The sequence below is a fragment of the Magnolia sinica genome, chromosome 19 (assembly GCF_029962835.1).
Source record: "Magnolia sinica isolate HGM2019 chromosome 19, MsV1, whole genome shotgun sequence".
Lineage (NCBI taxonomy): Eukaryota > Viridiplantae > Streptophyta > Magnoliopsida > Magnoliales > Magnoliaceae > Magnolia > Magnolia sinica.
This window is the reverse complement of record NC_080591.1, coordinates 66,984,546-67,128,724: the sequence shown is the minus strand read 5'-3', so window position 1 is coordinate 67,128,724 and position 144,179 is coordinate 66,984,546. Positions and strand designations below refer to the sequence as shown.

Below are 144,179 nucleotides of genomic sequence, written 5' to 3'. Positions count from 1 at the left end.
AGAAAATAAATCATTTTCAAGTCGAGTTATTTTCGTTGTGACTTGAATCAATAAGTTTTCTAAATTTCTTCTTATTCAAATTTCTAATTTTATTTTATTTTATTTTTACAATTAATTTTAATTCTAAATTTTCATAATTACAAATTTACCGATCCATAAATTCCTACTTTATGTTTATGCTATCCGTCCATTTCCTCAGCTCACTTTAGTAGGGCATGAGCCTAAATGTGAGACAAATTCATAACTCAAGTACATCATACCACAAGAAGTAAGTGAGATTAAATGCCATCACTAATTTATTTTTTTTAGCCACAGAAATTTTGGAACAAGCTGATATTCGTGTTTTCCTTGTACACCATTTGAAGGGCAAATTAACATCACGTGGGTCCAAAAAAGGTTTCCATGATAGGCAACATCATCTTACTCTTTCTTATGGTGTGGCTCACTTGGGCTTTGAATCTGGTTCATGTTTAGGGTAATGCCCCAAAATTAGCTGTTGAATTGGCTATATAGTGTGAATAACACACACACACACACATATAGGTCCCATGGAGCTTAGTGGTGCAGGCAATCTGCTTTGGGTTTGTTAATTCGTTTGTTAATTCCACACACATTCAGACGTGGGCACATGTGACCTGTAGATGAGATATGAGATTTTTACATATGTTGCAGGACAATCTTGAGATGTTTTGCATAAAATCAGGCGGTTTCAAATATCAGGTGGGACCCAACATATGAAAATCCCAATAAATGACTAAAAAGCTTGAATTTAATCTTTGGGCCCACCTAAAGAGTAAAATTGCTTGATTTTTGTGTGCAAGATTTAAGAATCATTTCTGCTTATGAAAAGCTTAGAAATCATACTCGTTTTATATTTGCACGTGTGACCGAGTGTAGACCATGTCTACGAACTACACATTAGTCAATGATAGTTTGATCACGGGACCTTTTGTGTGGTCCACACACATCATATCCAACCACTAGATATAAATTAAATATCAGAGATGTAGGGCATCAGAAGCCATAGGGGTCATTTGACATCATGGATTGGAGGGGATTGACAATCCCCAGGCTGTTTGGCACCATAAAGTAACTGGGGGTTGAGGGGGTTGGCAATCTCCTCAATCTAGGGGTTTGCAATCTAAGGTCCCACCTTGGATTGACTTTTTAAAGCAGTGCAACGGTCAGAAATTTGACTGTTTGAAGATTTTCTTTAAAAAACCATATTAGCATGCAACCAAGCAAAGTCTCTCTCATTGGTCTTCTTCATTCTTTAAAAAAACTGTGACCATTACCGCAACTCTCTGGTACCACGAAGGTTGCTGCTATACTGCCGTTGAAGTGTAGAAGGTCTGTCGGAAGCACCATCACTGGTATAGAAGGAGACGGACCTGCAAAATAGGTTCATGATCAAATAATCAAAGGGTTGATTGGTTGTCTGATCAGTGGTCAGCGGCTCTCAAAACAATGGTAAATATTTACTGTGAGATATTTGGGAAGTAATTGCAAAATAGGTTCATTTTTTAGATATTAGACCATCCCTGATGGGCTCCACCAGATGGACGGTCCTGATTAATAAATCAACCTTACAAGAGTACTGTGGATGGATGGTTATACCGTCCTCCGTTCCTGCAGCTCTAATAGCAACAACCCGGTAGCCAGGTGAGGTATATGCAGCCACTTGGATACTGACGCGTGGAATTCACCATAAGCTAGACTGATGGGGCCCACTAACCTAAGAGATGTTCTTCACGTGCGGCGAGTGTCCTTTTCTCTCCACGTGGTAAAACAGTAAAACATGAGAAAGACATTGATACTTTGGCAGAGTGTGATGGATGACACGCAGGCACTTGAAATTGCATAGCTTGCACGAAAAAATTGGCAAAAATATAATCTGAAGTTAGGATTTTTTAACCAGTCTGATTTTCGAACAAAGAATCAGCAAGAGTGTGTTCTGTAATTTAGTCGGCCGGTTTCATTTTATTTTATACGTCATGCTGTTTTAACTGCCTGTGCATCAAGCATCCTACCCAGCCAGAGTACAAGATAACTCAAGTTTGTCTGAGGGAAGATTAGGAGAAGAGGATTGACTGTAGAGGTGGGCATCAAGTTAAGTTGGACTGATTTAGGTCCAACTCGACTGGATCCGGTATTGTGAAAACCCTGACCCGAACACGATCCGACTCGAGACCGAGTCCAATGGGCCTGACTCGATCGGAATCGGATTTTAGCTGGGCTGATGTAACGCCCTGAAATTCGGGGGTCGAGCATAACTCAGCTCCCGAGTTTCAAAACATCACTTATGCAACATATGCAATGATGGATGTATGTTGTCTGTATGAGTGCATAAAACATGGAGTAGATTAAGCCAAACTACAAACATAATCCAAGGATAGGTGAAATCTGCAAGCAAAAGACTGAAGAAACATATATGTATATCTATATAAGTCCCTGAGATATGTATGCTCTACGGGGTCATAATTACAAGTGTTTGTTTTAAAATATAAGTATCAAAATGAAATCATCCATTACAAAATAAACCTAGAATCCTCGTAGCTCAGGACACGGCTCACATGAACCCGCCTGAGAACTGCATAAAAGAAAACGCGTCCTAGTCATCCTCATACTCCTATTCTGCCTCGGGGGTCGCATTATCATCTGCATCTAAGACAGAGTCTGGTTGGTATTGAAACACCGTCCCAGAATGTGGGAGTGAGTAATCAACTTAGTGGAACTATACAGTAAAAGTTAACATATTATCAATTCAATCAAGCAGTAATGATAAGGCAATACAATCAAACACGTCCTAATTACTCTTGTTAATGCAAGTATGTATGTAGAAATGATGCATGCTCTCGTCTGCACTCCCTCAGCGTCTTCATCTTACGGTACGCATGACAACCTCCCACAGTGCTCTACGACGCCAAAGCACATGCAATGCGGTGCATGAACATGATTACCAAGTTGTTATTAGTCATTTTCATACAGCAGGATTCGGAAGCTAAGGTACATTCCTCATATCAATTCCCAAACGGTGATCCATTCTAGGGCGTCAGTCCTAGACAATCTCATACGATATTGTGGTTCTAGGTCGCTGTAAAGGGCTCGTCACCAATTAATGCATGCCCATCATACCTTAGATACTACCCTAAGGCTCGTCGCCTCAATGCAGTATCAAGGTATGCTCGAGGTCACTACAAAGGGCTCGTCACCAATCAATATAGGCCAACATCACGAATATCGTGTCCCATACCACCATAATCAGCTCACGAGTTTGAATTACTCACTGGTCACTACGGGGAGGCTCGTCACTCCAGCGTAGGCCGACAGCTCGACCACGGTGTCCCATATCACCATGCCTGGCTCATGAGTCTTAGCGGATCAAGGTATCATAGTTAACGGGATTGCACTAGTAATTTTGGTACCCTAGATTCAAACAATAGCATCCATACATGGTGCACATCCACCGGGACAATCGGGTTACTTGACGAGCTCGACTAGCACGAGTGCACGTTGAGTTGAACGACATAGAGTGCGCAAACACCCCGTGTGGCCAAACCACTGCCGACAACCCTAATACGACTCGGGTTCGTCAAACACGTCCTACGTGGCGAAAACAACCTCGGCCACGAACTCAAGGTTTGTTACCGATTCCCTGGACTATTTCATAGTTCCAAACACATTAAAGTATAACAGATATTCATACCAGCAATTTAGAACAGTAATGGATCAACAATTCCAATCATACAAGCATGTGAGCATTTGTTGAATATCAACTTAACATGAATTCACACGTAAGTAACGCCTAAGTTAAACAGACAAAGAATATAGATTGTATGGAGGAAATCATACACATCATTAAGATAGTTGAGAATCTCTTCTCAACGCCCATAAAAGTATAATAAGACACACTTATTCATTCAGATATTTCTACAAACACTTAGGCTACATATTCCAACATACATGACGTATGTTGGTGATAGCTCACCTTAGGACAATTCTTCTTGCCAAGGAGTTGTTACACATACAACTAGCACAAACATGTGACAATTAATCATGGCAACCACATGCTCATATTGCATATGTATACGATACTTTCTACATATACATGGAATACACAAATCTCAATATAGTTCATATATATCAGAAACGCAATACAAACATCGCATTTGGCATGTGAAATTACACCCACAACAAAAATAAACTATTGAGCGACATTGAAAGCCTTGAAAACCATAACCTATACGAATATAGTCCGCACCTTAAAACCAGAAAGTGCGTAATAGATCTGATTCAGACGATAAGTCTTCGTCAACGGCAACTAGATAACCTAAGGCATGAATGAAATGAGCTACATCAACACTTAGACTATTCTAAGCTCCAAAACAGGGTAGGTTTTGATTGACTTACTCAAGAATGAACTTAGAATCGCCGGAATAACGATTCAGATGCGATGGTTTAGGTACGCAGAGTAACAGGGAAGAATCTCAAGATGATTCACCAACTTCTCTCTCACTTTCTCTCTCTTTTGCTCTCTCTCTCTCTTAGCTAGGGTTTGAAAAATTCGTATGGAATTTGAGAGTGGGGGTTTAAGGTCTTTATATAGGCCTAACATTGATGAAAATAGCCTCAGGGCCAAGGTATACTTAGGTTATAACCAATTCAGGTCTATTTCGATCCAACGGAGCACTTCTGGTGGTCCCTTTTCCACGTGCGGTCGGACTTAAGCTCACTGACCATGGATCTAGGTCAGGTTGAGTTTTTGTACCAATCGAATTTACAGATCAGCCGTGGCGGACCAATTTTAATTCAATGGTCACCGAAACTCGATCAGGTCCACCGGCACTTTGACATGTTTGAGCCATCTTCCCTGATCCGAGAGTAAATTTGGGTCATATTCTGATGGTCAGAATGCTTAAAATCGGCGCGCAAGCGACACGACTCAGATTTCTTAAATTCATATTTAATTTCTAAATAATTTCACCTTTCTCACCCTCTTTACTCCGGACTCAAGCAAATCGTCTCAGGCCATCATCTGGACTTGATTTTTGAGGTGATTGTCAAGCCCAACAAGGTGATTATAATTGTCTAAGATCATCGCTATCGGACTTTCGACGTGCGGTCCAGGTCCGATACAAAGTTTCCAAGTACTCCCGAGAGCAACTGGATTTAGCGTTGAATCCTAGATTTCAGGGTAACATAGCGCTAACGATTCTACAGGTTTTGGGTCCTGTAGATCAAATTTAAAGTGATTGGTGCTAATTTCACAGGCAATCGAGTTTAGCGCTAGTTAATTCACATTTAACTTCTAAAGGCTTGAGTCCCAAGAGAAACCTGATTGAGGTGGTGCTCGGGTCCTTGCGTAAAATTTTCCGGGATGTTACAGCTGATCTGAACCGAATCTGACTCGATCAGAAATATCGAGTCCGAACGAGTTGACTACTGTTCGGATCGGGTCAAAAGCTCACGTAAATCGAGTAAAAAACTATTGAAATTTTTCTGGACCCCATTCAATTTAAAAAAAATAATTACTTGTATCTGTATGTCGTTGTGCGTATAGGTGGCCGAACGGGGCCGCTGCCTGTGCGGCGGACTGCTAGGGTTAGGGATTGGTAGGTTTAGTTTAGTTTAGTTTTTTTTTTTCCTTTTGATACCATATTACTGGTCAGACCCGATTTAGGAAAACTTTATTATTTTTTGTAATTTTCATTATCGTCATATCTTCTTATTTATGAAGTTTTAGGATTTTCATCTTTTTAAAAGTTGCTTGTAATAATGTCAGTAAGTTCCAGTAAAGTTTTATCATTGTTTCTATTTTTGACAAATTTAGCTTTTTGGAAAGATTTTACTATTTCAGGTAATTTTTAATTGAACTAGAGTTTTGACCATCAATATAAGTAATATAATTAAAAATTCTTAAATTCATTCTTCAATAAAATATTCAAATTTTCTTACTTCTTGCAAACTCAAGAATCACCATGTGAATCTTGTCTTAATTACTTGAGAAAGATAATAATTTTCTTCTTTGTTATCTTGGGCTCTTCCTTGTATCATAATATTGTTGTATCTGATGTCTTTAATCAAGTTTTATGTTTCATTTTCTTTTTGGACAGGTCTTTATGGGTAATGATAATGTCTGTAATGTTACGGCTGTTGGTATGATGCGCATCAAGATATTTGATGGGATGGAGCGTACCTTGACTGAGGTCAGGCACGTTCCTGACATGAAGAAGAACTTGGTTTCTCTCGGTGCACTCAAGGCAATATAGTGTAAGTTCACCGGCGTTAATGGTGTCCTTAAAGTAATAAAGGTGGCACTCGTGTTATGAGAGCTCAGAGGCATGAAAACCTTTACAGGTTGATCGGAAGCACTTCAATATGTGGAGCGACAACGGATGTGGCGGATTCCACATCTGCACGTATGTGGCATGCTCGTCTGGGCCACATAAGTGAACAGGGCATGAAGATACTTTCTGATCATTGTTTAATTCATTGTTTGATTCCAGCTTTTAAGAAATATGATATATATATATATATATATATATATATATATATATATATATATATATATATATAAAGTTTGAGTTTACTTTATGAAACGTAAATTTAAAGTTTTCACCACATTTAGACAATGGAAGGCAATGGTGGAAAAATAGGCAGGGCGAAAAATAAAAATTTTAAGGACTGACAATAGTGGAGAATTTACTTCCATTGAGTTTAATAAATATTGCAAAGATGAATGGATCATTAGGCACAACACAGTGCGCCACACACTCAAATAAAACAGTGTGGTTGAGCGGATGAATCGGATTCTCTTGGAGATGGCCTGATGCATGTTAAGTAATGATGGGTTAGGCAAAAACCTATAAATCGAGGTCGTTAACATAGCTTACTATTTAGTGAACTAATTTCCTTTTAAGCTAATTGAATGTAAGATCCCAGAGGAAGTATGGAGTGGTCGTAAAATGGACTACTCAGATTTGCGTATATTTGGTTATGAGGCTTACTCTTATATACTGTCAATTGAGAGAGAGATAAGATATACTATAGAGCCAAAAAGTATATCTTTATAGGTTATGGTGTTGGTGTGAAAGATTACGGGTTGTACGACAAGTCCACACGCAAGGTCATCACCAGTCGTGATGTCAGATTTAATGAAAGCTCCTTATTCCGCAAGAATGATCAAGAGAAGTAAGAGGAACTAAAAAGGTTGATCGTAGAGGTCCAAATTGACACAGATGATACTCAGGCAGAGAAAGATACGCAGACAGAGATACAAGAGTAGGTAGAGAGCCACCTGTGAGAAAAAACCCACCACGAGATCGCAGGTTATAGGAAAGATACAAGGACGATTCTAATATCGCACATGCCCTCATTACAAATGAGGGGGATTCGTCTACTATTCAGGAGACTCTCAATGAGCCTGATGCAGAAAAGTAGAAAGCGGCTATGGACGATGAAATTGAATTTTTGTACAAGAATCACACATGAGAACTAGTGGAGCTTCCAGTGGGCCGAAAAACGATCAGATGCAAGTGGTTATTCAAAAGAAAACATGATAGATACAAAGCGTGGCTGGTGGCAAAGGGTTATGTGACGCAGGGGAGGACGTGAGGTCGAGCACTGTCTTCCTCAAGAGGATAACTATTCCGAATCCATGGAACTTCTCTGGACTCCTCACAGAGACTTCTCGAATCCACGAGGAAAGAAAGCAGAAAATAGAAATAAATTCTAATAAATTCGAAATTGATTGATGAATAATTGATAATTTCCTAATGTGTCTCCTTACACCATTAATATAGGAAAAAAATAAACTAAAATTCATAATTACCAAAAATAGCAAAATTCTAACTCTAATAAAAATCCTAATTCTAATAAAACTCTTCTAAGGCCTAATTTCTAAAAATAAAAATTGCAAATAAACTTTCTCTAGAAGAGTCCTAGTATAACTAAAAGTTATTTCTAAAAGGAAAGAAAATCTAAAACTTTAAAAATATTTAAAAAATCGGAATTACTAAAAATAGTAAAATTTTCCTAAAAATTCGTTTTTGAGCTGAAAGCGCGCCTTTTCTGACGAAACGGACAGATGCGACCCACAAAAGTGGGTCGGTTCACCTCGGATGGCCCATTTCAGTAAACATTGATAGGTTGTGCGCCCCGTAACGATACCCGGATCAAAAGTTATAGTCAATTCACGGTCCATCTTCTTTTGGCTCAACCATGCTAGGAACGTGTCTGTGACAAGTTCTACATCATTATGCTCAAAGAGAAAGAATCAACTTCACAGATATATTCATGCCGGTGGTTAAGCAGGTGTTTATTAGATTCGTGTTGGCGTTTGTTTTCCAATACGATTTAGAGCTGGAACAGATGGATGTGAAAACTACATTCCTGTATGACGAATTGGAAGAGCAGATCTACATGAAGCTAAATGACTATGAAGTTAAAGGGGCAGAGAACAAAGTTTGCACATTAATAATGTCGTTGTATGACCTGAAACGCCTAGGTAGTGGTATAAAAATTTAATTTTTTTCATATTGAGTTAGAAATTTACTAGGAGTGAATACAATCACTGTGTCTATTATAAGACACTGAATAATGAAAAATTCATCATCCTAGTATTGTATATTAATGATATGTTGATCACCAGTTATGATATGTCTGAAATTAATGTACTGAAGACTTAGTTATCAGGGACATTCGAGATGAAGATCTGGGGGCTGCAAAGAGAGTTCTCGGCATAGATATCCATAGAGACATGAAGATAAGCAGGCTTTAGTTATTAAAGGCATAATACCTTAAAAATGTGTTGGTCAAGTATGGGATGGACCAAGCAAAGCCGGTGAGTGTTCCCCACGTGGCTCACTTCAAACTTTCCCAATAACAATGTCCTAAAACAAATGAGGAAAAGTAGGATATGTCTCATGTGCCTTATTCGAATGCAGTTGACAGTTTAATGTATGTCATGGTCTGTACAAGGCCGGATATTACACAGGGCAGTTAGTGTTGTAAGTAAATATATGTCAAACTCTGGTAAGTAACATTGGAAAGTAGTGAAATGACTATTTTGATATGTTCGAGGTACAAAAAACTACGTCTTAACTTTTGAGAAGAAATGAGCGAAGTTGGTTGGGTATGTGGATTTAGACTACGCAGGCAATGTGGATTCTAGAAAGTCGACTTCAAGTTACTTTTTGTACTAGCGGGTGGAACAATTAGTTGGATGTCGAAGCTTCAGTCTGTGGTAGTTCTTTGCACGACCGAAGTAAAGTACATGACAGTGACAAAAGCGTTTAAAGAAGGTGTTTGGTTAATAGGCATGATAAATCGGTTGGGGGTTCAGCAGGAGGCTATGTCGGTTAACTATGATAGCAAGAGCACTATCAATTTGCCTAAACATTTTGTTTATCACTCACGTACTAAATAAATTGATGTTCGTCACCATTTTATCCGACAGGTGCTTGAGAAAGGAGGTGTAACTCTGGAGAAGATTCATACTAGCGTGAATCCGACATAGATGCTCACTAAGGTGGTTCCTACAGAGAAGTTCAAGTTTTGTGCGACTTCTCTGGGTTTGGCGATAGCGTAAAAGGAAGACGAAGTGTGCACAAGAAGTATTGATGAAGCTATGATGCAAGGTAAATATAAGAGAAGAGGATAAGAAGTTACACATTCAATGATTGAAGACATGGTGGAGATTATTGTATTTGATGTCTGTAATCAAGTTTTTTGTTTCCTTTTTCGTTTAAGATTCTTCCTAGTTTCATTTTTCGTTTGGGATAAGATTCTATTCCTAATTTCCTTTTTTGTTTGGGATTCTTCTCAGTTTCCTTTTCCGTTTGGGATGAGATTCTTCCCATTTTCCTTTTCTGTTTGGGATTCTTCCCAAGGTTATATATATGAGTATAAATAGGATTAGAAAATATTCTTAGGGGTTTTCAAATTCATCCAAGGGGCTCAAAGAGTGTAGCGAGGGTGAGATTCGAAGTTGTTCAAATCGGGTAAGCTCTTTCTCTTTATAATTTTGTTTTCATAGTGTTCATCTATCGCTTCTTGCCGTTGTCCTTTCCCGCAAGGGTTTTTCTACGTTAAAATCTGTGTACTTCTCCTTTTTACTTAGTCCCATTGAGTCACCATCCTAGATATGCCTCTGTGTGCTTCTGCAGTCCCCCAACAAATATTACCCTCTTTTACCTCATATAATCATCAATCTTTCATCAAGAAAAATATAATATCAACCGGCCATATAATCTTCGTCTTTTGTCATGTGAGAGCAACCAAATGAATATGACAATCCCTATAAGTGGGAAGAGTAGGGTCTGTTTAGTTTGGAGAGTCTTAGTTTAAACGGTTGACAATCCATGTATGGTAGTATAACTTCAAATTGTTTATAGGCCTTTTATGAACTTTATTCTTATTCTTAATTAAAGAGATTTGCCCATGGAGAAACATACGTGTGGCGGTGTTTTGGAGCCATATGTGAAGATGGTGAAGCCTGTTTAAGGCATTAACTTTGCAGCATCAGATAAAGGAGAGAAATAAACAAATCCAGCCAATGACACGCTGATAACTGCAACACATGTTGAATGTCTGATTATACCTTACACGTAGATACTTATATATGTGAAAGCTGATTGGAGAGTGACACGTGCTAATGGTAAGGAATGTCTTTGGTATATAGGTATATTCCGACTCGACAGGTGACTCAGTTCCAACTGTTGACTCGGGACCTGCTGACCTGTTTGACTCAATGAGCTACGACTTTTGTGAAATGGAGGTTTTCTTGAATACGGATTCCTGTGGCACTAAGCTCAGTACGTATCCATGCCGTTCATCCATTTTTCCCGATCATTTTTTATGTTATAAGTCCAAACATGAGGTTGATCCAAAGCTCAAGTGGACCACACCACAGGAAACAGTAAGGATTGGACACTCACCGTTAAAAACTTTTTGAGGCTTCAGAAGTATGGGATCAAGCTGATATTTATGTTTTCCCTTCATCTAAGTTACAGTGACCTTATATATAGGTTGAATGGAAAATAAATATCATGGGGGGCCCAAGTAAGGTTTCAATAGGTGTAATCCAATTAACCTTTGGATCTACTTCTTGTTTGGGTTCATCTCTAAAATGAGTTTTCAAAACAGATGAACGGCTTGAATCTAATATATACATCGCAATGGATCCTACCGAGCTTAGTGCTGCAGGAATCCCCTACAGCTGGGAGTGCAGACAATCCGCACCCGAGCACATGTGACACTTGTATGAGATATGAGATTTTGCATAAGGTGCAATACACTGTCCTGTTCTTCTGGCATAAAAATCAGGCCGTTCCATACATCAGGTGGGACACAAAATATCGAAATCAATAAATAATAAAAATAAATAAATAAATTATAACCATTGATTTACTTTGTATGTTGTGGCTCATTTGAAGAGAAAATTGCCTGATCTTGTGTACATGATCTAAGAATCATTTCCTTATAAGAAGTTCAGAATTCACACACGTGTTTCATATTTGCACGTGTGCCCGAGTGTGGGCCATAGCTATAAACTGAACCTTAGTCAATGATAATTTGATCACTGGACGTTTTGTGTGGTTCGCTACACATCATATCCAGCCATTGGATATATAATGTCAGATTTTAGGTAAAGTCTCGTATATTGAAATATTTCAACGCTTCGATTATTCGTCAAATCATCAAACTAGTTCCCACCCGTAAGAGGGGAGATGATGCATTAAGGTCAAAAAATGAGGCAGAGCCATCTCTCAACAGCTCGAATGGAAGGGTGACGCATCAATCGAGTCCATTCATATACTGGGCCATAAATTGGATGGCTTATGTTTCAAAAATCATACTCATTAGGCATTTCCACAAGACACATTCCATGGGCTCTTTAAACTTAGTTTTTAGCTGTCAACAATTTCTGATTCTTAAAGTTTATTTAAAACCCACCAATCAAATGACTAGATTTATCCAATCCATGTGTATTTTCAATTATTCACCATTGATCAAGGGTAAAGATCTTAATGGATGGATACGATTGATATACACATCATCCTACCCAATAGCTCCATATCAACCCTTTTTCTTACTTAATCTATTGGACCTAAGGGTAACGATGGCTCAGGTAGCCTGTCTTAACTAACGAGGACTGGGGTTGGACCTGCCAGCTCAGCCCATGTAACTGGCCTCGGGCCTAACACTGATGGTGGATCCAAGACATCCATGTGGTGGGCCCATTATTACATCCAAAATGAAACTTTGGTGAGAATAGTACTATCTTTTTTCTTTTTTTTTTCTTTTTTTTTTTTCCCCCTCATCTGATCATCGATCTTACATCAAGACAAATACAACCGTCAATTGGCAAGCTGAGCACTGTCTTTTGTAATGTGAGAGGAATAGTATGAATATGACAATCCTTAAAAGTGGGAAGAGTGGACCTGTCTGGTTGTTGGGGGAATTCATTACTGATTTTCATATATCTTGGTGGGTGTTGAAATTGGCCTAGTATTTTTTGAGGGGTGATTAAATCTTGTTTGGTTGATAAGTTAAATTTTTTAGCGAAAGTTAGAATGTTGTAGATGTTTTCAATCAATTTGTAAAATGTGTTTGTTGATGACATCGACCGACTACTTGATTCCATTGATAAAATCTCGTTTTTTGGCATTTGCTCGCTGGACAGTTTTTCAGTTCAAATTGATATGATTGAAGATGGATTCGTTCCCATTAATGGGTTGTCAACGACACTCGATTTGATCAAAGCTCCCATCGACCGACTTGCATAGTTTTGCGAAATCGTGAGTTTTATTTCCTAATTCAGCTTTAACTCTATTTAAAGGTTTGTAATCGGGGATTAGGGTATTGGAAAATATGTTTAGGGCTTCTGTGAGTAAATAAAGATCAAAGATAGGGTTTTTTGTATAGCTTTCGGGATTTGTTCTCCGATCGGTAAGTTCTTCTATCTGTTGTAATGTTATTTATTATAGCGGATTCGTTGTCGCTTTGAGCTATAGTTTTTTCCCAGGAGGATTTTCCATGTAAAGCCTTATATTCTCTTTGTGCTTAGTTTATTTGATCTCATATTGTTTAATTCTAATTTTGAGTAGCTTCTATGAGTCCCCCCAACAAGTGATATCAAAGAAAGCATTGGGGTTTTAAGTTTTCTTTTTTTAAATATGAAAACGTGTCCTTTAATAGATCTAATATTAAGTATGAAACGAAGAAGCTTACTATGAGAAATAACTTTGAACTATGGAATGTTAAGATGAGAAGTGTTGAGGGTCAAATATTGCATATCAGACCCAGTTGTTACCTAGATTTACGAACATGATACTGTCTAAACGCCCTATTTTAATCGTGTTTGTGTTGTAAGGTAGATTTATGAGCGTGGACTGGAAAGGATGCTAAGAGCATGGATTTAAAAGCTCAGGCATCACCAAGACATTGGACGGGGCCCCAGGGGACCACGATCGAGGATTTATACGTCAGTGATCAGAGAAAGTCCAGCCACTCATCTTAAACAGGCCTAAAAGACGTCCAGAATACAAGATCATAGGGTTCCCACCATCTGATCAGTTCGAAAATCCATATGTCGCCTGAGGATCATAAATGAACCGTACAAGTAAAATTTGAATCATCGGATCCCTCTGGAAGTGTCCCAACGGACAGATCAGCCTATAAATCAGTGAATTAGGGCCCACCTGCTGTATGAATGCGCTTCATCTTCAGTCCCCACGGTTAAAATGAGATGAGTGAACGGATGGACGGATCAGATTTTACACATACATCGCCTTGGAACCCGAACACGTGATGCGTGTATACGGGGTGGTATAGCACAGGGCGCACACCAAAATTCCGAACCTCGGTCAGCAAGCGCTGACCGAGCTCTCCCTCTCCGATTCGACTTCTCTCCTGTGGACGAAACAGAGCTTGCGGCTCTTTCTTGTGGGCCACCACCATGATTCAATGGACTGATCCAGACCGTCCATCAGAAGCCCTTGCCCCCTTTCGTCCTCACCTAGATGGCGGAATTTCGAGAAACATTGGAGGCCGGTTGTTGATCGTAAAAACTGAAGACAGATGGTGCTAAGAGAAATCTTGTGGGACCACACCGAATCTGAACGGAAACATGCTGTATCCGACCGAAATTTCGAGGCTAAACTAATGGACGGTGTGGATTTCTCATAAATTGGAGTATGTGGACCCCACTGATACCATCGACTCCAACTGCGTAAGACGATCTTCGCAGCGCACGCAACAACGGTTTCGACGGGAACTATTGTGGCCCACCGCGACGATCTGGATGGATGATCCGGACCATCCAGACGTTAGAAACGTGAGGTTCGACCACCTCTACGCTGGTAGCAGAAATTGGAAAAAGGAGTGGCGTCTGTACATGGCTCCAATCTCGACTACGCAGAAACATGTCCGCGCTGTTTCCTCGTTGCACAAGGAGTTGCGTAAAACAAAACAAAAAAAGAAATTCGCAGGCCCTCCCTGCTACCATAAAAGAGAGCAAGAGGTTAGCAGTGGAAAGGCAGCGCCAGGGAGCAGAGGCCGTGTGAGGGACGGAGGGATCCAAAGCTTGGCTGGAACGGGGGGTTTTCTGCTGCTGGAGAGGTTTTGGAGAGAGAGCTGCTGGAGCAACCGTGGGACTGTCAGGAAAGGAAAAAGTTTGGAGGGACGTGGGAGTTGGGCTTGGACGGCTGCACAAGTGGAAGGCTTTGGTGCTGGAACGAGCAAGGCAAGGAAGAGAAACAGAGAAGACAGGGAGAGCTGGGTTTGTTTCCGGATCTTCTATGCTATTTTATTTCTTTCTTCCTTCAATGAATCTTAAGGTCCTTAGCCTAATCATGGTTGGCTAAACCTCTTAGCTAGGGCTAAGAGGTGAAGCCTGTAGCGAGATGGGAGATTTTACTGTGTGCCTTTAATTCATAAACTGAATTTGATATAGTTGATTATTAAAGGAATATTTTCTTAGTCTTTTATGGTCTGTTGTGACTGAAATTACAATGGGTTTGCAATGGCTTTGAGTATTTCTTTTCCCTTTTTATGTCTATGAAGTCAGGAACCCCTGTTGTTCATCATTGTCCCATGGGCATGGTAGGATGACAGTACCCTTCCTGATCCTCATACATTGTTGGTTGGTTGGTAACTAGTTTAATTCTGTTGTTTACTTTGTCTCCTGGGCATGGCTTGGTGATGGAATCCATTCTAATTCATATACCTTTCACCTCTTGAAAACTATATCAAAGGAAGTCTAGTTAAATTCCATGATTCCTGAAGCAGGCATAATTTCTCCCTGATCTCTACAAGTGGATCCTCTGAATCCCTAGTTTCCTTCCTCTGAATTCCTTAAAGTTTTAGATAATTATTCCACAATTATTCCTTAAATTCTATTTGGTTTAGATCACATCTTAGCCTAATTCTAGTTCTACTTGGTTTCAGATAACGTGCATGTATCAGTCCCTGTGGATTCGACCTCGGTCTTACTGAGTTTATTACTACATCACAACCCTATACTTGGGGAGTGAACAAGAAGCCTCTTAGTTCAGTAAGAATTGTAACATGTACTCCTTGATAAGGCGAAGCGTCTTGCATCTATGATTGATAAAGAGTGGGATGAACTAGGCGAGGGGGTTACAACCTTGATACAATTGTGTTTAGCGGATAATGTCTTGGATCATACAAAAAAACTGCCGCAGAGGTATGGACGAAATTGGATAGTTTATATATGACGAAATCCCTAAGTAGCCGTCTGTATCTTAAAAAGTAATTTTATAATCTTAAAATGATAGATGGGTCTGACATTAATAAGTATATGAGCACTTTTAGTAAATTGCTATATAAACTGACGAATGGGGATGTGAAGATTGAAGAGAAAGATCTAGCCTTAATTCTTTTGAATTTGCTTCCACCATCTTTCGAGAATCTGGTAGATACACTGATCCACGATAAAGATACCATCAATGTTGAAATGTCATCTCAGCCCTTCATGAAAAGCAGTTGAATAAGAAGGACAGTGGCAAAGGTACTTCTATGGATGCATTGGTTGCTAGGGGAAGGAATACTGAAAGGGAGAATGTCAATTCTTGATCGTAATCCAAATCAAAAGGGAAGGGTAAGATGAAGTGTTGGAATTATGAGATGACAGGGCATATAAAAGATTGCAGGAACCCTAAGGCTCAAAAGGGAGAAAAATAAGAGAATACGCCAAAAGAGGCCGACATAGTACAATCATGTGAGGAGGTGGATGGTGGTGCGATGTTAACCACATCCAAATATGGTTACCTTAGTAATGACTGGATTTTGGATTCGGGGGCCTCATACCACATGACTTTTCAAAAGAATTAGTTCAGCACATACAATGAGTACAATAATGGATATGTTTTTATGGGCAATAACATTACCTGTAAAGTTGTTGAAATCGGTTCAGTGCACATCGGAATGTTCATTAGGGTACAACTTATTTTGATAGACATTCGACATGTTCTAGACCTCAGGAAGAATTCGATATCTCTGGGTACTCTTGAGGCACTTGGTTGTGAGTCCACTAATTATGACAGGGTCCTTAAAGTTTCAAAATTGACACTAATTGTGATGAAAGCACAACTGAGGAGTAATCTATACAAGTTGATCGGAAAATTTGAAATAGGTGGAGCTGTAGCATTTGCAGTGGAATCTAGGTCGGAAGGATTGTGACATGTGTGCCTAGGCCACATGAGTGACTGCAGTATAAATATACTTTCTTATCGTTGCTTGATTCCTATTTTCAAAAGTATTAAAATTCGTATATGCGAGTATTGTACATATAGTAAATTGTCAAGGTTAACTTTTAAAAGTAGAAATCATATTTTTAAAAGAATTCAATCAATTTTGCAAAGATTAAGGAATTTTGAGGCACACTCTTGAGCAAAATGGAGTAGCAGAATAGATGAATCGAACTCTATTGGAGAGAGCCCGAAGCATGTTGAGTAATGTTGGATTGCATAAGGAGTTATGGACAAAGGGTATTAACACGGCTTGTTACCTAGTGAATCGTTCCTCATCTACATGTTAATAACCCTAAGTATAGGGTCGCGATGTAGTAATAATCTCGGTAAGACCGACACCCAGATTCATGGCTCAACTGACAGACTGCGTGGAGATACCTCGTTTCCACACTTGAGGTCTTGGTATCGATCCCTAGCGGGGGTGGCTAACATGGAGTGTGTGTACTGACATGGGAATGCACTAACAAGATAACCCAGAAAAAAAAAATCTCGGTAAGACTGAGGTTGAATCCACAGGAATTGATCTCGTGCGTTTATGAAATTAGCTAGAACTAGAATTAAAAGAAGATGTAAAACTAATTTTGAAGTGATTGAGAGAGTAATTGTGCATTAAGTAATTAAAATTAAGAATTTAAAGGTGGGAACTAGGGTGTCAAGGACCCACTTGTAGTGATCAGGGAACTCTCTTATTTGATTCAAGTAACACAATTAGAATTGGAGTCCTATCCTATCTAATTGGAAAATACATCAATAAAACCAAATCTGAACTTCCATTGACTAATTCTCTGTCACGCCCCAAACTCGAAAACTGGGTTTACAAAATTTTCGATCGCCGAATCTGGTGCTGACAGCCTCCATAGTACCCCATTCTCAGCTCCCAATGCTCATATGCCAGATCCCAATCCTGGGATCCTACAAGGCGGATTTTCAACATGAATTTGTCTCATAAGAAGCAAAACCACAAGTACACCCAGATCACAAGAACAACATCATCATCACATATCTACTAATATAATCATTTGAGTACAATGCTGAAAGGGAAATACAAAATAGAAATATTAAAGAAAACTCCACAAGCACAATTGCACGCTCCTACCTCAGCTCGGCTGCATCATAATGTCACTTACACGCATCTATCGTGCATAAGCTTATAGAAAGCTTAAAGGATGGTATAAGTGTGTCAGAATATAATATCAGAGTAAATAGAGGTACTGTTAAGTCTACGAACCATACAATATCCGAGTAAGCAGAAATACTGACTATTCCATGAGTCTTACAATATCAGAGTACACAATACAAATCAGTTATGCAAATGAGGAGTTCAAGAGAGCCAAATATCAGATGTCGAGGGTACAATGCAATATGCGATGCGAATGACTATGCAGAGTGTGAAGTCGGGGTGATAATATGTAGTATCAAAAGCTATGAGGTCCATCACAAGGGACTTCTATCCAAACCAGTCCCATACCTAAATTTGGATAGTCAGACTCAATGTGGTAAACTCTTGATCTCAGGTTAGTCGCACGCCCCAACCGAAATCCTAGCAATTGTGAAGGTACACGTAACAAATAGTTGCGCACTTCCAGCCTGAGTGGATAGTGAATAAATGAAGGAATATGCAACTCCTGCTCAATAAGTCCACATATCAGTATGGTTCCTCTCTAGGATCATCACCGGGGTCTAGTACACTCAACGCCACCTGCCACCCCATCAATCGTACAACTGGATAAGTGAAAGAGACCTCATTATTCGCCTAGCCAGTAGTCTGTCAATACCTACTCAGCTCGTCAATAGCAGACTCATTTCTCGAGCTGGTCAAACTCAGCCTAGTTATGCCTACTCCCTTGGGCGGGTAAGGCCACACCCCCTCCCAACTGACCATGACACAGTGGGAGACGCAACATCCTAGTATTCGACACTCAGGCGCTCATGAACATTCACATGGTGTCGACGTTGGGGCATCCTCTGGTACCAAGAGGTTTAAAGATTTTCACACAGGGCCATTTATGGCAGCCCGATGCTAGAATAAATTTTCGGTGTCCCATCTGACCATCCACGATATGCCTGTGGAGGCTATGGCCATGATGTCGTTGGGGTGTACAGTAATCACAACACAATGCAAGATGCATGAGTCATACAATCCAGTCATGCATCAATCTTGCGCATACCGTACGCTTAGGTGAGATAACCTCCACCTATCAGGGAGTCTCATAACAACCTGCCCAATGACATATGCAATGGTCAACCACATCTCATAACAAATATGTAGATGATGCGTATGGGCATGTATCATGATGCTATGCCATCACATACTTATAATCGGTATTAATAACCAGCATCAACAATCGGCCTTGACAATGTGGACATTTAACTAACATTGTCCCCAAGGAATGACTCACATAGAGCCTAACATATAGTGGACCCATGGCCTCGCACAAGGGCCTAATATACAACACCATGGGCCTTACTCAAAAGCTTAATACACATCACGATGGGCCTCTCACATGGGCCTAATATACATCACAATGGGCTCCATCACCTGGCCCTCAAATGCATCACAATAGGCCTCATCACATAGACCTCATATTCATCACATTAGGCCTTAAACACGGGCTGAATACATATCCCAATGGGCCTTAAATACGGACCGCATATACATCATATTAGGCCTCAAACACGGGCCGCATATACATCACATTGGGCTTCAAATATAGGACGAATACACATCACAATGGGCCTCAACTACGGGCCACATATACATCATATGGGTCTCGACAATCGGCCTCAGCAATCGAAATCGGCCTCGACAATCGGAATCGGCCTCGATAATCAGAATTGGCCTCGATAAACAACATCGGCCTCGATAATCAGCATCGGCCTCGACAATCGAAATTGGCCTCGTCAATCGGAATTGGCATCAATAATTGGAATTGGCCATGACAATTGGCCTTAATAATCACGGCCTCGACAATCGGAATCGGCCTTGACAATTGGAATCGGCCTCGACAATCGGCCTCAATAATCGGACTCAACCTCGATAATCGGAATCGGTAATCGGCTTTGATAATCGACCTCAGCAATTGGCCTATACAATCGGAATTGGCCTTGGCAATCGGAATTGGCCTCGGCAATCGAAATTGGCCTCGACAATCGAAATCGACCTCAACAATTAGCCTCGATAATCGGAATCAGCCTCGACAATCAGAATTGGCCTCGATAATCGAAATGGCCTCGACAATCGGAATCGGCCTCGACAATCGGAATCAGCCTCGACAATCAGCCTCAACAATCAAAATTGGCCTCAACAATCGGAATCGGCCTTGACAATCAGAATCGGCCTCAATAATTGGAATCGGCCTCGATAATCGGAATCGGCCTCGCTAAATGGGCCATAAATACATAATAGGTGGACCCTGCACATGGGCCTCAAATACATTAAGTGGGCCGCATCAATGGGCCATGCCAATGGACCTCGTATGCAACACATCAAGGTGGGCCTTGCACATATCAAATGGGCCCCAACAGATGGACAGTGCGCCTGCTATACACACATCAAGGTGGGCCACATAAGTGGATGACATAGATGAAATGCGTACAACATGGTAGGCCCTGCGAATACACAATAGGTGGGCCCACCGTCCAGCAAGCTGGATGGTGCAGGTTAAACATATACATCACAGTTGGCCCCACAGCACGTTCAGATGGACGGTGCTGAAATACAATACATACATTAAGATGAGTCTCACCCCAGAAAACAGATGGACGGCGTGAATATACATGAGGTGGGTTACCACCGTCCTGGGGCAGATGGACGGATAGACAAAGTGGAGTCCACCGTCCTGCAAACTAGACAGACGGTGGATGTAGAATATATACACTAAGGTGGGTCCCATTTATTGGGGATGGATGGTACGAATATACATCATATGGGCCCCACGTCCCAGCCCATGTACAACATGGGAAAGACACATACATCAAGGAGTCCCACGTGGATGGGGTCCACATCCTAGCAAGTGGATGGACGGTTGGGATAAAACACATAAATCATGGTGATTCTAGGGGCGTCCATTTGATGGACGAACTAGATATACAACCCATATGTAAGGTGGGTCCCACTGATTGGACGGTGTGGATATGAAACACATACATAATGGGCACCACCATCCACTGCTGGACGGTGTGCATACAAAACATACATCATGGTAGGGTCCACATGGGTGGACGGTCCAACTGAAAAACAGATGGACGGCATGGAATGTGACCTACAGAACTTGCTGACCTCACAGCAGCTGCCAGCTGCATGGGTCCCACAGAACTTATTGACATCACTACAGCAGCTGTATAGTTGGAGTGATGTACGCCAGCCATCCCACTTCACAAGGTGGGTCCACACGTGGGACGGTGTGGGTAAAACACTTTCATCAGTGGGTCCCACGTGGGGCCCACCATAACGTTTATTTTCCATCCCATCTGTACATAAGGTCACAGGGACCTGGACTAAGAGGAAAAAAAATTTCATATAGGTCCAAAACTTCTATGGCCCAAAAAGGGTTTCAATGGTGGACGTTCAATCTCCACTGATTTCTGCAGTGGTCCACCTAATAGATAGCGTGGATATAAAATACATCAATAGTGGGTCTCACCGTCCAGCCATCTGGACGGTGTGGATAAGACCAAAACATCACAGTGGCCCTCACAGCAAGTGCTTTTATATGTTAAGCATGTCTTCACATGATTTAAGATGGTGTGGGCTACCTACGTGCCGTGAATGGCTGATTTTTGGGGTGACCCACTGATTAAAGGGGGCCTATCAAATGCATGGTGTAGATGTACAACATACATCATGGTAGGGCCTGTGGTAGGGCCCACTGTCCCCCCTTCAAACAAGCAGCAAGGACGCTGTTTGCTGCAGTGTCCAGAGGACACTGGCAGCAACAGCGTCCCATATGTATATATATATTTTTATTTTTTTATTTTTGTGAGGTTTTTATAGGTGGGGCCCATATCAAGGGGATCCATGCTGACTATTGGTCTCTCCGACTCATAATAGGTCTAACGAGTCCAATATGCAGTATTTTTCAGTGTGTAGAAACATCACAGCGGGCCCTAATAGTTTACATCACCCAAACCACTGTTCTCTACAATATGACCCGCCAGAGATTCGGTTTGGCTTCATTTTTTTGGTTCAACGTCTAAAATGAGCGGGAAATTGAGTGGACGGTGTGGATCAAACACATATGTCACGGTGGGTCCCACTGCCCTAGCTGGACAGTGAGGACACCACACGTGCAGGGTCTCACTGTCCCAGGACAGTGAGACAAAACACATATATTACGGTGATTCCCACCATCCACATGCTGGACGGTGGGATGTAACACATACATCCGTGGGTCCCACATCCACAGATGGATGGTGAGGGCTAAACCCATTCATCACAGTGGGACCACGTGGGTGGCCCACCAAGGTTTCGATCAAGCTGTTATTTGTGTTCTTCCCTACATCCAAGCAGTCCTACTGGACTGATGGTGGGCCGGCCAGACGTCCAGCGTTCTGGACAGTTAGATTGTCCCACCAGCTAGACGGTCTGGATCACCCCAAATGCTCATCAGGTGGCCACAAAAAAAAATAAGAAAGAGAGAGAGAAATCGGTGAAGATGGGAGGGACCCCGCCATTATGGGTACCATTACAAGAGGGCTCTAAATCCAAAAAAAAGATGATGAACACCAACCTCAAGATCTCTTCTTCCTTCTTCCGCCTATAGCTTTTAAAGCTCCAAGGGAATGATTTCAACGGTTGAGATGATGCTTGGATGGTGGAGATGGGACGTAGGATGGTGGGCCACACTAGCTTCTCCATAGAAGCCATGGGCGTTGGGTGCTTGGGAGAATAAGAGAGATGAGAGAGAGAGAGAGAGAGAGAGAGAGAGAGATGATGGAAGGGATGGGTGATGGGTGAGTGATGGGTATGTAAGAGATGGGATGGAAAGGTTGACTTTGGGGATGGTGTTGTGTACTTGGGGATGGGATAGGGTACTTGAATTGATGGGTTGTGTACTTTGATTAATTAATGGGATTGATTTGACATTTGGTATAGATTTTCTTGCGCGACGTTTTTCTCGAACTGAACGCGAGCCCACATCTCCTGGCCCGAGCATCGCCTCAGCGCGTTAGACGCAGCATTTGAACTGCGGCGATGGTGCAATCGCAAGGGTATAAGTTTCGAGTCAAGCCGACTCTTATATACGGGACACGACTCAGGATTACGTGTAAACGCCTATAACAGATCACGGGTTACCGAAATTTGACCGGGAGGACCGCAGAGGCATACGGAACGGTACGGGCCAGGATACGGGTCTCACATTCTCAATGAAGGAGAACTATGATAATTGGTAAGGATTCCATCACCAAACCATGCCCATGAGATAATGACAAACAACAGGATTTACCAATCCTATAATCTCAAAGCAAGAGAATTGTGAAGATTAGGAAGGATTCCATCACCCTACCATGCCCAAGGGACGATAGTGAACAACATGACTTACTAATTTCATAATCTCAAATTATGAAAAGAAGATACTCAAAGTTATTACAGATTTACTATAATTTGAGTCACAATAAACCATTAAAAACTGAAAGTATTCCTTAAATATCAAATTAGAATTTATGGAGTTCAATATAAACATTAATCAAAGCAATAAAAACATCTCATCATATTATAAGCTTCACCTCTTAGCCATAGCTAAGAGGTTTAACCAACCATAGACATGATTGGACCAAAGTCTCTTAAGAAAAATATGAAAACAACTAAGGAACAAGAAGAAAAACTCTTGGCGACGACTTCTCCACCTTTTTACTCCACTCCTTAAACCCTAGAAGATGCCTAGGAACATCCTAGGGAGTCCTATTTATAGTTGTGAAACTCCAACTTTCACACCTAGTTGGAAAACTCTAGAAACCGCCTCAAATTTACACAGTTTGCTAAAATAGACTTCATGCTGCATAGTTTCACGAAATAGACTTCACTCTGCGCAGTTTTGTAAAATAGACTTCACTTTGCGCAATTTCACAAAACGACCCAGAGTTTCAGAATATGCTTTTTCAGGACGATTTTAGGATTCCTTTTCTTTACTTTAAATATTTGATTCTCTTCATTCTTCACTTGGTTTTCTTGAATCTTTGGCATGTGAATTCTTCAATCTTGGTCTCCTAAGATCCATCCATTGCCTTGGTGATTCTTGAGCATAAAATCCATGCTTTTAACACCCTTTTCAATCCAAGTTCTTCAATTCACCTTGGAACACAAACATGAGTAAAATAGAACATCAAGCATTATCACGTTCATAAAACCAAGATATAATTGGGGGATAATAATCAATATTTGACCCTCGATACAATCCTCAACCGGCATTTTGCTAGTCCTAAGCAAAGTATGCGAAAAATATTTCGAGAACCACAGGATAATTTCTATAAGCTCAAGTGGTTTAAAAAAAACAATCCAGATAAAAGAATTCTAAAATACATCAATGTTGTGCATTACCTTCTCCTAAACTCTAGCACTCGAAAATTTTCATAATCAAGTTCAAAACATTAATCCTCTAATTATAACAATTCCAAACATTGAGTTCCATGGGTATATAATGAAGTCTAGATTTATCACAATCAAAGGTTTAATTCTTCACTTTTATGATAACATTGATAATTAAAAGAGCATTCAGGACAATAAAAACCTAAACTGAAACTTACCTTACAGTTCATCTTTTAGTTCCCTTTTTTATTTCTCTCGCTTTTGATTTTTCTATCGATGGTTTTCACGCTATGTCAATCTTTTTAAAGATCTTTAATAAGTAATCTTTTTAAAGACAACTATTTTTTAGCTGGACATTTTTTTTTTCAATTCTTCTCATTGAACATGATGGAAAAATTTCCCAGGTTGGTTCCTTCCATGCATAATAATCATCAAGTTAACAATTCAATATTAAACTGAAACTTTACTGTGTAAGCTAGATGTGACATGTTAGATCATGACTCAATCAATGTTTAAAACTTTTAATCAAGGATTAATGACTTAACTTAATTTTATTATATCCCAAGTGATTAAAATTCAAGAGACATAAGGATTCAATATTAAGTATCTTGTAATTCTAATTCATGGATTAACTTCGAGATCACTCAAATTTACAGAAATTCAAGAAATTTTTTTCAATTTTCACAACTTTGCCCAAAGACTAAGAAAACAACTGATTAGCCTGCCTAATCCACACCCCCAACCTAAAATCTAAATTGTCTTCAATGTAAAAGAGTTAAACATTCAATGAAAATGTGGTAACGAAAAGAAAAGGGCAGTGGTGGAAAGGTAGTAACTGAAGAAGAAATTCTGAGATTTTTTTTTCTTCAAAATATCTCAATGTGAAGATGGGTAGCACAAGAATTAAACCATTAGAAAGTAAACTTTCCTAAATAGCAAAAAATAAACTATCTTAAATGGTGAAAAATAAACTATCCTAAACACCGAAAAGCAAACTATCATAATCCTAAATTCTTTGAAAGCAATAAACCTAACTAGAAAAATAGGGGAAAACTACTTAGTCATGTCGTAAGGTTCTTCATCTGGCCAGTATCTTGATAAATTTCTTAGTAAGTTTCATAACAAGATAATCCAAAAGCCTTTTTTGTAATAGGCTTGGATGCCCTAGAGCATGATTTTTCAGAGAAATTTGTGGACCTTAGCATAAAGTTTTATTTTAATCTCCTGAGGTATCCAAAGTACATGTGATTCATCTGAGAGAGAAAAAGTGTCATAGTTAGCGCAACATGGTGAATCAGATACTACAAATAGATAAAATTCAGAGAAATTCTCAGTAGGTGATGTAGTCCTAACATATTTCAAAGTTTCAGACTTCGGTTCAACTTTTAGCTCATCCTCCCTTAATAGTAAACATTCAAGATCTGTGGAAGGAGGGAATTCAGAATAAGGGTTTTCTCGGTCAGTAACAACCACCAAGGTATTGTTTTACAAGGCATCCATTATTTATTTTATCATGGGATCATTTAAATTTGCAAAATATGCCAAGTGATCTTTCAGAGAGTTGAGATAGTCAGTTGAGAGAGGCATATTTTCCACATTGAGGTCTGTGATGATATGCCCAATGATTCCTTCGTATTCTCTTAGAATAGAGGAAAACATGATCTCTTGCTATTCACCTTGGTGAGAGTCAATTGTCACCGGATACATCTCACCCTGCCCTACATAGACAGACTGTGGATTAGTAGGCGCATTGATGTGAAGATTCTGTTCATTGCTACTACTCAGTAGAGGCACTATATGTCAAAAGTTGACAGCTCAGATGATAGCCTTAAAAGGGTAGTTTCAAGTTTCAAAGTCATATTGAACAACTCGTCCATCTCCCTAATCATATTATAATCTAAATCAGGTGAATGGTCTACACATGCCTCAAAAGAGCTAGAAGGGTCAATTGGAAGAGGCTCATCCTCCACATTTAAATCGAGTGTGTCAGATGTGTGCGGTAGATCATTATGGTCGACAACTTCATGTACCTCACGATCACTTTCCTAAACCATAATTGAATTGATTCTAGTGAATCTTGGGCTATAAAGTCATGATTCTCATCTCAATACTTATCATCTTCCAATTCACTACAGTTCACAAGTGAGACGAGATCACTTTCCTCACACTATTTTTCTAGGTTGAGTTGAGGCTCGAATAAACTAGCATTTTTCTCCTCATTGAAGTCAAATGTGTCATATGACTAGAGCATCTCGGTATCATTATATTTGAAAGACACCCATGTCTCTTGATCATTCCCTTGGACAGTCATCGAAATCGTCTCTTTGAAAAATTGAATCATATGCTCGTTAACACAATCCGACTCTTTATTCTCAATTTCAGTACTCTCCACAAGCAAGTTAGGATCACTTTCCTCACATTGTGTTTCTAGATTGGGTTGAGATTGTGATAACCTAGCCTTTTCAACCTTATCGAGGTGTAATTCAATTGCTTCTAATGATATCATCATGCTTGCGACAAGTTAGTTGAATTGTTCTTAATAGTCGGTGAAATTCAAACATGAATCCTCTTAGAACGTTTCTGGTTGGATTTCAGATGTAGGGAATCCAAGAGAATAGTCACTATAATCAATTGTTAGTTCATCTCTCCAATGTTAATGTTTCCACTGATTATAGTCGTATGGGTCATAGGTGGGAGAGTTTGATGGTTGTTGGTAGATATTATCACCCATAATATTATCTCTCATTGTTTTCTTCTTGTCTGATGAGTGATAATAGTTCTCACTTCCATAATTATGATAACCCCAATAATTACGTACAATTTTCTTAATTTGTGGGGTGTAATTATTCTCCTGCCTATGATCACATAAGGACTTCTTAACTGGTGGAGCATTGTATTCTGGTTGGTTCTCGATGATGGTTTCCAAAAAATTTTGAGACATAGGTTGTTTCCTAACATAATCATCTGACTGCCCTTCACAATTTCTCACATTCTCTAAAACTAGCTTAGCATATTGACGTTCCCATTCTTGCATATATATGGTGAAACCTTAATCTTGAACCTAATTCTAAATTAGAATAAAAGAAAAATCCTACAGTAATATGGAAAGAAAGCAGAGGAGAAGTTAGAAGGAGTTTACCAGTTTAAAGAGTTCTATGTTAGGATCCTACAAAACAGAAAACAATGTTAGTTTCTAAAAATAAATAAAAAAAAATCCTAACCTAAAAACAAAACAAAAAGTTAGGCATAAAAATAAATTAGTTTCTTTAAAAAAAATAATTTCTAAAAACAAATTAGGAAAATTTCTAAATCTAGAAATAGAAAGAAAAGTTAGTTTCTAAAAACAAATTAGGAAAGTTTCTAAATCTAGAAATAGAAAGAAAAGTTAGTTTCTAAAAAAAAAAAAAAAAAGGAAAGTTTCTAAATCTAGAAATAGAAAGAAAAATTAGTTTCTACAAAAAATTAAGAAAGTTTCTAAATCTGGAAATAGAAAGAAAAGTTAGTTTCTAAAAAAGAATTAAGATAGCAACCTAGTTTATAAAAAAAGAAAAAGGAAAGTTTCTAAAATTAGAAAGTAAGTTAGTTTCTAAAAATAGAAAAAGAAAAGGAACTTAGTTTCTAAAAACAAATTAGGAAAGTTTCTAAAAAAATAAAAAATTAGTTTTTAAAACAAATTAAGAAAGTTTCTATATTAGAAATAGAAAGTAAATTAGTTTCTAAAAACAAAAAAGGAAAGTTTCTAAACCTAGAAATAGAAAGCTAAGTTAATTTCTACAATAATTCTGAAAATACCCTAACCTAAAAATAAAAAATAGAAAAATCATTATCTTAACCTAATTCCAAAACTAATCAAATCCAGAAAATGCAATCGTCAATCCTTGGCAACGACGCCAAAAACATGTTCACAACCCTAAGTGTAGGGTCGCGATGTAGTAAGAATCTCGGTAAGACCAAGTTCGAATCCACAGGGAATAATCTTGTGCGTTTCTAAAATTAATTAAAAGTAGAACTAAAAGAAGATGTAAAACTAATTCTGAAGTAATTAAGAAAGTAATTGTGAATTAAGTAATTAAAATTAAGAATTTAAAGGTGGGAACTAGGGTGCCAAGGATCCACTTCTAGTGATCAGGGAGCTCTCTTACTTAATTCAAGTAACACAATTAGAATTGGAGTCTTACCCTATCTAATTAGAAAATAATCAATAAAACTAAATCTGAACTTCCATTGACCTAATTCTCAATGAAAGAGAACTATGATAAATGGCAGGGATTTCATCACCAAACCATGCCCAGGAGACAATGGCAAACACCAGGATTTACCAATCCCATAATCTTAAAATAGGAGAATTATGAAGATTAGGAAGGATTCCATCACCCTACCATGCCCAAGGGACGATGATGAACAGCAGGACTTACTAATTTCACAATCTTAAATTAGAAAAAGAAGATACTCAAAGCTATTGCAGATTTACTGTAATTTGAGTCACAATAAACCATTAAAAACTGAAAGTATTCCTTAAATATCAAATTAGAATCCATGGAGTTCAACATAAACATGAATCAAATCAATAGAAACATCCCATCATGCTACAAGCTTCACCTCTTAGCCCTAGCTAAGAGGTTTAGCCAACCATAAACATGATTGGACTAAAGTCTCTTAAGAAAAACATGAAAACAACTAAAAAAGTAGAAGAAAAAAACACTTAGCGACGACTTCTCCACCCTTTTGCTTTACTCCTTAAACCCTAGAAGATGCCTAGGAACATCCTAGGGAGTCCTATTTATAGTTGTGGAACTCTAACTTTCGTAGAAAACTCTAGAAATTGCCTCAAATTTATACAGTTTGCTAAAATAGACTTCACTCTGCGCAATTTCACAAAATGACCTAGAGTTTCAGAATATGCTTTTTAAGGACGATTTCAAGATTCATTTTCTTCACTTCAAATCTTTGATTCTCTCCATTTCTTACTTGGTTTTCTTGGATCTTTGGCATGTGAATTCTTCAATCTTGGTCTCCTAAGGGCCTGTTTGATTTTCCGGTGAAATGGTAAATGCAGTGTAAAAAAGTAATAATTACTTCCACTTGCATTTGCAACTTGCTTGATTTGACTACTTACTTTTTGACACAAAAACTAAGAATATTACAAAATATATGTGGGTCTCACTGTGATGCATTTTGCTTATCTACACCGTTCATCCATTATTCCAGTTGAATCTACAGCATTAGTAAAAAATTGAGACATATCCAATACTCAATTAGATCACATCATACAAAAAAGGAAATCAAATGCTTACTGTTAAAAACTTTGTAGAGCCACTGTTTCTTTTGGCGTGGGCCACTTGAGTATCGGATCTACTTCATTTTTTGTCTCATGCTCCAAAATATTGTAATAAAACAGACTTACGGAATGGATATATCATTGACATTACCTTGCATTTCAAAAATTAAAATTACATCTTTTGAACCAATTTCACAGGCACAAATTCCCATAAATTTTCAAACGCAATGAAATTGTATTAATTACGATTTCCCAGGTATTTCGCATTTCTTTGGAAAACAAACAGGCCCTAAGATCCATCCCTTGCCTTGGTGATTCTTGAGCATAAAATTCATGCTTTTAGTACCCTTTTTAATCCAAGCTCTTAAATTCACATTGCAACATAAACATGAGTACAATAGAACATTAAGCATTATCATGTTCATAAAATTAAGATATAAATGGGGGGTAATATGCAATATTTGACCTTCAACACTACGCCAATAGATTGTAAGATTTCTGAAGAAGTATGGAGTGGTCATGAGGTATAGTACTCATTGTTGCATGAATTTGGTTATGGTGCTTACTTTCATATTATGTTAGTTGATAGAGAAAAGCTAGACCAAAGGGATAAGAAGTGTATTTTGTAGGTTATGGTGATGGTGTAAAAGGATATAAGTTATACAACCAGATCACACGAAAGATCATAATTAGCCCAGATGTCAAGTTTGGTGAAGATTCATTGTTTCGTAAGGATGAACACAAGGAATCAGAGAAATCAGTGATCATTGATATTGAGATTGAAAAAGTTGGAACACTGCCGGAGATACAGGCAAAGGTACAGGAGCAGGTGGAGCAACGACCTCTCAGAAGAAATCCTTTGACAGATCGCAGATTGCTAGTGAAATACAAGGATGACTCGAATGTTGAATTCACCCTTATTACAATTAGGGGGATCTGTCCACCTTCCAAGAAGTATTAGATGGTTCTGATGCTGAGAAGTGGATAACAGTCATGTATGATGAGATGGATTCTCTGCATAAGAATGAGACATGGGAGCTGGTGAAGCTTCTAGTGGGACGTAAAGTGATCGGTTGTAAGTACATTTACAAGAAGAACCTAGATAGATAAAAGGCAAAATGGTCACGAAAGGTTATGCATAAAAGTAGGGTGTCAACTTCAACGAGATTTTCACGCCTATAGTCAAGCATGTGTCTATTATATTTGTATTGACACTGGTTGTCCAATACAACCTAGAATTGAAACAAATGGATGTGAAGACTACTTTCCTACATGGGAAGTTGGATGAACAAATTTACATAAAGTAATTAGAAGGGTTTAAAGTAAAAGGGATTGAGAATAAAGTTACAGGTTGACGATGTCATTATATGGCCTAAAACAGTTACTTAGACAGTGGTAAAAAAAGGTTTGATACTTTCATATTTGGTCGACAATTTACCAGAAGTGAATATAATCACTATGTCTATTACAAGACACTGAATCATGAACAGTTCATCGTACTTTTATTGTACGTAGATGACATGCTTATTACCAGCCACAACATATATCAAATCGATACATCAATACATTGAAGACTCAGTTGTCTGGTACATTCGAAATGAAAGATTTGAGGGCTGTAAAATATTGGGACTCATAGAAGCATATAGAGCGGAATCAAGAAAAATAATCACAATCGCACAAACAAATCCAACAAAAAACCATCTGAATTTACATGGAAAACCCTTGTGGGAAAAAAACTATAGCATAAAGTGAGAATGCACTATGAAAAAACCAAGTTACAAGAGATGGAATCCTACCGATGAAAGCTAGAAGAAAAAGCTATAAGCTTTTCCTCTCTCCAAAATCCTCTCAAACATTCTAGCACAACTTTCATTAACCATAATCCTGTTTACACCCTATTATTAAGAAGAAAATGGTAATAGAAGAAATTCGCTCAAAAACGCGTAAACTGTGAAACATGTCGACCGGTCGGGTCGACCTGTCAACTAAGATTTTCGACCTATTGAAAACACCAAAAAATGTCTAGAGATTTTTGCCAAAAAATTGATTTAATTCGATATCCTTCGATCAAGTGACTAGACTATCGACCAATTGAAGGCCCGTATTTCAGCACATATTTGAGACATCCGATTTTCAACAATCTCCACCATGACTCTAATCTTCACGTTGCAACATGCTACGCTTGAACCTCCATCTCTACTTCGTCTCTATTATAGATCCACAATCATTGCTTCTCGTGTATACTCTGCATTTACTTAATTTTTGTCAAACCCAGAGAAGTTGCACAGAACTTGAACTTCTCTGTATGAACCACCTTCGTAAGTATATCTGTTGAATTCATGCTTGCGTGAATCTTCTCGAGGGCCATGCCACCTTCCTGTAGCACCGAACCGACAGCTCCACTAGCACCGAACCAAGTCTTGACTTGGGTTTACCACTTTCCTCGTAGGTTTGAGTTTGGCCTGTGTTAAACCTAAACAAGTTAAGATTTGGGTTGACCCATTTTTATAATATTGTAAAATTTTAAATTTTTTATCATTATATATATATATATATATATAGGGAAGGCATGCTCGCCTTCAGACCTGCGCACATGTGCAGTTTTTCACACATGTCATGGGTGTCTAATTGAATGGTTCGTCTAATGCGGCATCTCATGAAACCCCAAGGGATTAATTTTCACCTTGATCTAAAACTCTAGTGGGCCATAACAAAGAGGAATGTAAATTAAAGGAGGAAACTGTTTTCTTTTTGAATTAAAGTAAAAGTTAGGCCCTAGCTGCTTCATGGCGTGTTGCATCAGGTGGACTGTTCAAATTTTGGATTTACATCACTTATGATGAGTTTTCAAAAAGTTGGCATGAGTTTCGAGTGAATTGGAGCACAACTAAACTATATATATATATATATATAGATAAACCTGAAATTATCATTGGATTTAGTTATGTTATCGATTTATTTTATATTAATTAAGAATATGAATTTATTGTTGATGATTTTATATTTTTTTTTCTACATAATGATAATATTTTGTAAGTTTTTATTTTATAATTTTAATTGAATGAGTCGGGTGGATTTGATTTAGGTTTACCCATTTATAGATGTGTGGGTTGGAATAGAGATTTGCAAACCGTTCAATAAATAGATTAGATTTGGATTGAGCCGAATCTAACTTGTCACGACCCATTGCCACCTGTAATGGGAGATGATGCATGCACGTCGAAATCAAGGACCAGTTTAAACACGCTTCCACAGAAGGGACTTTTTTGCAAAGAGGTTTTCATGTCGGCTTTTTGGGTGACTCAGTCATCAAGTTGGATTGTTGGTGCCTATCCTGTCAATACACAGGGGATGAGATGAGGTTTATGAATATGCATTAACAAACACAACTCAAATAAGCATTTGGATCAAAATGTTGTTGGATCTGGATGTGGATAGCTGTAGGACTTGCTCTGCATTGGATATGGAGATAGGAAGAGGGAGACGGCTTACTTATCTACCTCATCATGGCTTCGAAATTGGAATGCCTATGAATGTTGGAATCTTCCTTTCCTTACACCCTTTAGAGAAGGTAGGATGAGACTATCACTTCCGTTGATGATGTAGGATTGGGGACCATCTCTATTTTATACTGTTGAGGGCAGAGAAGTTTGAAACCCATCAAAACTCATTTTCCTAAAAGGCTCCATACGAAATTGGGAATCCCAATTTCCTTACAACACTACGTGCGTATCACAGTAATGACACACTATCGCTTATACGAATTTCTGAATGTATCACTACTTAGTGGGGCCCATTGGTGCACCCGATCACACTATCAAACCTTTAGATTAATCTAGACTATTGATCAATAAGACCCACCTTATAAGATTCTTACAAATATTGTTTAAGTATCAAAGACTCCTTGTTGGGAGTGTGTCCAAACAGGACCCAAGCTCTATATCTTCGACTTGCAACGTTTCATAATTTTGATTCATACAGGTCTTAGGAAAATATCTACCCTTATTTTCATTCACACGAGCCGTCTACTTGTTTTTAAAAAATATACAACGGCATTTCATGGGACTTTTATGACCTTTATTCCTATTTTTATATTCAAGAGATTTGCCCATCGACAAACATATGTGTGGCAGTGTTTTGGAGCCATATGTGAAGATGGTGGGGCCTGTTTAAGCCATTAACTTCTACAGCATCAGATAAAGGAGAGAAATAAACAAATCCAGCCAATGGACACGCTGATAACTGCAACACGTGTTGAATGTCTGATTATGGTTTACAGGTGGATACTTATATATGTGAAAGCTGATTGGAGAGTGTCTCGTGGAAATGGTATATAAGGAATGTCATTGGTATATAGGTATATTCCGACCAGACGGTTGACTAAGTTCCGACTGATGACTCGGGACCTGCTGACCCGTTTGACTCGTTGAGCCACGACTTTTGTGAAATGGAGTTTTTCTTGGTTACGGATTGCTACACGCCGTTCATCCATTTTTCCAGCTCAGTTTTTATGTTATGAGTGAAAAAATGAGATAGATCCAAAGCTCAAGTGGACCACACCACAGGAAACAGTGGGGATTGGACACCCACCATTAAAAACTTTTTGAGGCTTCAGAAGTATAGGATCAAGCTGGTATTTGTGTTTTACCTTCGTCATAAGTTACAGTAACCTTATATAAAGGTTGAATGGCAAATAAATATTATGGTGGCCCAAGTAAAGTTTCAACAGAAGGCTTCATTATTCCGCTATTTCCTCTGGTGTAGTCCACTTAACCTTAGGATCTACTTCTTGTTTGGGCTCATCTCTTAAAATAAGTTGTTAATACAGATGGACGGCTTGGATCTAACACATACATCACAGTGGATCCCACCGAGCTTAGTGCTGCATGAATAGCCTGCAGCCGGGACCTGCAGACAATTCGCGTGGGTTAGTTAATTCCCTATACACTCACACACGAGCACATGTGACACTTGTATGAGAAATGAGATTTTGCATCAGGTGCAATTTAATGCACTGTCTATGGTTCTTCTGGCATAAAAATCAGGCCGTCCCACACCCCAGGTGGGACACAAAATATCCAAATCAATAAATGAAAGAAGAAGAAGAATAAATTATAACTATTAATATACTTTGTATGTTGTGGCCCATTTGAAGAGTAAAATTGCCTGATTTTGTGTACAGGATCTAAGAATCATTTCCTTTCCATGAAATATTCATGAATTTACACACGTGTTTCATATTTGCACATGTGCCTGAGTGTGGGCCATAGCTACAAACTGAACCTTAGTCAATGATACAGTTTGACCAACGGACCTTTTTTGTGTGGTCCGCCACACATCATATCCAGCCATTGGATACACAATATTAGATTGAAGGTAAACTCTCATATTGAAGGACGCGGTTTGGCTAGTGGTCAGTGCTTTGTGGACCCACCATGATGTATGTATTTTATCCACACCGTACATCCATTTTTACATGTCATTTTAGAGCTTGATAAAAAAAAATGAGGGAGATCTAAAACTCAGGTGGACCACACCACGGGAAAATGATAGTGATTAAATGTCCACCATTAAAAACCTTCTAAGGCCCACTGTAATGTTTATTTGACATCCAACCTATTGATTAGGCCATACAGACCTGGATGAAGGGAAAAAAGAAACATCAGGTTGATCCAAAACTTTTGTGGCCCACATAAAGTTTTTAATGGTGGGCATTCAATCAACACTGTCTGGTACCTCGTTTTTGGGCTCGTATCATAAAATGATATGGAAAAATGTACAGATGACATGGATGAAATACATACATCATGGTGGGGGCCCACATAGCACCGACCACTAGCCAATGGCTAGTGGCAGGGTCACTACCCAATCCGTTCCCATATTGAAATATTTCAACCCTTCAATTATTCATCAAATCATCAAACTAGTCCCAACCCGTAAGGAGGGAGATGATGCATTAAGGTCGGAAAACTGAGGCAGAGCCATCTCTCAACAGCTCGAATGGAAGAGTGATGCATCAATCGAGTCCATTCATATACTGGGCCATTAATTGGATGGCTTATGTTTCAAAAATCATACTCATTAGGCATTTCCACAAGACACATTCCACAGGCTCTTTAAACTTAGTTTTTGGCTGTCAACATTTTTTTATTCCTAAGTTTATTTAAAACTCACCAATCAAATGACTAGATTAATTATCCAATCTATGTGTATTTTCAATTATTCACCATTCAAGGGTAAGGATCTTGATGGATGGATACGATTGATACATCATCCTACCCAATAGCTCTTGCCTTGGAGCTCCACTATATTATCCCTTTTTCATGCTAATCTCTTGGACATAAGGGTAACCATGGCTCAGGTAGCCTGTCTGACCTGACATTGAACTGGGGTTGGACCTGTCAGCTCAGCCCATGGAACTGGCCTCGGACCTAACACTGATGATGGATCCAGGACATCTATGTGGTGGGTCCCATTCTTACATCCAGTGAAACTTTGGTGAGAATAGTACTATCTTTTTTTTTTTCCTCGTCTAATCATAGATCTTACATCAAGAAAAATACAACCGTCAATTGACCAGCTGATAATTGTCTCTTGTAATGTGAGAGGAATAGTATGAATATGACAATCTTTAAAGTGGGAACAGTGGGCCTGTCTATTCATTCCTGATTTTCATGTTTCTTGGTGGATGTTGAAATTGGTCTAGTATCTTTTGAGTGGTGGTTAAATCTTGTTTGATTGATAAGTTAAAGTTTTCGAAGAAAGTTCAGAATGCTGTCGGATGTATTCAATCAATTTGTAATTGGATCGGTCGATGGCAACGGAAGATAACTTGATTCCATTGATAAAATATTCTTTTTTGGCCTTTGCTTGCTGTCCAAATCGATCCGATTGAAGAAGGCTTCACTTCCATCGATGGGTTGTCAATGACACTGGATTTGATCGAAGCTCCCATCGATCGATTTGCACAGTTTTGTGGAATTGCAAGTTTTATTTCCTAATTTAGTTTTAACTCTATTTAAATGTTTTAATCGAGGATTAGGGTATTGGAAAAGATGTTTAGGGCTTTTGTAAGCAAATGAAGATCAAAGCTAGGGTTTTTTGTATGACTTTTAGGGTTTATTCTCAGATTGGTAAGTTCTTCTATATCTTGTAACATTGTTTATTATAGTGGATTCATTGTCGCTTTGTGCTATAGTTTTTTCCCGTGATGGTTTTTCCATGTAAAACCTTATGTTCTTTGTGTGCTTAGTTTATTTAATCTCGTATTATTTGATTCTAATTCAGAGTTGCCACGAGTCCCCCCAACAAGTGATATCAGAGAAAATGTTGGGATCTGAGTTTTTTTAATATGAAAATATGTCTTCTAAGGGACTAATATTAAGTATGAAATAGAGAAGTTTACTGTGAGAAATAACTTTGAACTATGAAATGTTAAGATGAGAAGCCTAGTAAGGATTGCAACACACTTTCTTTGTTAAGGCGAAGCGTCCTACATCTATGACTGATAAAGAGTGGGATGAACTAGACGAGATGGCTGCAACTTCGATATAACTGTGTCTAGTGGATAATGTCTTGGATAAAAAAAAAACTACGGCAGAGGTATGAACGAAAATGGATAGTTTGTAATGAAAAAAATCCCTGGGTAGTCGCTTGTATTTTAAAAAGCAATTCTATAATCTTAAGATGACAGAAGGGTCTGACATTAATAAACACATAAACACTTTTAGCAAATTGCTATATAAACTGACGAATGCAGAGGTGAAGATCGAAGAGAAAGATCTAGCCTTGACTTTTTTGAATTAGCTTCCACGATCTTTGGAGAATCTGATAAACGTACTAATATACGGTAGAGATAACAATAATGTTAAATTGTCATCTCAACCCTTCATGAGAAGCAACTGATAAAGGACATTGGCAAAGGTACCTTTATGGATACATTGGTTGCCAGGGAAAGGAATACTGAAAGGAAAAATGGCAATTCTCGATCATAATCCAAATCGAAATGGAATAGAAAGATGAAGTACTGGAATTGTAGGATGACAGGGCATACAAATGATTGCAGAAACCCTAACGCTCAAAAGGGAGAAAAACCAGAAAATGCACCAAAAGAGGCTGACATAGTACAATCATGCGAGGATGTGGATGGTGGTGTGATGTTAACCGCATTTAAATCCGATTATCATAGTAACGATTGGATTTTGGATTCTAAAGCATCATACCACATTACTTCTTATAGGGATTGGTTCACCATATACAACAAGTACAATAGTGGACAATTTTTTGGGCAATGACATTGCTTGTAAAGTTGTTGGAATCAGTTTAGCTCGCATTAGAATGTTCGATGGGGTGGAGTGTATTTTGACAGAGGTTTGATACATTCCAAAGCTCAAGAAGAATTTAGTAACTAAATGCGACAAAGATATTACGAACAATAGATGGGTTGAAACAAAAAATCTCTACAACTTTGAGTTACCGATGGAGCGGACGTATCTTTTTTTTTATTAGAGCTTTAGTATTCAGTTTCTATATAGTAATTGTTTCTAATCATATTAGAAATCACCATGTGTGATTAAATTAGATTTTTTTTTTTTTTTTAGTTTTCTATTTTAATTAGTTTTTGGTACAATTGAATTAGAACCCTCGAGTAGGATTGAGTTTCATAGTTTAAGGGTTTGTAAGCTCGTATTAGATGCAGACTATAGAAAAATATTTTGGTTCTTATTCTCTTATGGATTTAATGTTTATACCACATAAATGAGATGATGTTCTTCCTCTTTCCTTTCCACGCCCTTCTTAGTGTCGTCAACCCTCCAAACCTCTGAAATATCTTAAAACTTCCAATTCTTCATTGCTTCTCGAAATTAATGAAACCGAAACATGATTTTCTCTTCACCCACTAACTATAAGATCAAAACGACAATATGCATATAAAATTTTAGGCCATTAGAAACCTTTCTAGGATAATCGTTTGATCATAGGCACCGTGGGGTACTCATTACCCACTAAGTTAAACATAAATTAAATTTTTTTTTTTTTTTAAAAAAAAACCCACCTTTAAAAGACCCAACAGACAATATTATAAATATGAAACTTGAACTTCCTAATAAATTCTAATATTCCCCAACTGTATAAAATAATCAGACTATGGAGTTATGAAACCATATACCTGCAGGCATTCGCAGCTTGACCCAATTCTCAATCTTGGGTAACTACCAATGGACTCACTACTTAAACCGAGCAAAAAACCAAAATCCACAAGGACTAAGAAAGGATACAATGAGCTTTCTACCCTAGTCAGTTTGATGATCGACGTATTGGTTTTAAACCCACTACAACCGTCTCTCTATGTTAGCCGAACACTAAAAATTGAAATTTTTACTCTAAAGAGAAGGGAACAGTCGTCACGAATACAAATCTTGTAAAAATTTGTCATAAACCAATGGTGAAAACTTTTAAGGGAGGTAGATTATAATAAGTTATGCTAGTGTGTTTAATCTACACCCTAACACAAATATGATCATGAAATTAGTGAAACTTAGGTGTACAAATTAAAATATCTTAACTTATTAACATTAGACAATTTTGGGAACGAAATTGTTTTTAAGGGGGGCAGATTGTAACGTCCTAAATTTTCACTATTTTGAATTTTCAAAAATTCTTAAAATTTTTTAGTATAATTAACCTACATTGTTACTTACTGACCCTTGATGCTCAAGGTGAGCCTACACGCGAGTGGTACCGGCAAAGAACCGCACAAATTCAATTAATCAACCGTAGGAAGCCAATGAATCTACCAAATCATTTAAACATCAAGTTCAGCCTTTTAATTTGTTTATCTAAGGACTAAATCTAGCTGACCTACCATTGACTAATCAAGACAATTAGGGTTTAAATCTTAATTAACAAACCAAATCAATTCAGTTACTCCTTTAGGCTAAGAACCAATGGTTTAGGGTGATTATGATCGAATCGCCATTTTCAATAGTTACAAATAACCCACGGTATGAACTTACCTAATCCAAACCCTAATCATTGTGTACAAGAAATCTCGATACCTAATTCACTCATTGTAGGCCACTAAACTCGATGATATAGAAATATGTTCATCTTAGTAGGCTTGACGTCCATCTCGAGACATCTAGCCAAGATTGCGTCTCGAATCGTCAACTTGGACTCGTAAGGTGAGTGCTTGAGTTGTGCGAATACCTTATATAAAAAAAATGAAACTTAAGTGAAATAAGTCCATTGATCTTTCATAAAGTTGTAACTTTTGAACTATTGGTTCATGGACAAATTCGGGGTACCAACTAAAGATATTTCTCCACACATATCTATATAATCACGGTCCCGATTGATTATTGGTGACCGTCGATCTAAGTTAAGGCCTTCCCGGTTGATCGGTACGCCCGATCATTGTATAATTGTGTCCAAACAAAGATCTCATTATTAGACACATTTTTCATAACTTAGATTGACCCATATGCCTTCCGTTGGGTCCTATTAGTGGGAAACAAGCTCCCTTGGGGTTAATATAATGAATAAAGGGCCATTAGTGTCATTTACACCGCTTCTGGCACTATATAAAGCTTTCATTTGGGCACCCCCATCTCCCATACGAATTTTAACAAGAGAAAAATAGAGAAATAAAGAAAGAGAGAGAACGGAGAAGATAAGAAGAGTGAGAGTAGGAGTGGGGAGGTTTTAGTGCCTCCCTTCATTGGTTTCCTCCAATCAAAGCCCTAGCCTCAATCGTTTTCCTCCGCCGAATCCACCATACTCACGATTGGGAGGTAAGAAACAAATCTTAATTCTGAATTGCATGAATCTCACATAGTTATGGGTGTCTGAATAGGAATTTGTGATTTTTCTTAAATCCCTAATCCTAGTAGCGCTTTGAGTCGGGCAAATCATTACAAAGATGCGAACCATTATACCTAGGTTTCCATTTATCGACTCTTGAAGGTCTCAGTTAATGATTTCTTGTAGTGAATGATTTATAAATAGCTAGCATGTTCATATTTCGTGTTTGATTATAATGTGTCATTGCTCGTCTATGCATGCTCACATGTTTGATAAAATGGCTAAGTGATTAAATGTGTTATTCTAATGATGCTCACATGTTTGATTGAACTCTAGATTGAATGCATTAATTTGTTGATGCTCACATGTTTAATTAAATGTTCCAATGAATGTATTACTCTATTGAGGCTCACATATTTGATGAAATGCCCAAGTGTTTACGTTGTTAAATTTATGATTCTTATAAAACCTCGAAATGATCGCATGATGAATTTTTAGGTCCATAATGATATTAGAATTACTTATGATGTTGGGTCAGTCAGTAAACTGCCCAAACCAAGGGGTAGCCCGAGTTAAGTTGGCCACCATAGGCTTGTTTAATTGATCCGGGTTGAACACGAACGACAGACAATAGCTGGATTAGACGGGATGCTTGCACTCAATGCTAGTTGCGTCAAGATTCTCATATGTCAATCAAATTAGTCCACTAGCCGACTGATCATGTATGTTCAAAACATGTTGTGACACGACCAAATAGAATCTAGGATACCCTGTTCCCAATGAATAAGTCCATTCATAACTGTTAGTACGATACGATCCCACTAAGACTCATGAGTCAGGCATGGTGGTATGTGACATTGTCTCTGAGCTGTCGGCCTATGCTGAGGTGATAAGCCTCCCCAAGTGACCAGTGAGCACTAATGGAGGTGATAGATCATTGTTCGAACGACCCCCATTAAATTACTCGGCTAATGTTTGTGTTAGAGTACCATTCGAATGACCTGGGTATGAACGAAATTGGGTGAAGAGTCATTTTCCTTTATGTGATTTAGTTTTATGTGGCAAGCCTGCACCTCGAAACTGAGTGATCATACTTGGTATTTGGTGACGACTCATACCGAGTTGATCCTCATACCTTTGAGTATCATACCGTACCTTTGAAATGGTTGATTAGTGAGATAAACGGGTGATACCTAAAGTTGAATCAAGGGACACTGGTGAGTAGCTGCTACGTGTTGCAATGAGCCACAAAATCTGAATAAGGACTCGTAATATAACGTCAGTATCTTATCTTCGCTAATATGCTGGATGAATAGAACTTAATAATTATTCGGCTAACATGAATATTCATCGTATTAGTTTAGGTTGTGGTGACTTGGGCGTTATGGTCACGTGATGAGGGAGTGTTGGCATTTGTGAAATATGCATTAAAGTCACATGTGATGGAGTGCTGGATTGAAAGGTGCAAGCATCATTACATAATCTCATTCGTGCATTTAACAAGAGATTTATGAAATGTTTAATTTCTTATTTTATCATTACCTGCGCTGATTGGGTTAATAACATGTATAATTTAGAACTAATAGAACCACTAAATTAGCTACTCACTCCCACCTGGGACGGTATTTTAAAACACCAACTAGGCATTGTTATTAATGCAGTTTCTATCGAGGCCTTTAGTGGGTAGACTTTAGTCAGTTTGCACTTTCACCGTGATGCCTTGGGAGCATCGGGAAAAGTTGGAAGACCTTACTTTTATTTTAATTTTATGCTTTATTTGTAAATTTTGTCGCATATTCATTGTGGCTTGTGTAATCCCACTATGGGCGATCATCATTATTGAAATTTTATTTTTGACTCTTAGCCCTATATTTCTGAATCTTTTGTTATCTCTACCTCACTTTAGTTCCATTAAGTTGAATTGTACAACTCTGATTATCTATGTATGAAATGAATTTGAATCCGAATGAGGAGACACGTGCGTTGTCATTTGGTTAAAACATGAAACTCGAGGCCGGAGTCTATATACTTGAGTGCCAATTTTCGAGGCATTACAATAAGGCGCACGAGACATAACCTGATTTTCTTCATTTGTTTCAAGACATTGTTGAGAAGAAAATCTAAAATGAGCCATGTGGGGAACACTAACTGGATTTGCCCTGTCCATCTCATACTTCACCAATACCTTCTGAAGGTATTCTTCCTAAGATAACCATAGCTCGCTCCTCTTCCCGTCTCTGTGTATATCAATACTGAGAACTCTTTTTACAACCCCTAGATCTTTCAACTTAAATGTCCCTAATAATGGGTCTTTAGTATATTGATGTCAACCATGTTATAACTAGTGATAAACATGTCATCAACATATAATACGAAGATAGTGAACTTCCCATCACTCAGTGTCTTGTAATAGACACAATGATCATACTCACTCCTGGTAAACCTCTGACTCACTATAAAAGAATCAAATTTCTTGTACCACTGCCTAGGTAACTATTTCAGGCCGTACAATGACATCTTCAACCTGTAAACCTTGTTCTTTGCACCTTGTATTTTGAAACCTTCTGATTGTTTCATGTAAATTTTCTCTTTCAATTCTCAATGCAGGAAAGCAGTCTTCACATCCGTCTGTTCCAACTTGAGTTGTATTGGACATCCAACACCAATACAAATTGGATATACCCAGATTTTGATGTGGTCAGCACGTTACTACCACTCACATCCTCATTGGATTTTGTAATGTTGGCCTCTCTAAAAGAATTCTCTAATTTCTCCTTCCCAGACTTAGGATTCTAAAAATCATTCTTCATGTGCCCTGATATGCCATAATTCAAGCACTTTAGCTTGCCTTTGCCTTTGCCCTTTGATTTGTATCTCGATCATAAAGATCCACTATCACACTCAAACTTTCTCCCCCTTGTAACCAGTGCATCTGTAGAAGCACCTACGTCACCAATTTTCTTTCTCATCGCATTCAACTTAAGTGCTGAAATAACGGTATTAACGATAATGGTTAACCTATCGATGCACAAATAGTCTTTTAACGACTCATGCGATTCTGGAAGAGAATTTAACCGAATACATGGTTGATCTTCATCCTTCATCATCTCATCCACATCCAACAATTTATAAACAAGCCTATTGAAGTTACTGTTATGGACCTCAACGTTAGCCCCCTCAGTCATCTTCAAATTGAACAACTTTAGTTTCAGATACAAATGGTTTTCAAGAGATTTCTTCACATAGATGTTCTCTAACTTCGTCCATGTATCATTTGCAGTATTTTCTCTTATAAAATTATAGAGGACCCCATCCGTTAGACACAATCGGATAACTGGATTGAAATAGTAACCTTTTGATCTAACTTGTTCCACTTTTCTTCTTTCAAAGTTCCCGGTCTCTTTTTAAGGAATGCATCTTTCAGTCCTTGTTGAACAAGGATACCCTTCATATTCACCTTTCATAGTTCAATTTTTTTTCCAAAATACTTCTCTACATCGAACTTCATGTTAGATGTTGTAAATACCTTGCTTTCATATGCAATCTTCTTCCCAACGTTATCTGTGATACCACTTATTAGGACTCCTGGAAGCACATATAATGAAATCAAGTAAAGTAATCCCAATTGCATAAACAAATCAAATAGAGAACAATCTGAATTTAAGAGAAAAAATCCTTATGAGAAAAACCACAACATAACGTGAGAATGCATTATGAAAAAAAAAAAAAAAAACCAAGTTACAAGAATTGGAATATTATCGATCAAAGCCCCAAGAGAAAGCCTCAAGTTTTTCCTCTCTCCAAAGCCCTCTTAAAACATTCTAGCACAACTTGCATTAACCCTAATCCCATTTACACCCTCTTATTTGAGAAAAAATTGGAAATATAAACAGTTTGCCCAAAAATCAATTTGCTAAAAATTGTTTAGAGAATTTGCCAAAAAATCGATTTAATTCAATATCCTTTGATCGGTCAATTAGACTGTCAACCGGTCGAATGCTCGTGTTTCAGCACAGATTTGAGGCATCCAATTTTCAATACAAAAAAGATTCTTGACATAGATATTCACAAAGACAAACATTGGAGTAGCCTACGGTTAACACAGGCAGAATACCTTGAGAAGGTATTAATAAAGTTCGCTATGGACAAGGTGAAATCAGTTAGCACACCCCATGCTACTCAGTTTATATAGGTTTTCTTCTGAACAATATCCTACTAAAGATGAAGAAAAGTAAGTGATGTCTCGTGTGCCTTATTAATGTACTAATTTGTGTATCTTATTTGTCAATCACATGAGTCCATGTGTCATGTAATCAGTTGAGCCCTTGAAAGTTAAAGACCGAATACAGAAGAGGACATGAGCATCAAGGAGCAAACAACATGTAAATGCGGTGCTTGGGTAACCCTAACCCTTGTCACAAAATAACCCATTGAACCTCTAGATGATCCTGACCTAATAGGTAGACCTTGTTGATCATCTCTTAGCTTTATGAGCCTAATTGGAACATGATAAGTATGGCTATAAGAGGTACAAAGATTCTATGAAATCATAGGCCCAAGACAACAATTTTTAAGTGAACTTCTATCCTATCGACAGTCTGTCAATGGATTTTGATCTCATCACATGCAAAGGATTTGATCTTAGATCTGAAGCATTGGCAACACATCAGCATTATGATCAGGGGAGCAATTAGAAGTGGATTCAAGTATGAGAGAGCTTTGAAGAAGCGACTCAAGAACGACACATCAACATGGCTCAATTCAGTAAGTGTCATTGAGTGAGTCCATACTCTTTCGTTGTGTAAAATTGAGGGTAAGAGTTTGTGACACAAACTTGATGGGTTCTTGTGTAGGACTTGAGCTCTTGTGTAGCGCTGAATTCATTGGACACGGGTGTATATATGTTAGTCTCTGTGGGAGCCTCCTACGAAAGTAAACTTAGGTCCTTAGATTAGAACCGAGGTTATTAGTTAACCATATAGAAAACTAACTTAAGTCTCTTGTGGAAGCCTCTAGCGGGAGTGAATGCCTGTAGATTCTTGTGTGGGACCGAGGTTGATAATGAGCCTATAGAAAATCACATAAAGTCTCTTGTGGGAGCTGGTCCTGATATTAGATTGTAAAGGTTAAAGGTGAACCTGATTTAAAACCTCTGATAGTGAAATACAGTACACTCATGGGTTAATTGCATCCGTTGAGAGTGGATAGGGAAACTGAACCAATATACATGCTTGTGTTTGGAATTATTTTCGAGCACATATGATTGAATGTTTAATTATATGTATGCATGATTAGATGAATGCTAGGAGTTAATAAATAGCACATTACACACACATGTGCATTATCATGTTAATAGACTAGTTGCTTAATTGTCATATCCTTTGTAGTCTATGTGATCGGACCCTTTAATTTCCTGAAAGCTTTAGAGTTAATTGACTTAGTTTAATTTGCATATTAGTTTAAGTAACTAATTTTGTTTAATTGAATAAAATTATTTGGTCCTAATCACCTCACCTCTCTCTAGGATATAGCCTTCATTCAATAGCTTTTATATGCTTCTACACATATCCCGTGGCCCATCGCCTCATATAATTATATGCCATATTCGAGCACTCTTGGCAGTTTGATGTATGTCATGGTCTCTATGAGAACTGATATTTCACATGCAATAGGTATTTTGAGCAAATACATGGCTAACCTCGATAAGAAACACTGGAAGATAGTGAAAATGGTTACTTCAGTATATTTGAGGTACAGTAGACTACGTCTTGATATTTAAAAAGTTTGAGGGCAAGTTGGTAGGCTATGTGGATGTTGATTACATAAGTAATGTGGATAATGGGAGATCAACTTTTGGCCACTCGTTTGTGCTAGCGAGTGGAGCAATTAGTCAGGTGTTGAAGCTTCGGTCTATGGTGGCTCTTTCCGTAACTAAAGTAGAGTATATGGCGGTGACGGAAGCATTCAAAGAATGTGTTTGGCTGAGGGGATAATAAATCATCTTGGGCTTCATTAGGAAGTTATGCTAGTAAATTGTGACAGCGAAAGCGCAATCAATTTGACGAAGAATTCAATTTACCATTCTTATACTAAACATATTAATGTTCATCATCATTTTATCAACAGTTGCTTGAGGAAGGCGGCTCAAGATCCACACAAGCGTGAATCTGGCAGACTGCTTACGGAGGTGGTTCCTTCAGAGAAGTTCAAGTTCTGTGCGGCTTCTCTAGGTTTGGCGAAAGTTTGACGAAGACATGGTGTATACGAGAAGTGAGAACAATGGAGCTATGATAGAGGCAACCAGAGATGGAGCTTAGAGATGTGATTTGTGATAATCAAAGACATGGTGGAGATTGTTGTTAGATTTCTTCAATCTATGCTTTCGATGGACCACTCGATCCCATCGAGAAGCTGTCAAACTCATCGACAGACCACTCAATCACAGTGATAAAATCACTTTTTTGGCCTTTGCTTACTCAATGGTCCAGATTGATCTGATCGAAGATGGCTTTGATCCTATCAATGGGTCATCGATAGCACTCTATCTGATCGAAGCTCCCTACGACCGACTTGTGCAGTTTTGCGAAATTATAGATTTAATTTTCTAATTTAGTTTTAACTCTATTTAAGGGTTTGTAATCGGGATCGAGGTATTAGAAAACGTGTTTAAGGCTTTTGTGAGCAAACGGAGATCAAAGTTAGGGTTTTTTTTTTGTATGATTTCGGGATTTATTCTCGGATCGGTAAGTTCATTCATCTGTTGTAACATTGTTTATCATAGTGGATTCGTTGTCGCTTTGTGCCATGATTTTTTTTTCCTACGAGGGATTTTCCACGTAAAGTCTTATGTTCTCTGTGTGCTTGGTTTATTTGATCTCTTATTATTTAATTTTAACTCAGTGTTATTGCTGTGAGTCCCCCAACATAGAAAAGTCGATAAATTTAATTTTAATACCTCAATTTTTCATTCCTTGTTTTTTGAACAAATACTAAGGAATGGAATTCCTTAAAAATGTCAAAACTTATTTTTTATTTTTTTAAAAGAAAAGTGAACCAAACTTGTTATTTTTAAAAACCAATGTATTGCTAAGTTGAGAACTAAGAAAACCAACAACCAAGCACTCCCCCAAGAGAGTGAGGGAGTTTTTATTGCTTTGGAACCGTGCTATTCACTCATTAAGGAGTTGTTTGGTGGTATGGATTTTAGGATGTTAGAAAGTTGAAACTAAGATTTTTAATCAAAATCATGTTTTGTGCATCTAAAATGTTGAATTTAAAATCCAACTTGGATTAAAAATCTTCATAAGGTTTTACACACACAAACTAAAACTTAGCCTTTTAACGCCTATTTTATCAACACAAATGAAATAAGATGAGGTTTTCGAATGTGCATTTACACACACAACATAAGCATTTGGGTCGAAATGTTGTTTAAGCATCAAGGATCTCTTTGTGAGGGTGCGTCCAAACAAGACCCAAGCTTCATATCTTTGATTTAACAATATTTCATGATTTTAATCATATAGATCTTAGGAAAATATCAACCCTTATTTTCATTGACATGTGCTATCTATTTATTTTTTAAAATATACAATGGCATCAGTCTATCTTATTTAAACGTACGGTTGACAATCCATATATGGTGTGGCACGGATCACTTAAAATTGTTCATGGGACTTTTATGACCTTTATTACTTTATTTTATTTTATTGAAGAGATGTGCCCATCTACAAACATATGTGTGGTAGTGTTTTGGAGCCATATGTGAAGATGGTGAGGCCCATCTATGGCATTAACTTCTTCAACATCAGATAAAGGAGAGAAATTAACAACTCCAGCCAAATGACACGCTGATAACTTTAACACGTGTTGAATGCCTAATTATGCTTTACATGTAGATTCTTATGTGTGTGAAAGCTGATTGGGAGAGAGAATCTTATATTTTATTCAGTATTATTGCCATTGGTAATAGTAAGGAACGCCATTGCTTAGTTTTGACTCGATGAGTGACTCAATTCTGGCAGTCGAGAGATATTGACTTGGTTGACTCATTGGGCCATGTTTTTTGTGAAATGGAGTTTTTTTTTTCTTTTTTTTAATGGATTCCTGTGCACTAAGCTACGTGGATCCCACTGTGATGTATGTGTTATATACATGCCACTTATCTATTTTTCTAGATGCCAATTTTTATGTTATAAGTCCGAACATGAGGTAGATCCAAAGTTCGGGTGGACCGCATCACAAGAAGCAGTAGGGAGTTAAAAACATTTTGAGGCTATATAAGCTTTGGATTAAGTTTATATTTGTGTTTTTCTTTTAAATGGTAAATAAACATGATTGTGAACTTAATAAGGTTTTGACAATGAGGTCATTATCATATTATTTCCTATGGTATAGTCCAATTAACCTTTAGATATGCTTCTTGATTGACCTCATGTAAAGCCATACACAAATCGAGTTAGCTCAGTTAACTCGCTCGACTCGACTCGAAAAAGCTTGATTCGACTTGGTTTGAAACTGAATTCGAGCCGAGTCAAGCTAATTTTTAGAGCTAGAAAAAATTTCGAGCTGAGTTCGAGCTTTTTTTTCTTTTTTCTTTTTTCTTTTTTTGTTAGCTTGTTAGTACACCCCACTTTCAATTGACACTTCACTGTTAGCCACCCCCACTAGGGATCGATACCAAGACCTTAACTGTTGTCGAATCAACTCAGATTGAACTTCAATTCGAATCAAACTCAAATCTAACCAATTCGATGACTCAGTTATTTTGATATTGATGTTGCTCACCATGTGTTTGATGAAATGACTCAACAAAGTATTGTTTCGGGTTAGTGCGGAATTTGCAGGTGGCGAGGAAGGTATGGATACGAAACAAATCACTAAAAAAAAAAAAATTACATGATAAAGCTACCTTAATATCTTGATTTTGATGCTGACTTTTGAGTGTTTGATGAAATATGTATAAATCGCTATTGTTGTTTTGCACACTGTGAAATGTTGCACGGGCTCAAACTTGGCTCGAACTGGTTCAAGTTGCTGACCGAATCGAGCCAAGTTGGCCAATGTGGCTTGAGGACTGAGCCGAGCCGAGTTCAAGCTGGGGTCTGCTAGTGGCCGAGCCCAGTCCAGCTGTGCCTTGGTTCAACTCGTTTACAACTCTAACCTCATGCCCTAAAATGTGGTGTCAAAACAGATGAACAACTTGGATTTAACACATACATCATAGTGGCTACCGTGCTTAGTGCTGCAGGAATCCCCTGCAAAGCTAGGCAATCTGTGGGAGTAGCTAATTCCACACTTACACTCACACACAAACACATGTGACACATGTATGACACAAACACATTTTGCATCAGGTGCAGTACACCGTCTAGTTTTTCTAGCGTAAAAATCAGGCCGTTTCAGACCTCAGGTGGGACACAACATATCAAAATCATTAAATAACAATATAGAAAAAAATTCAAGCATCAATTTATTTACTCCGTATGTTGTGGCCCACTTGAGGATTAAAATTTTATGATTTAAGAATCATTTCCTCTCCTTATGAAAATGTCAGAATTCACACACGTGTTTCACATTTGCACGTGTGCTCGAGTGTGGGCGATAGCTACAAATTGCACCTCAAGATACATCACATCATATCATATCTAACCATTAGATACACAGTATTAGATGTAGGGCATCTGGATCCTAAGTAAACTCTTAAATTGAAATATTTCAACCCTTCAATTATTCATTAAAAGATCAAACGGTTGATTGGTTGTCTAATCAGTGATCAGCCGCTCTCAAATCAATGGGATTGCAAAATAGGTGCATTTTTCGAAAAAAAATAGGATGACCCCACCAGATGGAAGGTCCTAATTAATAAATCACCCTGCCACGTGTACTGCGGATAGATGTGTTGGAAATTATACAAATTAATATAATTTCTGTATAATATGGAAACCGAAAAATAAAATTAGCTTGAACAAGGACAGGCTAAAGCATGTCTGAAACATTGTCCTCAAAGCGTTATTTGCCCCTACTCAATTGAATTGAGTATGCTGATAGGTTACAGGCAAACTGCTTCTACGATACGACGAGCCTGGTATGGGTCTGTGTTCAGCAAACACGAAGGCCCACCTATTGGAACTCTTTTACACTCAATCTGGCAGAAATACAATAAAAAGAAAAATCCCAAAAGAAAGAAAGAGAAGAAAAATTATGTGATTTAGACCACTACACTGGTTACATCTTCAGCCACTGGTTCAGTCAAACTGTTCTAGACCACACCGTTGGTCTATTCTTCAAGCAAAGGGTTGAACCCTTGCTATCTTGCTAGAATTAATGGAGTATAGGAGAGGAGTGGAGGACTGTCTCAGTTCGTATGGGTCTGCTGAAGTGGGTTGAGAGATGGATTGGAAACCCATCCAGGCCCTCCTTTTACAGGCTATAGTGGCTGGGGATTATAGTCCAGGGAATTAAATCCCATGACCATTTTCTAGCTGTTGGAGAAAACTAGCCATTTTATGGCCATTTTCTAACTTTTGTGCATGGGCCATTAAGTTGTTATATGCTGACTGTTGTGAGATAGCAGCTAGTTGTTTTCTAGCTGTTGGGCTAGTCATGCAGCAGTTACTGCTGGACCCTGCACTAATGGCACAGTTGTTACAGATCTGCTGCAACAGCTCTTTTTTCAGCTCTCTATATATACTGGAGGAATCTCATTCAGTACTCTAGTCTCCCATTCATCCAGCCATCCGCCTTAGCCGCTTAGTCGCACTATGACTCGCACACGTCTCGCTCCGGTTCGCTCAAGGTCCCGAAGGAGTGACCCTCTGTGACACAATGCGGACATGCGAAGTGCAAAGTGTGCCACTAGCGCCTCTACAGCCACACTGCCTCACATGTCCACGCCCTCGCACCGAGCCCGTGCCCGTGACCGAGACCATGACCGAGCCCGAGCCCGAGCCCGAGCGCGCGCGCGGGTGTTTCAGTGCTACGCACGGGAACACGCAAGGTCCATAGTCCTTGGACTAGGTGAGTAAATATTATAATACTCCACTATTTTCATTTAAACCCCAAAAAGTTCTTCTCTTTTTTCAATGTGGGACTATTCTCAAAACTCACAAAAAATATTTTTTCAACCACTATTATATATTATATATTTTTATTTTTATTTTATTAAAATATATTTTAAAATCAATATTTTGTAACAATCCCCCATTTGATTTTTAAAAATATTTTTTCTATTAAACATTTCTGTCAGAATAATCAACTTATATGCATAAAGAAATGTATCTTTCGATTTTAATCTTTCCTTAGTGTAAGTATCTCAAAACTCTGTCGAAATGACTGATAGCCGTAGCATTGAACCAGTTATTCCTAGATAACAGAGTCGAAGAAACCACACACATATTTGCTATATGTTTGTTTAGAGTTCTCACAATCTTGCTCGACACAATTAATGGTCATGTGCTTATCTTAATTCGTGAACGATCCCGAAAGAAAACTCCTGACTCTCATGAGAGACGGCACCACATCTACGTTCATATAAGTGAAATCCTTCCAGTGTCTCCATTACTATAAGACACTTGTCTTATGGACTGGATTTCATTAAGAGTTCTAAGACTCAACACTCTTTTGTAAGGCTCAGCACTTTATCTATTATGGATGAGGTTTTATAATTTAGTGGTGAAAACTTTCTACATATCAGTGACTTGTTCGTACCCATTAAACTCAAAATTAGAGATTTTCTGACTTTAGGTTGGGTTACCATCACTGGTGGAACTTTGGTTGAAGAGTTTTAACCCCATCCCTCTAGATGTAACCTTTACTACATCTCTCGGTAGAGGTTTAGTAAAAGCGTCTGCAAGGTTATTGCTTGATTTCATATAAAAAATAGTAATGATTCCATCTAGATTCAATTGTCTGACATAATCATGTCTAAGACTGATATGTCTAGACTTACCATATAAGTGTTGCTATAGGCTCTAACTAATGTGGCTTCACTATCACAATGTAGTGACACAACCGATATAGGCTTTACACAAAGTGATTTCTAATAGAAGATCCCTTAGCCACTCAGCCTCTTTGTCTATTTCAGATAGAGCTATGAATTTAAATTTCACAGTCGAGTGCGTTATGCAAGTCTGTTTCTTGGATCCCCAAGATACAGCTGCACCTCCTAGGGTGAATACCCACCCTATAGTAGACTTGTTGTCCCCTGCATTCGATATCCAACTCGCATCAGTATATCCCTCCAATACAGCAGGAAACTCTGAATAAAATAGTCCTAAGTCTTTGGTTACTTTTAAGTAACCAAGGACTTTATAGATTGCAATCCAGTGTTCAGTACTAGGGCTACTAGTAAACCTACTAAGTTTACTCACAGCATATGTGATATCAGGTCTAGTGCTTTGCATAGCATACATAAGACTCCTTATAGCACTCGTATATTCTAATTGTGCAACTGTTCTTCTAGTATTTTCTTTTATTTTGATACTTGGATCAAATGAGATTTTTGCTTCCTTAATATTCAGATGGTTAAACTTGTTTAGTATCTTCTCAATATAATGAGATTAACACAAAGCATAACCCTGACAATATTTTTTTAATTTTAATACTTAGGATGGTATCAACTTGTCAAAGATCCTTCATTTTAAATACGAAAGATAGAAACCTCTTTGTTTCAGTCACACCTTCCATTTTATTACTTATTATTAACATGTCATCAACATACAGACAAATAATAACTATACCACTACCATCTACTTTAGAATATATGTATTTATCAGCTACATTATGCATGAAACCATGAGATAGTATTTTGGAATCAAACTTTTGTCATTGTTTTGACACTTATTTTAATCCATAAAAGATTTGACTAATCTACATACTTTGTTTTCATTTCCTAGTAAAATGAAACATCCAAGTTGTTCCATGTATACCTCCTTATTGAGGTCACCATTCAGAAATGCAGTGTTTACATCCATTTGATGGATGTGAAGATGATGTATGGAAGCTAGCGCAAAGAATATCCTAATGGATGTTATCCTAGCTAAAGGAGAGTATGTGTCAAAGTAATCTATCCCTTCTTTTTATCTAAAACCCTTAGCTTCTAGTCAAGCTTTGAATGTTTGGATAGTCCTATCAGTGTGATATTTCTTCCTAACTACCCACTTACAACTTATGAGTCTAGAACCTAGAGGTAAGTTTACTAGTTCCCATGTTTGATTTGACAGTAAGGATTCCATTTCATCGTTTATAGCTTCTTTCTAGAAAACTGAGTCTTTAGAGGATACAGCCTCTTTATATATTTTAGGATCATCTTCTATAGTCATCACTATATGTATTTTTCTTATAACATTTTCTCTATCTCCTTATACAAGATGGAAAATGACACGTTGTGAGTCTATGTAGTTATCTCCTAGACTCTTCTCTATTCTTGTCCTTTGACTCCTACGAGGTTCAACAGGAGCTTCCACTATCTGTGGAGCTATGCTATCTGGTTCTCTATTAGGAGTTTGGATTTCATTATCCTTTGACTCCAAGGATAGTGAGTTCTCAAAGAACTCAACGCCTCTTGATTCTATTATTGTATTAGACTCTATGTTTAAAAGTCTATAAGCTTTACTATTTTGTACATATCCTACGAAGGCACACTCAATATGCAAGATACTTCCACACTTTTAGATATCTCAGGTTAGGTTTTCTACCTGTCCATGTTTCATATGAAGATATTTTATATTTTTTAGAAGATTTTCTTTTTAGTATATGGCACGCTGCAAGCAGTGCTTCACCCCATAGACTTAGTGGCAACTTTGCTCTTATCAGCATTGAGTTGACCATTTCTACTAATGTTCTATTCTTCCTTTCAGTTATTCCGTTGAGGTGTGTATGGCGCAGTGCATTGATGTATTAGTCCATGTTCTTTACAGAAGTTATCGAATTCATTTAAGAAGTATTCTCTTCCTCTATCGTTACAGAGAATTTTTATCTTCTTATTTAGTTGATTCTTTACTTCTGCTTTATATATTTTAAACATGTTCAATACTTCATCTTTGCACTTTAGTAGGTATACTTATACATATCTAGAACAATCATCTATAAAGGTTATAGAGTACTGTTTACCTCCACGAGTAAGAAAGTCGTTTAACTCATAGATATCACTGTGCACAAGATCCAATACTTGAGACAATCTTTCAACACTTAGAAAAGATTTTTTCGTTATTTTGGATCGTATGCACACTTCACATTTATCGGTTTCATTATCTGTGTATGAGATTAAACAATTCTTAGCCATGAACTTCAAGGTACTATACCCTATATGGGCTAATCTATCATACCACAGTCCAACGGATTCAACCATATACACAAAAGTGCTACTTTCATTTAGAGAAAACTTAACCATCCAATTACATGCATATCCCTTTCCAACAAAATTTCTATTTTTAGATAGAATCAGTTTACCTGACTCGTATACTACCCTTATGTCTAGTTTACTCAGAAGATCCCTAGAAACTAAGTTTCGCCTCATGTCTGAAACGTGCAGTACATTAGTCAGAATCACTTTCTTTCTAGAGGTGAATATCAGTTCGACAGTTCCTTTGCCGACGACCTTCGATCGGACTTCATTACCCATTTAGACTTCTTGACCATCGGTCAATTCCTCATAGGTTTTGAAGGCTGATTTGTCGTAGCTGTAGCGGCAGTATCATACCACCAACCTGTAACTTTGCCTTGGATGGTATTTACCTCAGTGATCATAACCACAATATCGCATTCTTCTACTGTACTTGTCTCTTTTTTAGATTTGTGATATCGACATATTCAATCATAGTGCCCAGTTTTCCCACAGACATGGCATGGCCCTTTGAACTTTTTGTTCTTCTTTTTAATTTCCCTTTATTGGGTTTCAGGGAATCGTCCTTCTTGGGATTCTTGTTACTAGTATTCTCTACTGCATGTACTTTGGACGAGACATTCCCATTATTATTCTTTCTATCGCGGTTACGGGATTTTTCATCAATTCTGAGGTGTTTCTGAATTTGTTCCAGTGTATAGTCCTCAGTTTTATGCAGCAACTTCTTTTTATAGTCTTTCCACATTAGTGCAATTTAGCGATTATAATCCCAACTTGAAATGATTCAGGAAGATCAATTTTGATTGCTTTAATTTTGTTTACTATTAGCTATAGTTCTTTGATTTGGGGCAGCAATGGTTTGTTATCTACCATGTTGAAGTCAAAATACCTGACGATGAGGAATTTGTTAGTACCTTCTTCTTCGGCCTTGTATTTGAACTCCAGAGCGGCCCAGATTTCCTTTGCTAATGATGTCTATTGGTACAGATCGTACAGTTGGTCGGAGAGCGCGTTCAGAATGTGTCCTCGACACAAGAGTTCGTCTTCGGCTTGTTTGGTGCGAGCAGCCACCTGTTTAGGTGTGTATGTATCAGATGCTTCAGGTAGCGCTTGCAAATTTAGATCTAATATGTAGTAGATCTTTAGCGTCGTCAGGAGAAATTTCAGCTTGTCTTGCCATCTTGTAAAATTGGTTCCACCGAACTGATCAAGACGTATCAAGTTCTGATTCATCAACTTGATGGATGAAACATTGTCGGCTTTTACAAAAAATAACGCTTTAAGATTGTTGAAAATTATACAGATTAATATAATTTTTGTATAATATGGAAACCAAAAAATAAAATTAGCTTAAATAAGGACAGCGTAAAGCACGTTTGAAACGATGTCCTTAAAGCGTTATTTGCCCTTACTCAATTGAATTAAGTATGTTGATAGGTTACAGGCAAACCGCTTCTAAGATACTGGGTCTGCGTTCAGCAAACACGAAGGCCCACCTATTGGAACTCTTTTACACTCAATCTGGCAGAAATATAATAAAAGGAAAAATTCCAGAAGAAAGAAAGAGAAGAAAAATTATGTGATTTAAACCAAAGGACAAGAATAGAGAAGAGTCTCCCATTCATCTAGCCATCTGCCTTAGCCGCTTAGTCGCACCACAACTCGCACACGTCTCGCTCCGATTCGCTCAAGGTCGTACGCCACTAGCGCCTCTACAGCCCCACTGCCTCACATACCCACGCCCTCGCACAGAGACCGAGCACGAGCGCGCGCGGGTGTTCCGGTGCGTAACGCAAGGTCCATATTCCTTGGACTAGGTGAGTAAATATTATAATACTCCACTATTTTCATTTAAACTATAAAAAGCTCTTATCTTTTTTCAATATGAAACTATTCCCAGAACCCACAAAAAGATACTTTTTCAAACACTTTTATATATTATATATTATTTTTTTTATTTTATTAAAATATATTTTAAAACCAATATTTTGTAACAAGATGGTTATACCGTCCTCCGGTTCCTCCAGCTCTACTGGAGTACAGGACCAGTCTCTCAAGTCCCAATAGCAACAACCTGGCGGTCATGAGGTGAGGTATATGCAGCCAGTTGGATACTGACACGTGGAATTCACCAAAAGGTCGACTGTGGGGGCCAACCAATCTAAGAGATTTTTATAGGTGTTCTTCATGTGCAGCGACTGTCCTTTTCTCTCCACGTAGTAAAGCAATACAACATGGGAAAAACTTTTGATACTCTGGCAGAGTGTGATGGATGATGCACAGGCACTTGAAACTGCATACACGAAATAAACCGCCCAATTTATAATTATGGGTTCCAGTTAGTATGTATCATGAACCAAAAATTACTCTTGTTTGGCCATCAGACTACCAGATTTGGGAGACATTTATTGGACGGTTAAAAATGAAATCCATGATTTACCAAACAAGTATCCACGAATCAGAGGTTAGGATTATTTAAGCAGTCTGATTTTGGAACAGAGACTTGGCAAGTGCGAGTTCCACAATTTAAGTCGGTTTAATTTGATTTTATGCCTCATGCTTTTATAAGTTTCAAGTGCCTGTGTATCAAGATTCCTATTCAAACAGAGTATAAAATAACACAAGGGTGGCAAATGGGACCTCACCTCATCTGTCAGCTCAACTAGCACCCAACCAAGTCAGCACTTGGGTCGATTCACTTTCCATGTGGGTTGAATTTGGGCTGGTTGAACCTAACTAAGTCATGATTTGGGTTGACCTATATATATATATATATATATATATATATATATATATATATATATATATATATATATATATATATATATATATATATATATATATGGGTTTGATTTTATATTAATTAAGAATTTGAATTTGTAGTTGATGATTTTACATTTTTTCTACTTAATATTAATAATTTAGAATTTTTTTTATATTTTTAATTAAATTTGGGTTTATGCATTTATAGATTAAATTTGGTTCAGCTGAATCTAACTGAGACTGATCCATTGCCACGTGTAAGGGAAACGGATGCATATAGGTTGAAGAATGAGGCAGAGTCATCTGTCAACATCTTGAATGGAAGGGTAATGTATCAATCGAGTCCATTCATATAATGGACCATGAATTAGATGGCTTATGTTTCAAGAATCATACTCATCAGACATTTCTCCAATCCACTTCAAACTTAGTTTCTGGCTGTCAATAATTTCTGATTCCTAAAGTTTATCTAAGACCCACCAATCAAATGACTAGATTCTTCCAATCAATGTGTATTTTCAATTATTCACCATCCAAGGGTGATAGGATGTTGATGGACGGATATGATTGATACATCATCATGCTCAATGGTTCTTGACTTATTTCCTCGGGCTCTAACATATTATCTCCTTTTTTTTTTCTTACTAATCTCTTCGACCTAATAATCTGACCTGACTTTGGGCTGGGGTTGGACCCATTAGCTCGGCCTGTGGCCTGGGCTCGGGCCCCACATGCATGGCACGATTATTTGCCAGTTGGGTTTGGGTCAAACCATTTTGAGCCCCACCCAGCCTAGGCCACTTAGCCACGGCTGACTATAAATATGTCATTCCAACCCTCGGTTCTACAACTCATCTATTTTGAACCAACACCATCCAGCTAGCTGGTGCCAAAGCTCTGTGAGCCCCACGATGATATATGTGTTTTATCCACACTGTCTGTTCATTTTTTTAAGTTCATTTTAGAATATGAGCCCAAAAATGAGGCAAGTCTAAATTTCAAGTGGACCACACCACAAGAAACAGTGGTGATTGAACTCTCACCATTAAAAAAAAAAAAAAAATTAAAAAAAAACATAACATAACATCGTAAGGCCCACTGTAATGTTTATTTGCTATCCAAACAGGTTGATTAGTTCACAAAACTCTGGATGAAGGGAAAATACAAATATCAGCTTGATCCAAAACTTCTATGGCTCCAAGTTTTCATATGTAAGAGTTTAATCCCCATTATTTCACGTGGTGTGGTCCACTTGAGATTTGGGTCTGCTTCATTTTTGGGCCCATATCCTAAAATGAGCTTGAAAAATGGATGAACGGCATGGATGAAACACATACAATATGGTGAGGCACACACAGATTTGACAGCAGCTAGCTGGCTGGTGTTGAGGTCACCAGAATGTCTACTTCTTTGTGCGTATATGGACCACTTGATCGAGAGAGAGATTTTGAGCATTCAAGTGGGCAAATTGGAATATCTATCAATTTTCCCACCGGGAGAGGGTCGGATCAGGTCCGGATTATCAAACGGATGACACGTGGCGCATTATTCAGTGTAGAAAATGGCAGTGGACCCAGGAATCAGAAGAAAGGGTTGAGGGGATATGCGGGGATGAGTGGAGGCTCCAAAACCTCACAAAAGTAGAAAATAATAGAATGATATGTATCCGCTAATATCTTAGATATTTGTTAATCTTACTCATTTTCCAACAAAAGGGTAGCGCTAATGCCGACAGATCCCGACCGCTCATCCAATGCAATCTTACTAAATATCAGATGATCCTATTCATTGCTTTAAAAAAAATAAAAAAAAAGGTATTTGACAAATTGAACTTTAATAATTAGGAGGAGATTTTCCAACCAAGTCCATTTGCAATCTTCAAGAGTCCACCGTTCATGAACTGGATCACCTGGCCTGTCTGTCTGACTTTTGCGTGGACCCCACATTTCCTACCCCCTTTGTTGTAGGGAGCCCCAGCAAGAAAAAGCTGTGGGGTCCACCGAAGATCTCTGTGTGATATCCACTCCGTTCATCATCAGTTGCACCAGTTGGTGTTAGAATGTTGAGTCCAAAAATTAGGCAGATCTAAACCTCAAATGGGCCACACTAGAGTAAAATGTGGAGACGGAGATGCCTATAATGCAATATACTGATATTTGCTGGCCATCAGGAAACTTTAATTGTTCATAAGGAGGACCGTTGGTTCATGTCTATAAGATGTCACTTGACACGGATGAATGTGATAAGGTCCGTTACCGTCTTCCTCGAGGATAACTACTTCGAATCCACGAAGTTTTTCTGGACTCCTCACAAAGACTTCTCGAATCCACAAGGAAAAAGGAGAGAAAATAGAAATAATATTCTATAAAATTCATAAATTGATTGATGAATGAATAAACGAGTTTACATCCCTTTAAATAGAGACACTAAGCCATGGAAGAAGTTTCAAAATTAAACTACAACTAAAACTCCTAAAATTTGTGACTTACTATAAATAGTAGACTTACTATCTATAGACAGTTGTGATTCCTACCAGTGTGTATGGTTTTTGGCCAAAAATAGTAAGTGTCCTGTTTGGCTGAACCATGTTCCCTTAATTATTCTAAGCACTTTTCATGTTGGGCGCAACTCTTAAAGCCCGACGAATGAAGAGTTATACTTAAATTAAAATTTAATATAAATAGTAAAAATGATATTAAAACAAGAATTCAACCGTGGATATGATGGTATTTTGCAAATTCGGCATGCGCAACCCCGCATAGCCGGGTTGGGTGGCTAAAGTAGCTTGTCCCACCCCAAAATCATATGGCACGTCGGATAACTCATTCTGATTTGCGAGATATGCCCGTTTTGAGGCCCTGACGGTCCATATCACTTCCACCTCCGATCGTGCCTTTTCTAATCCATCTTGGCCATGAAACTGTCCGCGACCCGCTCTACATCATCACTCTTCCGAGTCAACTTGAACTCAGTTGGACTCGATCCAACACCACTCAGCCAAATCACCCCAACTCCGCTGCCTTTTCCATGGAATGAGTGAGTTCGAGTCACTGAGTCTTAAAACCAGACTCGGCGGCTAGATGCATGAATAACCACAATCCCCCTGTCCCTGTATGATGGAATTGAGTGCGTAGAATGGTCCAAGCGCACCATATCTCTAATTAAAATATTATTATGGGAAGAAGACAATGAACCGTTGAATATTCCAAATTTATTAACTAATCACAAAAAAACTACACTAAATCTTTTTCTTTTTCTTTTTTTTTTTTAAATATCTTCCTCCATTATATATATACCATCCTCTCCATACACAACCATCCATCTCCCACTCCACCATGTTGCCTTCCACTCAAATTTCCTCTCTCCATCCTCTCTACTCAAGGAGACTGTTACATCTACATGACATGGCAGCTTCCCCACCTTCCACAACTGCAGCAGGTCCAGGTGAGGCTAGCTTCGATGCAAACGTGATAATGATACTAGCTGTCCTCTTATGTGCTTTGATTTGTGCACTGGGTCTCAACTCCGTCGTTAGGTGCGCATTAAGATGCTCCAACCGTGTAGCCTTTGATTCTAGACCCCATGCTTCATCAGCCCGGTTAGCTAACACAGGAGTGAAGAAGACAGCCCTCAAAGCGTTCCCCACTTTTTCCTACTCGGCGAGCTTCAAGTTGCCCATGCGAGACACCAAGTGCGCTATATGTCTCTCTGAGTTCTCAAATGGAGAGCGTGTCCGGGTCTTGCTACCCTGCAACCATGGGTTCCACGTCAGGTGTATCGACAAATGGCTCGCCTCTCATTCATCGTGCCCCACTTGTAGACAATGCTTACTCAACGTATGCCAGAAGATGGTCGGTTGTACTGCTCCATCAGATCCACCACCTACGGTGCAGCCGGTTATTGTACCACTAGAACCTGAAGGTTTGATAATCAACTACAGCCTTTAATTGCTAGGATTTTGTGTATACATGTTGGCGACAAACGCCATGCCAATACAAGTGCAAGTTTGTATTAGTAATCTAAGTAGAAAATTGTAAATTATTGCTATCAGGAATTCTATTGCAAAATTCAACATCTGGGCTGCTCATCTGTCGGATCTTACCGATGATGGTCCACACCACAAAATTCACAACCACCAGGTGATCATAGTACCATCTGTTTTTAATCATAAAAATCATGGGCTAGGTGCTGTGTAATCTTTGTGGTGGCCATCCCTGGTCCTAACTAGTTTTGGGTTATGACCAATCTTTATTTTTCCTTCAGCAGATGACCGGTCTGGATCCCACGTACGTGTGTTTTTTTTTTTTAACCAACCATGTGAATTTTAGCCTTGTTGTTGCGCTCCCAACTCAAAAGCTAAAGGAAAAGGGGGAAATAGTAATAAAATAAAACGAGGAGAGAAATGGAGAATTAGGAGCCTATAAGAGAAGGGAAGAAGGGGTTTGCTGATAGGGAAACCACTTAAAAGGCATTTGAAAAAGCTTGTTATTCATTCATAAAGAAAAAAGATTTTGTACAAACCTAGGGGAGGTAGTATCTATTCTTTTTTACAATGCATCCATCTAGAGTATCTCGTTTCCTTTATAAAAGTGGGGCCCACGATTCTTTCAGTGATTCAAAACCGTTAACAAGATGGGCCCCTCGATGCTCCATGCCCCAACTATCGACTCAAATTGGAGAAATGTTATTTCTTTAGTTGGTGGCCAGCAAATGGACAGTTAAGAAAAGAAAAACAGATGAACCTTCAACGTTCAAACACTTCCATGGTGCAAATATCCAAATCCCATCGATTTTGGCGTTTGGGGACATCCGTAGAATGGATTTTTCATATCAACAGTTTGGATATTCAGATGGTTATTCGAGTCGATGACTCGATTGAATCTTCATTCTGCACTCAGTATCTCAGTAGGTGTTTACCATTCTGCAAACAATAAAAATAAAGATATAAAATATTTAAAAAGGCTTGTTTGATTATCTGACTATTTGATAGGTGTACGTTTATTGGACCGTTGACAACGTAATACCCAATGGTGTAATTTCAACAAGTGCCCAACCCAAAAATTAACTATGAACTGATGATCCTAACCATGGTATTAAATCATCAAACTACATTGGCATTAATCCACGGTCATTAGAATCCATTTAACAGCTGGGATAATCTGATGAGAGATTTTTTTTAACGATGAGCAATCCATGTGGGGGCGTGCCAAGTAGAGATTCTAGTAGAACACTAGATCAGCTATTTTTAGAGGAGAGCTAATGATCCTTGGATACTTTGGTTTGACACTGCTTGAGAAACAAAAGGAAGTGAGATGGAGGTCCGGGAATCCTTGCATAGTTTAAAAAACCCAAAAACTATTTTAATACATGTGTAGCAAGGTTGGGTTGACCAAGCAAGTCTTTACTTGATTCAATTCAATGTTTAAATAATAAAATTAATATTATTTATAAAGATTTTTTAAACAGTGACAGATGTGTAAAATATAGAAAGTGTTGCTATTTTCGCTTGAGGTCTTATGCTTTGCAAGTTGTATTGAGTCCAGTCAGACCAAGTCAGAGAGTTGATGAATCACATCGAGTCAAGCCTACAACTGAGTTACACGATAATGACTCGGATTGAAATCTTGCTGAGACGAGTTGACACTTGCTGTGTTTTGAGTTGAGTTGCCGAGTTTAAAAACAATGAAGCCAAGCACTGTGTGAGCAAATCTTGCAGTCCAAACCAGCAGGATTCTGTATACATGTCCCATTTTTCAGTGATTCAGACATTCCTGATAGGGCCCACCAGGAATGGGTGACACAGGCCAAAATCACAATCCTAACCATCTCAATGTCAGCTTGCAAAGGGTGGTTACATAACAGTGCATGCAAAACTCCACAAGTCGGATCAGACAGCTGGAGATGTTTAGATGAGAACGTTTCCTACCCACTCCCATTCATGGTGGGGCCCACATGATGAACAATCTTGATCACGGAAAGGTGAGACTCAATAATAATAGGTACACATGTAAATACATCCGTCCATGCACGTAAACAAATGAAGAGAGCATGTGGGATGCAGTATATGGCAGACGAGACCTTCATGTGAGAGAAACCTTTTCCGCCCGTTACAATATCGCAATGGATGCTTCTTATATACACTACAATACAACAGGTAAGGGTGGACCCCAAAAGGAAATTTGAAAAAAAAAACAAAAAAAGATAAATAAGAAAAATATGAAAGAAAAGAAAATGTAAAGCATGGCTTCACCTATAGCAAGGAGTATGGCGGTCCGTCCTCAGTTGTGAACCTTGACCCAAAATTTCTGAAGCATTTCCTACTGCACAGAGTGATGATGATGCTAAGCCTGGGATGAAGGAGAGACTTCCTCCGATCTGCGTCCGGACTGGACAGATGCTGCCGAAGATGCCCTGTCCGATCCCCTGACATTGTATTTCTCATACACCCTCTCGCGGTTCTCCGACCACCAAGTTTCCGCTTGATGCTCCCCAAACCTTCTCCGGCTGCACATGGATTTCCAAATATCAGGATTATGAATGCAAATGAATTGAATTGGGTTGGATCAAGGAGGGACCTGGAGCCAACCATTTTAGCATTGCCTCACAATTTTGGACCCAGACCCAAGCCATAAAAATCTGTGGTATTTACCACCAGAGTTTCTGATTGGGCCAACTTTTGGCCCCATGGAGTAATACCGAAGGGCACACCTCATGGACAAAACAGATGTCATGCTCACATCACGGTGGGCCCTCAAGCGATATCCATTTAAACCAAAAGGTGCACATTCCAATTTTAGGCCATGGGATCGGCCAAAACTCAGCCCGATCTGAAACTCAAGTTGACCATACCAAAGGGAACAGTTGGGAGGAGATGCCCAGCAAACAGAACCTTAAGTACTTTCTTGAGGCCATGTTGCGTATGTGCCATCCAAGAAATTCATCAGACGTGCCCCCGCTAGGATGAAGGAACAACAACAAAAATGTGGCATTCCCAAAATTCAGGTGGGCTGCACAAAGTGAAGCGAAGAGTTTTTAGGCATGATTTTTAGTTGTTCCCTCAGGTGGGACCTGAGGGAACAACTAAGGTGGGCCACACAAAGTTAAAAGAGTTTTTAGGCATGATTTTGCGTTGTTCACTCAGGTGAGGCCCACTTGAGTATCTGACTGGCTTGAATTTTGGGCTCCAGGATGAACCTGAGGCAGCACACCTGATTGACGGAATGGATGTCATGCACACATCACGGTGGGCCCCATACAGGTCGACATTACCATAAGTTACAGAATCCAGAAGGGGATCAAAATTTTCTGATGGTGATGATATCAGTGTTAACATTATAAGATCAGTCTCCTACATATATATGCCCTATGGGCGCAATATTTAGGGGTTATGTATCATGGCTGCATAAGCTAAGTCTGACCGATAGTATAACTTTGGCCCTATCTAGCACAGATGACAGTGGAGATGCCAAAGGTGACAAAAATGATGGGATGGTGGTGCCAGTTATGATTGTGGTGTTAGTCAAAGCTAGAGACCTCTAATCCCATTCACTTAGGAGACATAGATTAACCACAACCCCTAGGATCTGGACCATGGTGCTTGTGCAACGGTACCTAGATTGGCAGGAGAGCTGAGTCAGCATTACTCATGCCGTATGAATGTTGAAGATGGCATTAGTAAAGCTTATCTGTGGTGGCCACATGTTTACAGAAGGCCATAGAGGCGGCTTTCCATTGCTAAAAGTTCTGTCATTACTGCATGTCTTCACTTGCATCTTCACACTCCCATTTGGTTCTCGTATCTTCTGCAGCTGCCATGTGCAGTAGCCTCTCGATTGATACTCACACATCTTGTGAAGGACATCTCATGAGAACTTCATCCCCACCTTCTCATTTCTTTATCGCACTCATACATCCCACAGCTGCTACGTGTTGTTAACTACTATTTCAGCGGAGCAATGCTGTCTTGCATACACCATTTGGCTCATACTGCATGCAAGGTATTTCGTATCGGTAACGATGGCCGTGATGGTCACCAGTGTTACCGTTATGGGTATCGGTCGTAATGGCTAATACAGGGGTTTAACGACCGTTACGACCCCTTATATGTGTGTGTGTGTGTGTGTGTGTGTGCGCGCTCGAAAAATATCTAAAAAATCTAGAATAATGTAAATATTCTAAATCTGTATTCTTTTTTTAACATGTTTATAGTAGCGTAACAGTCCACTCTTTGGTAAGAGTGTTGTATTGTGTTGTCTGGTGAATTTATGAACATGGTTATGCGTCTCTAATATTACACATCACAATGAAGCTTTAGAAATAGAAATTAAAGGGGAAAAAAAATGCACGTGTGCCACTTTTTCTTTTTTCTTTTTTCTTTTTTTTTTAATTTTGAAAAAATGGCCCTTGGAACTTCGATTCACCCAAATCGCTTCAATCTACTGTTTTAATCTTGAAAACTATAGTATGAGTGGTCGAAATCTATTGTAGCCTGTAAGATGTAAGAAAAATTTTGAAATGAGAAAAGTGGAAAATTGAGGGAAAAAATGAATTAATATAGGGAAAAAAAAAAAAAAGTGATTGTTTTTCAACCATTATGGCCGTTATGCCCTGTAACGGCTATTACGGCCCCTATAATGGCTGATACGGTCCAAAAAAACCAACTACCCTGATTCACCCCCATATCGCGTAACAGTCACGCCCAATGTTGTCAAAAGTGATCGCAAAATTGCATAATGCCATCCATATGGCATATGCGATGGTCGCATATGCCATATGGATGATATGCGATCGCATATCACATAAAACGATCGCATACCCTCCAACGGTCAGATATCTAACCGTTGGAGTTATTTTTTCTCGAAAGTTTTGCCTATAAAAAGGCACTTCCCCCTCCTCCATTTGCAACATATACATCCTGAAACACTCTCTTGCTCTCTCATACAATTACAAATCTCTCATTCTCTCTCTTAGTCTTAATCTCTTTCATACTATTCACTCTATCAAGAAGCAAGAATGAAGAATCTACTCAAGAAGCAAGAAGAAGAATCAAGGATTCAGTCACCCTCTACACTTCTCTATCTCTCTCTCTTGTCTCTTCTATAATTCTATAATTCTATTCTCTTATTATTCTAATTTAATTTTTAATCTCCATTCCAATCTCTTATTCTAAGTTTCTAGCCTTTTTTTTTTTTCTAATTTCTATTCTAAGTTTCTAACTTTCTATTTTCTAACTTGTGTTTGTGTGATGATCTATTCTTGACTTCTTTTTAAAATTATCATTTATCAAGATTCAAGAGTCAAGAGTAAGACTCGACTCAAGAGACTCTTAACAACTCAAGAGACTCAAGAGTCAAAAATCAAGTCTCAACTCTCAAGTGGCAATCACACACTCAAGTCCCAACGAAGTCTTTTATTTCGTTTCATACTTTTATTGTAATGTGTAGACTTGAAGTTTCTAGTTTGTACTTTTTAATTTCTAGATTCTAGACTTCTAGTTTATTTCAAGTTTAAAGTTTCTAGCTTATTTTATTTCTAGTTTCTAGGATTCAAGATTCTAAAATCTAAACTCAAGACTTTCAAATTCTAAGTCCTTCAACTTTCAACTTCAAGACTTCTAAGTTCAGGAGACTGGAGGTTTTCAACTTTGAAGAATCAAGACTCTCTTTCAAGACCAACTTTCAACAAAAACTTTCAACTTTCAAGGACTCCAGACACAGACTCTCTTTCAAGACCAAGTTTCAACAAAAACTTTTAACTTTCAAGGAGTCCAGACACACAGACACAAACTCTCTCTCTCTCTCTCTCTCTCTCTCTCTCTCTCTCTCTCTCTCTCTCTCTCTCTGTGTGTGTGTGTGTGTGTGTGTGTGTGTGTGTTTTAAACTATTTACTTTATTTAGTACTTAGTAGTATTTACTTACAACTTAGTAGTTAGCACTTGCTTATTTTACTAAATAATACTTATTTCGTAGTACGTACTACTTATTTAGTTTAGTACTTACTGCTTAGACCAATAGACTCCAAATTCTAATAGACGCTCATAGTCTCATACACACACTACAGTCAAATACTCTACCCTACTAGGCTACTACATAGTGTCAACATATCTTCTTCCCGATCTTATACTTTGAGGTCAACGTCAAATGACCCGGGTTGGAAGTACGAGCATTATCGAAGTGTCTATGAAAAGTCCCAAGTGTGTGATCTATGTGGATTTGTAAGTTCCAGTGGTATTGGCCAGGATAAACAACACCTTTTGCATACACCAAGAGCAAATGCAAGAGCATGTCACAATGTTACTCCAGAGATCCATGGGGAAATCTTGGAGTACATGGATAAACATACTCAAAAAAGGCATGACACAACGGCTATGCAAGAAGAATTTATAGAGAGAGAAGTTTATGAGGACATCAATGTAGTAGATTTGGATGAATCTACATCACCTACATCCACCGGGCGATCTAGACCGGCCACCAAAAGAGCTCGTGGGCATGAGCCTATGGATAGGTGATGTAGACCATATTCGGAAGATGTGGTTGAGTGGCCCAAACCACTTTAGAAAACAGGTACAAGAAAGATATAAAAATCACGATTCAGTACATTGCGAAGTGGTTGTACCAAGCTGGTGTAGCTTTTAACATCGTGAAAATGAAGAGTTTTAAAGTTATAGTTAAAGCTATAGGTCAATTTGGACCTAGCTTGAAACCCCTTCCCTATCATGAAGTGAGGGAGAGTTGCCTAAAAAATGTGGAATTTACTAGAAACTTTATCTTTGAATATAAAGAAAGTTGGAAAATATATGGTTGTTCGTTAATGGCCAATGGATGGACCTATAGATCAGGTCGAACATTGATAAACTTTTTTGTAAATTGTCCAACTATGATAATGTTTTTAAAGTCCGTGGATGCATCGGCCCATTCCCACGCGGCCAATTATTTATTTCAATTGTTAAATGGTGTAGTTGAAAAGGTAGGAGAGGAATATGTTGTCCAAGTTATCACAGACAACGCAACTAACTATGCAGCTGTCGGTCGCCAACTTATGGAGAAGAGGCGACATTTATTTTGGACACCATGCACAACACATTGTGTCGATTTTATGTTAGAAGATATAGGTAGGTTATTATATCTTAAAGTAATTGCTTAGGGCTAGGAGAATCACGGTTTTTATGTACAAGCATGCCCTTCTTCTCAATCACATGAGAAACCACCTTGGGTGCAACTTGCTTCGTCCAGTCATCACCTGATTTGCAACAACTTTCTTAACACTACAAAGATTATATTCAAAGAAAGCTGAACTTAGGTCCTTTGTAGTGTCAGCCAATTGGAATAATGGACCATAGTCAAAGAAGGCGAAGGAAAGTTAATCCAACAAACCATTCTTTATTTCTTTCTGCTCAATTTTTGGCTCAAGTGGTAAAGACCATAAAATCATTTGAACCCTTAGTGTGTTGCGATTGGTGAATGGTGATGAAAAGCCACCCATGGGCTATATCTATGATGCGATGGAGAAGGCTAGAAACAAAGTAATGGAAAACTTTAGCTATAAATAACGCGATTACCAGCCCATCCTAAATATTATAGATGTTAAATGGGGCAGCCAAATGTCATCCCCTTTGTATTCGGCTGCCTACATCCTTAATTCGGACATATTCTTTGCATCCGCCGATCGGACAACGACAGTTGCATTTCATATGGTCAGATTTCTAGACACTTTAGAAAGAATGGTTCCAAACAAAGAAAAACATGATAAAATTTCTCATGGGCTAGACTTCTACTTAAAGAGTGCAGGGATTTGGTCAAGAGAGACTGTTATCAAGCATAGAAGTATGAAATTGCCAAGTATGCAATTCTATGAAGTTCTACAACTTACAATGTAAGAAGTCTAAGTGAGAAAGTGTCTAACTTAAACTTATTTGCATGGCTGACTGGTGGTCTATGTATGGAGTTAACCCGACTAGGAGGAATCCAGCACTACAAAAGTTGGTCATGAGAATTCTTGGCCTTGCGTGTTCTTCGAACAATTGCGAGCGCAATTGGAGTACATTCGAGGCGGTAAGTTTTACAAATTACAACTAAAGTTCTGAAGTAGTTTCAAATTTCAATGTTAAATTGCTAATATTACATATTCTAAATGTTAATGACATGTAGATTCACACGAAAAAAAAAAAAATCACTTTGAACAAAAGAAACTCAACAACTTGGTCTTCGTCCAGTATAACCAGAAGCTACGAGAAAGACTTCAGGCTAGGCAAGAAAAGCCAAGATTCTATAATCCTATCAGCCTAGATGATTTGAAGGCAGATAGTGAGTGACTTGTGGAGATAGAGGATCCAGTCTTTGTTAGCGAGACCCTTACATGGGCCCAAGTCGAAGACACCGCTTATAGATTGGCACCTAGCGAAGGTTCTCAATTTCAACAGTAGAGAAGATGAGCTGGAGCGGCGAACAGTAGCAAGCTTGCGCATAGCACTCAAGGAGAAGACGACGATGATGTTGAGATTGAAGAAGTACAAGAAGAAGATGCTTGACCATTAGACGTAGATGAACAACTTGTGCGGACAAATGATGAAGAAATAGAAGAAAATGAAGTGTACGTTGAAGAAAGAGATACTCTAACGATGATGATGACGATGGTGATGGTGGTGATGTGCCACAATGGGAGAGGGAACAATGTATATACCATTATAGTTAGTAGATTAGTAGTTTGTACTCTATAGATTTTGTTTATCAATAAAAGTATTAAGTTTTTACTTTTTATTAATAAGTTGTTAATTTTTAGTTAATAGCTTAGATAGTGTAGGTAATATAGTTACTAATACTTACAAATTAGTTTGAAAATTGATAGGAGTAGTGAAGTCTTTATGGGAAGAAAAAAAAAAATCAGACTTTTCTCATTTTTTCAATTTGTTTTCTTTTTCTTATGATTTTAAAATAAAAAATAAAAAATAAATGGTTTGATCGCTTATGCAATTGTGCGATCGCATAAGCGATCACACAGGATGAACCGCATACAATCGCATAGGTGATTTGACAACATTAGTCATGGCCGTTACTTATACATGTCAGCCTTTAAGGTCGTATCGTAACGGATACGGAACACCTTGGCTGTATGCGCCATCTATCCCCCACAACTTATGATGCAGTGACCACTTAGACTTCCTGATTTTGTCGCTCATCAATTATTAGAGCATTTTCAACTACGACTACATCATCCACATGGCATCCGAACCAACCATTGTACATGGTTTCCACATACTATTCAGTGAACCCCTTTTATACGAGTAGGAAGGAGGAAACTGAACCATTTTCCATGTGCCTCCTTTAACTTCGCTCAATAAACAAAACCACCATCGAGTTCAGCAACATGCAAATTCCTTTTCAGCTATGAAAGGGACCCGTGTTTCGAAACATGTCTTTTAGAACTTATGCATGATTTTATCTTGATGTAGTTACTAAAAACGTGCCATACACGACTCTTTGAATCCACCACATTCCAATCTTCCTGTTACAAATGGATATAACGGGATCTGCCATCTCAATATGTGGTTATCGGTAACCGTCTCCTAGTGTCTATAAAAGCCATCACCCGCTTCCCACGAGGATACAAGAAAGAGGTATGGAGATACACGCAAAGAAGCAGAAATACCAACAGAAAACATACAGAGAAAAGGAGCACAAAGAATCGAAGAAGATCAAAACTGCAGAACAAGAGTTCTCTACCGATTCAAGGTGGCAAACAGACTTCCTCTTTGATGGAGTCCAGACACAGAAATCTATCCCTCCTCTATTTAGATTCATTCAAAGAGAAATAAGAATGTCTCCATGACCAAAGACTAAATATCATCTCACTTCTCTTCTACGAAAATGTCATCCTGCTTATCAGTTTGCGCAAGAAAATGTTGTCTCACTTGTCATGGGCCTTCATCTAATCTATTGATCATCACGATCCTACTTCACCTGTCATCGATAGAGCTTCGTGCTTGTTTTATGGGTTAATAGAGAATCACACTTTAAGAGGAAAATTGGATCAGAAATTATGTGAAGGAGATGGGAGAGGTTTTATTAAATCAATTTTGTTATACCTTAAGTAGATTAGCACATCCTAAATAAATTTTGGTTACAAAAATAGCTGGCATGAAACAAGGAGATCCACAACCATTGACGCTAGTGATGGACATGGGACCTTCACTTCCATGCCACCTTATGGGTATAGCTTGTAGACCTACAGTATGAGCAACTTTAGGATTTATGATGCCCACTTGTAGTCATCCGACTATGGTTATGGACATGAGTTAGTCTATGAATACAGATAAAGGTATGACTATGATAGATGTATCTGATATACAAAATCTGGCATGGAGGTATCCAACCACATTCACATCCAGAGTCACTAGGAGCAACTGTGACAATTACCTGGATTGCTCAGTATCCACCAATGGGCACAGTGGTGCATTTTGTTGAGGATGAGTACTGTTAATATGTCCAAAGTACATAGCTTGGTATCATAAACTCATGAGTTTGGCACATTACAGCAGTTATATAGATCATTAGTATAATAACCACCATAGTCTAGATAGGGATGACAATATCGGGCTGCCTCTTAACTCAAATCTAGATAGGGACAACAACATCGGGCTGCCTCTTAACTCCATGTGGATCTGATACCATGGTATATATTTTTTTCTTTTTAGTGTTTTTTTTTTTTTTTTGGAGTTTTATTTATTATTTATTATTTTGTGTATTGTATAACAATTAAATTATATCTACTCATTTTAGATATAATTGCATCTTTTTTGGCCAACAAGTCCATCCATGCACGCATGTATGTATATGGGTTTTGCTAATCTCCCCACCTTCATGGGGACGCTAGCAACATCCCCAAACCTTTTAAATGACACTTGATGACCAATCGTCTATTTGAACCATTCATGCATACAAACTAGGAGCAACCCACAGTGCAAACATCATTCCAATCAGATAATCCTAAGCATCCAATCATAGCATGGAAAATGGACAGTCAAGAATGAGTGAATAAAGAAAATATGTCCAAGCATCATCTTGAACCATCTATCCAACAGATCCCACTTCATATTGCTTACGATTCAAAACTGGCACTTTGGTTTGATGATTCTAAACAAGCAATCTATGGCTCATAAAAAACAGACAGTTGTAACAACCAACAAATTGGCCTCATTCATAGGGTTAGGATCATTCGATCACCATAATTCTTGCGCCATGGCTTGTTCCCAAAGGTAAGATTGAATGAACCATCCCAATTGATGATTTGGTGTCCCATATTAATTCAAAAGGTTTCAGGATGTTTCTGACATTGCCATAGGTGGGGATGTTAGCAAAATACCTATAAGTATGTATGTATGATCATCTAAGCCTTCTTACTACATCCACCAACGTACTTTTGGGCCATCCCATGTCCTTTTAGAACCTTCAACTTGCACCCACCCACTCCTTCAACCATCGCAATTCCTGGTCTCTATTGCACAAGGAAAATTCACCTTACTTTACTTTCTCTATCTTATTACCTATTGGTGGTGCTACTAATAATTTATGATGTCACATGAAGCTTTGGGAATGTTGCTAATGTCCCTATGAATTGGGAATGTATACATGCATGCATGATTAATACATGCAAAGAGACACAGACAAAAAAATAGACAAACGTACACAGACATAGAGACTAAAAGATGTACACACATGCGTATGTACATGCATGCATGCATACATACATAAGCTTTGTAGATGTCCCGAATGCCCCTTGAAGGTGGGGCCACTAGAAAATCCCTGTGTGTGATGTGTACGTGTCTCTATCTATATATGTGCATGTGTTTGTCTATGTATGTGTGCCCATGTGTGCGAGCACGTTCATGAGATCCAGGCAAGATTTGAAAATGGAATTCTTACTATTCTAGCCAAACAAGATATAGCCCCAACAGGGAGAGAACCTTGACTAGGGTATAAGAGCATGAAAGGAGGATGAGATGAAATATGAAGGCTTGTTCACCTCCCAAGGATAGGGAATTTGGAATGATTGGTGAAACAAAATCCATAAAGCCAACAACAGACAACTAGGACAAGGCTATGATGGTGGCGATGATGATGATTAGGTTATTATGTAAGTATTACTTGAGGAAAACAAAAGCTATAGACAAACATATCTAGCGTAATAGATATAGATTAACACCATATCATAGAACACATTATACTTGAGGAGATTTATTTTTTTATTTACAGAGAAACTAGAACTTGGGGGGGTTTCCCAACAACATCAATCAATGTTAGACACAAACTGAAACATGTCAAAATGCAAACTGTTAAAATTGGTGCCCCCGTCAGATAGTTCTGGAAAAGAAGATGAGAAAGATAGTAAAGAGCAGGCTTAAGTCCCCTTATGTTAACCATTTAGGCTTAAAGTAGAGAATTGAGATAAGAGGACACAAAGCAAACCAAAGTTAAGCGTGCATAAATGGGCGAACAAGATTAAGAAAACCTCAAATGTACAAAAAAAAATAATAATAATAAGTCCATGAGTTTCTCAAATACCTGAATCGCACTCGCTTGAGATCTCTAGTTCCATCCCGTAGTGCCACAAGAGTTATATATACACCAGGTTCGTATTGTTCAATCCATTCTGCTTCAACTTGATTAGCTGCAGGTGCAAGATTTCTTGACTTTGAACCATTGTCGCCATTTTGAAAAGGCTCGAGTCCTTTGCCATCAGCATCTTCTGACCTACTGCTAGTTGTGAGCATCCCTCCATTACCGTTCCGCAGTCCAATATCTGCATGTTCTTCCCTACCATTGGAGTTCAGAGAGGCCTTTGGGAAGTAACTGCTCAATTCATTGGCTCCAAGACTGACTCTCCTCGAATGAGTTTCGCTAAAAATCCCATTACAGTCAATTGCTGTTGGAGAAGGCAAGTAAGCACCATTGCTTGCATCAGTTCTCGACTGATGTTGTTCTCCATAAGCATCGGAGTCATGAATAGCATTTGGATCCACACCGTTTGATAGGTTTGCTGGTATTATGTTGTCAGTATCATACATCCCAGCAGGCAGCCTCTCGGCCAGATCTTTGAGCTAAAAACATAAATCAAAAGCAAGTATAATCAATAGAAAACCAGTGCACTTAGTTTCAACAATCAGACAAACGTAAACATTTAAATGGATAAAGATTGAAAGAACTGCTAGATCAACAAAACATAATCTAGAACAAAATCAGACTGAGGCACTTTTCTTTTAGTCAGGAAATATTTATCACTTGGGATAGGAACTGCCAGTTGGGTAGGTACAACAGCAAGTTTACATAAGGATGACACAGTAAAGGTATGATTCATGATGAATAATCATCCTTCCAGGCCACTACAATACCCATTTACTAGTGTCCCACTAATTGAAAGTAACGGTCCAAATCATATGATTCATGATTTGAATCATTCATAAAATTGAATTGTATTCTAAATTATTCAAATTAGTACATGAATCGTTTTGTCATAAATTGTACCATTTAGGATTCGATTTTTTATGATTGGAACTTTTTTCCCAGATTCAAACAGAACATCAATCCATAGGTTGTAATGGTATCCGGACACAAAGATTATCAATTTTGAGTACCCTTTTTCTCCATCAGAATGTTTTATATTCCTTTCTACACAAAAAGAATTCCACCTCAATTATTAGAGATTTAATGGGGAGTTTGAAGGGTTAGTATTTTTTTATTTCAAAACATTGTCCAGAGAATAAAACACCATAGATTTTAGTGTCCTTTGTATTTCTTTTCTTTCTTTTTTCCCTATTTTCTGTTTTGATTCTATTTCAAGTGGAAGTAGATCTATTTCTCTTCCTGGAAGTTCTGGTGCATATGCAAAAATGCTTGAACTTCATAGTTTCTTGTTTTTTTTATAAAAAAAATATATATATATTATTATTATTTGAAGGGCAACAGTGAAATTTTATTGAAAGAGAAAAGAGAAAACAGAGAAGGAGAACGCTGGACTGCTGAGGTAGCTGAGCAGCGATTCTCCTAAAAAGGCTAAATTACCATCTTTAACTTTATCAGAAGAAGAGGCCCATTCGACTAATAGATGAGTCGCCCTAAGAGTTGTAGCCACCACTGATTTAGAAATATCATTGAAACTTCACAGTTTCTTGTTACTACTGAAAAAACCTAAGGTGGAACTTGGTTGCTCATCTGATAACAATTGTACTATGGACGATGGCAATAATAACATGATTTTTATTATGCTTCAAAGAAAAAACAAAACAAAAAACTAACAAAAACAAAAACCAAAAAAAAAAAAAAAGGGGGGAGAGAGAGAGAGAGAGAACGAAACAGAGAAAAAAACAAACAACAACAACAACAGAGGTTCATAATGCTTCATGCTTGCACATCAAGCAGTTTCTGAGTTTATGGGTTATCCTTTTTATTATAACACATTATTCAAACGGATTGAATATTGTTAGTTATTGATTTGTTGAATTGATATGACAATATTCACAGTTGTTTAATTGATGGGTGTGGATGGAAACAGGAAGTATTTATTCTTACTAATTCATAGTGAATTAACTATAATCAATTTATGTAATAGACATTAGATAGTGCTCGATTGTAATCGACCTATGTAAAATAGCGCTTGATTGTAATCAACCTATGTAATAGTCTATTATATTGCACATGTGAGTTTTTTGCCCTCGTTGCCAGTCCCCAACCGGATAAAGGAGGGTTGTGTCAGGTTGGCAGCCGGTGTCAAACTTATGCCAATAACTTTCATCATGAATTCAAACAATATGACATTCCAAACTCATACTAGGGCATTCCCTAACCAAAGTGTAGTGACAAATGGGAAAGTGCTAGCTAGGGCATCCCTCAAAAGCAACGCGCCGCAACAACGCCCAATTGCTCAAGAAGTAGACGAGGGTTCCTGTGCCATTTTGGAAAAGCGCAGATAAAGAAGCTAGTCCAAGAGAATAGGATTCGTCTTGCCACATGGAATATAGGAACATTGACTGATAAGAGTATGGAGATAGTAGATACAATGAAAGGAATGAGAACTAACATAGCTCGAGTCCAACAGACCAACTAGAATGGGGCCAAAATTAGGGAAATTGATGGATATAAACTTTGGTATATAGGAGAGGACAATAATAGATATGGAGTATGGATAGTGGTAGATAAAGATTTAAAGGATATAGTTGTAGATGTTAGGAAAGTAAGTGATAGGATTTTATTAATAAAAATTGTGTTAGGAGAGGAGATAATCAATGTTATTAGTTCATATGCATTGCAAGTAGAGTTAGAGGATAGAATTAAGAGAATTCTGGGAGAATATGGATGGAATAATGCAAGGAGTTTCAAATGGAGAGAGGATATTTGTATGAGGAGACTTAAATGGTCATGTAGGAAAAGAAAGTAGAGGATATGACTGGGTACATGGACGATATAATTTTGGAAGAGGAAATGAGATGGGGGATGTTATCCTTGATTTCGGTATGGCATACAATCTATTTCTAACAAACATATACTTTATCGAATAAGGATGAACATTAATAACTTGATCATATACAAGTCAAATAGATTTCTTACCACTAAGAAAAACATAATGATAAAAAATATATATATAAAGATTATGGGGTTATATTGGGAGAGAGTTTAACTGCGCAAAATAGGTTATGGTTATAAGTGTTTTATTTAAGAGATGGAAGAAACGGAGATAAATTAATAGGTGTCCAAAAACTAGCTAGTGGAATTTAAAAGGAGAGAAAACAATGTTATTTAAAAATAAGTTGATGAAGGAAGGAAAGCGGAATATCGAGGAAGAAATAAATGTTATATGGAATGAGATGGTTGAGTGCATTAAGAAAGTGGCAAAAGATGTTTTAGGAGTATCTAGAGGGAAAAGGTAATTATATAAGGAAATTTGATGGGGGAATGATTATGTACAAAAAGCTATTCATGAGAAGCATTCATGTTTCAAAGCTTGACAAGAGGCTAAAGGTGATGAAAATCTTAAACAATATAGAAATGCCAAAAAAAAAAAAAAAAATGCTAAGACAATAGTAACACTGAAGTTAAACATATGGCTCATGATGATCATTACAATAGATTGGGAACAAAAGAAGGTGAGAAAGATGTCTTCGAACTTGCAAAAATGAGAGAAGAAGGTAGGGACCTCGATCACGTAGATGCATTAAGAGAGATAACTAGAGGTACTACTAAAAGACAATGAGAACAATGAAAGGTGGCTAAACTATTTTTAGAACTTGTTAAATGACAACCACTCTAAGAACATAGTGATAGAAGAAATCATAAACTCAAATGAGTCGTAGACCATAAATACTTTCCTTGGATTAGGATATTTGAAGTGAAAGAAGATTTGAGAAAGATCGTTGCATATTTTGAGGTAGTCTCTAGTCTAAGTTGAATATAAGCAAGAGTGATGCATTGGGGGTTCATTTATCTATGGATGAATTGTTAGAATATGCAAATATCTTTGGTTGTCGGACGGGTTATTTTCCTTCAACCTATTTAGGTCTTCCGTCATGTATAGGGAGGCCGGAAAAGTATTTATGGGAGAAGGAGTATTTGAAAGGAAATTACCAAGTAGAAAAAGAAGACGTTTGTCCTTCGGGGGAAAGTTGACAAATCTTCCATTGTGTATAGGGAGGCCGGAAAAGTTTTTGTGGGAGAAGGTTGTGGGAGTATTTGGAAGGAAATTTTTGAGTTGGAAAGCAAGTCATTTGTCCTTTGGGGGAAGGTTGACATTGATTAAGGCATGACTAATCTTCCGGTCTATTTTTTATCTTTATTTAGGTGTCTAAAATCAGTTTTGGTTCGCCTGGATAAAGTCCTAAGGGAATTCCTATTTGCCATGACATAGAATTCAGGCTGTTTGGTCACCCATGCAACATGTGTACAAAAAAACATGGCTAGTCAAAAGAAAATGACCAATAATCCACATTCATCTTATGACATATGGACGACCCACTGGACAACTGGACCAACCTGATTTTAGGATCACAATCACATACACGATCCAACACAACTAACGAATGGTGTGAATCTTGCATATACGACAATAAAGAATGGATGATGTTAAGTGCTCAAACTTGAAGCAAATCAGATTTGCGCATGTCAAGTACCTAGTGGGTCATGGGACCTTGGCTTCGAGTTCAGCCAAGGCCAAGTTCATGTCCACAATGAAGGTTTATGACCTATCTACATAAGGGGCTGTACCATAATTATATAGGCCCTCGTACAAAGAATTTGAAGCATAACATCGTCAAATCTTATGGGGGACTAGAAGATGTTTGGTGCAAGGAAGCTCGAAAGTTCCAACCATATGAAGAAAAAAAAAACTCTAGACTCGGAAACAGAGTTTAGATCACTCCTTTTTGGGTAACCGGGGCCCTTGCAGCATAGGAAGCATCCTTGGGGATGATAAAAGCTCAAGTCCATGTTTTCTAGCATAGTGAATTTAAGAGCTTCTAGTTTAGCACAAGTTTACAGAATTAAGGCAAAGTTTATGATTTATTTTTTTTCTGAATTCCTGCCCATTGTTGTAGTTCTAGCAATGTCATCTTGTGTGTGGCAAACTATTGGTCTATTTCGTGGCGGATGTGTTTTATTTCAATGGAGCATTTGATTTGATGTTTAGGTTAAACTCTCGTTTAGCCATGTGAGGGATTCCAAAGTTGCATGAACTGCGAAGCAGAGTAGCAAATTTTTTTAGCACAAGAGTGGGGAAGCATCTGACACAAAATGTTAGCATGTTTAAACACATAGGATGAGGGAGCAGGAGCGGGTGTCCGAAGTGTGATTCAAAATGGGAGCAGCACTTGATTAGAAGGATTCTAGAACAAATAGGCCAAGAAGCATGCTAGTTGATACTCTTGCCAAGGAGGGTGTAACTAGAGAGTCTCTGTTTATTATGAGTGTCCTTTTTTTTTCCCCTTAATGCTTTGGCTTATTGTTGCGTGAAGTGTGAACGGAAGCAGCAACAAATTTGGGTGCAAGAGCGGGGAAGCGTCTCATTCAAAATGTAAATAGGTATAAATGGGTAGGAAGCGGGAGCGAGAGTGAGTCTAAGGCAGGGATTTGAAGTGGGAGCAGCACCTAGTTGGAAGGATCCTATGGCTTTTGCCCCTTGCAAAAGATATAGTTGTTGATTAAATAAATAAATAAATAAATAAACAAGAGGACAAAGGTCAACAAAGAAAACCATTTTTTTTCCATAGAAAGGCAACTAAGGCAAGATTAAGTTTTGGGTTGGGTCATCTAGTTGGGTTCGGGTAGGCTTTTAGTGTAGCTTCACCCACATAAGGGTGTCGGGTTCGGGCCTTAGCACAATATTTGAGGTGCCGAAACCGAATGCAATCGGGTTTGTAGATGCCGGGTACCCATTGGGGCATAGGACCCTAGCTTCAGGTTTGACTTGGGTGGGTTTGGTTCATCTCCCATGATTTGGACGGTTAATGATCTACGTAGGGGCCCATGACTAAACAAGCCATGTACGAAGAGTTTGCTGTGTACCAATATCAAATGTTACGTGGGCATACCTGGTGCGAGGAAGTCTGAAGGTTCACTATATAGAAGAACCTTAGGTGGGGACTAAGAAACAGAGTTTTGATAGCACCTTTTGGTTACTTGAGGCCCCTTCACGCATAGTAGACATCCTTAGGGATGATAAAAGCATTCACAAGCCCATGTTTTCTAGCATAGTCTGTTTAAGAGGTTCTAATTCTGCAGAAGAATAGTGACTTAGCGAAACTTCAAGACTTTTTCCTGAATACCTGCTCCTTGTTTGAGTAATTCTAGCAATGCCATCTCATGTGTGGCAAACCACACGTCGATTCCATGGCAGATGTCCTTTATTTCAATGGAGCATTTGATTTGATGTCTAAGTCAAACATTTTGTTTATACAAGTGAAGCGGCAACACATTCGAGCATAAGCAGCAAAAGATCCTTCTTAATTTTTTTAATTTTTTTCTTGCATAAATTTAGTTGTTTATTTGTAAATAAATGATAGGCAAAGTACATACATCAACAAAGAAAACCATTGCTTCATGGAAGTGCAACTTCATTGTTAGGTTATTTTTTGGGTACGGCTGTCAACTGCTCAAGTTTGGTTAGGGCCCTAGTGTAGCCGGATTCACCTTTGGGGGTTGGATTCAGAACTGGGTATGATATTTGAGGTTCCAAATCCAGAGTTGATCAAGTTCATACATGTCTGGTACCCATTAGGCTGACAGCCCAAGTTTGGTTAGGGCCCTAGTGTAGCTAGATTCACCTTTGGGGGTTGGGTTCAGAACTGGGTATGATATTTGAGGTTCCAAATCCAGAGTTGATCGGGTTCATACATGTCTGGTACCCATCAGGCAAGAGAACCCTCGCTTCGAGTTTGGTTTGGGTCAGGTTTAGGTCCAATGATTTGGCCGGTTCATGGTCTAAATAAGGGCCAACAAGTTGGACAGTTTAAATTGACTAAATATATGCCATCTGTAAATTTTGAGTGTTGTGTATCAAGCATAACAATATGCCAAGTATTAAATGACACCCGAAGTATGTTAATTCAATTGGAGCTTTGCTAAGCCAACACAAATGGAGAAAGGAAGAATCTACACACAACTCAATCTAACAAAGTACCAGATGTGTGCAAGATCCAATCTATCCATCAAATGGTCCTAATGCAGGGGCATTTCACACCGAGCTCAAGTGGGGTTGCCTGTGGAATGCAAGGGCACACTTGGGGTGGGCAGGGCCCACAAGGGAGGTTTCGTGTTCGAGACCCCTCACCGGGGGTGATTAATGCAAGGGCATTTCACACCGGGCTTGAGTGGGGTAGCCTGTGGAATGCGGGGACACACTTGGGGTGTGTGGCTCATGTGCAGCGGTACCCATGTGGTTTGGAGCCCACGAGAGGGGTTCGGCCAAGGTCCTTACCCATGAGATGTGGGGCCAGGGCTATAAGATAAAGGGATTAATTCGCCATGCTCTAACAGTTCGAGCTTTTAAAGCAAGTGGTTAATTGTCCTGCATCAAATTGGTATCAAAGCGAGAGGTCTCATGCTCGAGACTCCTCACCGAGGGTGATTAATGCAGGGGCATTTCACAGCGGGCTCAAGTGGGGTAGCTTGTTGGATGCGGGGACACACTCGGGGTGGGTGGCTCATGTGAAGCGGTACTCATGTGGTTTGGGGCCCACAAGGGGGCGTTCAGTCGAGGTCCTAACCCATGAGATGTGGGACCTAGGCTATGAGATAAAGAGATTAATTCGCCATGCTCTTAACAGTTTTAGCTTTTAGAGCAAGTGGTTGATTGTCCTTCATCAGGTCCCCACCATGCAGACGCCCTTGACCAAAAACTGGGCCTGTCTATAATCAGATAATCTACAGTACATGAGCAAGTGGATGGCTAAAGAGACTAAGCCAAGTTTTTATAAGCCATCCTTTTGTTTCAAACAATGTGGCAGCTTTAATGAGTGGACTCTCCTAATCTTTGGATAACGGTATCTACGGTCGAAACCCACCTGATGAACATATTGGATCTCTCACAAGTGTGGAATGTGGACTGGACATCATGGTGGCATGTGGATCGCTCTCTTATGAGTGATTCTCTTTATTTTATTTTATTTTTTATAAGGGCATCTGTATGGTTGGACAGATAAGGGAATCAACAGCAGGACCCCACTTAATGAAAATATTGGATCTCTCACAAGTGTGCCATGTGGACATCAACGGTGGCGTGTGGATGGCTCTCTTACGAGTGATTCTCTTGATTTTTTAATGAGAGCATCTGTATGGTTGGAACCCAATGGATGAACAGGTTGGATATGTCACAAGTGTGCCAAGTTGACACAAGAATGGTGTGTGGATGGGTTCTCTAATACATATCTAGGTTATTAAACCTCCTTCAAATTGTTAGATTAATTAATGGGCTGGATCTAGTGATAGTTACAACCATTTTAAAAATAGTGGTGACTCCGCAACCACACATGTAGCATAATGGTATGACAATTAAGAGCAGATTTAAGACGGAGACTAATATGAGTGGATTAAGAGTGGATTCAAGTCTTAGACTCACCTCAAATCCTAACAACATGGCCAACTGATGCAGGACATGGAAATTAAACATGAGATGCAAGATTTCTGACTTTAGATCATACTAATTTAGAAACATTCACAAAACTTCCACATCCCGCATAAAGTCAAGCATTTAATCAAGAGAAATCTACAAGGGTCCAAGCCTACACATGCTAAGGATGGATCAATTAAAATTATAGACCAAACAATGATCAAAGGAGAGTAGATTCATCCACACATGCAAAGGATTATTTCCCTAATCAATGGGATTCGCATGTTTCAATTCGGTAAACCCTAGGGTTGAAAAAGGGAAATAGAAATTGGGATTTAGGATAATCTAGGGTTAGGGCTAAGGAAATATGGTGAGAGAGGAGTGAAAGAGAGGAAAGAGAAAACTTGGGATCAGTCCACGCATGTGGGCAGCAAGCGGACCTGACACACGTGTGTAGATTGTGGCCCGCACGTGTGTGGGGCCCACTAACCCAAAAAGGATCAGCAAGGGGTTGGTCGGTCAGGGATGGGCCACCCACACACCAATTTTTAGATCAAACGGATAACTGGTTTGAGCACAGTGCTCCGCCGAAGTTTCAACCCTCCTACAAGGCCTGATTCTGGAAATCTGCTATAGAGAGGGATTGGCTGCAAAACAAAGGTGGATTTGAATAGTGGATGGCTATAAGATATGATAATTATGGATGGTAGGAGATGGAGGCGATTTAAGATGGGTGTGGCTTCGCACCACAATAGTTAGCCCTTCGAAGAAGGGAGGTTTTCGAATCCAATTGGATTTCCACAACTCAAAGAATTAGAGAAGCAGGAAAACGCAGAATTTTATTCATGATATTCAATGAATAAAACCTACAAGGGGTTGCCTATTTATAAGAAAAACCTATATCCCAAAAGCCGCGCCATGTGCGCACCCTATTACTTAGAGACGAAGTAATAAAAATAACAACTAATCAAAGCAATCTAAACCGTCCATGATATTCCTAATAACAATAATAAGCAAAACTCATAATATTAGATCATCCAGAGTAGTGGGCCACAATCATGAGATCCAATGGTGGGATCCACATGACGTTCGGGTCCACTCCAAGGAACCAAAACACAGTCCTCTAACTAGGAGACCCTCCCTGGAACTCGTCTTCGATCTAGATCGACGGTGGGGCCCTCCTCCTTGCGTATGTGCGTAGGGGGGGCGTGCGTGTGCGTGAGATGTCCCCATCACCAACTAATTAAGAGTAGACTCAAGCCTTGGATTAAGGGCGGATACAATCCTTAGACTCCCCTCAAATCATAAGACCCAATTACAATAAAATACAATAGAAGGCAAAAAGATTGTTGTTGATGAGGCAGTTTGGTTTGTTCTAGACATTTTGTGGAGCCCAAACAATTGTCTGCGATTTTTTCACTACCAACAATGACGACGATGAAAAAGAGAATGTAGCAAGATGCCAAGGTCAACAATTTTTAGGAGGAAACGCCAATACCATATAGAAAACTATTGGGCCGTGATAGATAGCAACTGCAATCTTAAATCCAGATGTATACTTTGAGAGTCTGAATAGTTCTGTGACACATGGGCTCTTAAACACATGGTTGAAGGGAACAAGCCCCAATTGACCTAGATTATATGTGCAATAAAAAACTATGAATAGAATACCAACACGTTTAGATCAAAATAGTGAAGCTTCCTAGATCTGCAGGTCTCAAGTAGTAATGAGATTGCTTATTGACTCTTGGATTTAGGGATACATGGTTGGAAACTTATGTGTTTTTTCATTGGTAATGACCATTGACCAATATATATACAAGAGAGTGTATCTTATCAGATCTTAAGAGACGAACTAGGATTTAATGTAATCTAATCTAGGAGACACTCCAGAGAAACACTAATCTACTCTAACACCCTCCCCTCAAACTCAAAGTGCTTGTAGAAGTAGCTTGAGTTTGAAAGGCTGTACAACATTTATTCAACAAAAAAAAAAAAAAAGAAGAAGAAGAAAAACTTCAGCGGCGACAAAGTCTAAGCAGTGATGAGTAGTGACGGGTAGCATGAGGAGCAAGCACTAGAAATGATGCCTGGCATGGGTGGAGAGGACAGCCAACGGCAACACATGTCAGACATGAGAACCGACAAGCAGGCAATGCAGACAGGTTCAGATGATCCAATCTGGAAGTAGGCAATAGCATCCAAATTCAGATTATGAGAATCAGCATTTCAGTCAGAAAAATATGTGTGCTGAAACAGGTCTGCAGATAGCAGTTACCAACTGCTTTAGGTGCATAGGGTAGTTCAGGTGCATAACATCCAGTGATCCAACAACAACCTGATATCAAAGCAGAAAACAAACGCCAACAATTGAGAATTCAGGTGTGTGAGTTCACAATGGTTCAGATTTTTTTTATCTGGCCTCCTAACAAAAACCAGATATCAGATCCAATCAGTGTAGTCGTTATCGTACGATATACGATCGTATAATTCAGATCGTACACTTGAATCACAATTTCAGTTGAATCATACAATTCAGATCAAATCGTACGATTCAATAATCGAACTCCAAAACCGGCATTGCCTGGTCAAAAAATCGTTTTTTTTCTTCCTTTTTTAAAAAAGGAATTTTTGTTTTAAAGTGTATTTAGGTCCCATCCTTAATTGAAAAACATATTATTTGCAACTTTTGAGAGATTTTGGGGACTTTGGAGCTTGTGGACCATAGGAAACCTAGAGAAAGAAATGAAATCTTTTTCGTAGCTCGACAGAATCGAACGCCGCTTGTCAGCTCCAAGTTAAACATGCACTAAGCCACTAACACAGATACCATGTCATATAACTCCATCCTAAATCTCAGCTTCAGACCATGTTACCAAAACCAGTTCCCAAGATAGCACCATAAGATCTACAAGACAATGAAGTGGAGATGAATCAGAATGTTACCTGAGAAGTTAGGGATTTTATTACTTCTTTTGCAGCTTTCGATTTTGCAGATTCCTCTGCAGCCAATGCAATAGCTTCTTGAGCTTTCTTTTCCGACTTCTGCAGCTCAAATTCTTGAAGTTCACACCGTTGTCGCAGACTATCAACCTGAGCCCAGTTCATGATAAATAAACAAGTTCTGTGAGCAAATACAGCTAACATCAACAAAATAACGAGTGGAAACCAAGCTAAATATACCTGGGCACGCAATTTCTGCACTTCTTGATTCAAGAGTTCATTAGTTTTCTTAAGACTATCGGTAATGCTTTTGGAAAAAGAAAGGCCCGATGTTGTAGGAATTGGTGTCGCAGAACGTGGGGGGCTAGATCTTCTGGAGAAAGGTGAAACAGATCTGGAGTTGATTCCTGACTGAACTGCAGATGTGTTAGCCGGTTTCGGAGCTGCTCGACGTACATCAACTGCACTAGGAAAATAAATATCCTTTAATGGTAGCAAAGAAGGAATTTGGGAAGCTCGAACCAAAGACATGGAATCAGTCTTCTTTCCATGTTTTGCTGCCTTGGTATCCAGATGCTTAATCAAATCGATATTGGTGGGCAATGCATTCTTTGATAATTTTATCTCTGCCTTCTCTAACCTGTCTTTGTTCTCACCTGATAGACGGGGTATAATATTCCTCTTGTTATTATTAAGACCAGCTTCTAACACTTTGTTTAGCTTTCCATAACAGGAATCACATACACGGTAAGGTTTGCCAGGATTAGGAGATAAAGCTGCTCCTAATGCTTTTCGAGAACTACAAGAGTGGCAGTGTACTAGACCACAGTTGTAGCAGTTGTGCCTTTTTCGAGTAAATCCAAATGTCTGTCTGCAGGCTGAGCACTGAGACTGCTCAGCACCAGAAATCCATTTATGAAGACATATAGTTGCTGTGAAGTTTGAACCACACGCAATCGATTTAACATGTCTATCCTTCAAGGCTTCAACAAGTGTAGGTGTTTTCCGGTCTTCAATGTCACCATGGCCCAATCTCCCATTTGCTCCCTTTCCCCATGTGTAAATCTCATTCTTGGATGTTAGCACTGCTACATGGTATGAACCACAGGCAATCTCTTCAACAGATTCAGCAACAAGCTTATCTTCTACCAAGCAAGGTAGCTTTCCATCAGAACGGGGATTTCCGAGTTGACCATAAACAGTGCTTCCCATTGTAAAAACATGCCCAGATGTAGTCAAGCCAACTGTAAGGCTGTGCCCACAAGCCAGCTTGTGAAAATTATAATCAATAAGTGAAGGAACACAAGTAGGCTTCAGTCGTGGCTCCTTATCCCCATGTCCAAGACGGTTTTTGTCTCCATCACCCCAAGTGAACAACTTCCCTGATGAACTACTGGCACTAGAGTGTGCCACAATGACCTCAACCACAGCAGCAGTATGCCACACTCCACATGCAACAGCAATTGTCTTCAACCCCATCAACGATTCTACTTCTCTTGGGTATGAAATGCTTTCCCTGTTACCGTGGCCTAACGCACCAAACGTTCCATCACCAAACGTGAACAGTTGCCCAGTTGATGTCACTAAGGCTGTATGCCAGGGTCCACAAGTAACTGAAGCAACTGGAAGTCCATCCAAAGGACCTGAAACTCTCTTTGGTATCCAATGACTAATGTCAGTACCATGACCAAGAAGCCCAGCATTATGCATACCATCTCCCCATGTATAAAGTTCGCCAGCCACAGTAACAGCACAGGTATGGAACTCCCCACATGCGACAATATCAGCATTGCAGAATGATAAAGATTCAACAAGACGAGGTTGAATGACATCAATACCAGTTCCATGGCCAAGGCGCCCTCCGGACTCCTCACCCCATGTAAAAACTTCCCCTTGCCTTGTAACAAGTGCAGCATGCCGGACCCCGCACGCTACATGGTGAACATCCAAAACCACATTGGATTCCAAGGGCCTGGGAAGTAGCACATCAGTTCTCACAATCAAAGAATTAGTATTTTTACAACCCCCACCTCGTACTGAGTCATCACATATAACCTCACCCCACATGTATACATTCCCCAATGCATCGCAGTCATCCTGTGCAGAACCATGACTAGAAGTACTAGGAGCACTTGAAACACTAACTCGAAAAGCATCCGATGTGGCTCCTTTCACTTGCATATTTGTGAGGTCTAATGCTACATCAGACCTTTCAGAATGTTGTGAATTTTCAAGAGAATAACTTTTAGATGTTGAATTTGTTTTTCTATTGATAGAAGTTTCTGGAGAGCTAATATCTGGAGGGGCACCGATGGAACTGTCACTTGGACTATTGGAGGTTAAATCTTTACTGTCCTGAAAGAAAAATTTCCATAAAACCATGTATCAACCACAATGTGCAACTGAATAGGAAACAGAAAATCATTTGCAAAGACATCATGAAATTGTCCAGAAAACAAGTATGCAACATTATAACAAACTGAATGAACTGAAACATTACAAACAACATGAAAAATCTAACAAGGGATGTAACATTCAAACGAAATTAATGTAGGTAAGGCCCAAAAAGGCATGGATGGAGGTAGTAAGAAAAGAATTGATGACCTAGGTATGGCCGTAGATTGGAATAGGATTCATGTAGCCAACCCAATTAATCAGGACAAGGACTATATGATGATGATGATGAATTTAGCACGGTTGTGTAATAAGTAAGATGCGTAGTTGAATTCCTTCGTGTCATTAATGCACATGTTGGGGGATCTACCTAACTGCATAAGCACGACCCAGTATTTTGTATTATTGAGTTCCTTGTGAAACTGAATAAGCATGGGCATTAAAAACAACCTGAAGGATCTGATGAAGCATGTGAGGTTTGTTTTTTTTTATTTTTTATTGAAAGATAACAAAAATTTTATAAACAACCCGCAGTGCAGGGAAAGAATACAACCCTACCGAACACTAACAAGCATCGAAAAGATTGCCAGACACACCGGCTTTTACATACACAGCCCAACTCGACACAAGCCCCTTAATCTGGCTGATAACATCCTCTACCTCTATGTTCTGATTCTGAAAGCAACGACCATTCCTAGCCCCCCAAATGACCCCAAAAAAAAAAAAAAAAGCCCATCAAAATGAATCTCCACTTTGCTTTCTCAGCTTTGCTGACACCCCCACCATGCCAAGCCGACATAAAATCTTCCACTGACTCCAGCAGAACCCATTCCACACACAACAGTCGGAGGAAATGAGCCCACACTTTATAAGTGAAGGAACAGTGCAAAACAAATGATCAATCGACTCCACATTTCCCTCACACATCAAACACATATTGGGTAAAATCAACACTCTCCTTTGAAGATTGTCCATGGTGAGAATTCTCTTACACCCCACAAGCGAAATGAAAACTGCGAAAAGAATCATTTACTCACTATCAGCTTCAACCAATGAATCTAACTATACAATGGTTGTTCAATTTTCTCATCTTAATTGTAGCATGCTATTTTGTTGCCCTAACTATTGCATGCAAAAGATCTGCATTAGCATGGCTAGTTTATTGAGAAATTTGGCTGAGTTCTTGTGTGCCTAACGCTTACATGTATGACATGTAAGATGGAAATTTCCCTACCTTTTATATCCCGTCAAAGTATTCATTATAATAAATAAATAAATAAACCTACCACTGAAGCTATTTTCCTACTTAGACAGTTGACGTAGAAACATATGCAAATGAGGAAGGATCTCCACATGGCCTTTATTGACCTAGGGAAAGCACATGATAGGGTTCCTAAGAAATAATCTGGTGGGTGTTGGAAAAGCAAGGAGTCTTAAGAGGATGTAATCGCGTAATTAAGGATACATACAAGGGAGTGCTACAAACTGTGAGGGCCAATAACATAAGCTGACACTGGGGGGTCAGTATTAAGCCTCTACCTTTTGGCACATGGCATCAACAGGAAGAGATCCTCTGATGGGTTGTTTGCAGATGACATGGTTTCGATGAACAAGATGAGGGAGAGGTTAAATGCAAAATTAGAACTATGGAAGGATGCTTTAAAATCTAAAGGTTTTAAAATCAGCCGGATTAAAACAGAGTAAATGGAATGCAGTTTTAGTAACAATATAAGTGAAAATGAGGAATTAGTTCTCATTTGGGAGCTTGTAAATGGAGGTAAATGGGAAATCGAATTGGAGGTAAATGAATTGGGAGTAAATGGCTTACTCAGCATGTGTTTGGATAGGAGTAAATGAAATGCATTTAAAATCCAAATATATTGTTTGGATAGGAGTAAATGGGAGGATTTGGAATGCATTGGAATTTTTGCAATATATTCACAGTAACATATGATATCCCAAATCAGCTTTAATATCTCAAATTAGTGTACATATGTGATATTTAATGGATTGATTGTAATAAGCCCATTGAAATATATAATTTAGCCACCAAAAAAATAAAATAAAATCTTGAGCCTCGGGTGGGCCAAAAAAATAAGGATCACAAACAGGCAACTTGCCAATGCTTTTTAACTGTCCATTTAGATGGCCAGCCTTTAGAAGGATTGCTTCATTTTATTGGTGTGATTTTAGTGATGTAGCTGGTATTTGAATGGTTTTGGAGCACTAGCATGTCATGTATATGGTGGACATGTGCGTAGCGCCACCTTTGTTTAGTCGCGCAACTCTCCAAGGGAGCTCAAAAAGGCATTTCACCCCATTTACTTCCAAATCCTCTTTCGTAAGAAGGATTTCATTTACAAGCCCATTTAATTCCATTTCATTTCATTTGCATGCATTTACTTCTATCGAAACACACTTAAGATACCATTTACCTTCATTACTCCCAATTCCCTCCATTTCATTCTATCCAAACTGACCCTAAGATTGTTGACCAAGAACTACACAAAAATGGCCGTTTCCTAGGTCAATTATTCATGAGTGAAGAGATTGAGAAGGATATTGAATTAGAGTTAGGTGGATGAAGTAGAGATGTGCCTCTGGACTTTTATGTGGTTGCCACATGGCAATCAAATTGAAAGGGGGATTTTAGCAAATAGCTATAAGACCGGTCATGCTTTATGGAACAAAATGTTGGGCACTAGAGCAACATGTCCATAGGAGTGTTGGCTGAAATGAGGATGTTGAGAGGATGAGTCACAAGACAAAGGATAGAATCAGAAACAAATGCATTCGAGGAATCTAGGAGTAGCACCAAAAGGTAATGAAATGAGAACAAGCAGACTTTAGATGGTTTGGCCATGTGCAAAGGAGATCAAGAACTGCACCGGCTAGGAGTAAGTTGAAGGCTCCAAAAGTGCTAGGGGAAGGCCCAAAAGGACATGGGTGGAGGCAGTAATAAGAGATTAATGACCTATGGTTTAACTAGGATATGGTCCTTGATAAAGTGGCAGGGCATAATGACATTCATTTAGCCCACCCCAACTAGTTGGATAGGGATAGGGCTTAGAAAATGATGATGGCAAAAAAGCCTACCACTCGTATTCTTTCCTCGCTTTTGCAAGTTCTCCAATTAATTTTCTGTTCACTCAAAATAAAAATAAAAAATGTCTACCACTGTGTAAAAATTCATGAACTTGTGAACAAGATATTTCAGCTTCTTTTATAGTATCATGTCTAGAGAACATGAACAAAATCTAGATCTTAAATCTCTACAGGAGTGAGGTTCTTTCAAGATCAGAGGTTCATGCACCACCAATTTACTGTCCTTCAAGTTTGCAATTTATGTTTATCAATTTTTATATGCATTGCACCATCTTGAACCAGAAAATTTCTTCCTATGTCAGTTCCAAAGAAAGTGTACAGAATCCCAAAAATCCTACTGATGACAATCTCAGACTACAAGCTAGGGAATCCCATGAACCCATGATAAAATAAAAAATAATCCCATGAACCCATAATAAAAAATAAAATAAAAATTAAAAATAAATAAAAATAAAAAATAAAAAAAAAAGAAATCCCACCCAAAGTTCAAAAATCTACAAACCACAAAATTCAAAACCTTAGCTGAACTTATACCTACAAATCCCTACACCTTAAATCCACTCTCTGTATGTCAGTTTCGAGCCCTTTTGGTTGGGTTTACTCTAACAGGGTGGAGGCAAAGGCACTTTGGGAAGGTTTGAGGATAGTTTGCAGAGCTCTGACTCTACGTGGTGGAAAATAAGGTGACTCTATGAATGTCAACTCTTGCACGGTCAATGGATCTGGACCATGGAATTTGTCCACAGGCTGAACATTTTGTTTGCCAATGTAACAAAAGGCCAGTAATTTGGCTGATAAATTGTCCAATGAGAGTATTAGTTGGATATTGTACCAAATTGGAAACTTAGATAATGGTAAGGAAAAGGAATTTCCCTTTTCCAAGACTGAAATCCAAATTAAACAGGATCTTGTACTCTTAGTTTTTAGTTGTTTACTGGTATCTCTAAGCTATGGTACTAGGGACTCCCTCCCAGAAATGGAATTCCCCTTTCCCAAAGACTGAAATCCAGATTAACTGGGATCTTGAACTGTATAGTTATCAGTTGTTTACTGGGATCTTGAACTGTATAGTAATCAGTTTTTTTCAGCCATATATTTTTTCATAAACCGTGGCACATGTTTCGAGAGGACTGAACTTATCTTGGCAAAGAGCATCTACAAAGTGGCACCACTCTAATGAATGGATCAGATCTCAAACCAATAAGCCATGTTGACAGAATGTGGCATGTACATGAACTGCCTTGAACACGCATGTGGGCCTAGCAAAGCTCTGTAAATAATCACAGTTTAGTCACTTTATAGTAGTTAAACTATAATAGAAGGTTAGTCAACCAATGTTTGTCAGCTAACTCTTTTAATGCCCAAAACACTTCTCACCTCTCTTAATTTCTTCTTTTATCTCTCTGTTCTCCTCCTTCCTTTCTTCTCCAATTTCACATGTTTCTTCTTCCCTTACTGTCTAGATCACATCAGCTGCTTCTCCTCTCTCTTCTTTTCTTCTCTTCCCAAGATCTGAAAGCCAAATCTGTTCACCTTCATCTGCAACTATACATGTAGGAAACTGTAGATGATGTCATAAGGTCACACTGCAGAGGAGAATTCTGATGTATGCTGTGAAGATGTGTTGACGTTTTTCAATGTGCCTCCGCTCTTCTGTTTTCTTGCCAGATAGATCTGATATAATCAGATCTAGAAGACCCAGTCATATCTGTCTATGTGCTTGTGTGTTCTCTTGCCTGAGAGATATGATCCGATCGGATCTAGGAGATCCACACGGTGGTTGCAATATTCATCCATTTCACCAAATACTCCTAATTCTAAATGGGGACTTGCACTTTCAGCTCGGATACTTGTGGAAAACATGATTCTCATCATAAAGATTTGCGCTTCCAACACATAGGAATCACATTTCCAACTTTTTGTCCCATTCTCCTATGGCATATATTGCTATTTATCTCAGATGCGTTTGTACCCTATCCGGCTGAGGTCTGTTTTTGACTAACCAGGGTAGAGTACGTGTACAGAGCACATATTGCGGTCAGAAGATTTCCTGCAGATATGTACAGTTGCATCTCGAGGAAGGGATTTTGATGTATCAATTATATTAAACTGGCCGATGCGTATGCGACCGAGTCCAAGTGACTAAGCAATGGATGGTTAACGGTCGAAATATGTACAACTATCGGCTAATTGGTTACAGAAAAATTCAAATGAAACAGATTGTGGGAAATATCTGAAAACAAAGTAATGGAGAAACAGTTATGATAACCATCGAAACGTGGGAAGGATTCAGAACGCCTGGATTAGAGCTATAAATAGAAGATCAAAGCAAGCATGAAAAGTGGTTTCACACCAACCAAACCAATCAAAACCAAAATTTATCTTTCAATTATCTTTCAATTGTCTTTCAAATTATCTTATCAAATTTACATTCCATAGTGTAACTATCTACTTTCCTTATCAAGTAAATTACTTTTCCTAGTATAGTCATTTACTTTCTGCACTTGTCATTTGCATTCCTTAGTGTAATTCGTAGTTTTAATGCAGTAGTTGATAATTATAGCTATAATAGGAACTTCATCCCATTGCTGGCAGAGTATCCTTCAAAAGCTAATAGCAACTGACTGTAAGGAATTCTCTCTTATTCTGTTAATTTATATTGAAAAGTCCTTTCATACGAAAGGCAAAGGAGTAACCCATCATTAGAGGACAAACTTCACCCTCTGACTATTGCCTGATTGATTTACACATTGAGCGAGTGGCTGAATAGGCAACCGATCTCCTCACATTTCGGTAACACTCTGTCTGCCTACTTTGGCGCTTGGGGTCATTGTTGGTCAGTTTGAATTAGAACTGCAATACCAATTCTGGCACGCCTACACGCTACCCGTGCCAGAAGGGGTCGCAGGAGCAATGAACACTATGTATGTGTTGGGTTCACTGTTTTTCCACCAAAAGATGATGATCATCCATATTTAACCCTTACTTTTAAGAACCTAAGGATCAAACCTCTTCTTCTTTTTTCACACTTGAAAGATACCTCACAATCAAACTTAAATTAACAAAAGATTGAGAGACAAAGAGACGGAGAAAAAGAAAAAGCAAATTCATAAAAAGATTTTAAGAAAATCCAACTTTCTATAGAAGTATCTTTGAATAATTGAAGATACAATGCATACATTTTTCCCTATATATTTTTATTAATATAATATAATATAGTTCGAAAGCTCCAATTAGTTGGGATAAGGCTTAGATGATAATTAGGTCAAAGATTTGATTCAATCAGAAAAAATTTCAGCGTTTTTCTTTTCTTTTTCCAGTTCCAGAGTGCAGTCAGACTGATCAGTTGCAGATTTGTCAACGGCAGTTGAATCTTCCGGTATCATATCTGTGCACTCTGGTTCAGTAACTAAGTAAAAGCTCTGTGTAATCATTGCTACATATAATATCTGTGCAATCAGATTTCATCTGGCTGTGAGATTATGCAATCAGTAAGTATTTCATTTGATTCATCTTTATGTGAAGATGTTCTTTTTTTTCCCCAAAGGCAACAAAAATCTATTAGAATGAAGAAAAGATACAAAAACTGAGCAAAATGAAGGGTGACAAGAGATCATCCTACGTGCCCGGACAGAAACATAGTAAGAAAAGTGAGGACAGTCCCCTCAAAGGCATAGATGAAAAACACAGCCATCCAGAAGGGAGACCCAGACTACACAGAGAACTAACAAACTCCAATCCCTTGTAACATCAGAAAAGGCGGTGGTTCTGTCTTAAAGATTCTTCAGTTTCTCACTTTCCAGATCCCTACACAAGCACAGATGACACCAGCTTCCAAATAATTCTTACCTTGGGAAGTGAGAGGCCCATCTCCCCAAACCATTAAAGGATTTTATAAAATGGCATCATTGAGACAGCCTTAAACTGCAAAGAGAGAGGCAGTGACTCCAAAGTGCCATCTTACAGTAAAGAGAAAGATGATTGACCAATCCTTCATTCTCCCTACACATGATGCAACTGTTGGGTAAAGCAAAGCCCTCTTCTAGATATTATCAACGATTAGGATCTTATCGACCAAGGTGATCCAACAAAAGCTTGAACTCTAGGCAGAAGCCCAATGGCCCAATCCTCCACACCGACTACCAGGTACACTGAGCCATTGGGATTGGATATCGCACAAAGGATTCACTGAGAAGTTGTTCACTGACCATTTCTAGATCTTCCAATCCTTGGCCAAAGGATCAAAGTTATGCTCATGAAGTTGGACAAAAGGTCGAAATACAAATCAATTTCTGCACGAAGATTACATCTTAGCATCACATTCCATATTATAACTATCTGAAATTTCTAGCCTTGTGATTGACAAAGAGAGAGATAGAGTGGAGAATGCTTCAGCCAACGGAACCTTCTCTAGCCAAAAAATAAAAAATAAAATCAAGCCAAATCTCACCTTGTCGTGATGCCTGACATAAAATGGCAAGGATGCTACCTACCCTGCTAGATGTAATCATGCCATCTCCCAGTTGTCTTCTTCCCACCCTGCTGATATCCTTCCACACATCCAAACCCGTATTCCAGGGAACCACACACTGTATTTTGTAAGAATAACATTGCTCCAAAGTCCCTCCAACTCTTCACTATATATCCACAACCACCTTTCCTAGGAAAGCCCAATTTTCTCCTAAAACTTCCCTATGCCAATGCCTCCTTCCCGTCTCTATTTCTGCACCATTTTCCCAATTCACAAGATGAAATGCCAACTTCTCTCCCATGCCATTGAAAATCTCTTTGTAATTTTTCTGTTCTCTTTGGCAACCAATCATGCATCTAAAAGAGAGTGAGGAAATATATTGGGAGTTGACCATAGTGGACCTGATGAGAGATGTTCTTCTTCCTAAAGATAAGTAGGATCTATTCCATCCGAGCCAACTTCTTTTGGGCCTCATTGGATGTAGGACCTCATTGGAATCCCAAAATCTAGGAGACAATGTCTTACCACCAATCAGGAGCCCGAGGTACTTCATTGGAAGACTCGCTCTTTTGCTGGAGTACTGTCAGGAAGATGGGGGTGAGATGACCACGGGATTTTTCAAAGCGAGCTGAAGTATTGCCGAGGGGGACATCAAGTAGAAATATATAAAGAAGAAATAAGAAAGAAGAGAGAGGGAGAGGAAGAAACGGCTGTGTTGTGTTAGGTCTAAAGACCAACACAAACACCTATATATATATATAGGTGTTTGTGTTGGTCTTTAGACCTAACACAACACAGCCGTTTCTTCCTCTCCCTCTCTCTTCTTTCTTATTTCTTCTTTATATATTTCTACTTGAAGGGAAAAGTTACAGTACTCCACTGGGTATACAGTAAACATACACATGCACACATATACATATACTTCCACGCTCCCCCTCAAGCTGAAGCATTTATATTAATCATGCTCAGGTTGGAATACATATAAAGTAAATGGTAATAATGAGCATGGAACATTGCTCCCCCTCAAATACAACATGGCAAGATATAGACTTAAGCTTGCACTTCCTTCATTCGTAGAATCTTCTCTTCAAGTACACGGCCATAAGAAAACTCAACAACAATCGAGCCAATAACATTCTCTCACAAATATGAGTGTGCATCATGTGCAACACTCAAGAAAACAAATACAAGGTGAGGGTGCATCACTTGCAACTACACTCACAACAAACAGCAGGGTAAAGGGACACTCACATCATAAACAGGCCTAAGAAATGAAGAGAAGATGAATTGTGAAGGGAAGAGCCACCATTTGTAAACAACCCTCATGCAAAGTTGGGTGAAGCATTTCATCAAACACCTTGTGTGCGCTGAATCTTCTAAGCACTGTGCCAAGAGTATCAACATTGCAATCACCACCCACATTATTTTACAAGTCATTTGCAGCCCCACAACACAGGATCATGAAGAAGAAAGAAGAATCCAGCAACAAAACCCACAAAGTAAGAGACTACGACACACGTCTCTCACAAAGGACATCATAGTACCCCCAAACCTCGACAAAACTTCATGAATCTTTTTCATGGTAATAGCTCTTGATCAATCGCACCTACCCCTTTTAGAAAAACTACTCAAAAACCCTTCAGAAAAACACTACAGCAGAAGGAAAGAAATCTGGACTTTTCCCATTTTTTTCTTCATTTCCTGCAGAAACGCCACAAAAACCACTCCAAGCTATGCAGGAAACTTTTCATTATTCCTCTAAAATCCAGATCTAACAGATCCCAAACTTCTGCTTCAAAAAGAGTTTATGGTCATACACTGCTGACATCATCCGTGCGCACGGACAAAGTCAGCAGTGGGCCCCACTACCGCAGGTTGCAGTCAGGTCCCGGATCGAACGCTCTGATACCAGGTAGAAATATAGTAGAGAAGAAATGTAGAGAGAAGAGAGAAGGAGAGGAAGAAATGGTTGTGTTGTGTTCGGTCTAAAGACCAACACAAACACCTATATATATATATATATATATATATATATATATATATATATATATATAGGTGTTTGTGTTGGTCTTTAGACCGAACACAACACAACCATTTCTTCCTCTCCTTCTCTCTTATATATATATATATATATATATATATATATATATATATATATATATATATATATATATATTACTTGAAGGGAAAAGTTACAATACTCCATTGGGTATAAAATAAACATACGCATGCGCGCGCACACACATACATATACTTCCACACATCATCTCCTTTATGATAGAGTTTCAAGAGAGACCTATTCAAAGTCGATCCTCAAGCTTAACGTTGAGAATGCATCTCTGCATGAAGATCTCCAAGAGGAAGTAAACTTGGAGCTTCATAAAGGATTCTCGGTCCAAAACCATCTATAAATGCCAAAAAGGAAGAAAGCTCTACGTGTGATGGTGGAAAGCATACATGAGACTGGTAACTCGAAACCAGCATGCTAGCTCTGTTTCTGCTAGTAAAGGGAATAACTGCTGAACCCTTTATCAAGGCTCAACCAGAATTAATGCTGTTTTGAACTGCCTTTCCAATATCTGTGGCCCTTAAGCCTAAACCTTACTCAGTGAGGTGTTTTCCTCCCCATCAGCCTTCATGCAGACTGCATTCCTAGGTCAAAGGCCTCTTGACTACAGATGAGACCATAAGTGCCTACCTATGATCGTGTGGGATTACCCAATTCCTGAAAACTAAGAATTCAAAAGATCTGAACATAAACAACGTGACCGTGCAACAAAATTTGGACATGGCATGAAATATATTACTTGCAAATTTAGATAACAGATCATGAACTTAGGATCATGCTAAAATAGAAGCCACGCCAATCTTGAATACTAATGACGGTGAATCCATATCTGCTGCGAGTATAATTGGGGGGGGGGGCTCCAAATCATGAAGAAATGTAACTGAGATATCTTGCTCAGCATCTTTCAAAAAATCAAAGAGATATCTTGCTCAGACAGAGAAATACAAGTATATCAGTGTGCTGCATATTTAGTGTTGCAAGAGTAAACTGCAAGAAAGATGAAAATCACTAATTGAACACCAAATGCTCAAAAAAAAAAAAAAAATTTCTTGGTAAAACAAATTACACCGAGATAAAGTGCTCCATCACTCCACCCATCAATTTTAGAACGTCCACATTGCCCTGAAGAAATCAATGACTTTAGGCCTGAAATCCACACCTCCGCCTCAACTTTGTCCTTGCAAATCTATGAATCAATAACACATCACATTATTAGAAACAAGGCAATCAGTACAAAAATTCAGGAGCTAACAATAGTCAAAGTTTTGAAAGAATATCGGGATATTTGTACTGACCAGATCCAGTGATCGTTTACCATTGTTGTATATAAGAGAAAATGACAAGTACTCCTTCTCAGGGCACAAATAGCGTTGGAAAACCGACTGAAAATTAGTGCAAGCAAAAATTAATAAATAGAGAGATCAAGAATACAATACCAAATAAAGATTTTTTTTAACAACATATCATAACTAAAATATCAAAAAGGTAGTAGAATGACAACGAATAACCAAAAAGATTATCTCACGGTTCTTTGGCCAGGGATAATTTTTGAGACAGAAGCTAACTTCAGTTTTCTTTCTCCACTGCTTGAAAACCAGATCAATGACGATTCATCCTGTGAATCACAATTATAATATTCAGACATCAATGGCTAGAAGAATCCTCTTAGTAAAAAGTTTCAATTAGCATGCATAATAATTTTACTATTTCACATCAAGCATTATCATGCAGATAGAAGTAAATGTGCAGTCCAAACCATGGAATCTTAAGAGCAAATTATCTGTAAGAAATAGCGGCTGGAAAAGGAACTTTTAATTTACTTCTATCCTTATATGTTATTGTGAACACCGTGTGTTTTTATTATGATTTTTGCTAAGGTAGTGTTATCTGAGTGTCAAATAGCATTAGACAACTTTGAAACTGAAAGCAAATTGGAAATTGCATGGTCTGTTTAGGTAGCCTGTCACGATTTTCAAACTTGGTTTTCATGTGTGTTTGGTACTTGGCAGGTCCATGTCAAACTGAAATGTGGTTGATCAAATTTTCTCTTTTTTTGACTTACAAGTTGCATTTGAATGCACATATTAAACAACATTGCAAGATATTTTCAGATCAAACTGTTTGATCAATGCCAACAAAATCTATAGTTTAGATTATATGAGAAAAAGTTTCAACCATGAGCCAAACCACCCATGATGAGGAGCCAGCCTTTGATTGCCTGTAACTCCCACGAATCACTTCATTCAATCAATAACCACCCAATCAAGGACAGAAAAATACTGTATGCACAACCTTGAGCTTTCAAACCCAAGAGTGTTGAGGGATAAGTTGTTACATGTCGCATTATATAAATACATTGTAATGGCATGATTGTAAATATATTGTAGTTGACTCATTAATTAGTGCCAAGAATCCCTCATAGATCGCTTGCTAGAGTAAACCAGATCTTTCTTCTCAAGCAAATCTGCCACTTCACTTGCATCATGGTACCCTAGATCCTGTCCTATTAGCGGAACTCAGCTCATGGAAAAGGGCAGATACCATAAAACGAGACCACCCCTCCCTCCAGACCATCCAACTAAATTGAGTGAGTAGGCTTAAAAGTTAAAACACAACAGTGCATACAAGAACCCCATATCAACCAACAACTCATAATTATGTAAATTTCCAACAGCCACATCTGAAATATTTTAGTACAAGAGTACCTAAATTATCAAATAACACTCTTCTGAGCATTAACAAAAGCCCAGTTGCAAACTGTTAATGCACAAGGACGTGGGCCATACAGCTGTACAGCCCACCTAATGGATGTGGATGTGTGCATGTGGATGTGGATGTGGGCCATCCAACTATACGGCCCACCTAGCTTCTCTCTCTTTTTTATCTAATTTCTATAATGAATTAGGATTTGTTTTGGATTATGAATATTATACACAAGGGGTGGAAGCGGAAATGGTTGTTGTTAATTGGAATCACACTTGGGAGCTAACCAGTCTATCTACCAGTAAACATGTTGAGCATTGTAAATGGGTATACATCATTAAGTTTCATCCTAATGGTATGGTTGACCGCTTCAAGGCTCACTTGGTTCTTTAAGGGATATACTTAGACCCTTCTTTTTTTGAAGAGTAACATTGATATACTGAAATCCTTGGCATTGATTATACTAAGACATTTTCCTCTGTTGCCAAGTTGAACTCCATTTGTGTTATCTTCTCCACGACCATTAATCATAATTGGCCCCTCTTCCAACTTGAAGTAAAAAAATGCCCTTATCTTCACAGTGATCACACTGAAGAAATCTATATGGAGCAACCACCTGGATTTGTTGTTCAGGAGATGTCGGACAAAGTGTGTAAACTACCACAAAGCGATTTATGGGTTGAAGCATTCACCATGTGCATGGTTTGAAATTTGTGGTAAAATTGTGTTGAACTTTGGTTTTGTTCGAAGTCATGTTGATCGTTCCATCTTTGTACGAAAACGCACCTCAAGTCTTATTGTGTTAGTGGTATATGTTGACGATATTGTTGTTATAGGAAGTAATAATAGGGGAATTGTGAATCTTAAGAAATATCTCTGAAGGCATTTTCTCACAAAAGATCTTGGCCATCTTTGATACTTTCTTGGTATAGAAGTTATTAGAGCTGTACACGAGTCGAACCGAGTCAAGCTTGGCACAGCTTGGCTCGGCTCGGCCAGTAGCTAACCCTAGCTCGAACTTGGCTCGGCTCAGTCCTCGAGCCTGTCTAGCCAGCTCGGTTCAGTTCAATCAGCAGCTCGGGCCAGTTCAAGCCGAGTTCAAGCTTGTGCGACATCTTCTCAAACACATAGAATCATCTTTAATTTCTCGCAGAATGCAAAACAATAACAACACTTTACAGGTATTTCATCAAACACTTGGCGAGCAGCATCAAAATCAAGATACAAGGGAAGTTTTTTTTTTTTTTTTTTTTTTTTTTTTGCAGTGATTTGTTTCGTATCCATTCCTTCCTCGCCACCAGCTAATCCCATGAAGAATGTACACACCTGAAACAACACTTCGTTGAGTCATTTCATCGAACACTAAGCGAGCAGTATCAATATCAAAATACCGAGTCATCGAGCTGTTTCAATCTAAGTTGATTCGAGTTGAGGTTCAATCCGAGTCAAGTCAAGCTCGGGCAAGCTCGAACTTGGCTCGAAATTTTTTTGAGCTCCAAAAACAAGCTCGACTTGGTCCGAATCCAATTCCAAGGCCAGTCAAGTCGAGTCGAGCGAGCTGACCAAGCTAACTCGACTCGTGTATAGCTCTAGAAGTTATCAAATCGAAGGAATTAATGTATCAACAAAAATATGTTCTAGATTTGCTCACAGAAACAGGTCTGCTTGATACTAAGCCTGTTAATATACCAATGGTTCCCAATCACAAACTTGTTAGTAATCAAGGGAGTGTAATTAAAGATGAGGGGGGGGGGGGGGGGTTTAATTTAGCCATACATGTGGGGTTTCATTTAGCCATACATGTTATATTGTGAGTGTGATGAGCTAGTTTATGAGCTCTCCAAGGGCACCTCACATTGATGCAGTTGTTTGAATTCTATGGTATCTTAAAGGAGTGTTGGGTCAAGGAATTCTCTATAGATAAAACAATCATCTTCGAATCATAGGGTACTCTGATGCAGAATGGGCGGGTTCTTTAACAAATGGGGGGTCTACTGCTAGCATTACATGTTTGTTGTAGGAAATCTAGTCACATGGAAAAGTAAGAAGGAAAGTGTTGTGGCCTGATCAAGCACTGAAGCAGAATATAAAACAATGACTCATACTAATTATGAGTTCATGGTGATTAAGAAACTATTGCACGAAATGGGGTTTGTAGTGAATCTACCTATGCAGTTGTTTTATGATAATCGAGCAGCATCCCACATTGCAAATAATCTGGTCTATCATGAAAGAATTAAACATATTGAAGCCAATTGTTACTTTATACTTGAGAAGGTCTCCAATGCTGAAATCTCTGCACCATGTCTAGTGTCAAGATCAACTTGCTGAAATCTTGAAAGAATTAAACATATTGAAGCCGATTGTTACTTTATACTTGAGAAGGCCTCCAGTGCTGAAATCTCTACACCATGTCTAGCGTCAAGATCAACTTGCTGACATCTTCACCAAGGCCCTTCCTTACAGTCTATGTGAATATACTCCAAGCTTGGCATCAAGAGTATCTATGCTCCAGCTTAAGGGGGAGTGTTAACGCATGAGGATGTGGGCCGTACAAATGTGGATGTGGGTTGCCCCACTGTATGGCCCACCTAGCTTCTTTCTCTTTTATATTTAGTGTTTATATTGGATTAGGATTTGTTTTGGAATATGAACATTATTAGTGAGGGTTTTTTTGTGGTTTTTAGTTTTTATTATTAATATGATGGGGAAGAGTGGGAACATCTAGCCCTAACTCGTTTTCCTCTCCTCTCTTTTCTTCTCTTCTTTTCTCTTAATCTATAATTCTACACGAACAATGTTTCACACAACAAAAAATTTAATTTGAGTCCAAGCAAAGGGACCAATCGGTCCACGGATGGGGTTCTAGGCCTCCCAAAAGTAACCAAATTTGAATAGTCTGTGAAACTCATGTGAGGTATACGATATTTGTTATGCCTTGATTGAGATACACAGAACATATATCAAGTCTCAGATTGAAACAACTCTAACTGATTTATAAATGCAGTATGTACAACTGCAGCACATGTTTCAAAGTGGACCACCACATAAGTGTAAATCAGAGGCAAAACCAGAAAATCAATTCATATAGAAACCCTCAATGTTGAGAATGCTATCACAGAATAAAAGAGCTCTTAGTTCCAAAAGTGATGAGAAATTCACATGGAAATACCTTCTAATTGAATGCAAGCATTATATCATATGTAAAGATGAATGTAAGAGTCATATATAAGGCTTCCATTCATTGATTGAAGAATATTAAAAAGAAAGGAAACACAGAGAACAAACTATAATTACAAGCTAACCAAAATAAAGCATAATGGGTAGCAAACTCACATTAGAAAGGCTGAAATGATAAAACTTGGGCTTCCCTTTACGACCATACTTGAGCAATTGAGCCCCTTTCTTCAAAGTAATTAGTGCCTTTAAAAATACAAGAAGATTAAAATAGAAATTACAATTTATGGAAGGAAAATAAAAATAAAAAAGACCACTGAATAATTAATTCAATCTACATCCTCAAGCTGCAAGGATCCATAAACATGGAAGAAAAAAATTCAAATTCTTTTATTAATCAGCAGAGATCCTTTGAAGGCAGGCAAAACCATTCAAAGAGCAAGACATCAGCATGTTACAAACAAAGAATCAATTCTTGCAATTGACATCAATGACCCAATGCATAATAATCTAAACCACTGGAAATGGAGTGGGGCCCCTCTAATATTGAAAGGACGACATGCTTTATTGCTACTACTTTTATTCATAAATATGCTGATATGAGAAAGGGACTTCAAAGGTAACCACCAGAAATGAAAAGTACAACAGAACTCACGAGAATAGAGATAGATCCAACTATTCAAAGTCTGATCATTCCCTCCCTCTATAGACAGACGCCACCATCTCTTTACCTCCTGAAGTAAATGCTAGAAAAAATAACGTTATGACTCACAACCAAGGGGAAACAACCTTATGACTCACAACCAAGGGGAAACAACCTTATGACTCACCACCAAGTGGCATTGACAATTCACCATCCATATACAAATGGGAGATTTGGACGATTTCCAGATCCTCCAAGAGTGCATAGCATCAGCTTCATTTGAGGCCTTAAGATCACGGGTTGAGGAAAGCCATCGTGCAAGACAACAAGTACAAAAACTTTGGCCTAAACAAATCCAGAGACTTAGTAGACCAGGATGGAACTCATAGACACTAAAAATATCTCCAAAACAACTTTTTAACCCCTGTACACAAAATCCTCCTAAAACCCTATCCATGCTACTCGTTGGGGGCATTGGAGCCTTTTTATTAACCTCACAATCATGTTATAGTCATGCAGTGCCATCGAAAGAGAAAATGTTATATTCATGCAGTGTTGTCAAGTGCGATCGCACATTCACATATGTGATATGTGCACATTGGAGGGGAAATTGCATATGTGATTTCTGCACATGCGATTGCATATGCCACTCATGCGACAATATGCAATCACACATGCGATGTATGCTATCGCATTTTGGCCAACGATCAAAAATCTGACCCCTTTTTTTTTTTTTTTTTTTTTAAAATAAAAAAAATTCAAAATCAAAATTCAGCCTTTTTCCCTATAAAAAGGCATTCATACCCCCCTATTTTCATTCTACATGCACTCGAACTCTCTCTCTACTCTCATACACTTTCAAAGTCTCAAATCTCTCATTCTCTCTTACATAATTACATTCTCCATCTTTCAACTCTCAAATTCGAAGCCTCTAAGGCCCAAGCTCCATCTTCTTTCAAGTTTCAATCAAGATTCAAGAAAGTAGAAGCAAGAATACATCGAAATTGAATTCCAAGTCAAGTCTCACATTTCATTTTCTACATCTCTCTTTCTAGTTTCTAGATATCATTTCATTTTCTACATCTCATAATTCTCATTCATTTCATTTTCTACATTCTCTTATTTATTATATCCATTCTCTAGTTGCATAATATTCATTCATAATCATACACTCTCTTTCTATCTCTCTTTCTTTACATTCAAGAGTCAAGAGACTCAAAATATTTTTTTATTATTTTTAGTTTGTTACAACCTACGAGAAGATTCATAAGATTCAACTTTCAAGCATCAAGTGAGAGTTCAAAGAAGGCAATAATTTACATTCTACAATAGCAACAACAGTACAAGTCTACAACATTCAAGAGTCAAGACAAGAAGTCAAGAATATATTTCCGAATTTTAGATTGTATAATGTGTTTTTGTAATTGTGTAACTCTCTCTCTCTCTCTCTCTCTCTCTCTCTCTCTCTCTCTCTCTCTCTCTCTCTCCTACCATGAGTGCAACTCTAACTCCCTCCCTTTCTCCTTTTCTTTTCTCTCTCCCTTTCTACTACTACTAGTGTCAGTGTGTAAGTATAACTCTCTCTCTCTCTCTCTCTCTCTCTCTCTCTCTCTCTCTCTCTCTCTCTCTCTCTCATCTCTTTAGTCATGGCTCTTTAGTTTTTAGTTTTTAGTAATTTACAACTTACAATACAAGTTATCTCAAGAAGAATCAATACACACACATCACATCATATCTTCTTCCCAATATTCCTCTTTGAAACCCAAGTCAAATGACTCGGGTTGGAAGTATGGGCACTATTGTAGTGCTACAAATAGGACTTACATGGTATGTGAGTTATGTAGATATGTGGGTTCTGGTGGCATTGCGTGGCACAAGCAACACTTTATACATTTACCGAGGTCAAATGCAAAAGCATGCAATAAAATTACTCCAGCAATCCGAAGGGAGATCATGGAGTATATAGATAAACAATTGAAAAAGAGATACGATAGTGCCCTATGTCACGAGGAATATATGGAACAAGACACGTACGAAGATATAAACATATTTGATGTAGATGAAGCTAGTCCTACTCCCCCTACTTCGATAGGCCAGTCTAGACCACCACCAACGGCCTCGAAAAGAGCCCGATCCATGGATAAATGGTGTAGACCACATCCCGAGGAAGTGGTCGACCAAAAGGGTCAGGACAAAGGGCCAGCTCAAACAACTTTAGAAAACCGGTATAAACAAAAAGATAGGAAAACTACAATTCAATACATTGCTAAGTAGTTTTACCAAACCAGCATTGCTTTCAACACAATTAAATCGAGAAGCTTCAAAGTTATGATTGAGGCTATAGGTCAATTTGGACCAGGGCTTAAACCTCATTCATATCATGAAATAAGGGAGACACACCTCAAAGCTGAAGTTGATTATACACGATCCTTTATAGCCGAATATAAGGAATCGTCGAAAACGCATAGGATTTCACTCATGTCCAATGGATGGACCAATAAATCCGATCGGTCTCTCATTAACTTTCTAATAAATCGTCCAGCTAGGACAATGTTATTGAAGTCCGTCGATGCATCAGGTCATTCGCATACTGAAGAGTACTTGTTTAACTTACTAGATAATATAGTTGAGGAAATAGGTGAGGAATACATTATCCAAGTAATTACAGACAACGCAACCTCATATGTAGCCGTCGGCGGTCTTCTTATGGAGAAGATGCGCCATTTATTTTGGACCCCCTGTGTAGCCCATCGTGTTGATAGAAGATATATGTAGGTTATTTTTAAATATGATTGTAAAGACTAGATGAATCATGATCTTTATGTACAAATACGTCATTCTTCTCAATTGAATGAGAAAACACATTGGGGGTAACTTGCTATATCTAGCAATCACCCGTTTCGCTACAGCCTTCTTAACACTACAAAGATTACATGCAAAAAAAAACCAGAACTTAGAAGCTTTGTAGTGTGACTAGTGTCGGCCGATTTTATAAGTGGGTCTTAGTCAAAGAAAGCTAAAGAGAATCAGGTTTAACAAAAAATCCTTTCGTAAAAATTTTAGACTCAAGTGGTAAAGGCACTAAAAGCATCCAACCCTTGACCATTGTGTTACGATTAGAGGACGGAGATGAGAAGCCTCCAATGGGTTACATATATGATGGGATAGAGAGAGCGAGAAATAAGATTATGGACCATTTTAACTATAGAGAGTGTGATTACAAGCCCATTATAGATATTATAGATAGAAGATGGGGCACCCAAATGTCATCTCTATTGTATTCAACTGCTTACATCCTTAACCTAACCTGTTATTCACTTCTCCTAATCCGGCAGAAGCATTTACTATACATATCGTTGGATTTATTAATGTGTTGGAAAGAATGATTCTAAATAGAGACAAACATTCTAAATAGAGACGAACAAGACAAGATCTCAGCTTTATTGAACTTCTATACAAAAAGTGAAGGCATATTCTCAAGGGATATCGTCATTAGGCATCGGATAATGAAATTGCCCAGTAAGTGATATGAATGTCTCAGCTCTCTTACAAATAATTTTTTTACAATGTAATTTACAAAGTCTAACCTACTTAAACTGTCTTTCTCTCTTACAAATAATCTACAAATAGATCAATGTATATAGTAGAATTAATCATTTAGTATTATTTTGTTATAATAGATCAATAATAAATAAATAGCTTCTTCATTTTGTTTACTTAGTAAGCGTCAATTGATATTTGTTAACTATATTGTTAAATGTTGATGAGTTAATGTTTAATTCATTGTTTAATTGATTTTATTTCACTCAAATATATTTTAAACATATAAAATTATTTATCTATTAACTTAATAAAGTTTCCCCTGCTATCTTATATTTTTTTTCTCATATTTCCCCTATTTTTCTGATTTTTTTAATTTTTTGAGATATATATATATATACACACACACACACAACCGCATACGCGATTGTGCATCCGCATATGCAATATGACAACATTGTATTCATGCACCTCAAAACACCTAAATAGCACATTTTAAGGCCTTCTTATCTGAAATAAGCTCCTAAAAATTCTACACCCTATACAGGAAAGTAAAAAAGCCTCAAACGTCTAATTAAATGGCGTTAAAGCCTTTTCACTACCCAAACACTTGCTAGAAGCCTTTTTCTAAGCTTCCTTTAAATTGGACATTGCAAAGTACGGTCATCCTTGTTGATATCACCACTTAAAATATAGAGGCTTATGCTAAGGTCTCTTTTGGATTTTGGTTCTTTTAATGCACATGTGAAGGCCCTCAAAACAAGGTTATCACACCATGAAGACTGCCTTTGGCTTCTATCACTAATGTGGCACAAGTGGATCCACAATTAACAACTTGCAACTCAAAAAACCCAAAATTAGGCACCTGTCGACTGTTTTGGGGCTTCAAAGACCCACCTCATCCTCATACTCTTTGAATTACAGCCCTAATTGTGAAGATGAGCAATAAATCCCAACCACTGGAGCTACCAAACATTCTTCTTCAAAATTGAATTCCTTCTAGCCGCAGAAGTTGATGCAAATTGGGCCAGTAATTCAGAAAGGATAAACAAAAAAAAAAAAGTTGGTGCACAAGGCCTAGAAAAGTTGCCCAATGCTTAATTTTAGGGATTTTGAGTTTTTAGTTGTTAAGAATGGACCCCACATGGATATACACATGCATGAGAGGTATATAAGAGCTTGGATGGTATGAAACCTTGTTTGGAGGGCCCCACATGTTTAATTTTTTTAAAGGATGACCCTAAGCATGTTTAAGAAGTCCCTACAAACCCTAAAGGATGCCACACGTCTGTTCAATCCCTACAAAACTATGGACACCTATTACTCCACCACAACTACGAAAAACATAGGTAGTCTGGCCCCTTGAAGCACCAATATGTGTTTTTTTTTTTCTTTTTGAAGATTGAGAATAATATTAAAAGGAGCCCACGATCAACTCAAATGGAAAACCAAAAGGATAAAATAAAATAAACAAACAGGAAAACAAGACAGCTAAACAATAAAAGAAAAGAAAATTAAAAAAAACAAACCAACTGTACAACTCCAAAAACTGATGGGGACATCAGAGGACCTACTCGAGTGTACCACAAACGGAGACAACCACCCACATCAACGCGGATTTCTTTGTGGATGGGAGACGAGTTCCAGATGGGGCCTACCGGGCCATTTTGAATACCCCACATGCATTGAACGTGCATCAGGAAGATCCCACTTTGGGATGGTGCATGTGAGCTGCTTAGGAGACTATTTTAGTCATAAGATTTCTATTTTGTGTCAATCCGACCGTTGGATGTTGTCGATCAGGCCATTAGGCCACCAGATCTTTTAGATATGTGCCCCTTGGACTTTGATCTTGCTTTCCTTATGTTTTTTGTTATTTTTAGGATTTATTTGATGGTTTTTTTTTATGGTTGAGATTGATAGTAAATATTTTAGTTTTCTTATTTTGGATGATGGGCCACTTCACGTGAGTGGCATAATTGTAATTATGTTGAATTTTTAATTATAAAAGCACATGGGGGTGGAGTTCCAACCCTAGTGTTGTTATTGAAAAGAAAGAAGAAAGAGAGAAGCTCTCTTGTGTTAAGGAATTTTCCTCCTTATGTTTTAGGGTTTGTAAGAAACCCTTCCTTCCAATTGAATTGTGGAAGGGTGGAAGCTTGTTTGGTGATGGATTTTCCAAGGTACATCCTCTTTCTCTTCTTTGAAATGTATTCTTCTTCTTCTCTTGTCTTCATCTTTTCCCTTCCATTACAACCTTTTAAATCCTAGATCCACAATTTCCTATTTTCCCCAATTTCTAAAAACCCTAATTCCAAAATCCCCAATTCCCATGAACCGTAGTTTTTCAAATTTAGATTTTCTCATTCATAACCCTAATCATAAAACCTACAAATCTATCCCTTGAGTGTGGAACATGCCCATACTAAATTGGAAGTTTTATCCTTCCAACGGGCCTAGTTTTAATTGATTTATGTAATTTCTTAGCATGCGGGCATGTGATTTAGGTTAAATTATATTTTATTTTCTATTGTTTAATCTTAATTACTTTGTGGGTTAGCATCTTTTGTTAATTGAATTACTTTATGGACTCTTTCATAATCTACAAGTCCAATCTAAAGCCTCACTGAGGATTCCTGCAAACATCTTAGGCACCAGAGAAGAAAGATCTCTAAAACAGCGTGAATTCCATTTCTTTCCAGACAGCTCAAAGGGCCATAAGCTCAACAAGGCGCCAAAGGGGGTGAATAGGATCATTAGAGCCACCATGCCAAGCAAATGGTAGGCTAGAGACATCATGAGGCACAATCCAATGAGAACCAATTCTATCAAATTTGCCAAGAATATAGCACCATATCTCGTAGACAAAAGGGCATTGGATAAATAGATTACTAATTGTCTCTGCTTTGAGGAGGCAGAGGAGACAGGCGTTGGGGGAGAATCATGGCCCTTTTTTTAAGATTATCTATGGTTAGGATCCCCCCCTTTCACTAGAAGCCAAGAGATAGCCACAATTTTAGCAGCATAACGTGTGACCAGATGAAGCAAGGGAAGGATTGAGTCAAAAAGGGAGTCAGGCCACACAAGTGCCTAAACAGGGATTTGAAGGAGAAACTTCCCAAGGGAGACAATGTCCAACTTAAGGAGTATTCCTCATCCGGGTTCGACCTGATTCCTTCAAGGAGCTTCAGAAGGCAAAGAAAATCTTGCAGCTAAAGATCAGACATTGATCTCCTACAAGGGGGACACCAAAACCCCAAGCCAACATTAGAGAAATAGGCAATAACTAAGCAAGAAAGATCAGTAGCAATATCAACAAGATTAAGGGAAAGCAACTGAAGAAGGGAGGAAGAAATCCATCGATCAATCCATAAACAAATCTGGTCCCCTTTACCAAGAGTGAAGGAAAACCCATTCGAAACAGGGGATTTAAGGCAAGAGAGAGTTTTCCAAATGGAGGAAGCCCAATACAAAGAGGAAGGTTTGGTGAACTAGTCATTCTTCTCTTTTTATTTTCTTTTTTTTTAATACACACACACCACAATGGGTACTCGAAACTCTTGCTAGTCTGCCACTAAGCCATGAATAAGGACAAAGGACCCAACCAGTCATTCTTCTCATAACCATATTTAGTAGCAATGGTCTCTCTCCATCATCTTCCTCTTTTGAAGGTAAATCTCCATATGCACTTGCCCAGCAAGGCAGAGTTAACATTTGAAAGGACCCGAATCCCCGCACCCCCTTCAGAATAAGGCTTGTGGCCCTCAGACCTTTTGAGAAGGTGGAATTTATGGTCATCTAAGCTACCATTCCAAAGGAAGTCTCTACAGAGCTTCTCAAGTCTTAGGAGAATCAATTTTGGGCATTGGAATAAGGAAAGGAAGTACGTGGGTAGATTGAAAGGGGTCAATTTTATAGGTCAAACGACCACCAAGCGAAAGAAAACGGTTTTTCCGGGGGGGGGGAGGGAATTTTCGCTCCACCCTCTCGATTACCACATCCCAAAGATGGTTAGCAACCTTGCCGATGCATAGAGGGAGACAGAGATATGAAGCTGAAAAAGATCCAGCTCCACAACCAAAAGCCTCAGCAAAACCCGTCCCCACGCTTCTCTTGGTTAGTTTCATATATCTACTTTTGGACATGTCATTACTTGTATCTCCATAAGAGTTAGTATTTTACTATATTTAAATTGGGTGTCTAAGTATCTCTTTCTTTCTTTCTTTTTTTCTTTTTTTTTTTTTTTCGAAGCACCAAAACTCTTACTATGATACATTTGGCTCAACGACCTATCACCACACTTCTCTTGGTTAGTTTCATATCTCTATTTTTAAGAGTTATTACTTATGTCTCCATAAGTGTTAGTATTTCTCTATATTTAAAGTTGGGCGTTTGAGTATCTCTTTCCGTTTTTTTCTTTCTTTCTTTCTTTTTTTAAATTAACCATGATTTTATAAAACTGAAAACGCACAAAAGGAAAGAGAGAAAAGAGAGTCCAAACAGGAACCTATAAAGTAAGTGAACCTCTAGTGACTCTCACCTAAGTAAGGTGCCACAGCCCAAAACTCTCAAAACAAAAGCATAAGAAATAAAACATGACAACATGAGATTGCTCCACGAGATAAAGACCCACTAACACCTCTCCCAACACTAAGCGCTATCCTCACAAAGGTAGGCACACTAAAACACGACAATGTGAGATTGCTCCACGAGATAAAGACCCACTAACGCCTCTCCCACCACCAAGAGCTATCCTCACAGAGGTCAGCACACTTTCCGATCTGAAAAGAACACTCTTGGGGCATTGCAAAACTTCGTCTTGACGATAGGACAATCCACCATAGATGCCGCAATATTTCCCTTGATGGACTGGATTGATGAATCTTTACATAAATTCTCTCATTTCTTTCTTTCTATACTCCCCACTGCATAAGAAAGTATTTCCTGTAAAATTATTCCTTTGGCCAATGTTGGGCTCAGATCCTATCCTTGAATAAGATCCTTCACCAATTGGGGCAGCACCCAAATAATGCGAAAAGACTCAACAAATGGCACCACATCTCCTTCACCAAGGAATAATGCAAGAAAAGGTTCACTATGGATTCCACCTCCTCCCAAGTCCCAACACATGAAGCAAATATTCACAAAAAACTCTCCTTCAAAGATTAACATGCTTTTTTTCCCATGGGGATGGAATACCAACCTCTTCAACACATCGGCCAAAAAAAAAAGTTTCAAAGAAAAAGAGCCATCGGTGGAACCTTCCATAACTTCCAATCAGGCTCATGTCCACCTAACCCCATTGAGGATGCTCATCAAATTGCAAAAGCTATTTATCTCATATCCTTGAGGTGTTGGCGGAAAGTAACATTGCAACCCACTAGCTACCGCTAACTTCCATTACACTAAATAAATTCATGGAAATCTCTAATGGGACTCCCTTTTAGGGCATCGATGGGTGGGATCGGGGTAGCAGGGTCAATGGGGAAGAAGAAGAATGGGACTCCTTTTAGGGCACCAATGGGTGGGATGTAGCAGGGTCAATGCAGGAAGAAGGGAAGGAGGAGAAGAAGAAGAAGAAGAGTTATCTGAAAATTTTGTAGAGTGTGATAGTTGATACATAGGCACTCAAAAAATTGAACATGTGTCATGCATCAACTCAAAATAAGCCATCCAAATCCTAGGGTCCATCATGGATAGGTCGGTACCTCAAAAGCAAATTGATTGAGAGATTCTATCTTGCAATTTGATACTTTTGTAGAGTATGATGTCTGATATGTAGGCACTCAAAGAACATGTGTCATGCATGAACCCAAAATAAACCATCTAGATTCTAGGGCCCATCATGGATAAGTCAGTACTTCAAAATCAAATTGGGTGTGAGGTTCTATCTTATGATTAACACATACATTCGTTGAATTGGGACTCTTTAGTACTTTACACTTCAACTATCATTAAATGTCTACCAACCGTCCACTTTGAAATTTATGTGTAACTTTTGGGTTATGATGTAAGGGGCCAACGATTTGGATGGTTTAATTTCAGTTGTACGCCACATGTACAATTTTCTTCGTGCATTTGTATCACCATCACACTCCACTGAAGCATAAGAAGCATGTTTCTAAAATTACACTGATCACACAATCCTAACAATCCAATTGATGGCTGTCATATGGGTGGTTAAAAGTAAAATAGTGAGTGATCCAACTATTAGGGACAAAATCAGGTGGTTGTTATCATCTTCTCAGGGAAATTTTTGGCTTACGTTCCCTCCACAATTAGATCAGCGATTTGGACAGTCCAGATTGCAGCATGAATGTGCCATGTGTGCGGTTGAAGAGTCACCACCACTTTGAAATGGTGATCAGCTATCAAAGGAGTCTAGCCCGACATTAAATTGTTGAGTTGCTATAGAGATAATTATACTTCCGGCTGCATGCTACCATACCATGCATCCCCATCTTTCCCGCCAAAGTGTAAATTGTGCCAAACATTGAGGCCATGTAAATGGTAGGCCCCACTATAAAGATCACCTGTCTCGAAAATCATGCCCATCCACTCATATGACATACAGACAGCACAATGTTTGTCAGCAAAAGAAAGAAATATATGGACTGAAACAAGCTCGGACATTTTGGTTTGAAAGCTTCCATGAAGTTATAGCAGGATAAAGCTACAAAAGCATTGAGCTGATAGTTTGATGTTTATCAAAACAGACAACCAAATGAGCAGTGCTTGTCTTGTCATAAGTTAATAACACAATAATTACAAGCATTGACATGGAAGACATTTAACTTCAAAAGATCTATTAAATTGAAACTTCAAGAAGGACATAGATGCACTTAATTTTTTCTTTGGAGTTGAAGTGGAAAGCACCAACAGAGGAATGTTTAATGGAAAAAAAAAATGCACCTGTGGTTCAGAAAAAAAAAAAGAAGAAGAAGAAGCAATACTAAAGGGCATAGTTTGCAAACCGGTCTGGTCAACCTGGAACTAACCCGAGACAAAAAGGCAAGGTCATTCGCTGTGTAACTGGGTTGCTGAAACCAAGCCCATCCTGATTTCAGCATTACTCTGCCTGGTTTGTAGGTCGATTTAGGACTCGCCTGATCATTCTCCCAATGCGACGAGAGGAGGGGGAAGAGGGGAAAGAAGTAGGACAAGAGTTTTGGTATTTTGGGTACATTTTTATCATACATTTAAATTTATTTTTCTGACCCACTTGGTTAACCCATCAAGTCCCTAGTCAACACAGTGCCCTGGGTCAACCTAACCCAGTGACCAAGTCCTGAGCCAAGTCTTGGTTTGAAACCATGCCAAAGGGAAATAGATTCAAGTTCCATCATTAATCAGATGCACGGCTACCTCACGTTTTTTAGGATATTAAATACACAATAAATAAGGTTTGTCAGCTTTCATTGAGATTTTAGCATGTATGGTCTATCAAACCCTTTTTAGCAAGAATAAACTGTACTTGAGTAATGGTCATATTAGTTGTACATGTTGTCCTCATTTTTCTCCTTTTATGTGGAAAAAAGTTCTTAACAAACTTCATACATGATGTCAATGCAGGATAGCATGTGTAGTACAAAGCTTCGCATGCATCCAAACAGCCCTCTAGAGTAAACACACAGAGAACATCAAGATATGTCATGGGACCTTGAAATGTGCCTTACACTGTGTAACTAGGTTGCGTCCCACGAGTTCTCCATCAGCTTACTCAAATTCAGATTATTGTGGACGTAATAGCTCGAGGAGGTCCACTTCAGGCGTTTTTGTATTGTACAATGCGTACAAGGTATTCTATAACGGTAACAGTAGCAGTAACAGCCACCACACGTACTATTAAGATACGGGCCACAATAGCCATTATGATCCATGTAACGGCAACCACACATACTGTTAAGATACGGGCCCTGTAATGACCCGTTACGGATCAATTTTTCCGTAACGCGTAATGGATGCCTCCGTTACTATTACGCACACCATGAATGGGTGCCACGTTTCTTGGAGTGGCAAGAAATAAAATTTACTAGGTCAAGTGCTGAAGCTAAATATACATAGATGGTAGCTAAAAGATGGTTGCTGGAGCTAACACAACATGGTTTGTATTGTGATGATCAAAGTGCGTTGAACTTGTTCTTAAATCTTGAGTTATAAGTGAAACACATAGAAGTTGATCATCAGAGGAGTTCACACAAGACAATGGACCAACTCATGACAGCTGCTTCCCCAGAGTTTTATCAGCTGAAGAACATTAAAACAAGATGTCTTTGTTGCGACTTACAAGGAGACATCTCAAAACTGTCAGCTCTTATCACCGAGGACACTGTCAAAATCAATCCATCCAATGTCAGTGATAGAATTTCCGAATCTCTCTCAGAACTACCGGAGGATTCAGAGACCGCATTCATTTGAAAATATGAGTTACCTGAATTACATTAGTGGCACCTAATGCGTGGAAAAATTCAAGTACACACCTGCATTGGAATTAGAAACGGATAGCTGATATAAATCTAGAAGGATGTATGTGACCGAATTGCCCTTTTTTCTTTTTTTGCAGAAATCAAACCACAATAACTTTCAGATTCCAACGAAATCAATACAAGAGAAATGACTGGGAAGAGAAAAACATCCACTGTGGTGTATCACCATTCTGTGGCCCACCCAAAACACACAGCAGAACAAAAGATTATGCATTTCCAACTAAACCACTGCTTCATCTATGATCTAGGGTACATCCAAATGCACCATGAAAGACAAGCACAAAACGAAAAATCCGCACCAATCTCAAACTAAGAAAAGATCAATTCTTCCCAAAGGAGAGAAAAGTAGTCAAGACGTGTTATGGTGGTCGATCTCTTCAACAAGTCACATCAAACATGAATTACTCCACGAGCATAAGAAGATCAGCTTCCAAAATCGCGAAAAAGCAGGATAAATGAAATCATGAAAGTGAAGAAATCAATAAAAGAAGGATGATAAAAGAGCTTACCTGCTCAACGACGACATCACGGTCCGCATTCCCGTAGTAGCTAACAAGATCTGCCATTCCATGTGAGAGCCTTTCCCAAACACCGCCGCCCGCATCGATCCTCGCTAGTCAATCCGGTCATCATAGATGACAGATTCTTCCGTGGATTTTCATCAATAATCTCTCTCTCTCTCTATCTCTCTCTCTCTCTCTCAGCTGAAAGAAGTGAGAGAAAATGGCGGATTTTCAGACAGAGGACCGGCGGTTTCGGGAGTGAAAGGAGAGCCGGTTCTCAGACGGACCGGGGCCGGGGTCGTCGGGGAACCGGCAAGGGCAATATGGGAAGAAAGGAAAAAGAAATGGTAGGGATAGACAGAGAATGAGATTTAACTCCGCAGTCGCGTCCGTTGTAAGTACGAGTCAAAGAGGAAGAAGACGTGAATCGTCTTACCACATTAAGCGAAGAAAAGTCCATCATGTCGACCCTCTATCACACACGTGTGCCAGTCCAGACAAATTTTTTTATGCTCCGTCAGATTGTGACGGATGATACGCAGGAAATTAGGATAATTCAAATCAAACCGTCCAAATTATGTGTCGCCATCTGGATGGATCATTAGCTAAAAGTAAGGCTTATGTAATTATATGATTATAAGATTTGTAAATATTTGTTGGACAGTTAAGAATAAAAACATCCAATGGTGTTATTTCAACAAATAGGAGTCTGCCAATTGGAGGTTGTCCTCATGCAACCGTGATAGTGGGCTCTATAGTTTGGTCCATTGAACTTGAGTTAATGTACGGCACGTGTATTATTTTAAAGTGCCGGCATATCAAGTGTCATACTGAGCCGGAGTATTAAATCTATATTGCCCCTTTAAAGCGTAGTCTTCCCTTTAAAGCACAGTCCTCTCCGTTTTTGTCGCCCCGTGAGTTTATTAAATCAAATTACAAAATTACCCCTAAAGTGGATTCACATTCTAGAATCCAAGCCCGTTCTATGTAACTTTTTTTTTTTCGTGTTTTTTCATTATCTTAAGCACGTTGCATATGCTTCTTCTGGAGGGCATTGAAAATTGATGGATTGAAAAATGACGGATTTGGTGGATTATAGCGTATTTTTCTTTATATCAAATCAGGATTTTGCTACATTTGAGCGGCATGTGAGGTGCCCTGCAGTCAATCCAAGCCGTTTATTCATTCACATAATAAGCCAATCAAGTAATCCTAAATTTCCAATCAATAACATGCAAATTGATAGTCAAGATTAACGGGAGAAAGAAATAAAATAAGTCTAATTACTATCTTGAAACATATAAGTAGATGGCTCTCACTTTCTTATGATTCTAAAGTAGTATTTTAATTTGAAGATTTTAATAATATAATTTGTGGCTTATAAACATTAGACAATTTTAACAAATTAGCCTCGTTCAGAGGGTTAGGATCATCCTATCAACATAATTCTTGTAGGACATCAGAGAACTGGCTCTATGAAAGTACCTTAATTTGAATTGAAACAAATAAGTGAAAATAAAAAATCCAAGCAATTACACGCAGAGAATACATAATTTTTATGTGAAAAGCCTTTACTAAAAAGAACATGGCATAAAATGACAATCAATTTATTACTCAAATAAGATTATAGAGATGGAGAGAACTTACAACAAAAAACTTTATCTCTCCCTTTAAAGGCTCTCAAAATACTATAATAATTTAAATAAATAAATAAATAAAACTTAAAATCATAATTTTCTCTAACACTAACATAACTTATCTAAAAGCCACCATTCCCAAAGGGATATGTCAAAAATACCCCTCCAAGAATCCACTAACACTTAGGCCTCATTAGCATGAACATTGATCATATGGGCTCATAAAAATAATTAAACCCATACCAGTTTTGGAATTACAATTTTAACAATCTCCATTTTGATAACAAAATCACTTTCTGGCCTTGCCAATATTTTTCTAAGCATCACCATCATTGTTTTGTACATATTCCATTTATATTCCTTTCCTATGAAGCCTACAAAAATAGAGTAAAACTTAAACTTTTCTGTGTGAAGCCTGGTCTAATAACTTGTAGCATTTCACCTAACATTATAACTAACAAAGGTGCACTTTTTTACTATTTGGTCCGGCTTATATCTTTCAACAGATGGTACATGAAAATAAGCATTATAACAAAAAATCATCAAACTCGAATAATCAACTACCCAACCACTCCATGCTTCCTTAGAAATTTTACAATCAATAACTACAGAGGGAGACCTATTTACTAGATAACAAGTTATAGAAATAGCTTTAGCCCAAAGCTCTTTGCTCAACCCATAATTGCTCAACATAGTTCAAGACATTTTCAAAAAAGCTCAATTCATACGTTCTATCACACTATTATACTACGTCGCATGCCTTACTATGTTAAGCTTGACCGTTTCCTCATTCCTGTAGTACTAATCAAATTCTCTTAAAGAAAATTCTACATCGATATTTGTCCTCAAAACTTTCACTTTTTCTGCCTGGCTATTTTTCAACCATCACTCTCCATATCTTAAAAGTGGCAAACACATCATATTTATGTTTCAAAATATAAACTCAAACCTTCCTAAAGAAGTCATCTATAAATGTGACAAAGTAAGATAATCCTCCTCTAGAAATAATGGGTAACGGTTCTCACACATCAGAATGCATGCCCCCCCCCCCCACACACACACATTATAATACACGTAATTAAGTTGTCCTTTACTGACATGTTTTTTTTTATTTTAAAACACAGCCTCGACTATTTTTCATGTATGCAATGCTCACATACATCAAATCAAAGCTTTTTTAAAACTAAAAATTAACTTATGATCGAGAAGTACCTTCATACCCCACTTGCGCTTGTAGCCTAGACGTGCATGCCACAAATGTACCGACGTGGAATTATCTACAGACATCGCAACTCCACCAGATATAATATTTTTGATCAACTAATAAAAATTATCACTCCATCGTACCTTCATTACTGTAAGAATCTCATTTGAAACCTTTAGGACACCATCATAATAGACGAACTTGCAACCATTTGCATTTAGAGCTCATAGAGAGATCTTATTCTTCTTCAAGTCCGGAACATGCCTCACATATGTTAGATTATACTCCACCCAATCAAACATCCTGAAGCGAACCGAACGAATTCTAATAAATTTATAGGTATGATCATTATCCCTAAGAATCAACCCACTATATGTGGTAAACCAACTTTGATGATGACACATAGTACGATGCTCTCATATCCAATATCCATTTCTAATAAAATTTTTCGCTCTTCATCACTAACAATCCATCATAGCCATCTAAGCATTCACCGGATTCAACTGAATTAACTTCCTTTGGCGAATCATTTGACTTCTTATTCTTTCGAACTTTGAGAAAGTGACGGTACTTTTTTAGATGTCCAATCCTATGACAATTCCAACACTTCAACTTTTCTTTGCCTCTTTACTTAGATCTAAATTGTGGTGTTTTCTTCTCTTATTCAAATAGCCTTCTCCGAGCAAATAACACATTCATATAGGTACCTTCATCATTGCTCTATTGTCACAACTACTTCGACTGAAAGGTTGTGATAACAATCATGATGTCCAAAGTATTCATACTATACAGAGTATCATTCAAATACTTAAACGACCTAGGAAAATATGTTAACAAAATTAAGGCATTGTTTTCCTCTTTAATTGTGACCTCCACATTTGTTAACTTGTAAACTAGTTTGTTAAACGTGTTAATATGTTCATATATATTGGACCCTTTTGCCATTTTCAAAGTATAAAACCGCCTTTTCAGAAATAGACGATTAGTGAGAGATTTCGTCATGTAAATACTCTCTAACTTTACTCATAAACTTGCAATATTCGTCTCATATATGACGTAGTAAATAACTTCATCAACCAAGCACAATTGAATTGTACTAATTGTCATTTGATTAAGTTCTAATCTTCTTCCTTCACAAATTCCTGACGATGCGCTTTTCCCAAGGAGTGCATACTTTAGTCATAGCTGAATTAAGAGGACTTTCATTTTTAATCTTTATAATTCAAAGTTATTTTAATTTTAACCATGAATTTCATGTTGGGGATTTGGGCTGCGGTATCACACAGATCTGGATCTAGGATATCAATCCAAGATCAACAAGCAATCATAAGAGAACACAACGATTTAACGTGGAAAACCCTTGCGGGAAAAAACCACGGCACAAAGCGACAAAAATCCCCTATGAAAAGAAATTACAAAGAGAGAGGACTTATCCAATTCGAACAATCTCGAATCTCACCCTTGCTACACCCTTTGATAACCCTAGAACCCTTTTAGTAACCCTTGAAAACTTGTAGAAAGCATTAGAATACTTTAGAATAGCCCTAGAGACCCCTATTTATAGTTTAAGCAACTCCACTTACGCACTGACCTTGGAAAAGTCCGGAAACCGCTTCAAATTTACGCAGTTCGTGCAGGATATGCATAACCCTCGACTAGTTGAAGGAGGGCCTCGACTGGTCGAGGGGACCCTCAACTAGTCGAGCCAGTCCCTCGAATGGTCGAGCAACGCAAAATAATTAAAACTGTGGTCGCTGGACTTCAAGTCGAGTGGGCCTCGACCGGTCGAGCGGAACCCTCGACCAGTCGAGCGTCCCCCAAAAAATAATGTCAGATTCAAGACATTATTCTGACAATAATCTCCACCATGTCTTCAATCTTTAACCGTGTAGCTGCTTGACCTCTTCTCTTATCTCTGCATCATATCATAGCTTCAATCAACGCTTCTCGTGCACACTCTGTCCTTCTTTTATGCCATCACCAAGCCCAGAGAAGTTGCACAAAACTTGAACTTTTCTGTAGGAATGACCTTGGTGAACATGTCTACTGTATTCATGCTGGTGTGAATCTTCTCCAGGGTTACGCCTCCTTCATCAAGCACCTATCGGATAAAGTGGTGACGAACATCAATGTGTTTAGTACGTGAGTGATAAACAAAATTTTTAGCGAAATTAATAGCGCTCTCGCTATCATAGTTAACTGGCACGACCTCCTGCTGAAGTCCCAACTGATTTTTCATGCCTCTAAGCCAAACACCTTCTTTAAAAGCTTTTGTCACTACCATATATTTTGCTTCAGTTGTGGAAAGAGAAATCACGGACTGAAGCTTCGACATCCAACTGAGTGCTCTACCTGCCAGTACAAACAAGTATCCTGAAGTAAACTTTCTGGAATCCACACTGCCTGCGTAATCGGAATCTACATATCCTACCAACTTTATCCCTGTCTTCTCAAAAGTTAAGACGTAGTCTTTCATACCTCGAATGTATCGAAGTAGTCATTCACTGCTTCCCAATATTGTTTGCCGGGGTTTGACATGTATCTACTTACAACATTGACTGCCTGTGAAATATTTGGTCTCGTACAGACCATGACATGCATTAAATTGCCAACCGCATTCGAATAAGGTACATGAGACATAACCTGTTTTTTCTAATTTGATTTAGGACATTTTTTAAAGGAAAGCTTAAAGTGAGTCGCGTAGGGAACGCTCACAGGCTTTGCTTGGTTCATCTCATACTTGATCAACACCTTTTTAAAGTATTTTACCTGTGATAACCAAAGCCTACTCTTCTTCCTATCTCTATAAATATCTATGCCGAGGACCCTCTTTACAGCCCCCAGATCTTTCATCTTGAATGTCCCTGATAACTGAGTCTTCAGTACATTAATTTCAGAAATATCTGACAGGCGATCAACATATTATCAACATACAATACCAGGATGATAAATTTCTCGTAACTCAATGTCTTATAATAGATACAGTGATCGTATTCACTCCGAGTAAATTTCTGATTCAACATGAAAGAATCAAAATTTTTATACCACTGCCTAGGCGACTGTTTCAAGCCGTACAACGACCTCATTAACTTGCAAACTTTTTTCTCTGCCCCTTTAACTTCGTAGCCATCTGGTTACTTTATATAGATCTGCTCTTCCAACTCCTCGTGTAGGAATGCAGTCTTAATATCCATCTGTTCCAGCTCGAGATCGTATTGGGCAACCAGGGCCAACATGAATCTGATAGAAACCTGCTTAACCACCGGTGCGAATATCTCTGTGAAGTCAATTCCTTCTCTCTGAGCATAACCCTTTACTATTAACCTTGTGTTGTATCTATCATGTTTCCTTTTAAATAACCACTTGCATCTGATCGCTTTTCGGCCCACTAGAAGCTCTACCAGTTCCCATGTGTAATTATTGTGCAACGAGCCCATCTCATCATCCATAGCCGTCTTCCACCATCAAAAGCCTCCTGAATAGTAGACGGGTCCCTCTCATCTGTAATGAGGACATATGCAATATTAGAGTCGTACTTGTATCTTGTCAGTAACCTGCGATCACGCGATGGGTTCATTCTCATAGATGGCTGCTCCTCTTGATCCTGTACATCTGTCTTCGCATCTTTCTCTGCCTGAGTATCATCTGTGTCAATCTGTATGTCTAAGATCACCCTTTTTAATTCCTCTTGCTCCTCTTGATTATTTTTACGACATAGGGAGCTTTCATCGAATCTGACATCACGGCTAGTGATGACCTTGCATGTGACCTTGTCGAATAACCTATAACCTTTCACACCAATGTCATAGTCAACAAAGATGTACTTTTTGGCTCTATGGTCTAACTTATCTCTCTCAACTGACGGTACATGAGAGTAAGCCTCACAACCAAATATGCATAGATCTAAGTAGTCGATTTTCTGACCACTCTATACTTCCTCTGGGATTTTACATTCAATTTTCGTTGAAGGAGACCGGTTCACCAAATAAAAAGTCATGTTAACGGCCTCAGTCTATAAGTCTTTGCCCAACGCAGCATTACTTAACATGCATCTGGCCCTCTCCAGGAGAGTCTGATTCATTCGCTCAGCCACACCATTTTGCTCGGGTCTGTGGCGCACTGTATTGTGCTTGATGATCCCTTCATCCTTACAACAATTATTAAACTCAGTGGAAGTAAATTCTCCACCATTGTCAGTCCTTAAAATCTTTATTTTTCGCCCTGACTATTTTTTCACAATTACCTTCTATTATTTGAATATGGTGAAAACTTCGGATTTACATTTCATAAAGTAAACCCAAACTTTCCTGAAGTAATCGTTAATGAATGAAACAAACCATGATGACCCACCGATGGAAACTTCTAGCGATGGCCTCCATACGTCAGAGTGCACATAATCAAACACTCCCTTACAAACATATTTTTTAGATTTAAACGATAATCTAGATTGTTTACCATATATACAATGCTTGCATATATTTAAATTAGAATTTTTAAAAGATGGAATCAAACATCGATCAGAAAGTACCTTCATGCCCCGCTTGCTCATGTGGCCCAGACGAGCCTGCCACGTATATAGAGACATGGAGTCTATAATAGTTGTTACCGCTCCACCTGCTGAAGTACTCTCAATCAACCTGTAAAGGTTTATATACCTTTGCACTCTCATAACAACGAGTGCTCCTTTTAAAACTTTAAGGATACCATCAATATCGGTGAACTTGCACTCTATAGCCTCGAGTGTAATAAGAGAAATCAGAGTTTTCTTCATATCAGGAACATGCCTGACATCAGTCAGGGTACGCTCCATCCCATCAAATATTTTGATGCTCACCGTACCAATAGTCACAACATTACAGTATTGTCATTGCCCATAAAAACCTGTCCACCATCGCATTCTCTGTAACTGGCTAACCAACTCCGATGAGGAGTCATGTGATATGACGCTGCTGTGTCTAGGATCCACTCATCTGCATAATTGTCGTGAACATATCCGATCATGGACACAGACAGAACATCACCACCACTTATTTCTTCATCAGATGTGACAATATTAACCTCCTTGGAAGAAGTCGCTGAATTTTCGTTCTTCACTTTAGGATTTCTACAATCCTTCTTCAGGTGTCCAGACAATCCACAATTCCAACACTTTAATTTTCCTTTGCCCTTGACTTTAGATTTAGATTTAGGCCGTAAAGATCCTGTACCTCGCTCAAAATCTCTGCCCCTCATAATCAGTGCATCGGAAGATGCCCCCATGTCACCGTTTAGCTTTCTCATAGCCTCCCCTTGAAGGGCTGAGATAACGGTGTCAACACTTAAGATTTTTTTTGCGGTGCACATTGTGTCCCTGAAAGACTCATATAATGTAGGAAGAGAATACAACAATATACATGCATGTTCCTCATCTTTGACCACTTCCTCCATGTTCAGCAATTTGCACATCAATTTATTAAAGTTACTAATATAGGCTTCTAGATCTCCACCCTTTGCCATATTGAAGATATAACACTGTAACTTCAAGTGTAGGCAATTTTCAGAGGACTTCTTTGCATAGATGTTCTCTAACTTCGCCCACAAGCTAGCTGCAATTTTCTCCCTTAAAATATTATAGAGAACCTCATTCGTGAGACATAAACGGATAGAAGCTAAATCATTACTATCAAGGTTTTCCCATTCATCATATTTCATAGTAGATTTCTGCACCTCAAGAGCCTTAATCTCGCCTTTCTTGGTTAATAGGTTAATCATCTTAACCTTCCATAACTCAAAATTATTTTTTCCTGAGTACTTTTCAATATCAAACTTGTCGTTTCCTATTATTACTAATCCTGCAGATTTAGATCTGTGCCCCAACGATTGCTTTGATACCACTTATTGGGGATTTGGGCTGCGGAATCACACAGATCTAGATCTAAGATATCAATCCAAGAGCAACACGTAATCACAAGAGAATACAACGATTTAACGGGAAAAAACCATGGTACAAAGTGACAAAATTCCACTATGAAAAGAAATTACAAAGAGAGAAGACTTACCCGATTTGAACAATCTCGAATCTCACCCTTGCTACACCCTTTGATAACCATAGAACCCTTTTAGTAACCCTTAAAAACTTTTAGAAAGCTTTAGAATAATTTAGAATAGTCCTATGGACCCCTATTTATAGTTTAGGCAACTCCACTTACTCACCGACCTTGGAAAAATTCGGAAACCGCCTCAAATTTACGCAATCCGCGTAGGATCTGCATAACCCTCGATTAGTCGAAAGAGGGCCTTTACTGGTTGAGGCGACCCTCGACTAGTCGAGTAGCGCGGAATAATTAAAACTGTGGCCGCTGGACTTTGAGTCGAGTGGGCCTCGACCGGTCGAGCGTCCCCCAAAAAATAATGTCAGATTTAAGACATTGTTCTGACAACATTTCATTGTCTCTAACTTCATATTCGATTCCCTTGACACCATATCTCAATCGAAACTAATAAACCAATGTCTCTCTGATACCACTTGTTGGAGAATTGGCCATGCGAAAGAACGAAAAATCCAAGCAACCATACATAGAGAACACATGATTTTTACATTAAAATAAAATAAAATAAACTATTATAGGAAAAAAATACGGCACAAAGCGGTGACCAATTTACTATTTAGAGAAAATTATAGGGATGGAGAGAACTTACATAAAAAAAACCCTAGCTCTCCTCCCTTGGAGGCTTTCAAAAAATGAATAAACAACAAAAAATCATTGTAATTTTAAGAGGGAAATATCAAAAAAAAAATAAATCTCTCTATGGGTCCACTAACACGTAGGCATTGTTAGCATGTAAAACATGGGTCATACGAGCTTATAAAAGTAAATAAACCCATAGTAATTCTAGTGTCACAATTTTAACATATGATGGAACACTTTTAGTTATATAAATGAATGAATGGTTTATATCGATGATAAGCTACCCATGTACCATTTAAAATATTATAATACTTTTTAGGGGCATATGGTTTTAAGAATAGGTAGATTGTAGCTCCTTGGACCATAAATTCACATGGATTGAGATGATTCAGATAATGAAGCCATCATAAATGGATTGCCAGAGGACACAATAAGATAATCATAGCCATTCAATTATTCTTCATCTAGTAAAGGTGCGTGAAAGTGATGGCAAATATTGTTGGGGATTTGTGCTATGGAATCACACAGATCTAGATTTAGGATAACAATCCAATAATGTCAAGCAATCATAAGAGAACACAAAGATTTAACGTGGAAAACCCTTGCGGGAAAAAACCACGGCACAAAGCGACAAAAATCCACTATGAAATAAAAATTACAAGAGAGAGAACTTACCCGATTCGAACAACCTCGAATCTCACCCTTACTACACCTTTTAATAACCCTAAAACCCTTTTAGGAACCCTTGGAAAACTTTTAAAAAGCCTTAGAATACTTTAGAATAGCCCTAGGGACCCCTATTTATAGTTTAGGAAACTCCACTTACGCACCTCCTTTGGAAAAGTCTGGAAACCGCCTCAAATTTACGCAATCTGCTTAGGATTTACGTAACCTTGACTAGTCGAAGGAGGGTCTCGACTAGTCGAGTAACTCGCTCAACCGGTCGAGCCTGACCCTTGACTGGTCGAGCCTGACGGACACCCAAAAAATGAGCTCGCTAGACTTTGAGTCAAACGGGCCTCGACTGGTCGAGCAGCGAACTGAAGACTTCTGACAATAATTTCCACCAAGTCTTCAATCTTCAACCATATAGTTTGTCGACCTTTTCTCTTATCTCTGCATCACATCATACCTTCAATCAACACTTCTCGTGCACGATCCGTCCTTCTTTTATGACATTACTAAGCCTAGAGAAGTTGCATAGAACTTGAACTTCTCTTTAGGAATGACCTTTGGGAGCATGTCGGCTGGATTCATGCTGGTGTGAATCTTCTCCGATGTTACGCCTCCTTCCTCAAGCACCTGTCAAATATAGTGGTGACGAACATCAATATGTTTAGTACGTGAGTGATAAACAGAATTTTTAGCCAAATTGATAGCGCTCTCACTATCATAGTTAACCGGCACGGCCTCCTGCTAAAGTCCCAACTAATTTATCATGCCTCTGAGCCAAATACCTTCTTTAAATGCTTTCGTCACTGCCATTTATTCAGCTTCGGTCATGGAAAGAGTCACCACAGACTGAAGCTTCGACATCCAAATGATTGCTCCAACGCTAGTACAAACGAGTATCCTGAAGTATGACTTTCTAGAATTCACACTGTCTGTGTAGTCGGAATCCACATACCCTACCAACTTTATCCCAGTCTTCTCAAAAGTTAAGATGTAGTCTTTCGTACTCTAAATGTATAGAAGTAGTCATTTCACTGCTTCCCAATATTGCTTGTCAGGGTTTGACATGTATTTGCTCACAACACCAACTACACGTGAAATATCTGGTCTCATACAGACCATGACATACATTAAACTGCCAACCGCATTCGAATAAGGCAAATGAGACATAACTTGCTTTTCTTCATTTGATTTAAGACATTGTTCTGAGGAAAGCTTGAAGTGAGTCACATGGGGAACACTCACCGGCTTTGCTTGGTCCATCCTATACTTGATCAACACCTTTTCAAGGTATTCTACGTGTGATAACCAAATCCTGCTCTTCTTCCTGTCTCTATGAATATCTATGCCGAGAACCCTCTTTGCAGCCCCTAGATCTTTCATCTCGAATGTCCCTGATAACTGAGTCTTCAGTACGTTGATTTCAGATATATCATGATAGGCGATCTACATATCATCAACATACAGTACTATGATGATGAATTTTTCATCACTCAGTGTCTTGTAATAGACACAGTGATCGTATTCACTCCGAGTAAATTTCTAACTCACCATGAAAGAATTAATTTTTTTATACCACTACCTAAGCGACTATTTCAGGCCGTACAACAACCTCATTAACCTGCAAACCTTTTTCTCTACCCCTTTAACTTCGTAGCCCTCTGGTTGCTTCATGTAAATCTGCTCTTCCAATTCCCCATGCAGGAATGCAGTCTTCACATCCATCTTTTCCAGCTCGAGATCATATTGGGCAACCAACACCAACACGAAACCGATAGACACCTACTTAACCACCGGTGTGAATATCTCTGTGAAGTCGATTCCTTCTCTCTGAGTATAACCCTTCGCTATCAATCTAGCTTTACATCTATCATGTTTCCTTTTTAATAACTACTTGCATCCGATCATTTTTCGGCCCATAGGAAGCTCCACTAGCTCCCATGTGTGATTTTTGTGCAACGAGTCCATCTCATCGTCCATAGTTACGTTCTACTTTTCTGCATTAGGCTCATCAAGAACCTTGTAAGACCCATATCCTAGACCGTACCGTTCTGTAGGCTTCCGCGGTCCTCCCGGTCGAATTCTGGCGACCCGCGATCTGTAACCGACGTTTATCCACGATCCTGAGTCGTATCCCATTGATCTGAGTCGGCTCAGCCCGTGACTTGTATCACTGTGACCGCACCGTCGCCGTAGTTCCAACGCCACATATTACACGCCAAGGCAATATCTAAGTCAGGAGATGTGGGCCCGCCTTCAGTTCGAGGAAAACGCCGTGCATTTGTAAACTGAAGACAATCTTTCAAATCAATCACATCACATCCCATCAATCAAGTACTACATCACCTTACATGTCAAGTACATGCCCCATCCCCCAAGCAACCCCAAAGTTAAAGCAACCCTTACATGTCAAGTACACATCACTCACATTTTCACCCATCACACCCATCACTCTCCCTTACAACCCTCTCTCTCTCATCTCTCTCCCTCATTCTCCAAGCAACCGTTCAAGGCATGAGAGCTCCATGAGAGAGCTTTGTGTGGCCCACTTCCTACCTCCCATCTCCACTATCCAACCGTCCAATGTCCATCATCCTCCGTTAAAGTCGAAGCCGAGGAGGTCGGCGTTCCATCAGACCAAGAAGGAGACTAATAGGTAGGTGATTTCATGATTTTCACCGTTGTTTTTATCGTGATTTGAGGGCCCACATATGGTGGTACTCATCTTGATGTATGCATTGTATTGGGAGGGCCCATAGTAGCGGGGTCCCTCCCCTTCTCACCGGTCTCTTTCTCTCTTTGTAACACCCTGAAAATCGAGGGTCGAGCAGACGCTCAACTCCCAAGTTCCAACGCATCACTTATGCAACATAAATAATGATGATTAAATGTTGTCCATATCAGTACATTAAACATGAATGAGATTATACCAAATCAACATATCATACTCCATAGACAATTAGATTACGGAAGCGGAAGACTGTGATAAGTATACAAAGCATATAAGTGGTTTTAGGTCCCCAAAGTATGAACATGATACCATGTTAAATAATTACATGTATAGTTCCAAAATGTACAAAATAATAAAGTGTAACATCATCTAGTCCATATCCCTGTAGCCCCGATGATGCAACTCCAGGTCTACATAGATCCGCTAGAGAGTTGCAAATAGGAGAACTCCTTGTCGTCATAGAAGGCAGGCTCCGTCTCGTAAGCCTCGACATCACCTGAAACTATAACAGAGTCTGTTTGGTGTTTTAAAACACTGTCCCAGAGTGAGAGTGAGTGATCAACTCAGTGGAGCTATAAGGCAAAAGTTAACATGTTATCAATTTAGGCAAACAGTAATGATAAAATAATATAACAAGCATTTCTAAGTACTCTGGTTAATGCAAGGATGGGATGAGATAATGATATATGCCCTCGCCTGCACTCCCTCTGCGACATCATCTCACGGTCGCACATGCAACACTCCCACTGTGCTTAAGTCCAACGCTAAAGGCACATGTAATGCGGTGCATGTGCGTGATTAGCCAAGTTCTTAATTAGACCTATTCATATAACAGGTTTGGAAAGCTAAGTTACCTCCATTTATATCATTGACCCAATCAATGATCCATCTAGGGGTTATCAATCCTAGTTAATCACATACAATAGACAAGTTCGCGAGTTTACACTATAGGTCGTTACAGGAGGCTCGTCACCTTAGCGTAGGTTTAATTCATACTCGAGGTCACTACAAGAGGCTTGTCACCTGATCGTATACATATTTTATACTCAAGGTCACTACGAGAAGGCTCATCACCTTAGCGTAGGCCGACAGTTCAAATACGGTATCCCATACACCACCATATTCGGCTCATGAGTTTGGGTTGCTTACTGGTCACTACAGGGTGGCTCTATCACCCCAACCTAGGCCGACAGCTTGACCATGGTATCCCATACACCACCATGCCCGCTCATGAGTCTTAGCGGATTGTGGTACCAAGGTTAAACGAATTTTTTAATGGTAAGTGGTACCTTAGATTCAAACAGTAGCGTCCATACACAGTGAACATACATTAGGCCAATCGGGTTACTTGACAAGCTCGACTGGTATGAGTGCACATTGAATTAATCGACATGGAGTACATACGCACTCCTCATGGCCTAATCACTGTCGATAATCAGCGTACGACTTGGATTTAACGAACGTATCCGTCGTGGCGAAACTAGTTCAGCCACTGATCGTAAGCTGTTACCGATTGCCTGGACTATGTACTAGTCCCAATCATACTTAAACACAATAGGCATCCAAATGTGATAGTCTAATCATCATGTGAACCAAATTAAACATAAATCTCATTTGAGCATTTCAACAAACGCATAGTGAACATGTTATAATCATGTAGTAGTAAGTTAGGTTATATAAAGGAAACTGTAGCTATAGATAAGGAAATTGAGAATCGTATCTCAACACCCTCATTAAATACATTTCAACAAGAATTTTCTTATTCGGGCATTTTATCAAACACTTAGACTACACATCAACATACATGTAATAAATTAGTTATAACGTATATTATAGCAAGTCCTTTCACAAGAGGGTTGCCACACGTACAATAATCATGTATTCCCAAACAATAATCATGGCAAGCACAAATCATAATTCTATATTCATACAAACATTTCAACAAACACATGGAATGCATTAATTTCAACATAATTCATATATATATATATGTAATACGCGAAAAAACATCGCATCTAAGCATATGTAATAGCAATCAAGTTAGTCATAAATCATTAGTGACATTGAAAGCCTTGAAAACCATAACCTAAATGTTTATAGTCCGCACTTTTCATTGGTAAACTCGTATCGTACTCAGTTTGAACACTACGTCTTTGTCTACGACACAACGACAACCTATAGCATGAAATAAGTTAGCTATTTCACCATTTACTCTATTTAGATACCTAACATAGATTAGGGTTAGGATTTCTTACCCAAGAACGAGGTCGAAATCGCCGGTATAGCGATACAGGTAGGATGATTCGGCACGTAGAGCAATGGGGTCGAATCCCGGCAACTATCCCTCACTTTCTCTCACTTCTCCTCACTCTTTCCTTCTCTTTTCTCTCTTCTCTCTCCTAGGGTTTAGGAAATTCGTATGAAATGAGAGAGGGGTGGGTTAAGGCCCTTATGTAGGCCCAGAATTGATGTCAATGGCCCTAGGACCATGGTATACTTAGGTTATAGCCAAAGAGTGGTTGTTTCAGGCTAACGGAGCTCATCTGGAGGTCCATTTCTTGCATACGGTCCGGTGAAAGTTCCCTGACAATGGATCTATGTCAGGTTAAGTTTTCGGTCCGATCGGATTAGTGGATCGACCGCGGAGGACCAGTTTCGGTTTAACGGTCATCGTCTCTCGATTAGGGCCACAAGTGCACTGACATGTGTAAGAAAATTTCCTTGATCCAAGGGTGTAGTTGGGTTAGAATCTGACGGTTTAAAACCTTAAATTTGGCCTGCAAGTGAACGGCCCAAATCACTTAAGTTTGAGTTCATTTTCTAAGGATATTCGCGTTTCTCACACACTTCGCTCCGGGCTCAAGTTGTGCGTTTCTGGATACTATTTGGACTTGATTTTCGAGATGGTTGTTAAGCCTAGTAAGGCGATCATAATCGTATAGTTTCGAAGTAATCGGACTTTCGACGCGCGGTCCAGGTCTGATATGGAGTTTCAGTGTGCTCCTAAGAGCAATTGGGTTTTGAGATTGATCCTAGGTTTTTAGGTGATGTGGAGTTAGCGATTCTACTGGTTTTAGGACTTGCAGTTCGGATAGAAAGTGATTCGAGCTAATTCGCCGATCAATTCAGTTTAGTACTTAATTAATTTTTGTCTAATTTCTAAAGGATTCGGTCCTTAATGATTTCTACCTGAGGTGGTACTCGGGTTTTTGTATGGAATTTTCCGAGACGTTACACTCTCTCTCTCTCTTGTGATGGGCGTGACCCACTAGATCCACACCGATCGTGGATCCACTGTTATGTATGTATTTTATCCATACCGTCTTCCGAGTGGGCCCACCATTTGGACCAGCCTGATTGGAGTAAGACACAAATATCAACTCATCTAAAGCTACTGGTGGGTCCCACACATGTGGACCCACCTCGTGAGAGCATTGAATCCGGGTCGTCCATCAGTTGGACGTCTAGCAGCATGTAGCTGCTGGACCGTCAGTAAGTTCGGTGGGCTCCATCCCACCGTCAGTCCGTCCAGATAGCCAAACATCTGGATGTTGGGTTTTTTTAAATAATAATATAATAACGATAATATATATAATATAATATTGATGTGGTGGTCTGACCACGTGGGACCCACCACCTGATGGATATGTTCCATCCAAACTGTCCATTCATTTGGCAAACTCATCCCTGGTGGGCCACGTGTGTGGACCCCACCATGATGCATGTTTTGTATCCATGCCATCCAACCATTTTCAGAGATCGTTTTATGGCATTAGAATGAGATGGATATAAATCTCAGGTGAACACATGGGACGATGGGAACCCACCTCACATATGTGTAAAGACCACACCATCCAGGGGCCTGCCCTGATACGTGTGCTGCATCCATCCTGCCCAGCACGTGGGTCCCATGTGATGTATGTATTTTATTCACATCGTCCATCATCTGGACGGTGGTACACCACCCTGATGTATGCTTTGGATCCATACCGTACATGTGTGGGTATCCACCATGAGATATGTGTTTTACCCCAGCCGTCCACTGTCTGGACGGTGGGTGTCTAGCATGATGTATATGTTGTTCCACACTGTCCATTTGTATGTGTGTCGCACCATGATGTGTGGATTTGATCCACACCGTCCATCAGTGTGGACTCCACCGTGATGCATTTATTATCTACACCGTCCATGTGGTTGGACGGTGGGACCCACCATTGATGTATTTATTCTATATCCATGCTGTCTATCAGGTGGACCACTTCAGAAAACAGTGGAGGTTTGAACGTCTACCATTGAAACCCTTTTTGGGTGCAGAGAAGTTTGGATCAATATGATATTTATTTTCCCTCTTAATCCAGGTCTTTGTGACCTTTTGATCAGATTGGATGGAGAACATACGTTATGGTGGGCCCTACCTTAATGTATTTATGGCCCATCCATGGGGCCCACCCAGATGTATTTGTGGCCCATTGATGCGGCCCACTTGTAGATGGTGCGGTCCGTAAATGCGGCCCACCTTGATGTATTGGTGGCCCATCCGTTAAGGCCCACCTGGATGCAATTGCGGCCCATTTGATGAGGCCCGATGTGATGTATTAAGCCCATGCCATGCGGCCCATTGTGATATGTATTAGGCCCATGTCACGTGGCTCGTCTGATGTATTCAAGGCTCAGATACGTGGCCCATTTGATGCATATGAAACCCATGTGTAGGGCCCACATGTTATGTATTTGAGGCCCATGAGCAGGGCCCACTTGTTGTGTATATGAGGCCCATGAGTGAGGCCCATTGTGATGTGTTCAAGGCCTATGTGATGCGGCCCATAGTGATGTGTATGTAGCCCTTTTATGAGGCCTATTGTGATATATATTAGGCCTTTGTGTGAGGCCATGGGCCCACTTTATGTTTGGCTCTATGTGGGCCGCTGCTTGGGAGCGATGTTGGTTGAATGTCCACATTGATAGACAATGATGGTTGGATGTCTACATTGTGACCTTTCCTTAGGCCTTATTAGGTGCATTCTTGCCAATTTCGATTGACGAGGCCTATTGTTAAGGCTGATTCTGATTCCAATTATTGAGGCCGATTATCGAGGCCGATTCTGATTGTCGAGGCTGATTCTGATTTCGATTGTCGAGGCCTATTGTTGAGGCCAATTCTGATTTCGATCGTCGAGGCTGATTCCGATTGTCGAGGCCTATTGTTAAGGCCGATTCTAATTCCGATTATCGAGGTCGATTTCGATTGTCGAGGCCAATTTCGATTGTCGAGGCTGATTGTTGAGGCTGATTCTAATTCTGATTGTCGAGGCCTATTGTTGAGGTCGATTCCGATTCCGATTATCGGGGCCGATTATCGAGGCCGATTGTTGAGGCCGATTCTGATTCCAATTTTCGAGCTCGATTGTTGATGTCACGCCCCAAACTCGAAAATCGGGCTCACAAAATTCTCGATCACTGAATCCGGTACCGACAGCCTCCGTAGTACCCCATTCTCGGCTCCCAGCGTCCATACGCCAGGTTCCGATCCTGGGATCCTATAAGGAGGATTTTCTAATATACATTTAACTCGTAAATAAGCATAACCACAAGATTACCCAAATCATAAAGGCAACATCATCATCACATATCCACTAATATAAGTAGTTGAGTACAATGCTAAAAATAGAATTACATAAATCGAAAATCAAGCTCCAGAAGACCGCTGCACGCTCCTAGCTCAACACTGCTGCAACCTAACATCACCTGCACGCATCTATCGTGCATAAGCTTATAGAAAGCTTAAAGGGTGGTGTAAGTGTGTGCACAAGATAAGTGCCAAGTATTCAATACAATGCCGTTATCATATAATACCGAAAATACTGGTATTCCATAAATCGTACAATATCAGAATAAGCAGAAATACTGACAAGATCATGAATTATCAGAGTAAGCAGAAATACTGATAAGATCAGGAATTATCAGAGTAAACAGAAGTACTGACAAGATCATAAATCACATGATAACAGAGTAAGCGGAAATACTGACAAGTCCATGAGTCATGCAATATTAAAATACGCAATACAAATCAACTATGCAAATGAGGAGTCACAGAGAGCCAAATATCAGATGTAGAGGATGCAATTCAATATACATTCCTGATGAGTAACACAAATCGCATCAGCGTACCATATGCCACGGATGTAATGCAACATGCGGTGCGAATGGAATGACCATCCTGGAGTGTGACGTCGGGATAGTAGTACGTAGTATCGTAGGCTATGGGGTCCATCACAATGGACTTCTATCCAAACTAGTCACATACATAATTTGGATAGTCAGACTCAATGTGGTAAACTCCTAATCTCAGGTTAGTCGCACGCCCCAACTGAACTCTTGGCCATTGCGAAGGTACACGTAATAGATAGTTGTGCACCACCAACCCGAGTGGATAATGAATGAATGAATGAATGAGTATGCATCTCCTACTTAATAAGTCCACATATCAGTACAGTTCATCTCTGGGATTATCACCAGGGTTTAGTACACTCCAAATGGCACTGCCCCTCTTCCAGCAGCACAATCCAAGTGAGCGTAAGAAACCTCATTATCCACCTGGCCAATAGTCTGCCAATACTTATCCGGCATATCAATAGCGGACCCATTTATGAGCTAGTTAAACTCAGCCTAGCTATGCCCCCTACGCTCGGGCGGGTAAGGCCACACCCCCTCCCAACCGACCACGACACAGTGAGAGACGCGGCCTCCTGATATTCGGCACTCGGGCGCTCATGTATCCACTCGGTCTCGACGTTGGGGCGTCTCCTGACCTCGGAGGTTTAGAGACTTTTACTCACGGACATCCAAAGTGCCCAGATGCTCAAACCAAACATTTTTGGTGTCCCATCTAGCCATCTACGATAAGCCTGTGGAGGTCATAGCCATGATGTCGCTAGGGCGTACAATAATCACAATCACACAATGCAAGATGCATGAGTCATGTAGTCCAATCATGCATCAATCCTTTGCATACCATGTGCTCATGTGGGATAACTCCACCTATCAGGGAGTCCCATAAACCATCTGCCCAATGACACATACAATGGTCAATCACATCTCATAACAAACTTGCAGATGATGCTTATGGGCATGTATTATGATGCTATGCTGTCTCATAATCAGCATCGATAATTTGCCTAACGAGGCCTAAGGGAAATTTACAATGTGGACCTTTAACCATCTTTGCCCATCAATGTGGACATTCAACCAACATTGCTCCCAAGGAGTGGTTCATATAGGGCCGAACATATAGTGGGCTCATGGCCTCACACAAAGGGCTTAATATACACTATCATGGGCCTCATGCAAGGGTTGCATACACATCACTATGGGACGCATCACATGGGCCTCGAATACATCACGATGAGCCTCACTCATGGGCCTCATATACTCCACAGGTGGGCCCTACACATGGGCCTCAGATACGCCAAGTGGGCCTCATCAACGGGTTTGATATACACCACATATGGGCTTCACGTATGGGCCTCATACACAATAGGTGGGCTGTATCAATGGGCCACACTAATGGGCCTCATACAATCAAGTGGGTTGCATTAATGGGACGCACTAATGGGCCTCATACAATCAAGTGGGTTACATCAATGGGCCGCACTAATGGGCCTCATACAATTAAGTGGGTTACATCAATGGGCCGCACTAATGGGCCTTATACAATCAAGTGGGTTGCATCAATGGGCCGCACTAATGGGCCTTACACAATCAAGTGGGTTACATCAATGAGCCGCACTAATGGGCCTTATACAATCAAGTGGGTTGCATCAATGGGCCGCACTAATGGGCCTCATACAATCAAGTGGGATGCATCAATGGGCCGCACTAATGGGCCTTATACAATCAAGTGGGTTGCTTCAATGGGCCGCACTAATGGGCCTCATAGATGGGCTACAAATAATCAAGGTGGGCCTCACAAATGGGCCACAAGTATATCAAAGTGGGCCTCATCACATAGACCTCACATGCATCACATTAGTCCTCACACAAGGCCACATGTAACATTATAATGGTCCTCATATACGGACCGCATGTACATTACAATGGACCATATCTGAACACATCGTAATGGGTCATATCCCAAGGGCCTCGAATACACCACATTGGGCTACGTCCCATGGGTCTTAAATATATCACAATGGGCCTCGTACCTGGGCTATCAATAAATCACAATGGGTGGGCCTTACACATGGGCCTAATATACATCACAGGTGGGCCCTGCACATGGGCCTCATATGCAACAAGTTAGGCCTATCAATGGGCTCTAGGGAGAGTCATAATGTAGACATTTAATCAACATTATCCTTACAATGTAGACGTCAAACCATCATTGCTCCCAAGGCATAGCCTGCCATAAACATCATTACATAAACCATGGTGGAATCACACATTGCAATGGGCCTTATATACATCCTATTGCGCCTTGACCCAAGGGCTCCAAATACATCAAATGGGCCTCATAACATGGGCCTCATATATATCAAAGTGGGCCTCACACAGCGGGCCACATATATCATATCGGGCCTAGTCAAATGGGCCGAGACAATGGGCTGAATCAACTGGGCCAAGTTGAATGGGCCGAGTCAAATACATCAAATGGGCCGCAGCACGTGGGCCTCATATATATCAAAGTGGGCCTCAATAACGGGCCACAAATACATCAAGATGGGCCTATTCACATGCCCAAGAAGAATCGTATTGAAGAATCATTTGGGCCATACCACAAATAGCAATGGAGATAACGACTTTCACTGTTAAACAATTCACAAGGCCCACTATAAAGTTTATTTTCCAACCAATCTAATCATAAGGTCATAAAGACCTGGAATAAGAGGGAAAACAAATTCCCTATTGATTCAGAACTTCTATGACCCAAATGGGTTTCCATGATAGACATTCAATCCTCCACTATTATGTGGTGTGGTCCACCTGATCAATGGCCGGATACATCAAGGTGTGGCCCGCCTTAATGTATTAGAGATCCAACCTATTCATAAACTAACATAGTGATAGATGAAGTGGAAACACATATCAGCTTAATAGGAAAATACTGTGGCCCTTAGAAATTTTTAATGGAGGATGTCATTGTCCCCATTAGTGCAATGGTGGGGTCTACTTGAACCATGGATCTGAATCATTCTTAGCCTCAAGCTTGTAAGACAAGCTTGCCAAATGGTGGATGGTTTGGATGCAACACATGCATCATGGTGGGTCCTACACGTGGGGTGCACACGTCACCAAAGTGGGCTAGCTCAGGGCTGGTGTACGGTACACCAGCTACTTCAACTCCCTTCACAAGTGGGTCCCACATGGGGCCCACCACAATGTTTATTTTCCATCCAATCCATTGATAAGGTCACACGGACCTGGGTGAAATAAAAAGAAACCAATTTCATATCAGATCCAAAACTTCTGTGATAACCAAAAGGGTTTCAATGGCAGACGTTCAATCCACTGTTTCTTGTGACGTGGGCCACTTGAGTTTGCTACACGGCTGATTTTTGGAGGGTTTACTGTCAAAAAGGAGGGCCACCAAGTGTAAGGCGTGGATGTTCGGCACACATCACGATGGGGCCCACGGCTGGGACCCCTGTCCCTGCCTGCCCGTTACACACAGCAGGATGCTGCTGGCGTCCTCTGGCGTCAGTGGCAGCGCCTTCTGCCTTGTATATATATATATTTATTTATTTATTTTAAAAACTTATTTTCTTGAAGTTTTTCACTGGTGGGGCCCGCATCAACTAAATCCACACCACCCATTGATTTTTACTGCTTAAGACAGACCAAACGAGCCCAATATTCGACATATTTCAGTGTAAAGAACCATTAAGGTGGGTTTCAACGGTAATAAATGCTGTTTTCTATCCTATGGCCCGCCAGAAAGTCAGATTGGCTCCTTTTTTCGGCTCAACGCCTAAAATGATCAGAGGAAAAGGATGGGCGTCTTGGATTAATCACATACATCAAGGTGGGGCCTGTATGAGTGGTTCACACTTCATTGTTAGCCAAGCCACCCACCTAGACGTTAGTTCACACCCATTTCAGTACATGCACTCCATGTTAGCCAACCCTACTGTCATGTCCAGCGTGCAGGGACGCTGGACGGCAACACAGGCATCATGGTGGGTCCCACATAGATGTGGCTCACCATTGCATGTATATATATTTATATATATATAATATAAATATAGTATAACATATATCATTCAGTCCAGTATGGGGATCTCCACCGTCCCAACAATGGATGGTGTGGATCACCACCTGCAATAGGATAGGCCACACCGCCAGATGGATAGTTATACATAACACATATTTGTGGGGCCCACTCCAATCATGATAGATAGAGAGAGAAAGAGAGAGAGAGAGAGAGAGAGAGAGACGTGAAAGGGGAGGGACCCCGCCGCTAATGGGCCCTCCCTTAAATAATGCATACATCATGTGGGTCCCACAACAAGTGGCCCCAAAATTTTGAGATCAACGGTAGATCACCCACCTTTAGGCCTTCTCCTTGCTCCCTTAGGCTTGTAAGCTCCTTGCCTTCACTTTTAATGGTGGTTGATGGGGTTTTGATGGTGGGGATGAGAGATGAGAGGGTGGACCACACTTGTTGCTTAAAAAAGAGGAGCTTTGACATATGAAATTTCTTGCTTGGGAGATTTGAGAAATGATATAGAAAAAGAGGTGATGGGATGATGTAAGGAAGGGGATGGGAGGTATGAGTGAGTTTGATTTTTTTGTAAAAGAGGAATGATGAGGGGAGAGAGAGAGAGTTGACTTATGAAAAAGGAGGGATGGATTGTTGTACTTGGGGTATGGCTTGTACTTGACATTGATTGATTGATTCATTGATGAGACATGTCGTAGAGATTTCCTCGAAATTCACAACGCGCGGCGTTTCTTCGGAATGAACGCAGGCCCATATCTTCTAGCACAAGTATTGGTTCGATGCGTGAGTTGAGGCGTTGGAACTGCAGTGACGGCGCGACCGCTAAGGTACAAGTTTTGGATTAAGCTGACTTCGGTATGCAGGACCCTGCTTAGGATCATGTGCAAACGTCGAATACAGGTCGAGGGTTGCTGAAATTTAACCAGGACTGCGGAAGCCTACGGAACGATACAGACTACAGTACAGGTCTTACAGTTGAGGTCGATTCTAATTTCGATTGTTGAGGCCGATTTTGATTCCAATTGTCGATGCCAATTTCGATTATCGAGGCCGATTCCAATTGTCGAGGTCTATTTCGAGGCCGATTCCGATTTTGATCGTCGATGTCGATTCCGATTGTCGAGGCTGATTATTGAGGCTGATTTCGATTGTCGATGCCGATTCCAATTATCGAGGCCGATTCTGATTGTCGAGGCCGATTGTTGAGGCCGATTCTGATTCTGATTGTTGAGATCGATTCTGATTCCGATTGTTGAGGCCTATTGTTGAGGTCGATTCCGATTCTGATCGTCAATGCTGATTCCGATTGTCGAGGCGTATTGTTGAGGCCGATTCCAATTTCGATCGTCGAGGCCGATTCCGATTGTCGATGCCGATTCCGATTGTTGAGGCTGATTGTTAGGCCGATTCCGATTGTCGAGGCCAATTATCGAGGCCGATTTCGATTTTGATTCCTATTGTCGAGGCCCAATGTGATGTATATGCAACCCGTATTTGAGGCCTATTGTGATGTGCATTCGGCCCGTGTTTAGGGCCCAATGTCTCCGTATTTAAGGCCTGTTGTGATGTGTATTCAGCTCGTGTTTAAGATTCAATGTGATGTATATGAGGCTTATGTGATGAGGCCCATTGTGGTGCATTTGAGGGCCATGCGATGGAGCCCATCGTGATATATATTAGGCCCATATGAGAGGCCCATCGTGATGTATATTAAGCTCTTGAGTGAGGCCCATGGTGTTGTATATTAGGCCTTTGTGTGAGGCCATGGGTCCACTATATGTTAGGCTCTATGTGGGCCATTCATTGGGGGCAATGCTGGTTAATTGTCCACGTTGTCGAAGCCGATTATTGATGCCGGTTATTGATACCGATTATGAGTATGTGACTGCATAACATCATGATACATACCCATACGCATCATCTGTATGTTTATTATGAGATGTGATTGACCATTGTATATGCCATAGTACAGATGATTTATGAGACTCCCTGATAGGTGGAGTTATCCCACATAAGTGCACGGTATGCGAAGGATGATACATGATTGGACTACATGACTCATGCATCTTACATTGTGTGATTGTGATTATTATACGCCCTAGCGATATCAGGGCTGTGACCTCCACAGGCATGTCGTGTATGACCAGTTTGAGTTTGAGCATTTAGGCACTTTAGATGTCCATGGGTGAAAGTCCCTAAACCTCCGAGGCTAAGAGACGCCCCAACGTCGAGACGAGTGGATACATGAGCGCCCGAGTGCCGAATACCAAGAGGCCGCATCTCTCACTATGTCGTGGTCGGTTGGGAGGGGGTGTGGCTTTATTCGCCCGAGTGAAGGGGCTGTAGGCTAGGCTAAGTTTGACCAGCTCCCAAATGGGTCCGCTATCGACTAGCCGACTAGGCATTGGTTTACTACTGGCAAGCAGGTAGTGAGGTCTTTTTCACTCGCTGGGCTACGCGGCCGGTAGCCAGCTTGGAGTGTACTAGACCTCAGTGATGATCCCAGAGATGTACAGTACTGATATGTGAATTCTTTGAGTAGGAGTTGCATATTCACTCATTCATTTATTCATTCACTATCCACTTGGGTTAGTGGTGCGCAACTATTTATTACGTGTACCTTCGCAATGGTTACGATTTCAGTTAGGGCACGCAACTAACCTAAGATTAGGAGTTTACTACATTGAGTCTGACTATCCAAATTTAGGTATGGGACTAGTTTGGATAAAAGTCTCTTGTGGTGGACCCCGTAGCCTGCGATACTATGTACTATCATCCCAACTTCATACTGTAGCTTGGTCATTTCATTCACACCACATATCATATATTGCATTACATTCTCGGCATATGGCATTTTGGGTTGCTATGTTTGTACATTGATATGACCATTAGCATTCATGCCTTGCATCGCATAGCCTTGGTACGACTGATAGCACTCATGGATTTACCAGTATATTTTCGCTTACTCTGATTATATGTATTTCCCTTTCAGCATTATATTCTAATGATTATATTAGTAGATATGTGATGATGATGTTGCTTTTGTGATTTGGGTAAAGTTGTGGTTATGCTTCTTATGAGATAAATGTACATTGGAAAATCCTCCTTCTAGAATCCCAGGATCGAAATCTGGCCTATAGGCGCTGAAAGCCGAGAATGGGGTACTACGGAGGCTGTTGGCATCGGATTCGATGATCGAAATTCCTGCGAGTCCAATCTCCGGGTTTGGGGCGTGACAAGCCTCCTGAATAGTCGACGGGTGCCCCTCATCTGTAATGAGGGCATATGCAATATTAAAGTCGTCCCTGTATCTTGCTGTTAACCTGCGATCATGCGATGGGTTTCTTCTCATAAGTGGCTGCTCCACCTGATCCTGTACCTTTGTCTATGCATCTGTCTCTACCTGAGTATCATCTGAGTCAATCTGAATGTCTACAATCAACCTCTCTAGTTCCTCTTACTTTTCTTGATCATTCTTGCGGAATAGAGAGCTTTCATTGAATCTGACGTCACGGCTAGTGATGACCTTGTGTGTAACCTTGTTAAATAACCTGTAACCTTTCACACTAATGCTATAGCCAACAAAGATGTACTTTTTGGCCTTATGGTCTAGCTTATCTCTCTCAACTGACGGTACATGAGAGTAAGCCTCACAACCAAATATCCGTAGATCTGAGTAGTTGATTTTCTGACCACTCCATACTTCCTATGAAATTTTACATTAAATTATCATTGAAGGAGATCAGTTCACCAAATAACAAGCTGTATTAACGGCCTCAGTCCATAGGTCCTTACCCAATGCAGTATTATTTAACATGCATCTGGCCCTCTCTAGAAGAGTCCGATTCATTCACTCAGTTACACCGTTTTGCTCGGGCATGTGGCGCATTGTGTTATGCCTGATAATCCTTTCATCCTTGCAATAATCATTAAACTCAGTGGAAGTAAATTCTCCACCATTATCAGTCCTTAAAACCTTTATTTTTCGCCTTGACTGTTTTTCCACCATTGCCTTTCATTGTTTGAATATGGTGAAAACTTCGAATTTACGTTTCATGAAATAAACCCAAACTTTCCTGAAGTAGTTGTCAATGAATGAAACCAAGCATGACGACCCCCCAATGGAAACTTCTGGCGATGGCCCCCATACATCAGAGTGTACATAATCAAGCACTCATTTACAAACATATTTTCCAGATTTTAAAGATAATCTAGATTGTTTACCATATATACAATACTCGCATATATCTAAATCAGAATTTTTAAAAGCTGGAAACAAACATCGATTAGAAAGTACCTTCATGCCTCGCTCGCTCATGTGGCCCAAACGAGCATGCCACATACGTAGAGACGTGGAGTATACAATATTTGTTGCCGCTCCACCTGCTAAAGTGCTCCCAATCAACCTGTAAAGGTTTTTGTACCTTTGCGCTCTCATAACCACAAG

The 144,179-nt window shown here is 39.1% G+C and overlaps 2 protein-coding genes across 3 annotated transcripts; one reads left to right on the top strand and one right to left on the bottom strand.

The window, feature by feature from the left end:
• The first annotated feature begins 60,746 nt into the window (after nucleotides 1–60,746).
• On the top strand, nucleotides 60,747–61,435 carry LOC131234672 (RING-H2 finger protein ATL78-like). The gene has a single exon (XM_058231591.1). It carries the CDS (start codon nucleotides 60,824–60,826, stop codon nucleotides 61,433–61,435), a length of 612 nt encoding a protein of 203 aa, XP_058087574.1. The 5' UTR covers nucleotides 60,747–60,823.
• Nucleotides 61,436–63,573: 2,138 nt separating this feature from the next.
• Nucleotides 63,574–117,011, bottom strand: LOC131235188 (PH, RCC1 and FYVE domains-containing protein 1-like). 2 transcript variants are annotated; one of them, XR_009165974.1, is made up of 10 exons: nucleotides 116,611–117,011; nucleotides 103,592–103,678; nucleotides 99,078–99,167; nucleotides 98,848–98,934; nucleotides 98,619–98,738; nucleotides 85,755–87,869; nucleotides 85,518–85,664; nucleotides 74,045–74,580; nucleotides 63,739–63,992; nucleotides 63,574–63,628 (listed from the first exon to the last, which is right to left on the bottom strand). XR_009165974.1 is itself a non-coding variant. In XM_058232329.1 (9 exons), the coding sequence occupies exons 1-9, from the start codon at nucleotides 116,665–116,667 to the stop codon at nucleotides 63,830–63,832; spliced, it is 3,402 nt and encodes a 1,133-aa protein (XP_058088312.1). In that variant the 5' UTR covers nucleotides 116,668–117,011; the 3' UTR covers nucleotides 63,574–63,829. The 2 variants fall into 2 exon arrangements, 1 of the variants encoding a protein (XP_058088312.1); XM_058232329.1 differs by having other exon boundaries at nucleotides 63,574–63,992.
• Between the last annotated feature and the right edge of the window lie 27,168 nt (nucleotides 117,012–144,179).

Bases quoted from the DNA above. Each gene is read 5' to 3' on its own strand.
- LOC131234672 (XM_058231591.1), top strand. From the start codon at position 60,824: ATGTTGCCTTCCACTCAAATTTCCTCTCTCCATCCTCTCTACTCAAGG.
- LOC131235188 (XM_058232329.1), bottom strand. From the start codon at position 116,667: ATGGCAGATCTTGTTAGCTACTACGGGAATGCGGACCGTGATGTCGTC. The intron at 98,935-99,077 runs GTGAGATAATCT...ACTAATTTTCAG, and splicing joins TTATCCCTGGCCAAAGAACC to TCGGTTTTCCAACGCTATTT. The intron at 63,993-74,044 runs GTATTTGAGAAA...ATCCATGTGCAG, and splicing joins CTCAAGCGAGTGCGATTCAG to CCGGAGAAGGTTTGGGGAGC.